The 108,325-nt window shown below is 35.8% G+C and overlaps 5 protein-coding genes across 5 annotated transcripts; 2 read left to right on the plus strand and 3 right to left on the minus strand.

Annotated features, from left to right (window-relative positions):
* Positions 1-22,898: 22,898 nt before the first annotated feature.
* On the minus strand, positions 22,899-50,328 carry LOC132563120 (integrator complex subunit 3-like). The gene is made up of 30 exons (XM_060227879.1): positions 50,103-50,328; positions 49,324-49,407; positions 49,097-49,180; positions 48,656-48,769; positions 48,195-48,279; positions 47,903-47,969; positions 47,334-47,475; positions 45,107-45,236; positions 44,430-44,527; positions 43,514-43,561; positions 42,908-43,051; positions 42,647-42,734; positions 41,899-41,978; positions 41,559-41,650; positions 40,505-40,596; positions 39,871-39,990; positions 38,724-38,856; positions 38,556-38,613; positions 38,014-38,117; positions 37,508-37,552; positions 37,085-37,204; positions 36,626-36,719; positions 36,222-36,281; positions 35,898-35,966; positions 35,354-35,429; positions 28,619-28,721; positions 28,203-28,300; positions 26,925-26,997; positions 26,415-26,604; positions 22,899-25,875 (listed from the first exon to the last, which is right to left on the minus strand). Exons 1-30 carry the CDS (start codon positions 50,178-50,180, stop codon positions 25,807-25,809), a joined length of 2,838 nt encoding a protein of 945 aa, XP_060083862.1. The 5' UTR covers positions 50,181-50,328; the 3' UTR covers positions 22,899-25,806.
* A 383-nt stretch (positions 50,329-50,711) lies between these two features.
* On the plus strand, positions 50,712-64,993 carry LOC132563119 (asparagine--tRNA ligase, cytoplasmic-like). The gene is made up of 18 exons (XM_060227878.1): positions 50,712-50,846; positions 51,061-51,143; positions 52,738-52,803; positions 53,968-54,060; positions 54,398-54,487; positions 54,930-55,008; positions 57,094-57,164; positions 57,454-57,540; positions 57,969-58,055; positions 58,803-58,859; positions 59,062-59,139; positions 59,394-59,471; positions 60,022-60,143; positions 60,674-60,809; positions 61,581-61,694; positions 62,524-62,655; positions 62,917-63,048; positions 63,757-64,993. Exons 1-18 carry the CDS (start codon positions 50,801-50,803, stop codon positions 63,886-63,888), a joined length of 1,683 nt encoding a protein of 560 aa, XP_060083861.1. The 5' UTR covers positions 50,712-50,800; the 3' UTR covers positions 63,889-64,993.
* A 3,081-nt stretch (positions 64,994-68,074) lies between these two features.
* Positions 68,075-93,908, minus strand: LOC132563121 (recQ-like DNA helicase BLM). The gene is made up of 27 exons (XM_060227880.1): positions 93,865-93,908; positions 93,328-93,634; positions 92,237-92,319; positions 90,952-91,277; positions 90,317-90,360; positions 89,845-89,913; positions 89,503-89,691; positions 89,133-89,189; positions 83,428-83,576; positions 82,509-83,215; positions 81,894-81,950; positions 80,610-80,804; positions 80,161-80,279; positions 79,831-79,944; positions 78,605-78,703; positions 77,691-77,839; positions 75,961-76,098; positions 74,764-74,893; positions 73,796-73,991; positions 73,220-73,407; positions 72,519-72,648; positions 72,052-72,269; positions 71,567-71,696; positions 70,768-70,959; positions 70,123-70,274; positions 69,139-69,182; positions 68,075-68,449 (listed from the first exon to the last, which is right to left on the minus strand). The coding sequence occupies exons 1-27, from the start codon at positions 93,906-93,908 to the stop codon at positions 68,257-68,259; spliced, it is 4,419 nt and encodes a 1,472-aa protein (XP_060083863.1). The 3' UTR covers positions 68,075-68,256.
* Positions 85,215-87,140, minus strand: LOC132563118 (uncharacterized). Its single transcript, XM_060227877.1, has one exon. The coding sequence runs from the start codon at positions 87,138-87,140 to the stop codon at positions 85,215-85,217; it is 1,926 nt and encodes a 641-aa protein (XP_060083860.1).
* A 1,764-nt stretch (positions 93,909-95,672) lies between the features above and the next one.
* LOC132563122 (large ribosomal subunit protein eL36-like) lies at positions 95,673-99,082 on the plus strand. The gene is made up of 4 exons (XM_060227881.1): positions 95,673-95,720; positions 96,560-96,660; positions 98,466-98,600; positions 98,956-99,082. Exons 2-4 carry the CDS (start codon positions 96,562-96,564, stop codon positions 99,043-99,045), a joined length of 324 nt encoding a protein of 107 aa, XP_060083864.1. The 5' UTR covers positions 95,673-95,720; positions 96,560-96,561; the 3' UTR covers positions 99,046-99,082.
* Positions 99,083-108,325: the final 9,243 nt, after the last annotated feature.

A 108,325-nucleotide genomic window follows, 5' to 3' on the forward strand; every position in this document is an offset into this window, starting at 1 on the left:
TTCGTTCTTCTATATCTGTACGAAATATGCAAGATATTTGGCTTTGGTGTTCTTAAAACATAGTAAATAGAATATTTATAAATGTCTTAAATAATGACAAATAATGATATTTCACTCTCTTATATTATTGTATTTTCCACTCGTGCTCGAGAAATATACTAAAATATTAGACACACTTGTGAAATATAGTTATTACACAATATACAATTACATATTCTCTATTCATTTAGAAGTGGTTAAGACACACTCCAAACAAGTGTGGTAATTAATCGTATGTGGCCAACTTAATTAGGCACTCAAAGTATGGCTTATTAGGTTACCGCAGTATTAGGGACTGGGGTTGGGAGTGAAGGCAATACATTTCTGAACTTTAGTCATCAACGATTTGGAACCAGTCAGCAGCGAGCAAGAGTTAATTCATGATTATTTTACTGAAAGCAAAGAATATAGAAAAAAGTTCTGAATGGAGCAATATACGGACAGGGCTTTATCTGCGTGTCTTAATATTGTAGCAGTGCTACGTAAATAAATATTATTCTCTTTTGCGATTAAAACATAGCTTGGGTGTCAGGTGTCGTTGATGAAGCCGAAGACGCTGAACCTTCAGGGAATGTCATTGTAATATTCTCTTTCTACATATAGTTCGTATGTGGACTGTCCACACATTTTTGAGGCACCTGAAGGACTTAAAAATATCCTAACCTAAACCAAATCTTTATAGGCTCATAGTCTCTCCTTTCGAATTTTGGACATGTTTCAGATTGCTAGAGTTAAGATACGGCATTATCAGGATCTGGAGCAGTCTTAAAAAACTAGCATAATCAAACACACACCGCTACAGACCGTTCCATTCATCTGAGGGTGATGTAAATGAAATTCGTCGATGAGACAATGCCCGGCAACGGGAGGAGTCGCGGAAAAGGAAAACCTGTAACAAACTAACTAACTAACTAACTAACTAACTAACTAACTAACTAACTAACTAACTAACTAACTAACGATCGAACGAACGAACAAACGAACTAACTAACTTACTATTCCACATTTTCCGGATGCTCAATGTTAAAATTCCTTTTTTTCATACACCATTCTCTCGTTTAAATGATTTGGAATTAAAATTATGAAATAATGATAATAAAATTGCTGATCTTTTCTTGTTATTCTTAAGAGTATATAAAATATACAAAAATATCAAATGAGATAGCGAATTGGATGTTTTATTACTCGAATTCGACTCATGTTAAAATTATGCCTCATTATATTATCTCAAATAGGTGCAGACAGCCAGTATATAACGATAATCCAAATCGTGATATGACAACAGGTATAACCTCAAATTTCCATCAAACAATAAAAAATATTCAAGTATTTGTTTCATTTATACTTATTACGGCAATTACTTTTTAAAAACATTAAGTTCAATCAATCTTCTTATTTGTGGAAATATGAATTCGTCTAACAGGTGTATCCACGAAATTAACATAAATAAATCCACCGCGAAAATGAAGAATTTACAGTATCCCTATTGTACGCAAAGAACAATGAAAATATTCAACAGATGAACGGGATGCATCAATCAACAAGCTGAGGCAGATATATACATTTTAAGTGTGTTATATTAGTTTGTTTTATAGCTCACAAATGCAGAATGAAACTTATAGTCTGTGAAGTATATCTAAGCTGATCAACATTGAAACAATGGTCTATAAAGTATATTTACTTACATGTCATTGTTGTCCAAATCCAAAATACGGTCATATTTTCCTTGGGTATCTATGGTCACAAATCGGCCATTGTGTTCCAGACAATAGGATTCGCCTTCTGACCAATTGCCTGTGCTGTTGCTAAGGAAGAATGGTGATTCTAATGCATATACTGCAAAAAGGAGTGAAAAAAATGCTTAATTCGAAATATTTAATTTTCTTATATTTATAACAATATATACTAACACGGAAAAGAAACGCCGGGTACGCTAAATATACTACAAATGATTTATTGCTTGGCCTAGAATAATGACACGCGGTCAGGTTGATGTGTTGTTCGCGGTCACTAGGTACACGTGTTTAAAATCACACAATACCTGACCTCCGCGCTCCGTGCGAGGCACGTGCTAAAATACAAGAATCCCGTGCAGCGGAAGGTCATTGAGTTCGCCAATGGAAATTTTCAGTATATTTGATACTGTTCAAGTATGCTACGATTGACGGAAGTCCAGCGGGGACAGGCTATAGGAATGCTTTTGCAGGGTCAGGGCCAACTTCAGGTTGCTGCACATTTTGGTGTGCATATTCGACCATTCAACGTCTTGTCCAACGTGTGCGAGTGACGGGGAGGTGCATCGACCGACCGCGAAGTGGACGTCCGCGCGTCACGACGCCACATCAGGATCGGTTTATAAGACTTTCTCACTTACGTAATCACCATCTCACAGCTACCGAAACTGCAAATAACACTATAGGCAGTCATAACCGCCATATTCATCCTGATACGGTTCGAAACCGATTACGCGTCAATTGCCTAAGAGCCCGACGTCCCGATGTTGGTCTGCCCCTAACTCCTGCGCGTCGCCAACGCCGATTGGCTTGGTTACGAGCACACTCGCCCAGAAATTTTCCTATGAGGCAATGGAGACGGGTATTCTTCACTGACGATTCCCGGTTCACTCTCTACCGTTCGGACGGGCGACGTCGTGTATATCGACCTCGAAGGGAACGTTACACCGACGCGTGCGTCGCTGAGCGGGATAGGTTTGGTGGTGGTTCAGTATGTGTTTGGGGCGGTATCTCCTATGGGTTTAAATCACCCCTGATCGTGATTGACGGTAATTTAACCGGCGTAAGGTATAGAGACGAACAGTTGCCGTGCCATGTATGCAAGCACGAAACCTGATATTCCAGCAAGACAATGCCCGGCCCCATGTCGCTAGAGTTTGTCAGCAATTTCTTGCCAACAATAACGTAATCCCAATCGATTGGCCAGCATTCAGTCCAGATTTGTCTCCATTTGAGCATTTGTGGGACGAATTGGATAGGAGAGTTAGGAGACGTCCAAATGCCCCCACTAATCTGGTCCAGCTCACACGTGCCTTGCATGAAGAATGGAATAACATCCCCATTGCAAGGGTTTACACCCTGATGAATTCCATGCATATAAAAATCAGGGCTGCGACAGCTGCGCATGGAGGACACACAAGATACTGAAATGTCCGGCCGTGTTGCGCAATGCAAGTAGGGTCATCGCTAAAAGGGGGATATTTTTGGCATAATTAGCATTGATAATCGATAGAACCTTCAACAAATGGTTCCAAACAGATTAAATTGTATACAAAAATGAATGAAATAATGTAACATTAAATTATTTCATTTAAAAGAATCTTTTTAGGTTACACGGCGTTTCTTTTTCGTTTTAGTATATTTCTGAATTCGTTAAGCTGTAACAATGTTAATCACAAGACATCTGATTTATCAGTATAATGAAGGGTTGGATCAAAGACAAGTGAACGATCCTATCTAAATCCTGTACAGATGTGGCCCCTGGATTAAATGATTTAATATTTGAAACGGTAATAGTTTCTTTGGTTTAATACTGTCCATGGCAGTTATAACTATTGTTTATTAGTATTATCGCCTCGTGTCGCTAGATCACGTGACCGTCACTTTCGGTTTATATGTATTTTGCATTACGGCCCGTGCTAGGCATATTGCGTATGGTTATGTAATGTGTGTAGTTTGGTGTTATGTGATGTGTTGTATTCTTTTGTTGACCTGACTGACCACTCCGGACACATGCGCGCTGTCTATCTTCCTGTCCTTTCCCGCTTTTCTGTCTTTCTTTTCACTTGAGCAGCAGATTTCAAAGGGTTGGACGTTATTTGAAATACAAGTATACATCTCCAGCACCACATGCAGGGTATGTTGCCGTGAACTATTTGTAAATGATTATTACTCATTAGTTATTACTATTGAATTGCAAGTTCAGTGTTTCGTATTTTACACATTCACGTATATTAACTCTTACTTCAGATGTCCAGTGGTCCGCATTATGTATTGTAAAGTAATTGTGTAGTGCGTTCGATAACGTTTTGTAAAAGTAGTTTGATGTGCTCGTATTGTATACCCGTGTTTTTGTCTTTTTATGGATTGCTCAGAATATACTCATTTATTTGATTTTTTTAAAAAAACTATCAGATATATGAGAATTACGTCATTATTTTTAAATTGAAGAACCACTGCATTTCCCGATATCGATTTAGAAATTCCTTTCTATTAATTTTGAATTACATTGCCGAAACATAAGAAAGAGTTTAATGGTTGTAACGAAAAAGTTTTTTTTTTTATTTTCTTGCGGTTTCAATCATTGTTTTAAAAAAAATTCAAAATTAATTGAAGAAAGGTGTTAGGGTGCTTTAATCTATTTGATGTAAAAGCAAACCAGTCATGAAATCGTGTGCCTGTGACCTAATTTTCTGCTTATGTTAACTTCCTTTAGATCTTATTGGTATTTAGCAGGAATATATATATATATAAACAAACTACCAGAATGACTCAAACATCTTTATCTTTCACCCCTCTCCAATCATGTACCGTTAAATAGCATGCTATACCAGCAAACGAAATAGGCTTGTAGCCGAACAAAAAAATATGCTTGTCACTGAATGGGCGGCATGGCATAACCAAAATTGGCACCACTCCTTGAATGTGATTTTTACGGAAAAGATGCACTAAATGAGTGTGATAACCATGGTAACAAATTCAGATATATATGTAGAATATGAAACCTTGAGAAGCAATATAGCTAGCATCAGTTTTAAAAGAAAAAATGAATCCCAAACGTCTTTTGTCAAGACTGCTTAGCCGCTGCAACATTCCAAGTATCTTTCAAAAAGTGATTTTCCGAATTAAAGCAAATATACAAATTTGTTTCTAAAATACCGCAATGATTTCTTTTAATATCTTTATCAAATGATATGCTAGTGTGGTGTAGGAATTTTCACGTAGCATTTCTTAAAAAATTAAAAATTTTGTAAACAATAATATATTCACATATGGAGATCTGATCTGTTTGTTATAGAAATACAGAATTTTTATCAGAATATTTAAGTACTAGTTAAAATAAGGTATGGAGAGAACGAACATTTTTATCATTTCTGTTTATAATGTGTTGTACCAACAATGTGAAGTATGTCGCCAATCTGATGTTGATTGGGCTAGGCTAATTAAAATCTATTTCTTCTGTATAGTTCAGGTTATTACAGTTTAACTGGTTTAGTTTAGTTAGATCTAGAAAATCAAAGTTTTCTTTATTTTCCCCCTTTATCTCCGTTTATTACACCCTCTTCACAGTGGTCCAGCCTGAACAAGGCAAGTGTAAACTTATTGTTGAAAGCAAATCATGTTCGGCGGTGGCCTGACATGGCGATTTTACTTGGAAAAGACATGTTGTGACCAATTCGCGTCACGCGAAAGCATAACTTTTAGGTATTATATAGTTATCAAGCACTTATACTACTTACTACTGTTGCCATGGAAACATAAATATATAATTTTCCACTTTACTAATTTGTTGACTTTCCTCGATGAGTGTGTGAGTTGAAATAGAAAAAAAATGTAGTGTCCTTAAAAAGCGACGGCAAACAACTATATTTTGAGGTAAAATGTTTTAAAATTATTATCATTAATAAAACTGCAACATGTTATTAAACTAAGGAATGTAATATAAATCGTTTCTGTTAAAAATGTTAAAATCAAGATGTATACTGATGACTTTGATTAAGTGTAGGTAGAGAAGGGATTAGTACTACGATGAAAATCTAAAAAAAAAAATGATATGAAACTGTTTTGTAGCGGACTGACCAAGTGATAGAGTGTTTGTATTTTGAAAAGAATTTAGTTGACATGTCAATAATTTCTGTTCATATTTTATCATAAAAGAATACACAGGATACAAGTATTATCCAGGAAACTAGTTAAATGATATAAGAATACATAATATAAAGGCTGATTACATTTTAAGAGATCAATTGAGCCAATAGTTTGTTCTCCTGGTCTGTATTGTGTGTGTGATCACGTGTTTGTATATTGTTATAAACATCATGAATCCATGACAAGACTAGGTAATCGCCAATGAAGACATACTAAGATAATGATGAACTCACAAATAGACTGGATAGGGTTCGAATCTCAAATAGGGATTATTTTGATCTTTAACATTTATCTTACAATGTTTAATCCCGCGGTGACAGGACTGCAATGATATACAGTTTTATATATATATATATATATATATATATTTATTAATTATTGAAAATAATGTTGATAACAATAGATTAAAAAATAAATAAAAAGTGAAAATGTAAGAGTTTACATTAAAACAAAAATGATTCAAAATTACCTGTGTTCAGAAAGATGCAAATCAAACCGATAGTGGTAGAGGTATCCATATTTACACACGTCTACTACTTAACGCACGTGTTGTTCACAATTGAGCGATTTGTAGTCTACTGGCTATTAAGAGCACGTTTTATGTTCCACGTATGACTTGCCACTAATTGGGTTTGTGCACACACCACGACAGATGTTGGCTTTGACTTTTAAAAGTATTTAATCATCCTACAAAACTATATATTATTCATACCAAGCCAGGTACATTGGCAATTATTCGGATGGAAAAACTTCTATAATAAAAAGTTGGAGCAATGGCTTAAAGCTATCTAAAACAATTAATTATAATTCGTTGAGACAAAAATCACGAATTTGTCTGTGGTATTAAACGTAAATGAACATTGCTAATACAAGTGTGAATATATGAGTTTTACAACAAGAGGAAGACACTAACAAGTTATCGTGATTTCATAACAGATGAAGGAATACAACATTTGCTATATTATATATACTAAGTCGGTTATTTTGCATGTGTTGCTATGGTAATAGTTTAGTTTAAACTGCTGCTAATGTAACTTGCTCTAAATACGATATATTGAAGTGCATGAAAACAATTTCTTTTCTGAAACTGATTTTTTCAGTTTACATCTGAATTAACGAATTAATTCATAACATCTGTTATTACAGTGATTAATCTATATCATCTTTTCCTAAAGTAAGCTATGTATAACAGCTGATGCGAAAGTGACTTATTTGTATGATTTGTTAGTAAGAAAACTGATTCATGCCATCTATTGCTAAAGAGATTGATTTGTAACATCTGTTGCTTAGGTGATTGATTTATATCATCTGTTGCTAAGGCAATTTTTTGACATCTGTTGCTAAGGTGACTCATTATAACATTTGTTGCTAAGTTAATTAATTCATAACATCTGTTGCTAAGGTGACTGATTATGTCATCTGTTGCTAAGGTGACTGATTTGTACCATCTGCTGTCTAGTTGACAGATTTGTTACATCTGTTATAACAGTTATTATTTTACATCATCTGCTGCTAAGGTGACAGATCTGTAAAACTTGTTGCTAAGGTAACTAATTTATAGCATATGTTGCTAAAGTTACTTACTTGTAACATCTAATGCTAAAGTAGCCTACGTATAACAACTGTTGCTAAGGTGACTGATTTGTATGATTTGTTACTGAGGAGACTGGTTTATATAATCTATTGCTAAAGGGATTGTTTTATATTATCTGTTGCTAAGGTGACTGATTTATAACATCTGTTGCTAAGGTGATAGATCTGTAGCATTTCTTGCGGAGGTGACTGATTTAGAGCATATGTTGCTAAAGTTACTGACTTGTAACATCTGCTAAATTGACCGACGTATAACATTTGTTTGCTAAGGAGACTGATTTATACCATCTGTTGCTAAGGTGTCCGATTCATAACCTTTGTTGCTAAGGTGACTTAATTGTAAGATTTGTTTGCTATGGAGACTGATTTATACCATCTTCTGCTAAAGTTATTGATTTATAGCACCTGCTGCTCAGCTCAGGCGATTGAATTTATATCATTGGTTGCTAAGGTGATTGATGTATTTCATCTGTTGCTATGGTGACCGATTTATATGATATGTTGCTATGGTGACTGATTAGTAACATCTATTGTTTAAGTGAGTAACTTACATTCTGTATAACAACGGTTGAAAAGGTGATTGATTGATTTCATTTGCTGCTAAGGTGATTGATAATTTTTGCTAAGGTGACTGATTAATAACATCTGCTATTTAAGTGATAAATAGATTGAAAGCGTCTGTTGTTAATGTGATTTGTTTATAATATACAAAGGTATGTTGCTTAGATGGTTCGTATACATTATGATTTGTTGTATGTAGGATATATTGAGTTGATGTTTTGTTGCTTTTAATACTGTCTATAAAAAGACTGTTGCTGTTGACATTGATTTCATTCAACACATACTATTAAAGTGATTAACACAATTTCAATACATCTACAAAATCAGTATTTATATCTAAACTTGTGTAAACTCGTTGTCTCAAAATTTCGAAAGTTCGTATGACTCGAATTTCATTAAGTCGAAATTTCGGTTGAGTAAGCGATTTTTCAGTCAGTCCATTCAGTTGTAAAGCAAAGAAAAAGTCATTCGTTGTCTCGAAATTAATTCTTGTCAGAACATCGGCACGTCTTCTGACGAAATTGATCAATGTATACCTTAAACATAGTAGAAAGTCACCTGTGCGTAATACACAGCTAAGTAGGGGTACCGGTCCATAGTACACACAACACTTGGTCTGTGGCGATTAATTACCAGTTTAATTATCCAATTAAAAGTTAGCGTCTTAATAAGTGATACCATCCTGTACGTTCAAAAATTAGCATAATTACACAAAACATACAAACATTTAGCTTGGTTGCGTGCATCTTAAAGCTTGACGTATTACGTAGTAATTATGGGGGAAATGCTGAAATGGAAAAAAAAGAACCTTTTAAATGAAAAGACCTGGTATACTGAATGCCCATCATACTGAATTTGAATATGTGACTTACGTCCTCTCAATAATGAATATGACCTTTTTTTTTGCACCAATGAAGAAGTCTTTTCGTATGCACTTTAATAAAAGCAGTCTTTTCTCTTCATAGTTCTTATAATATCGAAATACTAGCACCAACAAAGAAGATATGTAGTGATTTGAATTACAAATATCTCATTAAAAATACTAATCTTTGTTATTTAATTATCATATTTTACTACCTTTTTATAATATATTTTTTACATACGTAACTCCTATAAAATGCACAGCGTTGTATCACTGGTGATAGAAAGTGTACTATCGTGATAAATTTACTATACTCTTTTTAAATTCTACATTGAAATTGTTCTCTAAATCAAGATCAAATTAACACGAATTATATGTAAACTATATATTTATCCTTTAACAATATATGGATTGTCATTGCCGAAGTCATTTATATCTATGACCATCTATATCTCACTAATTCTTCAGCCTCGATACATAAAATAATACATGTTCGTGATTAATTTTCCAACAATTCCTCATTTCATAAAATTATAGTTTTAGTATGTTCCGATGTATTCATTACCGCGTAAGTATGTCTAGAGGTAATGGTTCTTGTTTTATTATCTTCAGATGTATTGGTTACAGTTTAGTATGCCTAGAATATCTGTTACCGTGTAGCAATTCTAGAGATATTGGCAATCGTTTTTGTATGTCTAGAAGTATCAGTTACCGTTTTTGTATGTCTAGAGGTACCGGTTAACGTTTTTGTATATCTAAATGTATGAGTTACCGTTTTTGTATGTCTAGAGTATCGGTTACCGTTTTAGTAAGTCTAGAGGTATCGGTTACCGTTTTTGTATGTTTAGATGTATCAGTTACCGTTTCTGTATGTCTTGGGGTATCAGTTACCGTTTTTGTATGTCTAGAGGTATCAGTTACCGTTTCTGTATGTCTAGGGGTATCAGTTACCGTTTTTGTATGTCTAGGGGTATCGGTGGCAGTGTATATGTAGACATGGCGGTCTCCCTTATCCAGACGACCTGAGATAACTACAAGTACACAGATGTACTGATAGGGTGGGGATGCTACTTATATATCTTTAAGCGAGAAATACCTAGACCTAGACATGCCGCGTGTTAGATAGACCGAGACATGGTGTGGGTAAGAAAGACATAGACATGGCGTGTGTTAGATAGACCCAGACATGGTGTGGGTTAGATAGACCTAGACATGGTGTGTGTTAGAAAAAACCTAGACATGGTGTGTGTTAGATAGACCCAGACATGGTGTGGATTAAATAGACCAAGACATGGTGTGTGTTAAATTGACCTAGACATGGCGTGTGTTAGATTGACCTAGACATGGTGTGTGTTAGATAGACCCAGACATGGTGTGGATTAGATAGACCTAGACATAGTATGTGTTAAATTGACCTAGACATGGCGTGTGTTAGATTGACCTAGACATAGTGTGTGTTAGATAGACCTAGACATGGTGTGTGTTAGATAGACCCAGACATGGTGTGGATTAAATAGACCAAGACATTGTGTGTGTTAAATTGACCTAGACATGGCGTGTGTTAGATTGACCTAGACATGGTGTGTGTTAGATAGACCCAGACATGGTGTGGATTAGATAGACCTAGACTTAGTATGTGTTAAATTGACCTAGACATGGCGTGTGTTAGATTGACCTAGACATAGTGGGTGTTAGATAGACCTAGACATGGTGTGTGTTAAATAGAGCTAGACATGGTGTGTGTTAGATAGACCTATACATGGTGTGTGTGAGATAGACCTAGACATGGTGTGTGTTAGATAGACCTGGATATACTTGTGAAAGACAGATGAAGACATGGTATATTCTTGATTGAGATCGAGCCATGGCAGCGTGTTACTTTTAGATAGACATAGACACGGTGCGTGTAAGATTTCCCTTATAAGTATGCATGGATGGTTTTATGACACCTTAAATAAACCTATCACGGAGTTAATGTATTAATTATTAAAAAAATATATTAAGTGAAAATAACCAATCGATAGGTATCAGGGGTTCTGTTTTATTTTGGATTTTAAAATCTTGAAATATAGGATTATCAAAAGGATTTTTTTTTCATATAACAACATACAAAGTAATGCTCTTGTTCTCTTATTTTTTCTTCAGAAAGTTTGAATACAGAACTACCTTTCATATATATATATATAAAGTTGTTTGTATTGGTTTTTCTACTTCTAGTCAAGGGTTCTGTATGACTCCATGCCAGATTTGTCTTGCTTACACCCCCCTACAGAACCCTTGACTCCACTGCAGACTTGTCTTGCTTACATCCCCCTCAGGACCATTGACTCAACTGCAAACTTATCTTGCTTACATCCCCCACAGAACCCTTGACTCCACTGCAGAGTTGTCATGTTCATATCCAAACAGAGAACCCTTGACTCCACTGTAGACTTGTCTTGTTTCATTCCCCCACAGAACCCTTGACTCCACTGCAGACTTGTCTTGCTTACATCCCCTCACAGGACCCTTGACTCCACTGCAGACTTGTCTTGTTTACAACCCCCCACAGAACCCTTGACTCCACTGCAGACTTGGCTTGCTAACATCCCCCACAGAACCCTTGACTCCACTTAGCGAACTTATATTTATGTTTCCTGGATAAAACCCCTGTACGTGTTAGCTTTTATTTACGGTTTAGGTCTTTTTGGGACATATATTATATTGATAACATATTCCTTGTCTTCAGCAAGACACCGACACATTTTGACATGTGACCATGCAAGTTACCTGCCTCAAGACTGAAAGTAATCAAATGTTAATTTCGGTATTTAATGTAGTTGAAGTACTCAAAATCCTGAATTACGAGTTAGATTCTAGCGACACTTTCCACATTACATTACCAGCACATATTAGAATGGTAGCTCGACGATGTAGAAGAAATGTGTTACAATGTGAAATTGCGTTACACTTTGTCAATGTGTTACAGCGTGTCATTGTGTTACACTGTGTCAATGTGTTACAGTGTGTCATTGTATTACATTGTGTCATTGTGTTACAGTGTGTCATTGTGTTACACTGTGTCAATGTGTTACACTGTGTCATTGTGTTACACTGTCAATGTGTTACAGCGTATCATTGTGTTACACTGTGTCAATGTGTTACAGTGTGTCATTGTGTTACACTGTGTCAGTGTGTTACAGCGTATCATTGTATTACACTGTGTTAATGTGTTACAGCGTATCATTGTGTTACATTGTGTCAATGTGTTACACTGCGTCATTGTGTTACACTGTCAATGTGTTACAGCGTATCATTGTGTTACACTGTGTCAATGTGTTACAGTGTGTCATTGTGTTACACTGTGTCATTGTGTTACATAGTGTGTGTTAGGTTTACCTAGACATGGTGTGTGTTTGGTAGACCTAGACATGCCCAGTGTTAGATAGGATTTGTAGCCAAGACCGAAGCATGTTATATATAAGCTATACAGACATTTTGGTGTTATAATGACCTATGCATGTTTCGTGTAAGATAGATCTGGATATGCTGTATGTCAGACAGATGAAGACATGGTATATTCTTGATAGAGGTCGAGACATGGCAGTGTGTTACTTGTAGGTAGACATAGACACGGTTTGTGTAAGATATCCCTTATAAGTATGCATGGACGGTTTTATGACACCTTAAATAAACCCATGACCTAGTTAATCTATAAATAATGGAAATTGTATTTACTAAAACCAAACAATCGTTTGTTATCAGGGATGATCAAAAGGAGTTTTTTTTATATAAAAGCATACAAAGAAATGTTCTTGTTATATCCATTTTCTTCAGGCAGTTTGTATACGGAATACCTTATATATATATATATATATATATATATATATATATAAGTTGTCTATTGGTTTTTTCTACAACTTTCGTACTCGACTGGCTATTGAAGTGTTTCAATCGATGTAAATTTGTTGTCATATTGCACCTGTTTACTTTTGAATATCAAGATGGCGTCATGATTTTTTTTTCATCCTATTAAACAAATTTGCTTTTTTAATTGAGTTAAAACATTGACATGTTTAACTAAATCACCGATGAATGATGGGTTCTGTGGGCGGGATGTAAGCAAGACAAGTCTGCAGTAGAGTCGAGGGTTCTGTTAGGGGGGGATGTTAGCAAGACAAGTCTGTAGTGGAGTCGAGGGTTCTGTGGGGGGATGTAAGCAAGACAAGCCTGCAGTAGAGTCAAGGGTCCTGAGGGGGGATGTAAACAAGACAAGTCTGCAGTAGAGTCATGGGTTCTGTGGGGGGGGGGGGATGTTAACAAGACATGTGTTCAGAGGAGTCAAGATTCCTGAGGGGAGATGTAAACAAGACAAGTCTGCAGAGGAGTCAAGAGTCCTGAGGGGAGATGTAAACAAGACAAGTCTGCAGAGGAGTCAAGAGTCCTGAAGGGGGATGTAAGCAAGACAAATCTGCAGGTTTTTTTTTTTTTTTTTTTAACAAAATATGGGGTTAAATTCAGTTTTAAATACAAAATTTAACCTGTGCTCATTATTGGGTGGATGACTACAAGAATATCAAAGCTAATTACCAACCCAGAAGATCATACCAGTGGCCATCAACAGGTATTCGGCATTCAAATTGAAGCTGAAAAAAAGACAAAACCTTTATTGCATATAAAAGGATAACAGTTTCCCTTGGATTAACACATACCAAATGCAAAGTATACATTTAATGGATGCACATTGGCTACATCAAATAAACAGAAGCTGAATCTTACAACAAATAAGAACAAAGTATGAAATCAAATGGCAACCATGCTTATTTATGTTACTCATCGTAAATGAACCTAAAGTTATTTTATATGCATTCCAAACCTGGCAATCAATATTTACATGTAGATCCTGCTTCAAAATAATTATGCACAATAATCATTATAAACATGTGTATTTCAATTATCAAAACACTCCCTTAAAGACATGACAATTACAAAAAGAATGCAATAATAACTTGTATACAGGTAATGTGTAACAACAATAGAAAGAATGTCTGGTTCTTTTTAAGACATTTTAACACAGGACATTCAATAGAAACATAAGTACACAGTTCAAGGATGATTGCAAATTCAAAAAGTCATTAAAGTTCTATTCTTTGTTGCATTGAGCAGAATATTCTTAGCGTATTCATCCATAGCTTTTCTTCTCTTTGCACTGATCTCCTCTCTCTGCTTCAAACATTTTTGGTACTTTTTATTAGTATCTTTACTTCTCTTTTTGAGCTCCTTTATATAAATCTTGGGCAACACTCGCATCTTTAAGATTTTTATTCTTAATACGTTTTGTTACTCTATCATTTGCCTCCTTAAACAGTCTTTCAGCACTTTTCAGTTCCTAGGATAATTCTTTTTCTGATTTTGTCAAATCTTTTTCTTTGTCATCCAACTTTTTTCTGTCTTTTAAATTCTTCTCTGCTTCCTCCAATTGTTTTCTTTCATCTGCTAGCCTTCCTGCTTCTTCCTGTGTCCTTTCTTTTTGTCTTTGAACTCGTTCCTTGTCTGCTCTTTCCTTTTGAAGCCTTTGACTGTATGCTTGATAAGCACACTGTCCTGCTTGTTTCATTCCATTACTTATTGGCATTAGATGAACCTTTCCTTCAGCCTGTGTGTTGACAGCACCCTTTATCATTCTAAGTCCATTCAAAGAGCTTTCTGACAGTAGAGACCTAACAGTTTTTTGTTTTCAGAAAAGCTTCTCTCTACCTCAGCAATCCAATGGGCAAGACAAAGAGTCGATCTTATAATCGGGAAAGACAAAGAGCCGATTTATAATCTTCTCTAGTGACTTGAATTAAACAATTCCTGAACATGTCTTGACTTGTAGGACTTTGTTCCAGAAATGGTGAATCCTGCAGAAAACAATTTGACCTTCACTATCAACCTCCTTTTCTATCCAGTCTTTGGGTATTGCCATTGCCTTATAAATCTTCCACTCATCGGTCACAGTTGCTATTTCATTAGAGGAAATGACCTGAATCATTTTCTGTGCAACTCTTCTTATACAACTGACTCCTTTTTCCTCCTTTTGTAACAGGGGATGTACACACTCTAAATCCTGAAGCAGCTCCGAGTTTATTGGCAACTGTCTTTGCAAGTATTCAATGATTGTCCTGTAAAATTTCTTCATCGACAACACAGGCATTTTTGCTTATCAGTTTTTAATGTTTGAAGAGTGGTTCTTTTGTTGTCTCCAAATTCTATTTTTCTTTCAGGAAGCTGATTTTCAACGTTCCATACATCAAGGTTTTCCAGAATGCTACAGGCTTTGTTCTCAAAACAATCGGTCTTCAGAAACCTTCACTTGAAAGACTTCATCAACCTAACCATTTCTTCAGGCAGTAGATGAACGAGTGGCTCCTCTTTCTGGAATCGGTTGAAAACAATGGCTCCAATTCAATCAAGAACACCAGTTCCACTTTTGGATCATTTAACTTTTTGGCTATTCTGATCTACTTTTCATTTTTCTGAATTTGTTTCCAGCATTTTGACTTTGGAAGTTCAGTAAGGAAGTACTGCTTCAATGCATCCCAGTTCTTCACCACCCTTGATACAGCAGGGATAAGAGTAAGCCATATACACTGTAGGTGTCTGATAAACATTTGCTCAGTGAAACCAGCATCTTCCTGAATCGTGGCAAAGTCGTCCCGTCTGAATGGGAAAAGTCTGAAGTAGTAAAATATGTCAATGGCTAGTTCTTCTGCCTGAGATCCATAAGCCGATAAGCTTTCCTTAAGTGCATTATGAGGTACATGGAGATAACACGGAATAACCTGCATTAATTCTGGAGGTTCCATTCGTACTTTCTCTTCATTAAGACAGCTCCATATTGTTTTGTTAACGTTTGGGTCATCTGAACCTATATTGAGGAACTTTGATAAAGGAATTTGAAATTCATCTTCTTGCAATGTTTGCAATTTTTTAGCAACATCATTTTCATAGTCATGGCGGAAAAATAATGCTTTCGGAAACTGGACAACCACTTCTCTATCAACAGGCCAGCATCTCAGAAGATTGTCACATTGTTTTTTACTCTTAACTGTTCTTGTCTCATCAAACTGTAATGCAAAAGCTGTAGCTTTACCACAAATGGTGTGCTATGAGCATAGCAAAGAATAATATGCTTCTATTTCTAATATAAGACAAAGACCATATTTGATATACCTCAGTTGGTATTCATTGGTATCAGAATATTTATAGCTATGATATACTCACCATATTAAGATAGACCAGCATGGGCATGGCCCGAGACAATGCTGAGTACCGCACTTGATAACCACCAACATGTCTTCTAAGCAGTACACTTTATCAAAGTACTGAAAGCAACTAAGGGTAGATTTCATTAATTCCATAAGTCTTAACTAATATGGATTATGAAAATCAGGAAAATAAGGGCCCACTTGAAAGCCTGTTACATCCCTCCACAGAACCCTTGACTCTACTGCAGACTTGTCTTTTTTACATCCCCCAAGAAGAATGCATATTGTCCAACCTGAAGATAGTTATAAGAGGCATACTACATTTCACATGAAGACCACATACACCAAATCTGGCTTGATTACACCGTAGACACGTAGAGACTGTGGACATTAATCTCATCTAGCATACCTCATACTTAAAGATGGTTAACACCATGCTAGTCTTGTTTTTGATGGATTGACTTAAAAAATGTACATGTCTAATTATAATACCTGCTAACCTTAGTCACCGGTCACAAATTTCTTCAATTTTTTGGCTAAGAACAGCAAATATAAGGGGTCAAATTATTTTAAAAGCGCTTGGGTGCACTGAAACTGGAAGTGTTTGAAACACTCCTAAGATCAAACTTTGTTCTAAAAATCAAGAAAAAATAACATTTTTCTTTGATTGATCATAACTTTTTTCTTATGCCAAATTTGACAAATAATGTTTGCTTAAAATGACAAATAGATTCCAATGAACAAAATAAGTGGTTATAAGAAGCCTTGCGATGAACCTTGCATTGTTATGGAGCCACAGTATAACTTGATTACCTGTAAGATATGTGGGATCCAATACGTAGGTCAGACTTCTACTACTATTAATACCAGGATCCGAAACCATTTATATGATATTATACACGGGAATCAAGAGAAACCCGTAGCGCGGCATTTTACGTCGCCAGGTCACAATGACGATGACGTTATAGTTACCGGCATAGTGACCGACGTCAACAACATCAACTGCCGTCTACGGACTGAAGAAAGCTGGATTAGGATCTTACGTACACGACAGCCGGAAGGCCTAAACTTGATATCATAATGCCGAACCTCAAGAAAATTCCACAGAAGCAGGTAACCAAAACCAAACCCACCAGATCCATAAGAATACCGTGTATTCTATGTGGTAAATCTTATGCCTCCATAAGGAATTTAAGAAGACATGTTAATGTGGCCCACGTGGCCATCAAAACCTGGTACAAATGTAAGATATGCAAAAAAACATTTGGCAGAGATGGTGATTACAAGAGACATATGAAGAATTTCCATCCAGGTTACGTCGTCGAACCTGAGGTTTACGAGGATAAAGCTAGACAGGAAGCGGTCAAACCAGACAGCAAAAGACCGTTCGAAGTACTCACCAAAAAACAACTGGAGAACGCTAGATTTAGAATACAGCCAGCAACCAAAATCAACATCAGCGGCCCCCCCGATGAGACCAGTATTGGAGGAAGCCATTGATTTATTGAAGCAGGACTTGGCTTTAAGCGATTCAGATAGCACGGCCTCGACCCCCAATTCATCCGAAGTGGAAGATGAGAAGCGCGTGAATTACCGGGAATTGAAGTACCAGTCAGAATCCATGTCAACGCTGTGCTTAGAGGAGAATCAATGAACTGAGTTAATTGCTCATACTAACTTTTTTGTTTATAATTGTACAGATATAACCGTGAAGGATACTGACAGACATTATATGTTCATAATAATTTATAGAGTTATCGATCGTAATTAATCACGTCATAAGTAACAATGTAAATTTGCCCGCCCTAAGTATACTTTAGGGATATTTCTCAAGGTAATGTTGTCCTGATGAAGCCCAATTAGAAGGGCGAAACCGGTAGACTGATTACCTATAATAAATCTTTGAAGAACCCGCCTCCAGTCTGTTGGATTGATTCATACCTATTTAAGCTCACTGTGAGAAAGTGTTATACTGTGTCAATGTGATACAGTGTGTCAATGTGTTACAGAGTGTCAATGTGTTACTGTGTCAATGTGTTACACTATGAGAAAGTGTTACACTGCCAATGTGTTACACTATGAGAAAGTGTTACACTGTCAATGTGTTACACTGTGAGAAAGTGTTATACTGTGTCAATGTGATACAGTGTGTCAATGTGTTACAGAGTGTCAATGTGTTACAGTGTCAATGTGTTACAAAGTGTCAATGTGATACAGTGTGTCAATGTGTTACAGAGTGTCAATGTGTTACACTATTTTAATGTGTAACACTATGTCAATGTGTTACACTGTGTCAATGGGTTACAAAGTGTCAATGTGTTACATGGTGTCAATGTGTTACATTGTGTCATTGTGTTACACTATGTCAATGTATTACACATGTGCCAATGTGTTACAATGTGTCAATGTGTTACACTATGTGCCAATGTGTTACAGTGTGTCAATGGGTTACAAAATGTCGATGTGTTACACTTTGTCTCAATATGCTTCACTCTGTCATTGTGCAAATATTTTGTGTAAAAATTGTTGTTAATGAAAATATAAGACAAACACAGTCTACATTTCAATGTCATACAATTTATTGCATGTAAAGATGAAGTAACAAATGATTGTTGACTGATATCTAACAAGTTGTGTGTGACAACCAATGTCTAGCTGTCCATATCAAACTTGTTATGTCTGATGACATCAAACTAGTGACATGTGACAACCAATGTCTAGCCATCCATATCAAACCTATGTCTGATGACAAATATCTGTCAAACTAGTGATGTGTGACAATTAATATGGATGTGTGACAGCAAATATGCATCCCCACTGAACTAGTGATGTGTGAATACAGATGTCTGTCTACACCAAACAAGTGATGTGTGACCACAGACTTCTGTCCACACCAAACTAGAGATGTTCAAACACAGATGTCTGTCTACACCACACTAGAGATGTTCAAACACAGATGTCTGTCTACACCAAACTAGTGATGTGTGACCACAGACTTCTGTCCACACCAAACTAGTGATGTGTGAACACAGATGTCTGTCCACACCAAACTAGCAATGTGTGAACACAGATGTCTGTCCACACCAAACAATTGATGTGTGAACATAGATGTCTGTCCACATCAATCTAGTGATGTGTGAACACAGATGTCTGTCCACATCAAACTAGTGATGTGTGAACACAGATGTCTGTCCACATCAAACTAGTGAACACAGATGTCTGTCCACATCAAACTAGTGATGTCAGTCCACACCAAACTAGTGATGTTCAAACATAGATGTCTGTCCACATCAAACTAGTGATGTGTGAACACAGATGTCTGTCCACATCAAACTAGTGATGTGAGAACACAGATGTCTGTCTACATCAAACTAGTGATGTGTGAACACAGTTGTCTGTCCACATCAAACTAGTGAACACAGATGTCTGTCCACATCAAACTAGTGATGTCAGTCCACACCAAACTAGTGATGTTCAAACACAGATGTCTGTCCATATCAAACTTGTTATGTCTGATGACATCAAACTAGTGACATGTGACAACCAATGTCTAGCCATCCATATCAAACCTATGTCTGATGACAAATATCTGTCAAACTAGTGATGTGTGACAATCAATATGGATGTGTGACAGCAAATATGCATCCCCACTGAACTAGTGATGTGTGAATACAGATGTCTGTCTACACCAAACAAGTGATGTGTGACCACAGACTTCTGTCCACACCAAACTAGAGATGTTCAAACACAGATGTCTGTCTACACCACACTAGAGATGTTCAAACACAGATGTCTGTCTACACCAAACTAGTGATGTGTGACCACAGACTTCTGTCCACACCAAACTAGTGATGTGTGAACACAGATGTCTGTCCACACCAAACTAGCAATGTGTGAACACAGATGTCTGTCCACACCAAACAATTGATGTGTGAACATAGATGTCTGTCCACATCAATCTAGTGATGTGTGAACACAGATGTCTGTCCACATCAAACTAGTGATGTGTGAACACAGATGTCTGTCCACATCAAACTAGTGAACACAGATGTCTGTCCACATCAAACTAGTGATGTCAGTCCACACCAAATTAGTGATGTTCAAACATAGATGTCTGTCCACATCAAACTAGTGATGTCTGTCCACATCAAACTGGTGAACACAGATATCTGTCTACACCAAACTAGTGATTTGTGAACACAGATGTCTGTCCATATCAAACAAGTGATGTCTGTCCACATCAAACTAGTGATGTGTGAACACAGATGTCTGTCCACATCAAACAAGTGATGTATAAACAAAGATGTCTGTCCACATCAAACAAGTGATGTGTGAACACAGATGTCTGTCCACATCAAACTAGTGATGTCAGTCCACACCAAACTAGTGATGTTCAAACACAGATGTCTGTCCATATCAAACTAGTGATGTCTGTCCACATCAAACTAGTGATGTGTGAACACAGATGTCTGTCTACACCAAACTAGTGATGTGTGAACACAGATGTCTGTCCACACCAAACATTTGATGTGTGAACACAGATGTCTGTCCACATCAAACTAGTGAACACAGATGTCTGTCTACACCAAACTAGTGATTTGTGAACACAGATGTCTGTCCATATCAAACAAGTAATGTCTGTCCACATTAAACTAGTGATGTGTGAACACAGATGTCTGTCCACATCAAACTAGTGATGTCAGTCCACACCAAACTAGTGATGTTCAAACACAGATGTCTGTCCATATCAAACTAGTGATGTCTGTCCACATCAAACTAGTGGTGTGTGAACACAGATGTCTGTCTACACCAAACTAGTGATGTGTGAACACAGATGTCTGTCCACACCAAACATGTGATGTGTGAACACAGATGTCTGTCCACATCAAACTAGTGATGTCTGTCCACATCAAACAAGTGATGTGTGAACACAGATGTCTGTCCACATCAAACAAGTGATGTATAAATACAGATGTCTGTCCACACCAAACATGTGATGTGTGAACACAGATGTCTGTCTACACCAAACTAGTGATTTGTGAACACAGATGTCTGTCCACATCAAACTAGCAATGTGTGAACACAGATGTCTGTCCACACCAAACATGTGATGTGTGAACACAGATGTCTGTCCACATCAAACTAGTGATGTGTGAACACAGATGTCTGTCTACACCAAACTAGTGATTTGTGAACACAAATGTCTGTCTACACCAAACAAGTGATGTGTGAACACAGATGTCTGTCTACACCAAACTAGTGATGTGTGAACACAAATGTCTGTCCACACCAAACAAGTGATGTGTGAACACAGATGTCTGTCCACATCAAACTAGTGATGTGTGAACACAGATGTCTGTCCACACCAAACTAGTGATGTGTGAACACAGATGTCTGTCCACATCAAAAACTAGTAATGTCTGTCCACATCAAATTTGTGATGTCTGTCAACATCAAACAAGTGATGTGTGAACACAGATGTCTGTCCACATCAAACTAGTGATGTCTGTCCACATCAAACTAGTAATGTCTGTCCACACCAAACTAGTGATGTGTAAACACAGATGTCTGTCCATATCAAACAAATGAAGTGTGAACACAGATGTCTGCCCACATCAAACTAGTGATGTGTGAACACAGATGTCTGTCCACATCAAACTAGTGATGTGTGAACACAGATGTCTGTCCACATCAAACTAGTGATGTCTGTCCATACAAAATTAGTGATGTGTGAACACAAATGTCTGTCCACATCAAACTAGTGATGTGTGAACACAGATGTCTGTCCACATCAAACTAGTGATGTGTGAACACAGATGTCTGTCAACATCAAACTAGTGATGTGTGAACACAGATGTCTGTCCACATCAAACTACTGATGTGTGAACACAGATGTCTGCCCACATCAAACTAGTGATGTGTGAACACAGATGTCTGTCCATATCAAACAAGTGAAGTGTGAACACAGATGTCTGTCCACATCAAACTAGTGAAGTGTGAACACAGATGTCTGTCCACATCAAACTAGTGAAGTGTGAACACAGATGTCTGCCCACATCAAACTAGTGATGTGTGAACATAGATGTCTGTCCACATCAAACTAGTGATGTCTGTCCATACAAAATTAGTGATGTGTGAACACAAATGTCTGTCCACATCAAACTAGTGATGTGTGAACACAGATGTCTGTCCACACCAAACTAGTGATGTGTGAACACAGATGTCTGTCCACATCAAACTAGTGAACACAGATGTCTGTCCACACCAAACAAGTGATGTGTAAACACAGGTGTCTGTCCACATCAAACTAGTGATGTCTGTCCACATCAAGCAAGTGATGTGTGAACACAGATGTCTGTCCACATCAAACTAGTGATGTCTGTCCATACAAAATTAGTGATGTGTGAACACAAATGTCTGTCCACATCAAACTAGTGATGTGTGAACACAGATGTCTGTCCACATCAAACTAGTGATGTGTGAACACAGATGTCTGTCAACATCAAACTAGTGATGTGTGAACACAGATGTCTGTCCACATCAAACTACTGATGTGTGAACACAGATGTCTGCCCACATCAAACTAGTGATGTGTGAACACAGATGTCTGTCCATATCAAACAAGTGAAGTGTGAACACAGATGTCTGTCCACATCAAACTAGTGAAGTGTGAACACAGATGTCTGTCCACATCAAACTAGTGAAGTGTGACATCAAACTAGTGATGTCTGTCCACATCAAACTAGTGATGTCTGTCCATACAAAATTAGTGATGTGTGAACACAAATGTCTGTCCACATCAAACTAGTGATGTGTGAACACAGATGTCTGTCCACACCAAACTAGTGATGTGTGAACACAGATGTCTGTCCACATCAAACTAGTGAACACAGATGTCTGTCCACACCAAACAAGTGATGTGTAAACACAGGTGTCTGTCCACATCAAACTAGTGATGTCTGTCCACATCAAGCAAGTGATGTGTGAACACAGATGTCTGTCCACATCAAACTAGTGATGTCTGTGCACATCAAACTAGTGATGAGTAAACACAGATGTCTGTCTACACCAAACTAGTGATGTGTGAACACAGATGTCTGTCCACACCAAACAAGTGATGTGTGAACACAGATGTCTGTCTACACCAAACTAGTGATGTGTGAACACTGATGTCTGTCCACATCAAACTAGTGATGTACCTTTGACAACCAATATTCTATGGTCAGACAAATGGACTGTTCACATTAGTACACTGTAAATTGACCACCAGGATGTGTTTGTTCATGAAAACATTCAGTGACTTATCCTTTTGATCTGTTATAAAACGTTGTTCTCTGCACTCCATCTGTACACATGTATCATAGCATTCTTCCTTGTAGATAACACTTACTATCATGTGTACACAACATGTGAAGGAACACCTTTACAGTTTATACAAAGTAGTCTATAGGTGTCCACATATCTGTCACACACCTTGCTGACACTGATGCTTTGTTAGTGATAATTTACTTATTTACAAAGCACTTTTTACCAAAATCCTTTTGCAAAGAGAATATGAGGATATCATATAGCAACATTAAATGGTCATATATCAACTCATTTTAGAAGTATTTCTTTTTAGATCTGTTTATCCAGAAACTAAAGGACAGTATATTCTGCTTTACCAAACATGGTAATACAAACAGAGCACGTCTATCAAAAGAGATTCAATGTATTATTTCAAAAATTTGAAACACTTTAATAACAACTTCTTAAGCTTCAAAATCAACTAAGACTTGATATTTAAAATACAGTCATGCAACAGGGGTTTCCAAAGTAACCTATTTTCGAACGTTAAATGAAAGATTTTTATCTCTACAACAAACACGAAAACATCCAGATACGGTGAAAAAAGAAGCCCAGTAGTAGTCTTTTATAAACCTTTCACACGAGGAAATACTGCAAATTATGATATGATTATCAGGTATTAACAAAAATATTTCCAGTGCACATTAATGACTTTTTCATACATAACTGGTTAATGTTGAAACTCAAGTGACTGTTCCAGAAAAAAAATAATTACCTCTTATTGTTGTAGTCCACAGGGATATGGCACAAATTCTAACCAAATGGTGTTATGTATATTATAAGTATACCATAGGATTAAACTTTGAACCAAGCTCTGTAGTGGATTGAGACAAACATTTAAAACAAACCTTGTTGACAATCAATTGAGGTTCGATTTTTTAAAGGAAGATGTGACAGCCGCCACATCTAGACACTTAAAGACTTGGCCCTCTAGGCCCAGATTTCAAAACCTAAATGTCTATAACATGAATATATTTATAAACTTATATTGAATATGTTGAAAATGTGTGTGATGCTGCCTCTGTGTTTCTGTTGCTGCTGTCCACGCGTGATTAAACAAGTTCATATAAATTGTACTTCTTCCTGTCTATCTAAACAGATTTTTGGTCAACAGATATCCCCATGGATACATATATAGGGCCACATTTTAAAAAGTTAAATTTTAACAAATGATCAACTGAAATGTCTCCATTGACGGTCAGAGTTTCAAAGCCACACAACTGAACATATCACCATGGAAAGGTTAGTTCCGATGTCACATACAAGGTTACTGTTACTGTTATGTCAATGTTCCAAAGTCAAATATACGCAGTTTCCACGAGTTATTTCTATCCATGGTCAAAGTTCCAAGGTAACACATCGCAATCATCTGTCTTGGTTTATGGGGACAGTTAAAAAATCACACTCTTCCTGATTTAAAAAAAATTTCACATATTTTCACATTTCACTGTTTACATTTCTTCTATAAGATGCACAGCATGAAGTTGCACCAAAACAGATCAGCAGGAGACTGGTAGTGTTACTCCACAATGAGTTCATGTGTCACAGACAAATAAGAAACAACTGTAACATTACCTAGCTAAGTGGTATACATAAGGACTGCCATGACCATCAATAATTCTGCTCAGGAGGCAAGAACGCAACTGTCTGCAGAACAAGGTTATCCTCAAACATCTGGACAAAAATGCTGGATCATTCCTGATACCATGATGATGTTGCATTCATTGGACCACCTTAGCCTTAATACTGAGATAAGACACTATCAGTGGGCCATGCCTGGCATTGATACCTTGTGGAAAAGACAATGGACAAGACTGCCAGCTGCTGAAACACTCCCTGGCTTGATACTGAGATAAAGACATCTGTCACAGGGCCATACCTGGCATTGATACCTTGGAAAAGACAATAGACAAGGCTGCCAGCTGCTGAAACACTCCCTGGCTTGATACTGGGATAAAGATGTCTTTCACTGGGCCATCCCTGGCACTGCTACTATGGAAATCCTAGCACTGACACCATGGATGTCATTAGACTTTTTCTACCATCAAGGCCGTTTGTCAATGTACAAGGCAAGAATTACAGTGACCACTCTATCAATATCTACCCTTAATACTTATTAAGATTAAGATAATGGTAAATTGACCTAGTGATGAGAATGTATGTCACTGAGTTATTTGGAAACATATGCCACAAATATACAGGATTATCCCCAGTCTTAGTCTTTAGCAGCAGGGTTCTTCTCCGACAATATCAGAAATATTTCCTTATACCAGAGGCACTGATATCACAAGTTCTACTCGCTATCCTCATCAACAGGTATCACTTTCTTTCTTTTCTTTGCTCTTGGTTTTATTTCCTCATCCTGTAGTAAAACAATAAAAAAATAACTTATTGAAGCATGACAGAAAACCTTACTCCTCTCGGCTATTACTTCAAAATTACTAATTCTTTAAAATGTCAAGTAACAGCTATGATCAATATTTTAACAAGGGCCATCATAGGTGTTTTATGCTCCATGATTTGGACAAAAATTAAGTATGAAAAATAACAAAGAGCAATAAGGGAGTTATGATTCTTGTGCAATGCCCACCTATTTGTTGAGATCTATCTACCTAGGGAGTTTCATGTTGATACCTCTTATAATTTTAGTGTAATGTCCAAGACAAAATTTATGTATGAAAAATAACAAAGGGCAATAACTCCTAAATTATTCATAAAAGAGTGATGATGCACTTTTCCTTGTTGATATCTATCTACCTATGAAGTTTTACGTGGAGATCTCTTACAGTGTTTGTGTTATGCTGGACAAAATTATGACAGACACAGCGGTGACTATATGCTCTCCCTTCAGGGAACATAATAACATCAATTTTACGGGGACACTCTGTCTCGAAAACTCACCTCACTGCTTTCTGTAGCACTATCACTATAATCCTGAGCTTGTTTCTTTGATTTATTGACACGACCAAGTCGATTATCTATCCCCATGGCAGCACTAGCACTTGCTGCTTTCCTAACAGGAAGTCCTCGCAGCACCCGTGTCGTTCTCACATCCTCAATGTCCTCTGCTAGGGCCAGGAGGTCCCCATACCTAGAACAATCAAACATTTACCAATAATTTCTTTGTACAAATATTGCTTTAAAGTAATTACAATTCCTATATTGTTTTACATGTGTTGTTAAACATATACCTGGACAACAATAAGTAATTAATAGGACAGCTGGTTCATATGCATAATCAAATATGTACCCAGGTAACATTTTGTCAAACTCAATAACATATTTTTGACACAAGAAAGAGATTGATAGATGGATTAAGTAATTCTAAGACTTTTGGCCAAAACAGTGACTATCCCGCTTCCTTAATGTAACAAAACTTTTCACTTGACTAGAAATAGGAAGGTAAGTTACCTTGTCTTCAGAGATTCACTCGCAGACTGCTGTATTTGTTGTAAAGCTTGCTGAATATTTTCATTGTTCAAAACTGAAAAATGGATACCACATAATTAAGGGACACAGTACAAAGAAAGATATAAAACAGGTCTGTACAAGACCTATTCAACTGAAAACTTGCCCCAAGTACTTTTTACTTTTAAACTCTATGTTGTAGTCTCTGGAACGTCATGCTATTCCAGTAAAACATTATGAGGCAGATTCTCCTTGTAGAAACTGGTGGCTACCTCACTAAACAACAAGCAGAAGGTCCACCACGTGCTAGCCATATCAATCAAGGTAAAGTGTCATGCCCAAGGACTCAACAACATCAACAAAACCTGGCCTGTTTCTCAGCTTCCTGAGAAACACAAACTACCATGGGTAGTCTGCATTGCCCAGGACTCAACAACATCAACAAAACCTGGCCTGTTTCTCAGCTTCCTGAGAAACACAAACTACCATGGGTAGTCAGCATTGCCCAGGACTCAACAACATCAACAAAACCTGGCCTGTTTCTCAGTTTCCTGAGAAACACAAACTACCATGGGTAGTCAGCATTGCCCAGGATACAACAGCATCAACAAAGACTGGCCTGTTTCTCAGCTTGCTGAGAAACACAAACTACCATGGGTAGTCAGCATTGCCCAGGACACAACAACATCAACAAAGACTGGCCTGATTCTTAGCTTCCTGACTACCATGGGTAGTCAGCATTGATCTACTTACATCAGATCTACACCTGAGGTTATGTAGCTAACTCTCTAGCTGACTGAGCTGTCTTGGTAAAATTCGGGAAACAAGAGATTTCCACCAAAATCCTTTATATTTTAAACAAACAAGCAACAATTAAGCTGCCACCCAATATCAAATAAATAGAACACTTTATTTTCAAAGCCACTATAGGATAGATATCTTATGGAAAAGTCCAGATCAAAGTACTTGTTGATCATGTTTGCAGTGTAAAGGATATTGATACATCTAAGTGCAAATGACACAGTGGTAGTCAACCCCACAATTAGACTACTTTCGTGCTTACATCCAGGCCAATAAAAGTGATTAATATAAGCTTAAATCTTGTTTTGCAATTGGAGTAAAATAAATAAAAGTTTATATTATATAATATCAAGTGTTGAATGTTGAGAGGGATACACTAACATGGGTTGTAACACTTGTGACATGTGGTAATGCTGTAAGGAATACTTGTAATGGAATGTTGAGACACACTAATTACAGAATTTTAAAAAATACACTTACATGATATGTTACGACACACCTGTCGCATGTGATCAAGGTGTGACAGAACTTGTTCAACACTGGCATTCTCTTTCTTTGAAGAGGCTGTTGATCCAGTCCTGAATTTATAAAATATATTTTCACTATATCATAAAACTGTATATAATTACTCAAATATCTGTCAATGATTTCATACTGATATAAAGATCATTTTAAAAATTCAATCCTTTTTTTAAGCTTTCATAATTATGTATCTGCAAAAAGGATAAGCAGAAATTATGAAAAATACAAAAAAACAAAAACTTTGTTTGTGAAAATGAGTACTAGGCTTATCTAAGAGTTTTCCTATATGTATGAATAGCAGTTCCAGATATGTCTTTCCCCAAAGTAAATTAAACAACAGTCAATCACTAATTGAACAGAATGCAGTAACTTACCTTTGTCTCTTTTTAGGGGTGTTGCTTAGTTTGTTAACTTGAGACAAGATTAGATCAGCCAATTTGTCCTCAAACTCTTGGGCCCAATATTTAAGTATAGAGACTGTGAAAAAGTCATGCTTTTTACAGTCACGGCAAAGGACTGGTCGAAGTAAGTCCGCTGAGGGTCTGTAATTCGTAAATGTAACTATGAGATTTCAAAACTAATCAACCAAAGGATTTTTTCTGGGTATCTTTAAGAAGAGGTGTATAATATTTTGGGTAAATGCATTTCAAACTTTTCCATAGATATGTCTTCTTGAAGACATTGTTGAAATGATTCAGAAAGTCAGTACTGCTGCACTTATTTGTATGAATCTGGCTTCTGCATGACCTAGAATTATAATATCAGTCCTTCATATATCTATATTGTTCGAAGATGTTTGGAGATTATGAAGGTATATACCACCTGGGTAGATACAAAAACATAAGCATGGAACTAGCGGAGTATATGACCCTGACAGACTTGGGAGTATATCACCCTGACAGACTTGGAAGTATACCACCCTGACAGAATTGGAGTATATGACCTTGACAGACTTGGAGTATATCACCCTGACAGACTTGGGAGTATATCACCCTGACAGACATGGGAGTATATCACCCTGACAGACTTAGGAGTATACCACCCTGACAGACTTGGGAGTATATCACCCTGACAGACATGGGAGTATATCACCCTGACAGACTTGGAGTATATCACCCTGACAGACTTGGAGTATATCACCCTGACAGACTTGGAGTATATCACCCTGACAGACTTGGAGTATATCACCCTGACAGACTTGGAGTATATCACCCTGACAGACTTGGAGTATATCACCCTGACAGACATGGGAGTATATCACCCTGACAGACTTGGAGTATATCACCCTGACAGACATGGGAGTATATCACCCTGACAGACTTGGAGTATATCACCCTGACAGACTTGGAGTATATCACCCTGACAGACTTGGAGTATATCACCCTGACAGACTTGGGAGTATATCACCCTGACAGACTTGGAGTATATCACCCTGACAGACATGGGAGTATATCACCCTGACAGACTTGGAGTATATCACCCTGACAGACTTGGAGTATATCACCCTGACAGACTTGGGAGTATATCACCCTGACAGACATGGGAGTATATCACCCTGACAGACTTGGAGTATATGACCCTGACAGACTTGGTGTATATCACTCTGACAGACTTGGAGTATATCACCCTGACAGACATGGGAGTATATCACCCTGACAGACTTGGAGTATATCACCCTGACAGACTTGGAGTATAGACCCCTTGGTGTATATCACTCTGACAGACTTGGAGTATATCACCCTGACAGACTTGGAGTATATGACCCTGACAGACTTGGAGTATATGACCCTGACAGACTTGGAGTATATGACCCTGACAGACTTGGAGTATATGACCCTGACAGACTTGGAGTTTATGACCCTGACAGACTTGGAGTATATGACCCTGACAGACTTGGAGTATATCACCCTGACAGACTTGGAGTATATCACCCTGACAGACTTGGGAGTATATCACCCTGACAGACTTGGGAGTATATGACCCTGACAGACTTGGAGTATATCACCCTGACAGACTTGGAGTATACCACCCTGACAGAATTGGAGACAGACTTGGGAGTATATCACCCTGACAGACTGAGTATAGACTGACAGACTTGGAGTATATCACCCTGACAGACTTGGAGAGTATATCACCCTGACAGACACCCTGACAGGGAGTATATCACCCTGACAGACTTGGAGTATATCACCCTGACAGACTTGGAGTATATCACCCTGACAGACTTGGAGTATATGACCCTACAGACACCCTGACAGACTTGGAGTATATCACCCTGACAGACTTGGAGTATATCACCCTGACAGACATGGGAGACCCTGACAGACTTGGAGTATATCACCCTGACAGACTTGGAGTATATCCCTGACAGACTTGGAGTATATCACCCTGACAGACATGGGAGTATATCACCCTGACAGACTTGGAGTATATCACCCTGACAGACATCACAGACTTGGAGTATATCACCCTGGCAGATTTGGAGTATATCACCCTGACAGACTTGGGAGTATATCACCCTGACAGACTTGGGAGTATATCACCCTGACAGACTTGGAGTATATCACCCTGACAGACATGGGAGTATATCACCCTGACAGACATGGGAGTATATCACCCTGACAGACTTGGAGTATATCACCCTGACAGACTGACAGACTTGGAGTATATCACCCTGACAGACTTGGAGTATATCACCCTGACAGACTTGGAGTATATCACCCTGACAGACATGGGAGTATATCACCCTGGCAGACTTGGAGTATATCACTCTGACAGACTTGGAGTATATCACCCTGACAGACTTGGAGTATACCACCCTGGCAGACTTGGAGTATACCACCCTGACAGACTTGGAGTATATCACCCTGGCAGATTTGGAGTATATCACCCTGACAGACTTGGGAGTATATCACCCTGACAGACTTGGGAGTATATCACCCTGACAGACTTGGAGTATATCACCCTGACAGACTTGGAGTATATCACCCTGACAGACTTGGGAGTATATCACCCTGACAGACTTGGAGTATATCACCCTGACAGAATTGGGAGTATATCACCCTGACAGACTTGGAGTATATCACCCTGACAGACATGGGAGTATATCACCCTGACAGACTTGGAGTATATCACCCTGACAGACTTGGAGTATATCACCCTGACAGACTTGGGAGTATATCACCCTGACAGACTTGGGAGTATATCACCCTGACAGACTTGGGAGTATATCACCCTGACAGACTTGGAGTATATCACCCTGACAGACTTGGGAGTATATCACCCTGACAGACTTGGAGTATATCACCCTGACAGACTTGGAGTATCACCCTGACAGACTTGGAGTATATCATGGAGTATATCACCCTGACAGACTTGGAGTATATCACCCTGACAGACTTGGAGTATATCACCCTGACAGACTTGGAGTATATCACCCTGACAGACACCCTGACAGAGAGTATATCACCCTGACAGACTTGGAGTATATCACCCTGACAGACTTGGAGTATATCACCCTGACAGACTTGGAGTATATCACCCTGACAGACTTGGAGTATATCACCCTGACAGACTTGGAGTATATCACCCTGACAGACTTGGAGTATATCACCCTGACAGACACCCTGACAGACTTGGAGTATATGACAGACCTGTATATCAGACAGACTTGGAGTATATCACCCTGACAGACTTGGGAGTATATCACCCTGACAGACATGGGAGTATATCACCCTGACAGACTTGGAGTATATCACCCTGACAGACGTGGAGTATATCACCCTGACAGACTTGGAGTATATCACCATGACAGACTTGGAGTTTATCACTCTGACAGACTTGGAGTATATGACCCTGACAGACTTGGAGTATATGACCCTGACAGACTTGGAGTTTATGATCCTGACAGACTTGGAGTATATGACCCTGGAGTATATGACCCTGACAGACTTGGAGTATATGACCCTGACAGACATGGGAGTATATGACCCTGACAGACTCGGAGTTTATGACCCTGACAGACATGGGAGTATATGACCCTGACAGACTTGGTGTATATCACTCTGACAGACTTGGAGTATATCACCCTGACAGACTTGGAGTATATCACCCTGACAGACTTGGAGTATATGACCCTGACAGACTTGGAGTATATCACCCTGACAGACTTGGAGTATATCACCCTGACAGACATGGGAGTATATCACCCTGACAGACATGGGAGTATATCACCCTGACAGACTTGGGAGTATATCACCCTGACAGACTTGGAGTATATCACCCTGACAGACTTGGAGTATATGACCCTGACAGACATGGGAGTATATGACCCTGACAGACATGGGAGTATATGACCCTGACAGACATGGGAGTATATGACCCTGACAGACTCGGAGTTTATGACCCTGACAGACATGGGAGTATATGACCCTGACAGACTTGGAGTATAGTGGGTATATACCCTGACCCTGACAGACTTGGAGTATATCACCCTGACAGACCTGGGAGTATATCACCCTGACAGACTTGGAGTATATCACCCTGACAGACTTGGAGTATATCACCCTGACAGACTTGGAGTATATCACCCTGACAGACTTGGAGTATACCACCCTGACAGACTTGGAGTATATCACCCTGACAGACTTGGAGTATATCACTCTGACAGACTTGGAGTATACCACCCTGACAGACTTGGAGTATATCACCCTGACAGACTTGGAGTATATCACCCTGACAGTATATCACCCTGACAGACATGGGAGTATATCACCCTGACAGACTTGGAGTATATCACCCTGACAGACTTGGAGTATATCACCCTGACAGACTTGGAGTATATCACCATGACAGACTTGGGAGTATATCACCCTGACAGACATGGGAGTATATCACCCTGACAGACTTGGAGTATATCACCCTGACAGACTTGGAGTATATTGGGAGTATATCACCCTGACAGACATGGGAGTATATCACCCTGACAGACTTGGAGTATATCACACTGACAGACTTGGAGTATATCACCCTGACAGACCTGGGAGTATATCACCCTGACAGACTTGGAGTATATCACCCTGACAGACTTGGAGTATATCACCCTGACAGACTTGGAGTATATCACCCTGACAGACTTGGAGTATATCACCCTGACAGACTTGGAGTATATCACCCTGACAGACTTGGGAGTATATCACCCTGACAGACTTGGAGTATATCACCCTGACAGACATGGGAGTATATCACCCTGACAGACTTGGAGTATATCACTCTGACAGACTTGGAGTATATCACCCTGACAGACATGGGAGTATATCACCCTGACAGACTTGGAGTATATCACCCTGACAGACTTGGGAGTATATCACCCTGACAGACATGGGAGTATATCACCCTGACAGACTTGGAGTATATCACCCTGACAGACGTGGAGTATATCACCCTGACAGACTTGGAGTATATCACCATGACAGACTTGGAGTATATCACCCTGACAGACTTGGAGTATATCACTCTGACAGACTTGGAGTATATCACCCTGACAGACATGGGAGTATATCACCCTGACAGACTTGGAGTATATCACCCTGACAGACTTGGAGTATACCACCCTGACAGACATAGGAGTATATCACCCTGGCAGACTTGGAGTATATCACTCTGACAGACTTGGAGTATATCACCCTGACAGACTTGGAGTATATGACCCTGACAGACATGGGAATATATCACCCTGACAGACATGGGAGTATATGACCCTGACAGACTTGGAGTATATCACCATGACAGACTTGGAGTATATCACCATGACAGACTTGCAGTATATGACCCTGACAGACTTGGGAGTATACCATCCTGACAGACTTGGAGTATACCACCCTGACAGACATGGGAGTATATCACCCTGACAGACTTGGAGTATATCACCCTGACAGACTTGGAGTATATCACCCTGACAGACTTGGAGTATATCACCCTGACAGACTTGGAGTATATCACCCTGACAGACATGGGAGTATATCACCCTGACAGACTTGGAGTATATCACCCTGACAGACTTGGAGTATATCACCCTGACAGACTTGGAGTATATCACCCTGACAGACATGGGAGTATATCACCCTGACAGACTTGGAGTATATCACCCTGACAGACTTGGAGTATACCACCCTGACAGACTTGGAGTATACCACCCTGACAGACATGGGAGTATATCACCCTGACAGACTTGGAGTATATCACCCTGACAGACTTGGAGTATATCACCCTGACAGACTTGGAGTATATCATGACAGACTTGGGAGTATATCACCCTGACTGACAGACTTGGGAGTATATCACCCTGACAGACTTGGAGTATATCACCCTGACAGACATTGGAGTATATCACCCTGACAGACATGGGAGTATATCACCCTGACAGACTTGGAGTATATCACCCTGACAGACTTGGAGTATATCACCCTGACAGACATGGGAGTATACCACCCTGACAGACTTGGAGTATACCACCCTGACCATTTCTTTCCATTACTTGTATCCCTGTTTCTGTGTCTGTTATACTTACAGTTAAATTAATCTGCTATACCCTGACAGGTGAGATATTGATATATTTTCCTGCTCAACAACTCAAATACTTCTACAATCTGACCCACATCTTGTCCCATAATATATGGTTCTGTATACTTATTTCTCTGCACAAAGTATTTTACCTGAATATCTGTAGCATTATTCTGCATCTCATCTTAGTACACTACAGTAGTCAACTCAGTCTATAAAGGCCACTCAATGGCAAAGCAAAAGATGGCCTCTATGGGCAGGTGTTCGTTTGATACTGGTGACCATTATAGGAAGTGTTTATTTATACAGATGACCTTTATAGACAGGTTTTGATTATATACATATGCCCTTTATAAACAGGTATTGGTTTATATACTGGTGGCCTCTATGGGCAGGTATTGGTTATATACTGGTGGCCTCTATGGGCAAGTGTTTCTTATATATTCTGGAGGCCATTATAGACAGGTATTGGTTGTATACTGGTGGTCTCTATGGGCAGGTGTTTTTTCTAAACTGGTTGCATTTAAAGTAAATTTTACTATACTTACTCAAAACAGACAAAAAGGAATCTTTCCTGAACATAACTAGGTGTCCCTGGAGAATCTGACAAATCAGATCTTGCAACTGAAACATATAAGATTTACGGAGTAGGAAGTATCACAGAATTGTCAATCAAAGCAGATGAAAATAATTATAAAGACTATCAGATCATAAAATATTGTGGATTAATATACTCAGATTTAATGGAAAAACAGGAGTGCCCTGGACACAATATACGCCGCCACAAAATATAAAGATCAAGATTGGTCCTTTTAATTATCACTTTTAACATGTCTGTATCATAAATCTTACAAAAATCAATGAACCATAAAATTGCCCCTTCATGCACATCTACCCATTGCAGTAGTGACATTGAGCAAGTTTCATGAAAATCTGATGATTGGTGTGGGAGGAGCTGCGTTCACAAGAAATGGACGTATGGACAGACAGACGGAGAAGATGACGCCAATATACGACCACCTCCGGTGGCGTATAATAATAACTGTGATTATGAAAGGTCTCGGATCTTTTGAATTGTTATACAAAACCTACCTGTGTTCCATCAATTGCAGAAACTATCATATTCAGTAATTCAGAGTTACCAATAGCTATTCTTGGGAACTGAAATAGTGAAAATAGGTTTTACCGAGATGTATAAAATGTTATATCAGATATATATTAATTGACATATATTTTGAATATAGCTTCAAATATTTCAATTTATCATTAATAATAATTTAAGAACCAATAAATTTCACAACAGTCATTATCATCAGTTTTATCACTGAAAATAATAAACAAATAATAGTCATTATTGAAACAGGAAAATAATATAATCCTAATAACAACCAGGATTATGTTTGAGGAACTGCTTACATTTGTATAAATATCAGGCATTATGAAAGTGAATAGTCTAATGTCATCTTCTTGTGCTAACTGAAACAAGAAAAACAATCTTTTTCAATTCACATAAACATCTTAATTATAGAGATAGGTAATTTGCTAAGTCCTTAACTTGGGAAAAACAATTAAGTTTTTTATGTTTTAATAGTGTTACATTAGCTAATGCCAAAATTTTTGAGCGTAATTATAGCTTCATTAGTTTAAATAAAAAAAAAATATTACAGTACCTATTTCCTTACATCCTTTTCTATTTCAGTGACTATCAATTTTTTTTTTTAAATTTAACATAACAATTTACAAAATAATGCTCAGGTTTCAAATGATTTTTCAAACAGTAAAGTTTCCATCTTTAACCAAGGGGTTCTTACTGCTCGTACCTTCAGGTCTGACATCAGACATGACTCCAGATCTTTGCTGTCAAGGCTTTTACAGAAATCTTTATAGGAGCTCATTTTCTCATCATTCACTTTCCTGTAATAGAGAAAACTTGTAATAAATAAACAAAGAAGTATTGACATTTATCCTAAAGTATTCAGAGAAACACCTTGAATACCCGAAGAATTGTAATAGTAAAAATGTATTTATCTTTTTCTAGTCATAGCATAATTAGAGTACATCAATGGTTACAAATCAATACAACACTCCAATTCATATCTATCTTATTCTACAATAAAAACGTCATCAAGAACCATGGAACAGTTTGAGCTTTTTTTCCTATAAAAATATTTTGCAACTAATATTCCTTTTCAAACACTCAGCAATCAGAGATACTTTTCTTAGATAGTATTGAAAAGGATGTCTAGCTATGCACACTTTTGTCTTTAGGAGACACCTACCCGACTTTAACAAAGTACAATAGGTGATAACCCATCCTTGGTTGTTTACTGTACATTTCCCCTAATAACTGCAGCACCGGTTGACGACTGGGATCCTCTTCTGATAGAGTGCATAAAAATCTACAAAAGGAGAAACCATCAGGGTATGATTACAAGGTGAGTCTGTCATAAACAGAAGACAGATCTGGCAGAGTTTTTAATGCTTGACTTGATCATGAAAGAAGGAGAAATGCTTTTTCTGAGGAAGGAGAGATAATGCTAATTTCCCCTTGAACTTACCAGCACTTGATTAAGAAAAATCGTTTTGAAGTATCTGAAGTAACAAAATGTCTCTGTGGCTTCTTATGAACTTATTTCTGAAATGTATATGATATCGTATAAAAGAATGAAGTTTGACCTTTGACACATGAATAGTAAACTTACCTAAACATGACAAACAATGGCGAACCTACTGAATCTTCTAAAGACCTGTTAAGAAAGAAATTATACATTGTAAAAGAATTCATTTCATTGTAATAAATTCCATTAAGAATATTTCTATTCATTTTTAATTTCCAATTTTACAGTTTTATCGATATATAGTGAAAATTCATAATGACTGTATAGAAACTGAATCCAAATTTTGACATTTATCATAATGATTTTCTTCAAAATTTAATTGCTTATCTGAAAAAGAATGAAGTAATAAAGCATTAAAACCTAGTAGTTTAAACAGCAAAGTTTTATATATACATGTCAGAAAGAGTTTGTGTAAGACTGCTGTTCAAATGTAGAGAGTTTATTGCACATAAATCCAACAGGATCATATGCACTGAAAACACCACAAATACAATCTCCAGGCTATACTGATAGTTTTTCATAGTTTTATACAGGATCTTGAAAATTTCTTCCACATGAGTGTGAAATAGTACAATGATGATGTTACTTACTCTTCATCTGTCTCCTGAGGAAATATTGACGTGCTGAAATGGCTGCTAAGGATCTCACAAAGACATGTAGCCAGTGGTGTGGCAGTTTCATGGTCAAATTCGTCCTGACAACAGATCAAGTTTCAGATGTAAGAATTAAATTTGGTATATTACATACAGTAAGACAATCATATGTCTATCATAACAATAATAAAATATTTTTCTTTGTGTCGGAATTTTTATTCTTACAGTTGGTATAAGCAAACCCAAAAATAAAATATGATGAATAAAAAGAAAGAATTACATGACTTGAAGTGACCATGCTTTTAGTTGTGAAATAATCATCAGATGTCTTAGATTTAAACCACAGCAAAAAATATCCAAGAACAGTTGATGTTATTTAAGCATTATTAATTGATAGATGTAATCAAATCAAACTTCAGTCACTATAACTATACATGTTTATAAGTTTACTGATACAAGTGATATATGTTACCAAAGGTAAGAAATATCTATACAAGATAATATTTTGATGTAGGTCAAATGAAAAAACTGTAACTTACTTCGTTTAGCACTGTCTGCATTATCCTATCCATGATCTCACACTGGATTTCTGGATCCCTGTAACATCAAACAACAGTTAGAATAAATAGTCACGAAAATCATCAGCAAGGTATTTCTGAGAAATTTCTGACATCAGGGTATCAAAACAAAGAGTAATCTGCCCTTACTTCTCTGCTTGTAGCTGTTCTGTGAAGTCCTGGAGGTCACCACCCAGCTGTGGAAGGATCTCTGTGATATCTACCGGTTGATAACGTGTGTCCTGTATGGGCTGGAACTTGGTTTCTGACAACTTTAATTTCCCTGTAAGAATACATAGTATCTGTAATTACATGCTTGAGTGTGTAAGTATTCTAGCTATGTTAGTAACAGTAGGTTTTTCTATATGTTTCTATAATCAATAAGATACACTTTGTTCAGTCTCCACTATGTCACTGAGAGCATGAGAGGGTATTCATTCTCATCTCGATACATTGAAAAGTTTCATTCATAAAACTTTGATTTACAAATGTGACAGTAAGTAGTGTTATAAAGGAATAAAATTTAGGGCTGGAACAAAACATTTTGATACAATGAGAAATTCAAATCATTGAAGTTAAATTTATGAAAGTGTGTCTGTATTGACAAGTATATCAATCAGATGTTTCTTTGTGGAATACATAAACCTGAAAATATAACCTGGTGGATAAAGTATCTATCTGTGATTTATGGCTATGTCTGATAGTACCTGGTACTTGAAAATTTAGATGAAACTATCGAGCCAATTCTCACTTTTTGATTATGAAGATACACAGAGCAATGGAGGTATTTGAAGCTATTGGAATGTACAGGGAAGGCATGGAGGTATATAGTGTAACGAGCTATGGCATGTAAACAAATTTATCTGTGGAAAAGGAGCTAGGGAAAGTAGAAGTGGTAGATAACACATCAATGGAGATGTGAAGACTATGTGTGGCACTATAAGAAAAGGTATGGGGCAATGAAGATGTATGCAGCTAGGGGAAGCAAGGACCTTAGGAATTGATAAAATTAGGGTGTATATATTGATTTCTGGAGATGTAAGGACCATCATGTCTGGAGCTTTGTGGATGTATGAAGCTATAGACAGCAAGGACCTTAGGAATTGATAAAATTAGGGTGTATATATTGATTTCTGGAGATGTAAGGACCATCATGTCTGGAGCTTTGTGGATGTATGAAGCTATAGACAGCAAGGACCTTAGGAATTAATAAAACTGTGAAAGATACACAGGTTTATGGAGATGTATTTTCCTTTGTGGTAGTATAGAAGTATGAAAATGAATTTTATGAGAATACCTATTGGTACATCTTCATCATCATCACTGAAGGCAGCATGGTCATCTGACAGATTGTTGTCTACATGGTTGCCATTGTCAATCTCAATCACATCTTTGTTGTTAAGAGGCTCCTCTTTGACTGAATAAACCAAAAAGTATTATGTATCTACTAACCAGATATCATAGTTTCACATTTCATTACAACATTTATTAACTTGATGTACTATTTTCACATTTCAGTACAACAGTTACTGACTTGATGTACTATTTTCACATTTCAGTACAATATTTACTGACTTGATGTACTATTTTCACATTTCCGTACAACAGTTACTAACTTGATGAACTATTTTCACATTTCAGTACAATATTTACTGACTTGATGTACTATTTTCACATTTCATTACAACAGTTACTAACTTGATGTACTATTTTCACATTTCAGTACAACAGTTACTAACTTGAAGTACTGTTTTCACATTTCATTACAACAGTTACTAACTGGATGTACTGTTTTCCCATTTCATTACAACAGTTACTAACTTGATGTACTGTTTTCAAATTTCTGTGTGTTCTTTAGTTGAAATACACACATTCAAATCAGGAAAGTCTTAGGATACCTGAAACACCTTTCAATCATGACTGATACTAACCTTCTTGTGAACAAAATTCCAGAAAGTTTTCTCTGATTAAAGCTCTTAAGTCCCGGTCAAGCTTTGGATTGTCAAATAATGGAGACAAAGACCTGTCAAAGAACCATCTCATAAGTTACCTCACATTTCCAGATTTTTGAAGTTAAATAAAGTGGACCCTTGATAATCCAGACACCTTCGTTCTTACCCAAATAGAATCAAGTGAACATATATCCAACATACAGGAGACTTATAGACTTGAAAAAAATACTAATGTAAATTAAAAAATGAAAAATATATTTTTGTCTCAATTCACTTTCATATGCATCACTTGACTAATAAGGAAATCGGTGCCATGATCTTCTATGTAAAATAAGTGGAAGCAATGAGGAAAGATATTAATCAAACTTGTATTTGTTTTTCTATGATTTATATCAAGGGTTAATTACTTTTCATCTTTATTTTATCTGCTGAAAAATTTACATTTAAAAAACATTATATCCTCATTGCTGTCAACATTCAAAATCTTTACTTAACAACTATATTTCATTCCGTATAGAACATACCATGCATAAAATATCAATTAACTCAATGTTTTCTTTACAATTAATTCATTTTGCCCTGTATAGAAGTACTCTGGACTCTGACAGGAGTGACTGCTTCAGGTGATGACCTAGCAGCAGTCTCTATGACTATGTACAGTGTCTAGCAGTATATCTCTGGCATAGGTGACTTAACACCACAAATTTTCATCACATGGTAACAAAAAATGTCTGAACTATGGTAGGAATATTACTATGAACAGCCCATTCTCTTCCCAAAATGTCAAACTTTTGGATTGCTGAGTACAATTAACTTCACAGAAATCTGTTCCCTAACATTTCTGTCTTGATTGTGAGGTTTTACACCTTTGGTATCCAGATTTTCTAGAGTTCATTAAAGTCCATTGTACACATATTAATCTTATCTTGATTAGAATGAAAGTTTTAAGAAAGAATTTTCTTTAGAAATCAAAGGATAGTTACCTTAGCTGAATCTCAATTTACATAATACAATTTTAGAACTATTTACTTACTGCAAAACTCTCTTGTCTAAAATGGTTTTTAGTGATGTAAAAATCCCCTGTTTCACATGAACTTTCAATGGTAAGCTAAAATTTGGCATTATCTGGAAGAAACAAAACATTTCAATATTTTCATCAATTTTATATTTTCATACAGGAAGTACAAGCCTCATTTTCAGGAGGTCATTTATCGCATCAGTAAACACACTTTATCAATTCTTTTTTTTTGGCAAAATATCACACAAAAATCTAGGAAATGAATTTCTGAATGCATTAAATATCTGAACGTTTTGTTTTAGTGATCACATTTTTGATAAAAAGTTGTTACTGACAACACAAGAGAGATGTTTACCCGACACAGGAAGTCCAATAGTGTGGCTGTGATGGCAGGATGGGGACGGATGGAGTGGAACATCACCAGGATAGCTGGCTCTGTAATATGGACTCATTACATATCACTTTCGCAAATCTACAAAGTTTAATCGTCTTAATGTGTAGCTAATTTTTGAAATGCTACTTTGATCATCCAAAACTTAATACAGAATATTGTATCACCATCAAAGTTCAATAACAGTGTGTGTTATTCAATTTTTTCATCAGATACTATATTCAATTTTTGTGTGGTGATATAATAATTAACTATGCAGGTTTTAGAATACATGCTGTAATTAAGGTGTACTTGTGAATATTCCAACAGATACAAGAATATGTAAGCAATTAAAACTGTACTGGTGTTGCTTCTGAAATATTACTCTCTGTCCCTGTCATGTATTTATGTATGGCCAAAATCTAGCATATCTGTTAAGTCTTAATTTTACTTTGGACATTAACACATTCCTTATATACAGAAAGTATTTACACCACATTTAAGTCTTATTATGTCTATGTGACAGGATATGGTAAACCAAAGTTGATGTCACTATCAGAGGGAAGCATGTTACGAATCCAAAGCAGCGACTATGGAGCTCTTTGTAAAACCAACATTTAGTTAATTGCAAAACATAACGAAATCTCTTATAAGTCATACTGTAGGTGTGAGGATATATATATAATAAATTCATCATCTCATACCTAACCAAGATAAGTTGTTTGGGACTCACCAATATTCATAATGCTATCTTTCTCTGGATCAAAGACAAGCCAATCATAAAACAGAGCCAGCTTGGCATTGGTAGCAGCAACATTGGACTGTAAAAATATAGATCTCAGTATAAGTAGGAGTATAAAGATTAAAACAACTAATATAGCCTGTTCTAGCATACCTCCACAGTATTTAAAGTTCTATACTGAAAACAAGATTAAAAGCACATACATATTCTCTTCTAATTTTAATTTGTAGCAGAAATTGAGCAGCTACTTACCGTACATGTGGTCAGTAACCAACCAATCACTGCCCATCGTGGAATGATGTCCGAGCAAATTAATTCATTCGGAGGATGAAACACTGCACATATATATCGTATCAAATCACATCTCAGTGACTGACTCTCTGGGGTCGACAGATACTGTAAACAAAATAATATTACCCAGAATATATGTAGCTACCCAAGACATTTTTTCTCTCAAGAATGCAACATTCATCATTTTTGTTTAATGAAAGAATTTATATTGCTAGAGGAGATATTTTATGATCAAAAATTGAATTAAAACATTATTGGTGCAAAAAGAAACCAATGCAATGAAGTATTAATAACAATCTATAATGAACACAATGATTAACAGCTTCCAGTGAAACATCATTAGATTCCAAACACATTTATCTTTCATAAATTTTACCATCTTTCAATAGTTTTCACTGCACCATGATGGCAATGGGATTTAGTTTCTGGTTTCTAGTAGTTATGACATAAATTACATTGCAAACTTATTAAAGTTAAACATTGAAGATAATTACTCAATCAGGTCATGTACCTTTTTAGACATTATGTATATTTTCATATCATGACATTTGCATCAATTACACCAACCTGTCTCTGGAACCAATCTTGAAATCTTTTATGCTGCCCAAATTTCACCTGAAATGCAAGATAAAATTCACAAAATATAATTACATATGGTCAAATTAAGTTCTTCTAATACTAATCATAAAAAGGTCATCAACTCATTGAAAAAGAAAGTTGTTAAGTGTAAATCATGTAGGTGTACTGCAGAGGCAACAGAAGTGTGAAGTGTAAATCATGTAGGTGTACTGCAGAGGCAACAGAAGTGTGAAGTGTAAATGATGTAGGTGTACTGCAGAGGTAACAGAAGTGTGTAGTGTAAATCATGTAGGTGTACTGCAGAGGTAACAGAAGTGTGAAGTGTAAATCATGTAGGTGTACTGCAGAGGCAACAGAAGTGTGAAGTGTAAATCATGTAGGTGTACTGCAGAGGTAACAAAAGTGTGAAGTGTAAATCATGTAGGTGTACTGCAGAGGCAACGGAAGTGTGAAGTGTAAATCATGTAGGTGTACTGCAGAGGTAACAGAAGTGTGAAGTGTAAATCATGTAGGTGTACTGCAGAGGCAACTGAAGTGTGAAGTGTAAATCATGTAGGTGTACTGCAGAGGCAACAGAAGTGTGAAGTGTAAATCATGTAGGTGTACAGCAGAGGTAACAGAAGTGTGAAGTGTAAATCATGTAGGTGTACTGCAAAGGTAACAGAAGTGTGAAGTGTAAATCATGTAGGTGTACTGCAGAGGTAACAGAAGTGTGAAGTGTAAATCATGTAGGTGTACTGCAGAGGTAACAGAAGTGTGAAGTGTAAATCATGTAGCAAAAACAAGAACTGAAGGTATGAGATGGCTTAAAGTATCAAGCCCCCTCGCATTCAAAGTACACTAAAGTCAAAAGATTAATCTCATCAAACTACATACAAAATACACAAGATTTTGCAAAACTTACCTTTGTAACGAGAAATACAAGTTTAGTCTCCATATCTGGAGTTAATCTACTGATTAAAAACTTCCTAGAAGTTCGCATCAACATCAGCTGCTGAACACCTACGAAAATATAAAATAACCTTCTATCAATGTTAGTATATCAGACAAAATATTTAACCCACCGTATACAAAGTATAATGAGCTGTGCCTTGACCCTTCGAAGTTAACTAAAGTCATTTATAAAATCAGACAACATAATTTACCTATCTGTCGCATTCTCTGTCAACGGATATGATCATATGCACTGGGAAAATTACATTGTATATTTTTTTGTATAATTCTGAATGCATGTTAAGCATTTGTCTTACCTGGTAATAAGATTATGATTAACACAATGAGATCTTAGTAGTGTATGTGATATTTCTGTCCAAACTGATTGATGTGTCTGAAATGTGTTTTGTTGTTCAACAACATGTTTAACCTTAAATCTTTACTTTAGCAAATATAAGTCAGTATTTCTGATAACAATGATTCATCCATCTTTTATTTTGAATCAACGCTGAAATATCTTTCAACCATTAACTTCTGTTTTGTACATTGGTGAATTCTTTAATTTCAGCAGTCCAAAGTAACAAGCTTCTGAAAAGGATACCCAGTAATTTTACATATGAAGAAATACCATTACTTTAGTTGTCTTACCTGTGAACTGTGCATGAATTGCAGAAGGGTTTTGTACCATGTCTTTCCATAATCTCTCAAAATCTGAAATCCTGGCTACATTTTGAAGCAGCCTGACAAGGTCTCTTCCAATGTGGATACAGTCTGTCCACTGGTAACATCAATACAACATCAGTATATATATGTAGGATGAATATTTACTACAAACTAATAAAATGTATCTAATTTGTAAAAAAAAATTGTACCAACCCGAATCTCTTCGTATTCACATAAATTTTTTTTATGAACAGGGATGGATACCTTCTTTTCCCAGCTGGGAATTCAAGCTGGTTTGAATCTATTGCATCATATTGCACCTTAGTATAATTAGAGACAATCTCTACATTTTCGTTCAGCTCTTTTGAAAACAAGAGAACCGAGAAGAATTTTGATGCCAGCACAAAATGATACTCATGGCTTTAATGTAAATTTGATCTATTCTTTTTTTTTTATCTGTAATACACATTGCAACATTAACATCAGGTCCCATCATGGGTTTATCCATAAAGTTTCCAGAAGATCTCTTCAAAACTTCTTGTGAAATTACAGCAAAAGTCAAAACTAAAATGGTTGATTAGCATCTTAAATTTCCAACCACACAAAATGAGGTATGCATTTAAAGATCTTTAGTTACTAAGAAATAGCAATGACAAACAATATATCCCATAATAATTTTGGCACCCACCATTGTTTGATCTTTATATGCTCTTTGAAAGTTAGATCTTTTCCCTTCTTTTCGCTTTCCTGTTTTTTCTCTTAACGCTAAGACATTTGAACATTCCTTTGCAGAAATAGCAATGATAATCTTTACCAGCCAAGTCCAAAATGGCTACCTGGAAGCCATTTTGTTCTTTTCTGATCAGTCCCAAAATCAAATGAGCACAAGGAGAGACCAAATGGAACATGTGTATGAAGTTTGAGAGATATTCATTCAGTCCTTCTTAAGAGATAGCAATAACAAACTTTTGAAGTCAAAATCCAAGATGGCTGCCTGCAGGCCATTTCGTTATTCTGATCAGTTCCAAAATTACATGAGCACAACTAGAGTCTAAAGGAAACCTACATATGAAATTTTAGAGAGATCCTTCTCTTACTCTTCAAGAAATAGCGATAACAATCTTCAATGAAAAAAATCCAAGATGGCTGTCTGTCAGCCCCAAAATCAAACAAGCACCACTAGGGAGCAAGGGGAACCTACATATGCAATTTGAGGAAGATCCATCTAGTACTTTTCATGAAATAACAATAACAAAAATTGTTTATAGACGAATGGACAGACCACAGATGCAGATCGATTTGATGATGATGACTAAACTAAAAATGATGGACTGATAGACAAGAGAAGAAAGGTGTTTCATTTTGAAATGCCTTCAGTCATCATATGGTGGGTAAAAATCCACAAAAAGAGGCTTTAATTGATCATCTTGTTCAGTTCCTTTTCTTTCTTTTTTTCCCTGCTAACATATTTGACAAATTTTTACCTGTAAGTCAGTTACAGTTAGCTATGTACAGGTCTCATGTTCCTTTAAAAGCTGTTTGCATTTTTCATTTTTAAAACAGGACAAGATTATTTATTTCAAAAGTCTATATGTTCTTCATGTTAACACAAAGTTATTAGTATGAAGAAGCTGATAATCTTTCTTCACATCCTGACATGACTAATTTTGTACCTTCTGGATTCATTCCATTGTTAGAAGAAAATGTATGAAATGCATGTATTAGCATCTGACCTTTTTGAGTTGGTCAAGATAATGAAATTTATCAAAGTAAAAATAGGTCTATGTACCATCATTCATCAGACGAAATATTATAGCTCATGGATGTAAATTTTCATTTTAAAAACTATCACTGCATTATGACCTCTGTGACTTCAAAGTGGATCAGCTGATTTATTCCTATTAAGATAATTTTACTGAACGAGCTCATTACTTTAGATATATTTTGTGATACTGAAAGTCATATATTATTAGCTGAGTTTGATGATCCGTAGTAAAGAGCAAGTTTCATTCTATCCAACTATTTCTGACTTTTGAGTTATCCAGGAGTTACCAAAAAGCTACTACCAGTGATATGACACTGAATAGACAAGTCAATGGCAGATTCAGCATAAACACACAAGTTCTGAGGTACTTTCTGTCCACTTTTCTAAAAACATAACTCCACTTGAAAAAGATTTGCCAAACATCATTAATATAACTTTCTGTTTTACCTTTTCTCGTAAGAGACTTATACAGAGTTCCACTTCCCGTGGTCTTAAATTGACAAACATTGGTCCGTTGTGGTCCTCAATCACACGTAGATATGTGTACACAACAGTAGCTATCAGAGACGGAAACTTGTCTAGCCATGATCTGACAACATAAAAATTTCATTTTTGGTAAATCAATATACTTTAATATTCTCAATAACATGTTATACCAATAAAATAATTTCACAACAATTTTTAACTGGTATGAACACATACTTGTCAAAAAACAAAATCCGAAGAGTCATTGTACACAAGACATTCTAACACTGAGATACACCTTAGAATGACTCCTTTTATTGAGCCCTACATCATGGAAACTTTCAAACTTCAGATTAAGTCTACAATTATTATGAATATTATGACTTTTTTTTTTAACATGAATATCACTCCTTACTGAATTTTTTTGCTTTTCTTAAACTTTTTTTTTTCTTTCTTAAAGCTGCTGCAGATTGTTTACATTCTAAAGCATATCCTGAAAACAGTTTGAAAGATAAATGGGATCCTAGTTTTCATTTGACATATATACCTACCTATTTTCTGTAAATACATCAAGCATATTTTCTGTCAGCCAAATATTCTTCTGAGAAACATCTCCACCTGCAAAAGTAAACAGAAAGAGCAATGGTTGCTCCATATATATAATACTGTAATAAGCTTATCATATTTTAATTCATTTTCAAACACATGTACTTTAAATCAAAAAGTTAATCAACAATTAAGATAAAAGGTAACGTTTAGTCATTAAAAGCACTAATGCATTAACTTTTTACCCCGCTTAAAGCATCATCAGTTCTGTATTTATTGTATTATATCATTACTCACCTGCTATTTGTCTGAGTAGACTGAGACAAACGCTTTCTGTTCCATTTACTGAACTTTTCACAAGTGCCCTCACCAACCAGATTACCTAATCAAAATCAATAATCATAACACTGTCGTGTTTTCTAATTCATACAAAATGCCAGAGAACTGTTTAAGCAGAAAATTTGTAACATCTGTATCCCATGATTTCCAACTTTGTTGGAACTATTCCATGTCAATAAGTAGTATGTCATTTTGTGAATTTAGAATTATAATTTAATTTTTTTAATTGCCAAAAATGCAAAACAAACAGACAGAAAAATAAATAAAAAAATGATAAAAAAAAACGAAAACACAAACAAAAAACCAAATGTAGAAAACTTTAAAATTCCCTGTCTGTATAGTACATTGAATCATTATTTACATGTAAATAGTAAAAATTTGTTTATAAGAAACTAAACAACAATATGAGGACCACTAACCTGAACCCGGGTGTTGTCCAGAAGTTTCAACCATTTTTCAAATATCAACTGGTTTGTATGTCTGAGGACAAGGGACATAGCATCTCTACTGATCAAAGTCATGTCCCGATAACTCTAGAAAAGGTCATCATTGAAATATAGAAACTTAGATAAACACATATTATTTTACCAACCTGAATAAAAAAGCAAACTTGTAAATCATCAAAAATGAAACACCTGAAAGGTTTAATATGAAGTAGAGATTTTCTCACTCTGACAAATACACATTACTAATATTCATTTATCAATTAATATAAGAATATGCAATATCATTAACGAGTGTTTACCAATTAAAGTTATGTAATTAGATAAATATTTGAAATCCTCCATACTCCATTAAACGTGGGGTAAAATAACGAATATAAAGACAATGATATGGTTTCCCTGCGTTATAATTGTCACCTTGACAGATGCTGCAGGGTCAGTAAGGATTGCATATAGCAAACCCAGTTGTACTTCCTCATGCTGAGATGGGCCTTTTGATACCTGAAAAATCAACAAAAATAATTCCTGAGATCATATTAAATATGAATGAAAACATTTTATGAACTTTTTGATTGTACTGCCCAATGCAAGTTTTTAATCATTTTTGCATTTATTGAATGATGAAATTTAGCTTGCATACTTACATAAGAATTGAGTGCATCATTTGCCTCCCTGTCGGACATTCCATTTCGAATATTGTTAACAACATTGTAACATTGCTCGAATCTCTGAAAAATATGTGGCATTTAAATTACAAAAAATAATTAATTGTAACTAAACAGGTACAGGAGATAACCTCTATAGGGTATATATTTTTTTCAAAAGAACATCATTGTGATCTGAACGAGAGATGACATCAGAAAATTTATATGTGCACATGGTTGACCGACGATCAGTTCATTAGCAGCAAATTAATAATATCTAAGCTCAAGATTTTATTTGACAAAACAAAGGGTCATTAGTAGTCTCACAGCTAACAAATATCATTTCTTATGTCCATCAAACAGCAGCTGCAGCCATATAGTGGAAAAAGCTCTAAGCCTAAGTATATTTACAGATTTAATGCAAGAGGTTTCAGCTGCTGCTTAGAGCAGTGTTAAAGTATTATTGTCATTACAAACTGGAAACAGTTGAAAAGCATATTCTAAATGTACTTAACGATATCAATCATTTCAATAACTTGCTAATTCCTGTTTTTGTACATACATATCCCGGCATTATTTTTTATGAGGAAATGGTATTTTTATACCATCAGAAAATGTTTGCCAACGCGATAACTTTCTCCTCCAATCATCATTAGCTTAAACAAGATACTATTTACGAGTATGTAATGTTCTTGAAACAGTATTGCAATGAAACCAAATGCGTTTCAATTGCTCTACTGTTTTGTACAAAAAAAATCGTCACTTCAAACTTTTGTCACCTCGTTTAAGTCATCCTTTGGTTCCAAAACAGTTGTAGCTACAAGTTTAGATTGCGTCAACTTTGTCGATTGTTCCATATCTTCATGTGAGTAAAATCCTCTGCGGGTAATGAAGTCATTTTGTTTCAACTAACGCTGTGCATTGCACTCCATTCCCATTCTCCGATGGGATCAGGGGCAGTAACTCTAAAAGTTTAAATGGACCGCCATGTTGACACCTTTCAGTGACAAAACTATCAAATTTCAATTCACGGCAGCGATCAATAAAGCATCTTGATGTCTTAAAATGTCCCTTGTATGACTATCGCGTTCACAAATTGTATTGCAGGGCAAAACATAAACTATATATGAAAGAAACGCGACTTTTTCTTCTATGCAAAAGCTCTCCGCATGCAGGGGCCGTAATTAGGTCAAATAATGTCGCTAGAGTAAACGAAGACAAAATCATCTCAAAAGTAATAGAATGCCAAATAATTATACATGAAATACCAAACAATTATGCTTGACGAAAAGCTATTTTCATATTATTTAATGCACCAGCAAATACGAAACTATGATTTTACGACATACGCATAGACCGGCATTTTCCGGGAATCGCATTTGCATGAGGCCGAACCATATGATGATGCAATATTGTGAATTATAGTCTTTATAAAAGCACGTCAGAAGGACATATCGAGTGTAATAGTGCAGTTCGTATGATGGCAGAAGAGGCGACGGCAAAAATGGAAAGTGTGAGCTTAGGTAAGTGGGATACTAGTCCTAATGTCTAGCTAACACCCCAAGTGACACGTGCAACAGCTGTAACGGTAATAGCCCCAGCTCATACTACGGTCATTTTTAGGTATGAAGATATGATTATACCTACTGTTTTCAATTTGTGTAAATTATTTTTTTCTGAACATTTATTTAAACACACACAACGTATCTATACCATGCCCATATTTTCTGATTTCAGGCGAGTTATACACGTCTGAAAAGCGTGGATCAGATGAGAGTGGTGATGGTACAGAGCAAAATCCTTTCAAGAGTGTTATACAGGTAGGTCTTCTGCGTGATACTGTTCTGATAAGTCTAGTGTTTGAAAGCGTATTTTGGAGCCATTTCACATTAATTTGTCTTCGTTTTGAGTATATTAATTAAGTTATGTCAAGTCAGTGATAGAATATTTTCATTTTTCAAATAAGAAAAGAAGTTTAACGATATTCATAAAGATAGCTAGTTTTCTACTTTCATTCCATGCCTCGATTACATGTCAGCATGACGTGTGCCTAAATAAAACACAGAATGATGGGGGGTGCCAGGTTTGATTTTAGCTGCCAGTTCATCAATGGAGATTACTGACATAATATAATTTTCCATAAAACTATAAAGTTTCTTATTAATTTAAGTCTCTTAAATGTTAATTTTGGCAATACTTTTTCTTGTGAAAAAACATGACAGGCATAAGTATAATTGTGATGTGACCTATATTGTTAAGTGGTATCTGATAGGATTGATATCATGATGCAACTTCAAGAAATTCAGTTATAACAGTCTGAAAGACAAATTGACTGACAGTGTTTCAGGTATACATTTATCATTGCTATATCATAGAAAAAAAATCACTAGTTTGTAGTTGGGATCCAAATACATATAAATAGAAAGGACTGATTCATCAGGAAACTAAAATTGTTGGTCCATACAGGATCACTGTTGTGTAACAACTCCAAAGATGTGTCTTTTTTCTGCTTGATTTTAGAGCCCCATTAACTCCAAATGGCACTTTCTCTAATGCAATGGTGCATTATTCATTCAAAGTGTATGAGTCAGCAAAATAGAGTGAAAAGGAGAGAGAAAATACACTTTCAGTTATTAAAATATAGTGTTGTGTTTTGTTTCTGTTCCCATTTTGAAATTTTGTCACACTTGTTTTTTCTCAAATTTAAAGCTACAGACAAGATAATAACATTTCTTAGATGAAGAGTAGTGTAAAATATTCTGATACTCTCTGTCACCTTCTAAATATTAGTCATGTGTTGAGGGCCAGATCAAGTCAAAAAGTCAACAGAATATAGAATAATTCAAACTATTTGAAAAGTGTTAGTATCTATCCAGAAGAATCTTATATAACAATGAATCCCACAGGGTATAACTTGGATTACTTAAAACTAATAATATCAAATTATCTAATAAATTAAAAACAAGAACTATATATACTGAAATGAAAGAGGCTCATTTGTGCTTACAATGTATGCAACCCAGGGAAGCAGTTTCCTTCTTGAAAATAATCAGCCATCATTGACAGTTTCATTCATGATAGAGGCAATTTGGCGGTGGAGGGGGGTAATAATGCAATTAATTACAAAAATCAAATTTGATATTTAAAAAAATAATGAATTGATATGATATGATTTTACATTAAAACTGAACTGTGAAAATAACTGGTTTTAGATCTAAATAGGTCCCAGATGGTCAATTTTACGAAACATATCTAAACAGATATGGTATTTGCTATTGTATGTGAACATTATCTTAACATGTACATATATTACATAACATCTTCCTCTGAACAAAATACTATCCCTGTAACATTTTTTATGACTTCAGATAATATTGTTTGTAGATGTTCAAAATTTGTGTTTAATGTCAACAGGCAATGCGACATGCAGGGAAGGAACCTTTTCCGACTATTTTAGTTGATGCTAAAGAGGAAGGAAAGGTAAGTCTTAGACTAGAATATAGTTACAATATAAGCTGATTTATCTATGTATAATGTCATGTGAGAATTCTTTTCATCAGAGATTTGTGATATTGGAAGATTTATGATGTGAAAAAGTAACACAGAAAATGTTTTGTTCTCATTTGTAAATTTATAAATGACATCTAGCAAGGTAGCGACACAATGGGTGATTCTTTTGTCACAAGTTTCTAGACTGGGAATGTGCTGCCAGTCAGAGTTCTTTGAGGTGTTACAAATTATTCACAACTTTTTTATATTAGATGCTGATAACATATCTATGCTAAATAAGGTTGTTATGAAATAAATTTGTATCAACTTGTTTCATCATATGAGATCATTGGTGAAAAAACAAAACACGTTTTCAAAAGGATCAAATGAAAAACAGGTACTATGAATAGATAAACACATGTACACAAAGGCACAATTTCATCTCAAAGTTGATGTAAAACATAGAAACTTGTGCTGGGGTGATACCAAAACAGAATGAAATGTACTGAATATACCAAGAGCTTGGATTACTCCCATTAAAAAACAGATTGAACTGTAGCTGAGAACACATCAAAAACAAAATAGATCAATTGTCCCATCAATCCCTTTTTACAGCACAAACTGGGAACACATAAAATCTATCAATTCAGCTATGAACCCATTAAAAAATGAAACTGAGATGATGTCTAAAATATTAATTAAGATTTCATTTGTACAATGGAGTCACAATTCTCGAACATCTGAAGGAGAAAAAAAAAGAATTTACACATTGTTCATGTCTTAACCCGTGATGTTTTGTTATAGAAAGCCACAATGATTGAAGACATATTGATGAAAAACAGAAATCTTGGTGAAATAGTAATAAATGTGCATAGAAAATCATGTTAAGTTTAATACACTTGGGTAGTACATCAATTGTTACATAACAAGTCAATGTAGGAAAGCTGGGTTGTTCCCTCTGAGAAAAGGAAAGTTAAGCATGGAAATAACATAAATGTCTTCCTTATACATTGCTACTTGCTACATTCCCATGACCATAGATAATTCCAAAGTACTTCTTTCTTTATCTTAGAATACAACAGCTGGAACACAGTGAATTGTGTAAATATATTTTACTTAGAAATTTTTCTCATCAACTGGTTGTTTCTTTCAAAGACATGGGAACCAGTGGCAAAATCGCAACTGAAGAAGCAGCAAAAGATCTGGCAGAGAGAAAAGAACAAAAGTTCAGAAAAGGACAAGAAGGAAGTAAGTGTAATGTTAATGTATGAATGTATCGTAATTGTTTGGTATGCACATCACAGCTGATTTATTTTTATATTTGTCTGTCATTCAGATGACACATTTGTCAACTTATTCTCCTGACGTGCCAAATTTTTACAGGAGAATATTTTTCATTAAAAATTTTATCATGAAATAGTTGAATAAATTTGTATATTGAGATATGTCTCCAGGACTTGATCAGGATACTTAAGTTTTAAAATATGTTATTTCAGATATTGGGTTTCTCAATGCGGCATTACCATCAATGTTAGGCATCATTGATAAAACCTTTATCACTGATAAATTGTTTTTTGTGTACTAGGCAGAAGATGCAGAAAAAAGAGAGAAAAACTTAGAGGAAGCCAAGAAAATTGTGATAACTCAAGATGCCAGTCTTCCAGATCCTAAAGAGGTCAGAATTATGTTATCTATGTCAATATTTGATTCGTCTTACTGAATAATAATAATGAAAAAAAAAGCACTATTAAAATATGTAGACATATTACATGTTTATGTGAAGGAAAAAGGAAAAATCCTTTGCTGTCAAGTGTCTGGGTGGGAATTAAGCCTGAGTCTCAGGGTTCGATCTAGGGCTCTACCAACTGAGCTAAAGAAGTATATTCGTAGATATAAGCTGGGTGACATTAACAGTAGATGATAGTATTGAAGTTTTCACATGATTCTTTGTGTGCTGAAATTAAGGCTTAGTTCTTGTTTAAATTCTATACAAATTGAAAAAAATGATTGAAGTTGAAAGAAGTTAATGACTTGATAAAAACACTTCAATTTTGCTGAATGAAATTGCTGAAAATGAGAAATGGAAAATTAGCAATAATCAAATGTTTGATTCTCAGATAAAGATTCGAGATTCCGTGGCTAACAGAGATGTTCGTGTGAAGATTTTTGGCTGGATACACAGGATCAGAAGACAAGGTCAGTATATTCAGGCTCCTCATTCAATGTATTTATCCGACAAATGTCTGTGCCTGGTAATTAGCCCATCAATATGTGGTAGAATTTCAGACAAATGCTATTTCAGACTAGGAGTCATGATTTGTATGTTGGTCCCCTAGGCCTATAACAGCAAGGATAAAGAGGTTAAAGGGAAATCTTTGCTCATTATGAAAAGTGGACTTATACATCTACTTCTATGACTTTTGTCCAGGCATATACCAGGTGTATTGCCAAGAGGGTGGATTTGTCTAAAACTGATCATTTTACAGCAAGCCAAATTTTCGTTCAATAAAAAACATGTAGCTTAGTCTACAAGACAGAATGGTTAAGGAAGTTAGTCTGCAAGAAAGAAGGGAGAAGGAAGTTAGTCTGCAAGAAAGAATGGTTAAGGAAGTTAGTCTACAAGAAAGGAGGGTTAAGGAAGTTAGTCTACAAGAAAGGAGGGTTAAGGAAGTTAGTCTGCAAGAAAGGAGGGTTAAGGAAGTTAGTCTACAAGAAAGAATGGTTAAGGAAGTTAGTCTGCAAGAAAGAAGGGTTAAGGAAGTTAGTCTGCAAGAAAGAATGGTTAAGGAAGTTAGTCTACAAGAAAGGAGGGTTAAGGAAGTTAGTCTACAAGAAAGAAGGGATAAGGAAGTTAGTCTGCAAGAAAGAAGGGATAAGGAAGTTAGTTTACAAGAAAGGAGGGTTAAGGAAGTTAGTCTACAAGAAAGAAGGGATAAGGAAGTTAGTCTACAAGAAAGGAGGGTTAAGGAAGTTAGTTTACAAGAAAGGATGGTTAAGGAAGTTAGTCTACAAGAAAGAAGGGATAAGGAAGTTAGTCTACAAGAAAGGATGGTTAAGGAAGTTAGTCTACAAGAAAGGAGGGTTAAGGAAGTTAGTCTACAAGAAAGGAGGGATAAGGAAGTTAGTCTACAAGAAAGAAGGGATAAGGAAGTTAGTCTACAAGAAAGAAGGGATAAGGAAGTTAGTCTACAAGAAAGGAGGGTTAAGGAAGTTAGTTTACAAGAAAGGATGGTTAAGGAAGTTAGTCTACAAGAAAGGAGGGTTAAGGAAGTTAGTCTACAAGAAAGAAGGGTTAAGGAAGTTAGTTTACAAGAAAGAATGTTTAAGGAAGTTAGTCTACAAGAAAGGAGGGTTAAGGAAGTTAGTCTACAAGAAAGGAGGGTTAAGGAAGTTAGTTTACAAGAAAGGAGGGTTAAGGAAGTTAGTCTACAAGAAAGGAGGGTTAAGGAAGTTAGTTTACAAGAAAGAAGGGTTAAGGAAGTTAGTCTACAAGAAAGAAGGGATAAGGAAGTTAGTCTACAAGAAAGGAGGGTTAAGGAAGTTAGTTTACAAGAAAGGAGGGTTAAGGAAGTTAGTCTGCAAGAAAGAAGGGATAAGGAAGTTAGTCTGCAAGAAAGAAGGGATAAGGAAGTTAGTCTACAAGAAAGGAGGGTTAAGGAAGTTAGTTTACAAGAAAGAATGGTTAAGGAAGTTAGTCTACAAGGAAGAATGGTTAAGGAAGTTAGTCTACAAGAAAGGATGGTTAAGGAAGTTAGTCTACAAGAAAGAAGGGATAAGGAAGTTAGTTTACAAGAAAGAATGGAGAAGGAAGTTAGTCAACTAGAAAGAATGGAGAAGGAAGTTAGTCAACTAGAAAGAATGGAGAAGGAAGTTAGTCAACTAGAAAGGAGGGTTAAGGAAGGTGGCAAATCAGATTTCCATATTTTGAAAAGGGAAATTTTCTTTTCTTTAGCGTTGTGTTATTCAGTGTCTGAAGTTTCCAGCTGAGCTAATCATAATAAAGCAAAACTCAAGACTAGCAGTATAAGTAGTTAGATATACTTTGTTAATGAAGGTGAAATTCTAGAGTAGAATAAGATCAGTGTTAAAGAAAACAAGATTGATCTTTAATGATTTTTTCTCAGAATTTTGCAAAATATTTACAAGTGCTAGGTGAAGGAGTTTTATACAGAATATACAATATCTAAAATTGGTGGTTGCTAAATAGATTCAAAAACATGAATTTGTCACATTTGGTTATTTATAACAACAAGTAGTAAAAAAAATGTTTATTTTTTATAGGCAAAAATATGATATTCGTCGTTCTGAGAGATGGCACAGGATTTTTACAGTGTATTTTGTCTGATAAATTGGTAAGCCTTATTTCTGGACATTTCATTGCAGATTTTCATTTAAAAAATTTTTGAAGACAACTAAATGAACCTCTTTTTTCATTTAAATAATATTTATTGATGATATTGGTAACAGTTGACATTGATAAGTCATTATCCAGGGTATGATGTGGTAAAATCTAGTTTCATACAAAAATTATTTAGACATCCAATCAGCACTTTATAAAATCCAATGTTATGCCCTATGCTACTCTGTGTGACTCTTTCACTTTATCCTTTGGTTGTAAATGTGAATATTTTAACCACACAGTGTCATACATATGATGCCCTGCTGCTATCCACTGAGTCTGCTGTTTGTATCTACGGTATAATCACTGTTGTTCCAGAAGGGAAAACTGTAAGTTAATTTGTATCCTCAAGGTTGTTACAGAACAGTATTTATAAGGCACAACCATCGGATCAAAACATAAAATCTATTTAAAAAAATTTGAAGATACTGATTTTTCGAAAAATGTAACATAGAATTGCACCTGCATGTTATTTCATTCAATTTGCAAAAAAGCTTGGAAATATTTGAAAAGTTGTTTCAATTATCAGTGTTCTGAGATTTGATACAGGTGACTGGTTTTACAAATAGCCAGCTAACTAAACATTTTCTATAAAATTCGAAAGTTCAGAGTTAATGAATAACAGGCTGCATTTGCTAGCAACCACTTATAACAAGAACACTACTTGTGACTTGCTTTTATTTTCAGAAAGTTTTGTTGAAAATTAATTTGTTGTTTGGATAGTATATAGGTATCTATAGGTAGTATATTGTTGTAGGCCCCTGATGGACATGAACTGAATGCTGATTTCTGGGAACTAGTAGGGGCATCACCTCCAGGAGGAGCTGAAAATGTCCTCAACGAGGTATGATATAAGACAGGAAATCTATATTTTGATATTGCTGATGTTTTTTTATCATTGGTATTACAAAGAAATTTGAGCTCTAAAAGATATATTGCCTGTCAATTTAAATTTTACTGATTATAAATTGTCAATTACTTCTTGGTAAGTTACATCCACTTACATGAGAGTAAATAATGGTGATATGTATGTACATGTATAGTGAGGAACTTATCTTGAGCCTTGAGAATTCATACTGGATGTTGTACTGTTATTTATTAGGTAAAAAGCCTGTGAATGTAAATCCAACCATATCATTTATTGTCTTGCAGTAAGCAACTCACTACCCCCATCAATCCCACACCCATTTATTTCTACTATACAGAATTGTAAACCAATGCAGAGTCATTCATTGTCTAGCAATAAGCAACCATTCTCCTCTTCTACTCCTCAAATTTAAGTTAGAACTGGTTTTTTTGTAAGGTAAATAGTTTAATTTGTTTTTGTCATCCAAAACATTTGAGGTATCACTGTAATCGATTTTGAAATAAAAGATTTTAAGTACTGTCTTAAAACCAAAGCTGAGTTGTTCTTAATTTAGATCAAATTAAAATGACATAAAGTTATCTGTAAGGGATAAAGACTCTGAAGTCACCCACAAGTTCTGTAGCCCCTGAGTACATGTCTTAATGCCTTGCTTATTACAAAGATTATTTGTTATCTGGAGAAAAGATAATCCCACAACTTATAAATGAGATTTGTTACTTGTAGGATGCCAATGTAGATGTTCAGCTTGACAACCGCCATATGATGGTGAGGGGAGAGAACGTAAGTATGCTTGTCTATATGTGTAGGAGACATTTAGGCAGTTGTTATAATAACCCGTAAAACATTTTATCCAGTAGTTCTATTAGATAATGATTTCAGTTTGATATCAGTTGTCATGAAAAGTGACACGAAATACTTCTCATAATGCATCTGTTTAATACATAGTGATTCCAACTCTATTTTAGTTTTTTTTCCATTACAGACATCCAAGGTACTAAAGATGAGATCAGTGGTGATGCAGTGCTTCAGGGATCACTATTTTAACAGGGGATACTTTGAGGTGAGGGAAAAGTTTTCACGTTCACAAAGATTGATTGAGAGCTATTTTTTTTTCTCTTTTATGGAATGAAATGAATACCCCAAAAAGCTGTATAATTTGCCTGTACTTAAATTAATCATGCATAGATGCATAACATAAACTGACTTCTTGTACAGCTGTACCTTTCAAAAAATGGGAACATGAATTGAGTACATTAGTATTCTTAACTGATCCATAAATACTTGACAGTGTATGTTAACTTTTCTGTTTTACAGGTAACTCCGCCCACTCTTGTGCAGACCCAAGTCGAAGGTGGTTCTACTTTGTTTAAATTGGATTATTTTGGAGAAATGGTAATTTTCTCTTGCACTTCTTGAATCAAAACTTCCATTTTGGCTTTATTTGACATTTAATTTAGATTAACCAAGATGAAAATAACTAATTTCATACATATTTTTTTGTATATCTGAATATTTCTTTATAATTTTTATGCCTCGTCATTTCAAAGGAACATACACCTAGGTAATGTTACCCATCTTAGTCAATCCTTTTGCATCCCATTTCTGGTTAATTTCATATCTTTATAGAAACTCTCAAGAGATTTGGTTCATATTTACTCCGTAATATCCTACTATCAAGTTCTGCTTCTGATTTTATTTATTTGGTCATTGGTCAAAGTTTAAGGGTTAAAGGTCACATTTTACAACTTTTGAAACTTCCTCAAACAAGGAAACTTGTATGCATGGGAGTAGTGGAATTCAAGTCTTACAGATATATATTTCAGTTTTACCTCTGATTGATTTAGTTAAATTAATGTTTTGGCCATATCATTCTCAACTTTTGAATCTGTTAATATCATAAAAAAATTTTAATTCATGATTGTGTTGAAACTTCTATTTCTAGGCCTACCTGACTCAGTCTTCACAGCTGTATCTGGAGACAGTGATACCATCCATGGGTGATGTGTTCTGTATCGCACAGTCCTACAGGGCTGAGCAGTCGCGTACAAGGAGGCATCTTGCAGAGTATGTACACTGTCCATATGTATTTACATTACAATACTGCTGATTAATAGACTTTACTGGCACTACTGTGTTTATGACAATAACATGTTGCTCTTGTCATTTATTTTATTCACTCAATCATATAAGATGAGGTTTTTCACTCAAAATAACCAGATTTCTTATTGAAAATGCCCAATCTGTTCTTGGTAATGTAAAACATAAATGATAAATTATTTTCTGCTGATAGATAAAGTAAATACATCTGTAAAATGCCATTTAACAGGGTTTCATTGGGTCTGCCAATAGGTCTAGCTACTCTTATTGCAGACAGAAAACACTTTGATTATTTGAATAAACCTAAGACTACAGCACAGAATTTGACATAAAATAACATTACAATTGGTACAAAGGTTGATTTAAGAGATTTACATTGATGCCATTTAAGTAAGTATTGAGTTGAAAAAGTTGTTTATTGCAGAACAAGTTCATAATCTTCCATTAAATGTAGATTTTATACATTGAAACTCAAATCCTCTTTCGTCCAATTCCAGGTACACACATATAGAGGGTGAATGTCCTTTTATCACTTTCGATGGCCTGTTGGATAGACTTGAAGATCTTGTTTGTGATGTTGTAGATAGAGTTCTAAAATCTCCATATGGAGATATTGTCATGGAACTCCACCCGGTAAGTTCTAATAAAATCAGCATATTATGGTTGGTTAAAGATTTCCCCCCTCTATTGCTCTTCCTGTCACTGAGCATTGTGTTACTGTCGAATATCAGTGATTTAGTGATGGGAGGGAACCATATTTACTGAAGTCTAGCCTTTAATACCTAGTAGTAACAAGAGGAAGTTCAAAGTCCTAATGGTGCCTCTTTGGGGATAAATTTCATTTTTCCAACATTCATAACGCCATAACAACATTGAGCTTCTGGACATATATTCCATTCATGATGAATGTGTCCAGAAATTCCATGTTGTCTGATCTAAGGAATGTTGGGGTCACCTGTCCCACCATGTGGGTTTTTCCTGGGTATTCTGGTTTCCTCCTACAGAAAAACCTCTCACACAATTCCATCTGGACCAAAAACAGAGATTATTATAAGATGGAAAAAACTTGTTTTGGTCATACCAAATGTAAAAATATATAATTTCTTTAGAGTCATTAGTAACCTCTGGGAATCATGAAGAGGGTGAGGCTTTATCAGTTTGTGTGAAGAATTCTTAAGTCTCTTATTCTTCAACCCTCTGGATCAGTGTATTATAGAAGAAGAAACTCGTACATAAGTGTATATATGATGAAAATTCACGAGCAATGTAATCATCTTAAACATGAAAACCCCATTTGAGATAAAAAAAGAAAATGAGTGGTTTTTATTGTCATTTCAAACTTGTTAGAAACTCCACATAGACCAAAATACAAATACTTGCATTAATCAGAATTTTTTTCTATAGGAATTCAAACCACCAAAAAGGCCTTTTAAGAGAATGCCTTATGCTGATGCTATAGAGTTTCTTCGTGCCAATGATATCAAGAAAGATGACGGGACATTCTACGAGTTTGGGGAGGTAAGAGGTTTTCTTTAAAAGCATTAATCATTGAAACAATTCGAATTATTCATTTTCAGAAATAAAAAATCCTTACTTGATGGTACTGGCTTTACTCCATTTCTGTAATGTAAAAATTCTTTCTTAATTTGATTTCTATATTTCTTCATTTCAGATATACTTCTTTGATAAAGAATGGAAAGTTAAAATGATTTCAAATATCATACCAGATGAAGTTGTATGGATAATAGGTCTTTGAAATAGTGTGTTCCATTATACCTGATATAAAATAGTGTATTATACATGAAATCTGTTTTTCGTACAAGAGTAAGTCAGAATGTCACATCTGCCACAGTAATAATCCTGGCTGTGATTTCGTCAATACATTGTATTGCATTTCTACCTAATAATTGGATACAAATACAAAACTGTTACTTGGTTTTTAGGTGTACAATGATAATAATATATTATGCAGATGAAGCTCTGACTTGGTTTTGGTCAATTATTTTTATCAAGTGTCAAGGCAGTTTAAGAATTTTCATTAAATTTTTCACAAAAACAATAAACCAAAATTTTAGAGCTGTGCTTAACTCTAATGGGAATTAGAAAAAAACAAGAGACAGTCTTTCATCATATTATAGATTGTGAAGGTAAAATTGCAGTTTTATTTCATAGTAATGAGTACACCTCTTCACAAAGCCATTAATTCATCAAAAAATTTAAGTTTCTCCTTGGATGCCGACAAGAGCATCAGTGTCCCTCCAACATATCTAGTTTTAATTCAGAATTGATAATGATACCTATACTTTGGTTGATAATGGATGAACCTGATAATACTTTTGATTTCCAGGACATTCCAGAGGCTCCCGAGAGGAAGATGACAGATATGATTAATGAGCCCATACTGTTGTGTAAATTCCCAACAAACATCAAGTCTTTCTACATGCAGCCCTGTTCTGATGACCCCAGACTTACTGAATCTGTAAGTATCCTTTTAAGAATCTTGTACTCCCTATATAACTGCTCTTGATGATTATTATAGTGAAATATAAGTTTGTACAGTATGTCTAGTAGCAAAATATTTATGCACGTATCTCCTATTTGTTGATCAAGGCTTTTTCTGATTGGTCAGTTTACTCTGACATATTTACAAAGGAGTTCGCTGTTTGTTACAACTTGTATTTATTTGGTAAAGACATATGTAAATGACACAGTATAGATAGAGGATTAATTTGTTTTTCAGGTGGATGTGTTGATGCCGAATGTTGGGGAAATTGTTGGCGGGTCTATGAGGATGTGGAAACATGAACAGCTGATGGAGGGATTCAAGAGAGAGGGCATTGATCCCTCCAACTATTACTGGTACACTGATCAGGTAAAGTGTCCTATATCTACCCAAATTATACAGTTCCCTCTTTCTCTGTATTTAAAGGATCCCAGGTTTCATTTCATGAGAGATTTCCTGTAACAAGCTAATCTTAGAAGTGTTTTGGTTTTGCAAGCTTTGTCGACTTAAACTTCCACATGAGTTTCAAAAATTTCATATGAAAATGAAAACAAACTGAAGATAGTTTTATCACATAACTTAAAAAAAGATACAATTTGACAGGTTTTAAAGTAAAAATGTGGAGGAAAAAACGGAGGCAGTCATTTTGAATTCCTGACATAACCAATTGATTAATGACTGGTGCAGCCAATGAAAAAATGCTCTGGAGTATATAGTACATGGACGAATTCACTGCGTTGATAAATGGCAGATTTGATTTCAAATGTATAGGAATACAAAATAGGAAGTATGGGTTCCATATGATTAAAAAATACATGTACCTGTAGAATTAATCCAAATGTAACTTGTTCCAACGCTACACAACTATCATCTTTGTGACATTAGACAGGCTTCCCTATGTAATCTTATTGAAAAAAGTTAGATTTCCAGGTTATTGATGTAACGGGCATCAGTTGGAGCAAAATGCCAGGTATTTTGTCTGAAGAAATAAAAGGGTTTTGATGGTTACCCAGACTCCTTTAAGCTCAGAGTGAATTTAGAATTTTGTGAAATAATTTTGTGTGTTTTTTTTTTCAGAGAAAGTTTGGGACATGTCCTCATGGAGGGTATGGTCTTGGCCTAGAAAGATTCCTATGTTGGCTTCTCAACCGTCACCACATCCGCGAGGTTGTTCTTTACCCTAGATTTGTGGAGAGGTGTAAACCGTGAAGAAACACCAATTAAACCGAATTATTTAACATTATAAAGTGCACAGTATAATTCAGCAGACCACGTCGGTGGCGGACATATATATCAATGTGGTTTTTCTCTCTTGCTTTTTATACAGTTGGATGCTTCAGGTGGAAATTTTCATAAAGTGAAGGAAATTTTGAATGATTTTAACCTTTTTTTATTGACAGAAATAAATCCTAAGAGATTGTTTGCTTCAGAATATTCTTTTAACTCTTCAACGTTTGATGTTCAGAAAAATAATTGTCATCTTCAAACATCGATATAAAAGCTAAAGTGACATGTTGTTCTGAAGACAGAAAAAAATGAAGTGAAGGCAGAGTTCTTATTTAGTTTTTGGACCAAGCTGAAAGGCACCTTTATTAGTAACAAGATTTCTGTGCATGGATTCTGTTTTGCCTACCTCATCTTCTGTCAAGTCAGTTACATCCAACTCTGCTACAAGCCGTTTGTTCCTATCAGACTGTTGCTGTGTATGTATCTACTTCACTCTTCTTTACCATCCAAACATTACTGTAGGGCATATAAGAAAAAAATTTAAAAGTTTATAATTTATATAATGATAACATACAAAAGTGTGTTGGGGAATTATTTCAATAAGGAATGAGGAAAATTTTTTACATGTCACTAGCAGCGTGAAAAATGTTGTGATAAGTCTTCACAAGATCTTGTGTCAAAACTATAACATATTATCTGACTAGTGACAAATTGTGATACATGAACAAAGTTTGTATTTGTATTACAATGGTTGTTGACAAAGAATATAACAAAAATGGTATAGAACTCTGAAATAATTTTGTAAACTTTTTGAAATACATTGTTTTCTTTACATTATAAATCAGTTTATATATAAATGTTTAATGATGACTTAGTGCTTCTTGTGTGAATTTGTAGACAAGTCTCATTTTACCGTTGTGTTCACCTAATTACACATAAAGTTTTTAATAATTATTGTGGCAAGATGATCCAAGGCCAATACAGAATTTGAACAGACTAGAATTGTTAAGATTACTTGTGTTGAAAGAAGATTGGTTAAATACAAATAATATGACTGCTTCAAAATAAAATGAATTCATAGAGAAAAGCTGGTGTTTCTTTTTTGTTTAATATGATTTTAATATCAAAAGTTCAAAACTTGTCATATACTGCTAATGTTGATGTGTTTGACACTGATAAGAACTGGGGATTTATCTGCCTTGGTTGGAACTCTTGACTGAGGACGTGATGTGACAGTTGATGCCAAAACTCGCTCTAAGGAGACATTAACGTAACAAGAGGCCCATGAACCTAAACCTAATAAATCTCAACTATACTTTTATCTGCAAAGAGCCATAGCTCTATATGTAACAAAACAGTCCCATATTGTTGAACTCATCTGAGATCTTATTGATATAAGGCTGCATACCAAGTGTCGTCAAAATCTATACATATACTCAGGTTATCCTGTTCACAAGGCCCAGGGGGCAATAACCATCAAAGGGCCATAACTTTGAAATTATGATTGAATTGGTCCCTTTGTCATTTGAGATCTTATCAATGTAAGGCTTATTACCAAGTTTCATTTAATTCAGTTCATATTTACTCAAGTTGTCATGTTTGCAAGGAAATGCTAATGCATGAGAATGGACAAACAATAGTGACTATGGGTATTTCCAAATTACAGCTCAGTAATTTAACCTCTTTGGTAGGGTAAAACCAGTGGGTTAATTCTTATTCATGACAGTCTCTCTTTTGATGCCAATAAGTGTTCATATGGTTGTTGGGTTGGGATTGCAAATGTTTCAAAAATATGGCCCAGATATTTAGTCCCAAGGGGTGTGCCATACTCCAGGGTAAATTCTTGCATCATAAATGTGATTATCTCTTGATGACAAGCAATTCTGTACATGGTTATGGGTGGGGATCTCAAAAGTTTCATAGATATAAGCCAGAAATTATAGAGGGGTGGAGCAACACCCAAGACCAGTTTTGACATCATGATTGAGTTTATCTCTTGATGCCCATCATTGCTATATATGGTTATGTGATGAACATATCAACTGCTCCAAAGATGTAACAAGGAAACTAACTCCCTGGGAATGGGGCCAGATCCCAGAACCAATTCTTTCATCACAATTGAGTTTACTTGTTTATGTTCAGCAATGCAATGTATGGTTATGGAGTAGGGATCTCAACTGTTTAAAAATATTACCTACTTCCTATATTGAGCCTCTCCCCACTTGCCCTAGGGGAACGAGACACTCAGTTCAAACAAATTTGTTTTTCCTTCACCCAAAGATGCCTCAAGTTAGATTTGGGCAAAATCCAATATTCCTACAGAAGTAGGATTTTTAGAATTTGCAAAATTTCACCTTTTGGGCCCTGCCCCTCAGGCCAGGACACACCATTTATACAAATATTTCTTCTTCCCCAAGGTTGCTTCAGACTAAATTTGGTCAAAATCCTCTTAATCGTTCATGACTAGTATTGTTTTTTAGGAAAAGTTGAGGAATGGATGCCAAGCCATGGCATAAACTAACCGGTCTTTGGACAGGTGAGTTTGTCTTTGGACCAGATGAGCTTATAACACTATTTGAGTAAGGTAATGAAAAGCCAACACTCTTATGTATTCAGCATTGGATATTTGGTGTCTAGCCTCTCTGGATTAAAGGTAGGCAAGGAATGATAGGAAATGTTAATTGGATTTGTAGGGATCAATCACAACAGGCATATAGGACAGGGTATTGATTTTGTGAAAGATTCACCCAGCATTTAAAGGAAAATAGGCCATAAACTTCCATTGTCAAAATCCAAGATGCCTTTCAACAATTTAGTTTACAGATCAGTTTGAAAGTTTGGAGAGAACCACCTGGATCCAACCCACAAAATTTGAAAGATTCATCATGTACATCTCAACAATTAGCCATATTAAATGCTCATTGTCAAAATTCATAGTGACTACCATTTTATTTTCCTGATCAGTCTCCGAAAGTGAAAGGGCACCACTTGGGACCAAGGGAAACACATGTGAAATTGGAGAAATAGTCATCCAATACTTTTTCCAGAAACAGTGATTAACATTCATTGTAAAATTCAAAGATGGCCTCTTGTCAGCTATTTTGTTCTTCTGATCCATCTCAAAATTCAAAGGGCACCACTAGGGAGCAACTGTAATGTTCATATAATAAAGACTCATGTTGCATGACCCTCAAGGCATGAATTCAGAGTGTTTTACCTCACTTACCTGTGATTCACCTGTGTTTTTTTATAATAGTTGCTGACATGAGGTGATATTAAATTATGTGACATTATCAATTGTTGGACTACATAGAATATATAGGCAAAAAAATTGGTGTTTAAAGAAAATGTGATATTTACTGGGAAGTGACATTGAGTGATTTCCACTTAACAATAATTTACTTGAATAATCAACCATCTATTATATTGTTGTGCTAAAAATAAAATAAAAACTGAATTGATTTTACTGACATTTATTTCAGTAACGCATTATTTAAATAAGATAACAGTGTTGTAAAACTGGGAATGTCATGAACACTGTAATCTAAACATACATAATAATATGGTTACAGATGTCTACAAAGTTCATGTTATAGTGGTATGACAGAACGTTCCCATCACACAAGTATTGATCATTTCAACTAAATCAAAAACCTACCAGTGTCTAAATTGAATGCATAAGAGAAATCTCTTGAACGTTATATCTGTAGGAGTTTCCATATTTGTTGTACTTGATTTCTCATACCGAATCAAAATATATTAACACTTTTTGAGATAATTCAAATCAATAAAATGAAAAAAAAAACCACGAACCCCCTCCCCCCCCTTTCAACAAACCAGTACGTCTTCTTATATGGAAGATAGATTCACAAAACAATTTCAGTTTATGAATACTATTTTATAGTGTTATTGCACTATTCCAGAAATATTCTCTAGGAACAGAAATAATCACTACTTCATTTGAAAATAACAGAAAAAGCAAAATAAATCTGTTTTTACAATGAGTTGGTGATATTATTCTCATCAAATTTCAACACCACAGAAATAAAACAAGAAAAATTGTTAAATATGTTGACATTAACCTGCTAAGACACTAGTCTAGATAATGTTTACCAGTAAATTCATAAGTAAGACTTCCATATTCTCAGTTATCACTGTAAATCTTTCTCATAAAGTTAAATACCAAAGTCAAATCATTCCAGCATAGTCTTCAATGGTATATCAATAAACAGTAAAACCATTTCCTTAATGGTAATCAACATCAAATCATTTCACACAGAGACTGATTTCTTGAGAAATTTTTCACTTGGAAACAGAACAGGAAATTCTGTGAGAGACAGCACATTAGTCTCATCCGAAGTAAGATCCTCCAGATCCACCGAGAAAAGAACGTTGTTTAGGAGCGGGTGCTGGCAGAAAACCAAGAGAATTTCCTCTCCCGCGGGATCCCCTTCCTCCAGATTTCCCTCCCTTTCCAGGCTTTGATGAACCTGAAGAATTTTGATAGCTGTACTGGCTGAGTCCTCCACTGCTTGCAGAATTCCTGTCAGCAGAATGAAGTAAAATCAATAGAAGAGAAGAGTTTGAACGGAAATCAAAGGCAAGATTAGAATCTAATATGATGAATGGTTTCATGGATAACCCTCTCACAAAAATGTGTTCCCATATCAACATTTTTCCTTTTGTGTACCTTCAAAAAAGTCACTATGGGAAACAGTAGGTGAAATATTTTTTTCTTCCCTGGTCTAAATCATCATAGTTTTACCAAAAAGAAGTCATACAGTTGAAGGCAGTCTTTTTGTTTATTGTTGATAATTTTCATCCAAGGAATCTATTTTGCAATCTTAAACAAGCCCTCAAAAATAACCTTTACAGTGTGCTCTTTTTGTAGGGTTAAGGTGAAAGGTCATATAGAGATTGCAGTGACCTCATTTTAAAACCTGACAAACTGCTGAATGATGTTTCACCAAACACCCAACACACTGGCCTAGATATGCTCTGGAAACCTTGGCAACACACAAGCATACAGGCATTACACAGAAATACGTCTGTCGAAAATGGGATATTAAAAGTCCTCGGTACCAAAAAGGTTCTGTAGAAAACGGTAAAGGTTACTAACGAAGAGTCACCATCAAAGGGTTCCCAGAACGGTGTACAAAATCACAAGAGAACTGTGTCACGAACAGTGTGATTAGCATAAGTAATGTATGACTTCAGCAAAACAAAGCTTACCCTGTTGTTTTTCCTTGTCCTTTTTTCTTTTTACCTCCAAATTTCTGAAGTCATAAAAACAGCAAAGTGTAATAGTCCTTAATAACAGCAAGAAGTCAATACACATACAGTATTTTGCATAGATCAATTTTTTTTTCAGTAGTGATACACTAATTACTACAAAGAGCACACTTCTGAAAGTGAAATATTTTGAAAGCATTTGTGGTATGATTTAATCACAATATTTACAATCTGGATGTGTCATAAATGGGTTATCAGCTAAAATAGGAACAAACCTATAGGGTAGGCCTAATTTCAGTATAATCTCTAGAGGGATATATAACCAAATGAGTCAAATGGGGATCGTTGAGAGAAGTGATTTAACTAAAACTGCATTTTTTCCAGCGCTCACTATGCATTGAACATTTCAGTCTCCTTATGACATAACAATTGACATTATTTGATCATATTTAGGAGTGTATCCTCATCTTATCAATTTTGAGTTTGAACTAAGATTTTGTTAATATTTCTGTATATGTAATATTTTGTTTGTACTAAGGTGTAATTTTGTTTTATATGTATGAGCTCATTATTGATAATGACTTATGTAAACTGACTAGATATAAATATGAAAAGCTTTAACAAACTGTGATAATATAATATTATTGTGTAGAAAGCACTGACCAATTAGACTGCAATTTATCAATTAATTTAAAGGCATCAGTACTGATATCATCAACACTGGTATTCCTCTTCCTGACTTGTACCTGCTCTACAGATTTATTATATAACCTGATGACTTTCAGGAATTCCTGAATGCATTTTTTGTCAAGGAGTCTTTACAATTTCTGAAAATTGAACCCAGACAGTAATTATAATGTTGCTATCAGCACATAATTCAACCAAACATGATTTTAACACGGAGATTAAATAACATCAAGAAACCCTGGCTTTGATGTAGTATTTTAGCCTTTGTGTAATATGGAAGTCCACTATAACACAAACCTTCTTGAAGCCACCTCTTCCTCTTCCTCTCCCTCTCTTCTTAAAACCAAAAGAACTGGTTTCTTCTTCCCCAAAATAGGGTGACTCCCAGTCTGGATCAGGACCAGAAGTTTGGTTTGCCCCAGATTCAGCTGCCTCATTTTCAGCAGCAGCTATAGGAGAAGACTCAATGCAATATTACCTATTATATATTATTCTATATTACAGAAATCATACAAACAGAAGCAACATTTGTCAGACAGTCAATACCATTACACATAAATGCTATACCATTATGGCATCTGGAACACTGGTAAATTGGTTGTTCCAACAACTCATAAAGGTTTTGGAAATAAATATTCTTTTTCAAATAATTTGAGTTGAAACTGGTTAGACGAGTAAGAAGTGTAAATGATCAATTGCAAAAAGGAAGAGGCATAAAGAGATTCCAAGGTGAACTCACAATGAGAGACTACAAATGTAATGTTTTAAAGATCTTTGCAATGCCTTCAGAGAAATAGTGATAACAATCTCCATGAAGTACTTTTCAAGAAATGGCAATATGAACTCATGGACCAGAGACAGAGCAACATAAAAATCTATCTAATGATAGTGGGCCAAAACAAAAGCAGATGAAAATTTTTCCTGAATATGATGCATACTTACTGGACATAAGGACACAATATTTGGTGGTGATATCCAAAAAGCGATCGGCTCCATACTTGGTGACCTTATATTCTGTCAGGTTGTCTATTTTGCTTGTCATTTCATCAACAGTGAGAGGTGTTTCTTCAGCCAGCTGGCGAAGCATGGCCAAGGGGAATAAACGGTCCACATTTTTGAATCCATGCTCTTGGGCTATAAACATATAAAACATTTATGTTTCATCCAATGTTAATTAGTACAACGGCCAATGTTTTTTCCCTTTCTATAATAATTAAGCTATGGAATAAGAGATGAACAGAATGAATTTACTCTACATAGAAGGGCATGTGACACCCGATTCTGTGCTGGCAATAACATTGGAACATGCAATAATACAGGGTCATATTTCTTTATTATTGACCAGCTGAATGAGGGTTGTCCATAAAGAAATAACGATGCGCCTACTGATGAAATTTTACTTTCTGATAAGCCTTGACTAACACTTTCAAAGCCTGCATAAATATTTGCAGGTGTCTGAATTTTTGCCTGAAATGTTACACTGAAAGTGCCCCCAAACCAGTTTGTCTGCACAACAGACCCTAACACATGACTAAGCCCAAACAAGATAGTACTCCGACTTATGATGGACCCCCTAATTACTGAGAAAGCATTTATTGATCATTTAAAACCAATGCAATATAATTTCATGGCTAGACATTTTGGTTTTGTAGATCATCCTTGGAATTTAATGTACAGTTTTTCATGTTTTAATGTTTGCAGTTTTTTCTGACATGAGTTTCCAAATTTCACTGTGACCTACCAATTTCCTTTGCTAGTTCAAGTAGTTCTGTGTAGCATTCTTCTACAAGACGGTCCTGGTTGGACACTGTGTTGCGACCAATCTTTGTGGCCTCACTCCTTGACCTATTACCTTGGACCTGTAACTCTATCTAAAACGCACAAAATTACCTAGTTAGTAATAAACCATACTGATCTTTCAGAATTCAGTAGTAAGTAGCCTTTTGAGGCCAGTGATATTTATTTGCCCATGAATCAGTTTGACCTCATAATTAAACAAGTCCATGGTGTCCTTGAAAATACAAATTACATCACCATCAAGTAGACTTAAAATGAATGTTAAAGGCCAAATGATGAGTTTTCTCACATCCTTTTCAATTATTCATGACAGTATACAAATTTAGACATTTTATCTTATATTCACAAGAAACTTTAAATTTCCCCACACTGAATATAAGCGCACCAAGAAATAAGCTTTTGAACAGGTAAACTATTTCCTGATCCTACCTTTTTGTTTCCCATCATGACATCATTAGCACCTCGTCCTATCTTGATGTAACAGGCTGTGTGATCCATGGCCGTTATCTGAAGGTCCTCCATCAATATTCCTTCTATCACTAACTTCCGAAGCATTCTTTCAGCATCATGGCGACTATAGCTTTTACCTCTCCCATGTAGTGGCAATTTGTCATGACCAAATTCTTTGATTTTACTGTTACTTGACCCTAGGTGAAGAGAGAAGAGATTAACTCCAAATAAGGTGTTACTAAGCTTGAATTTAGGAGAATCAATATGGCTGTGCAATCAGTGTTACTAAGCTTGCATTTAGGAGAATCAATATGGCAGTGCAATCAATCAACTATTTCAAATTATAATTTGAAAACCCTTCTCAAATTAAAGAAATTAAAAAAGTCATATCCGTGCATTATTCTAGACAGGGTAATATAAGGAGTACATGGGTATTAAGTGCTTACCTCTAAAGATCTCAACAAAGTGAAGCAGTGTGAAGTCGGAGCCACGCCTCCCTCCAGAGCTGGTGATAGATCTAACACACTTAATTATCTCCTTGGCATCTTCTGTAACATCTCGAAGCTGGAACATGTCCTACAACATATATACATTACACAAACTTAAACAGTTGCTAAATCTGTGAAAGCCGTGAAAGCCTCTCTGTAACTGATGGCAAGACAACTCTGTTGATAAAACAATCTAGAATTTTAATTTGAAAAAACAAAACTATTAGTGAAACTTACGAATGCTATCTAAAAACAACTTTTATCAGACAGAATTTTAACAAAGGGCAATAACTCTGCAATTAAGGGGTTGATGGCCCTGAATTTGGCACAGTGCACATCCTCTTAGTATGACCAATTCATACATCAAGTTTAATTAACCTAGCTAAAGAGCAGGCATTTTAAAGTTTTGCTCTCAAATCGAAATTTCAACAAAGGGCAATAGTTCTGTAATTAAGGAGTTGCGGGTCCTGACTTTGGTAAACTGCATATTGTCTTAGTATGACCAATGTATACACAAATTCATGTTCATTGCAAAGTTGTGCTCCAGACCTATATTTAACCTTTTGTTTGAAACCATTCTCTGTTGTACCAGGTATACTTACAGACCTACCTTTGAAGCTCCTTACTAAATGACCTTCCATTTGAAGCCTTCTACCTACCTTTGAAGCACAGTTGTCACACATTGAACCTCGAAAGCTGCCACACCCACTTCTGTCAAAGTTGTGTTCTCCCAGGTAATTCAAAAGCTGAGCACGCCGACAATCTGTCATATTCTCACAATACTGAACCATTCGGAATAAGTTATCAATGTGCACTTTCTTTGAGTCATAGGTTGCATTATTGTCAACTGAAAACACAAATACAAATTGATGCAGTCTACCAAATACATACACCAACTTCTCAAAACACAGGAAATCAGAATCATTAGAATATTACCCTTTTCTCCAACTTTGACATTTAGAAAATTGCATTTTTGACTTATATAAAAGATCTTGATGTATCAAGATCTAGTATATTTCTTTTATCAACTCTAAATGTTTATATTATGACCATTTGTTTTATTTCAAGCTAAATGAAGAACCTATCAGAATCAATTTAATTTCTATTTATACAAACATTAGCCTGAAAGAAACGAGGACACATTACTGTTTCATCCACATGTCATGATGGACATCAACAACGAGCCAGATATTTTGTATGCAAGCCATTCATATAATGGAGACAAGTATACTCACGCTCTAAGATACGGCGAATACGTTTCACATCCTGATAAGTATAGTACAAGAGACAATAGGCTAGCTGTCCATCTCTGCCAGCCCGGCCAGCCTCCTGGTAGTATCCCTCCATAGACTTAGGTAGTGAGTAATGAATCACAAATCGTACATCTGCCTTGTCTATTCCCATTCCAAATGCTATAGTGGCACAAATCACCTTGAAACACAACACAGATGAGTACTATAGAAAACAATTTGCATCATACACTAAATAGCAGACAAATTAGAACTGTTGCCAGGAAGAATGACTGAAACTAATTTCTCCCCCATCAATATCATCAATTCTCTGTGACTTCCACTAAGAAGGCAATACATCAGGTCCCAGTTTTACCCACAAAGTTTGCAACATATCTGCTGAAAAAGAACTTGCAGCATTGCTGAATAAACTGGGTTTTTTATAAAAAGAATTTAAAATATGTGGAGTTGATGAATACTGTAGCAGTAGTTATCCACACAAGATTCTGTTCACAGACAGCCAGACGGATGCACCGAGTGGTGGATGGAAAGACAGACAGACAGATGAATGCATGGGTGATGGATGGGGCAACCAGATTCCTGTAGCTGCTAACCCCACTAACTATAGGGGTGATTGAAATACAAGAGAATATATCTTTGAGGTTTAAACTAATGTTATCACAAAGAAACAGAATATTGCATTATGCAGCCAAAAGAACCTACTTTCACAAAAATAACATATGCAGTTGCTAAGTGTTCATCTGTCACTAGGCACTTACTTTAAAACTAAACTAAAACTTTAGCTTACATGTTGTACTATTGAGCCATTGTGTACGCTAATTCTCTTACCATTCTTGAGGCCATCTATTATTAAGACATTCCCTTACACCTGGCACTTGTGAGCCATTTTTTCTAGCCATTTTTTCTGTGTGCTGATTCATCATCATCACAGCCAATTGATATTAAAATTTTACCTTACAAGTGGCACCATTGAGCCATTTTTCCTGTATGCTAATTCTTTCACCATCCCCAAGGCCAGCATGGTAAGACACAGCCTGAATGCCAGCCTTACTCAGATCTTGAGCTGTGCTATCACATTCTTTTCTGTAACATCAATCAAAGAGTTTTATCTTAGATTTTTGATGGCAGCCAAGGAGACTCCATTTTAGATAGAAAAGGATCACTGAACTAATCATGCACTTTTATAGCTAGAAACACACAAAGCATAAAAAATCTCATTCCAAACTTACTACCATAATTTCCAGATTATACACTGCACTATTATATAAGTCACAGAGCTGCATTTTATCAATTTTTTTTCAATTTGATCACATATAAGTTGTACCAGAATAAAAGCAGCACCCTTTCTTACCATATGGTGACCACTATTGCCAAAATTTGATATACTTGTAATAAATAATGGAAGGCACTTCCTATGAAGTGATAACTGTTATGTTGACCAAAAATCGATGATATAACAGACAAGGGAGGGCAATTTATCAAGATTGTCACTGAAACATTTACTCAAGTTTGAAAATGAATTATACACAAATAATCCTTTATTTTATCGATGTGGTTAAAAAAACTTAAAATAGCAAATATCAAACTTGTTTGACTTGGGTGCCATTACTGTTGCATATTAACAAAGCCCCTTGTATGCTGACCAAATTCTTATAGTCCCATAGCATTTCTTCTTATAAGTTATATGAAGCAATTCATATTGTACACAATAATGACAGATAATAAAACAGCAGTCTCTTTTGTTATCGGAGTATACAATCTTGTACTGGTATGCTTCCTTTTTTCTTTTCTTTTTCATTCTGCCAAATTTTGTTTTGTCCACATACAAGCCGCACGCCCAACTCATGAGAAAAAAAAGATGCGGCTTATAATCCGGAAAATATGGTACCTTCAACAGGCCATCAACCATATCATACTTCCCAAACTAACCTAGACAGGCCACCCAAGGTATCATGCCTCTCAATCTAATCTCAATCATTCTTTCTTCACTAACCTAGTAAAGTAAAACACAATATCATTCTTCCCAAACTTATCATATCACACTTCACTAACTAATTCATGATATCATACTTCCCCAACTAAGCTAGACAGGCAACATACAATATCATACTTTTCAAACTAGTTAAAATACCTTGAGAGGTCACATTTACCTTGACAAACAGTAAACAATGCCACATTTCCCTGAGAACCTCTCCTTGATCAACTTAATGATATCAGATGTTAGTGTTGAGGGCTTCTTGTGCTCAACTGACATTCGAAGATTAGGTCGATCAAAACTTTGCACAAACCTGAAATATTAGAAAAATCTGCCACTGAAAATTTCCTGTGTTTGTATAAAAACCAACAAGTGAGAACATTCATCATTATCAATGGTATATTAAAAAAAAAAAAATTCATACTGCATTTCCAAAACCTACAAAAAAATTAGGTTAGCATACTTATAATCAACTATCAATTTACATTTTATGTTACAAGAACCCTCTGCATTCCTTATGGAATCCATCCTTTCCTGACCTGTGCCAATCCTCCGACCATTTGGATGAAGATCAAAGACAATATGTCAACTCAGGAAACCACCTACTGTCCCATAGAACATATTGGAAACTTTCAACATCCTACACTCTACCTAATTCAGATTTTAAATGGAATGAAATCCTCAACTTCTTACAAATCTATGATACCACACTACAGGCCTTGTATGAATGGACTAACTACATACTTCATTTCACGAACTCTTTTCTTCTCTGCATCCTTCAAAGCCAACATTTTCAGTATAAGAAAATGATCTAAAGCTTTTTTTCAACAAGATGTGACAGATCACTGAATATTATTAGTTATGTAGTTTGCTAGTGACCCCCTACAGGAATATAGGGGTTCAGTCAGATTGGTAGGGGGTGAGGGCGAAGCAAACTAGCAAACTACATAACGAATTTATTGCACCAAGGACCCATTTAAATATATATATAATACGTCCCATCACATTTCCTGGCATCCATGTAAAAATGGCCAAGACATTCGTCCAGTCGGACTACATCGTAATCTTCAAAATCTGGGTTTTGCTGCTTTTCCACCAAATAATCTTTGAACACTTTAGCGGCCAACTTATTAGCTTTTAACGTCTTATCAGCGTTAAGTGCCAGTGTTTTTTTTTTCCTTGTCTGCAGCTGTCGTCTGCCCGAACCGCCCAGCCATTTTTGATCCGAGTCAAATAGGTGCTTCGTGTAGGGGAAACAACTCGTACTAGATAATAGCAACTTCTAGGATTCACTCTAGCCAATATTCCGACACGGAACAGAATGTGAATATCGCCAATCTGTGATTTGAAATTACGAAGTGACGCCTTTCAGAGATAATGGATGGCGGCCATTGCCCCCTATATATTCAGCTGCCCCCTATAGATTTATAGGGGGCAAGCAACGTCCAATCAGATCAATGCATTCTAGTCCGAGGTGCAATAATGTTCCATACATTATTGCTTGGCCATAAGAAGGCAAATCTAACTTTCCCATCAACATGGTCATCTTTCAATCATTCTTCACCTAAATATTACCAATCATATCTTAAAACCCTTAAGAATTTTCTAATAGAAGAACTATCTCTTCTTTGGGGATTTTCTTTGTGGTCTTTGAGAACATAGTAGTTTCTCCTAACAGCATGTCTATCACTAAATGATTTATTTCAGTTCTACCCTTTATACTTGATTCTATAGACCAATTATTGTTCACTAAGACTGAACTGTATGAACTATATCTACTTTCCACCCTACTGTGTGAGTTCAACAACTGAAAAAGCTCTTTTTAATATCTCTTCTATATATCTATCCTTTTAAACTATTATTACTTTTGTATTCTAAGATTTTCGACCAGTATTAAATACATACCATTTGGTGTCCTTCATTTTGAGCTGGTGAATGATGTCTTTCCTGACCCTGGGAGTGGCTGTGGCAGTTAGTGCCATCACTGGGACCTCAGGGTAGCGCTCACGAAGAATGTTCAGTTTCTTGTAGTCCGGTCGGAAGTCGTGACCCCACTTTATAGAGAAATAACAAGTTATGTCCCTTGTTATGATATGCTAAATCTTGAATCCTCTCAAAAGTATTACCATGTCAGAACTAAATCATACAGTAAGAAAATATAATGAAGCTCACATAAATAGTTTTCTTAGCTTTATTTTAAGAAATATCAAAATACCTGGGTAATATACTATGATGTGAAGATTTTAATCTTCAGTAAATTCATTAAACAAAACACATGGGCCTAAACAGCCATCTTACAAATAAGAGTTACATTCTCGAGTATAGTCTAATTAATTTCTAAAACTCGATACACAAACTTTTATTTCTTAAAATAAATATAGCCAGGACAATTCATTTTGCTATCTAGTTATTTGACTTTCTATATGTGTATTTGTAGACCTGCAGACAAAGAATGTGAAACTATCAGAGTATTCTGCCTGCTGAAGTCTCATTATAAGCCATATATGAACAGAATGTGTCTGTAAATGTGGAGGAGATAGGCATTAAGTATATTTTACTACCAAATATACAGCTCCAGGGATGAATGGCTTGAACACTTTTTAATCCTTACTGCCTGATGAATCTGCAGCCAATAGAACTGAAAAGGACTCCATTTTAACAACTTTGTATCCTTTCTTCGACCTTAACAAGCAATCTGACCAAGCTTGCTTTTTTGGATCAAATTATGTTATCCCATGACAAGATATAGTGATAATATGATTAAAAGAAGATATCATTCATTGTTAGAATGCAATAGCAGAAAAATTTAGAAGTCATACCTGGCTGACACAGTGAGCTTCGTCGATGACAAATCGGGAAAGTATCTTCCTACGATACAAGTTATCTAAACAGTTGTTGAGCTTGTCACTGGCAGATATCTGAAATATAATTAAACACATATATTTTAGTATTGACATGTAAATCTCTTCTCCCTATGCCTAGGGTACATAGGTATATTGAACCAATATACTTTTTCTGTATACTTAAAAGTGTACTTGAAAGTGAAATTATATCCAGTTAAAAGGGAAATCTCACTATTAATACCAGTTAAACATGACAAGATGGCAAACCTTCCAAACCATTGTAAGTGAGCATTCCAGAGAACAAACATGTTTGTGACAACTAATTCAGAACATATCCCCTGGAATCATCACTTCATGGTACATATTGCCAAGTCCTTAAATGGGTATCAATTTATCCAAAATTCCATGTAGCCCTAATCCCTAATCATAATAGAAATACACCTGTAGTCCATAGATTTTGTCTAGATAAATCAACACTGTTACAAAGCTTATATTCATCACTGAATCATACAAAACTGTATTTACACATAAGGAAGCTAACAGTAATTATACAACTGCTGTCTTAAAGTCAGAGATGGGTTTAATATAGGCCAATTAATCAGTACTTGTCTGTAATTCTAATGAACAGCAATAGACATAGGTGGGCTATTACCAGACATGGGTTTGAAGCTAGATATATACAGTAACCCTGTTTCAATAAAGATCCTAAAACATGAGATAAACATTCTTTGGTGGATCTACAATGAAGTAAACAAGATAATGCAAAGCTTGACATTATCCTCCGCGCCCTGCTGTTTATGTCTTAAAAAAAGTTTAATTTTTATTTGTTATTTTGAATTGTTACATACAAAGTATTGAAATGGAGAACTCCTACTTCAGTACTAGCTTGATTCCTGTGCAAAGTCTTGAGAACCGAATAATTAACTTCAATGTTTTAAGAGAACTAGTCTGAAAAATGAACTTTGTGATTTGACCTATCTATTTCCATGGTAACAGAAAAAGTATTTAAATAATGAATTTCCCCATAGCAAAAGATACTACTAGCTTAATAGATGCCTTCCTTTTCTGATGTTTTTCTCTGTATTAAACCTACCATTTGTATGCGACAGAATGAAGGCTAAAAAACATGAAAGCATTTCTTAAATTTTCTTCATCTTTATTTCTTGCAGGGCAGATATAAAGTAGAAAACTTGTTAACCTACCTTTTCTGGTGTGACATAGAGGAGGGTGATTTCTGGCTTCCTATAGGAGAGTTTAGTATAAATAAAATCTGCCTGTGTTTTGTTTTGATCAGAGGACAGCTGAGCTGCTGGAATCTACAAAGGATTATTGAAATATTGATTCACATTTTTACAGGATTCTGAAAGTAATATTTCCAGCTCTTTATTTGAGCGAACACAAAAGAAGTTTTTTTTCCTTCTTTTCACCTGTGCTTTGAGATATTGTTACATTCCATGAAAGGGAAACAAATCATAACATATATAAAATATATCACTGCTTTTTTGTGAACAATCTTTTCTGTATCAACTTACCATCATAGAATTAAGTCTCTGAACCTGATCCTGTATGAGAGCTCGGAGAGGGGAAACAACGATGGACACACCTCCGGACACAAGAGCTGGCAGCTGGTAACAAAGACTCTTTCCACCACCTGTCAAGGAACACTGATACATTGTCAGTCTAGTTACATCTAATTACATTAATACTTAAGCAAAACTCATTCAATAAATTTATTTAAAACAGATTCCTTTAAAGATCACAGGTTAACTTTTGCTGCAGATTAACTTTCACAAGACACATCAATTTGCAAGTGAGGCAAAAGTATATGTTGGGCTAAAAATTGCTTTTAAAATGGAAATGCATTTTTTTTTTTTCTTTTCTTTATATGTGAATATACCACAGGACTTAAAAGAACACTTTTATGTGAAGGTGACTAACACTCAGGGTGAATGCTTCCCCATATATACTATTCCGAAGGTACCTGTAGGCATCAGGATAAAGCAGTCGTTGCCCAACAGAGAAGCATTAACTGCCTGAAGCTGATGGTGACGGAAGCTATGCAGACCAAACACTGAAGTGAATGCTTTCATCATCTCTTTGCTGTGAGAAAATCCAAATCCATCAAAATGTTTGTTAGGATCCTCAGGCTGCTTTTGACAGCTGTTTGGTTTGGTTACTGTTAGAATACAATAACAGAGTGTTAATGTCAGAATTATGTTTCGGAGTAAGTATTAACATTAATGTTTTGGGTTGTCAATACTGATCTCAGAGAAAGCTGATACATGTTAAATGCTTTATGCCAATTGGTTTATGTCAAATATGCCAGCATTCAAATGCTTAATGGGAAATTCCTAATGTGAGATGTTTTGATTGGGATTGAACAGTTTTCTTGGTTATAATAAAACTGGAAAGGATAGAGCACCAATGGTTGTCTGTAGGCCTTGATCAGCTGTAGAACATTCACTATCTCAAATTAACAGTGCCTATTTCAAAGTATTTCAAAGTAAGCATTTCATATTCAGCATAAGAAATTATCGGCTTGGCATCTAGCATTTAGCATTATGCAGTAAAAGGAAGTATTTAGTTATATGACTACTCTTAACATTTATATATGACAACACAAACCAACATAGCATTTATTATCCTCAAAAAGACATTTACTTTCTATTTTCTAATGACTTAAAGTCATCTTAAAATCTTTAAACTAATCAGGATGAGAGAAAACATTTCACATTTGGCATGATGCAATTCCCAAACAGCATTTAAGATATCACACTTCTTTCCATGCAATCTTTACAAACTCATTAACAAATTTGCTTTTACTTTTAATTTTCTTATCAAAATGTGTACTGGTACAGTTTTCTTATTGTTTCCTATCAAAATGTGTACTGGTAGTTATTTTAAGAATGAATGCTTTTACAGACTTGAAAACTTATAATTAATTGAAATTTACAGCTGTTAAGCATAGAAAATAAAAAAAAAACCAAATTTGTCCAGCTTTCTTTGCTGGGAACCATTGATACATAATAAATGTTTATGCTATGCAGTACATTGTGACTAGAATAATCTCATTGCTTGAGCTATTAAAAAAAGACCCACTCAGTGGCCTGTATAATTTGCCCCTGTTTATCAGCAAAGTCTTTGACCATCAAGAAACAAAACATCCAACAGCCATGCAGTTTACAACCTAAGTGTTGAAACCATCTGGACAAACTTTCATTTAAGTATGTTATATGTATTACAATAAACCATGAAATCATTTTACCTGGATAATGGTCAAAACTTCTGTTTTCACCTTTGGCAGGATTTCTAGCACTTGTATCTGTATATGAGTAAGATAGAGACCACAGATTGTATAAAATGTAGTTTAGGTATAAAGACCAGGACCAATAGCAATGTTCCTATTTTCTGGAACTTCTCACAGTATCTTTTATTTTCCTACATATATTTTTTTAATAATGTATATGGCACACATTTGATTAAAACTGATGGATAGCAGGGAACTTAAGTTCAGATTAAACAATTTATTGCTATGACTAAATAATTATCAAATATTTCAAAGAGAAAAATTATGATTTATACAGTTGACTTTTGAACATTTGTTTTTGAAGATGAAAATGAAAACAGTCAAAATATGGGACCTGGGTCTGAATTAAACAGTAACTTTGGAAAAGCCTCATAAGGATCTTGTTACATTGAAAAGAAAACCAGAGCTGGCTTATCTGGTTCTCAGATGTTTATAGCTGACACACAATGATTGACGGAATATAACTGCAATTGAATAGATGACCTAAAGATACCAGAGTTTACTTAATCATCCCTTGCAACTACAGTATGTTTAAAACATACGTATGTGTAATATTTAAATTGACTTTGTTACCTGTCTGTTGTTTACGTCTAGGTGTATGGACAAGAGATGGTATATCTGATTCTTCAATCTCATCCTCATCAAATTCAAAGTCATCTATGTCAATACAGAAATCACTGTGGTGGGAGTCCTGTAGTGTGGAGGTTTCATTGTGACCTGATCTCTTTACAGAACTAGGTCCCTCATTCTGTGCAATCTTGTAACTGAAATCAAAGTTAGATGTGGCTGATTTTGTTAAAGATTCATCCATCACTTTAGTGTCTATAGGACTGGTCTTGTTCCCAACACCTTTACTCAGACTCATTATAGGCGGAGAGGCCATCCCTGTGACAGTGCCATTTTTACTGAATGTGGATGGAGAACCCATTGATTTTCTGTTAAAGTTTGCCATAAAGTTTGCATGTGACTGTGTTAGTTTGGCATCCTCCTCAAAAAAGCTTTCTCCACATGGTATAGGAGAGCTGAAAGCTTTAAATGAACCGTTTGACGTCCTTTTATAACTCTTGTCTGTAAGGCCATTAGCCTCAATTCCCGGAGTTGTAGAATCCATCATCTGGAATCGGAGGGGTGTGGAGGTGCTAGAAGGAGACAAGTTTTCCTTTGGTAATGACTGTGAGGAACTGATAGACTGGGAAGGAGCTCTGTCTGCACACTTTTGTCTGGCTGATGAAATCTCCATTGAAGAGGAGAAACAATCAGCTTTGTTTTTTATGCTCTTCCTGAAATCATAATAATAAGTGCTTTTGTCTGCTATACGGATATTTCGAAACATGTACATGTAAACAATTATGTTAAGTATATTTTCCAACTTACATAGGATGAAAAATGCATTGACTTGAAAATATGTTCACAATAGCAGAATCTCCTTTTGCCACCAGAGTAACTTTTGCTGTGTACATCTATTACCCGAAGCAAGTAATTTAGCTGTTACCTGAATGTAAGAAGTTTCTGCAGTCTCTCATAGTTTTGCCAGGCTATGACCATCAGATCGTCAGTGCTAACCTTACAAATGATATCACAAATCTCGTCCATGATACGAAGAAGCACAGTCCTTAGTTCCACAATGTCTTCACAACTCAGCTACAAAACATTTAAAATTCTGATTTGTAAGATCTGTAAAAGAATGTTTTCCTAATTTCCTGTACTGAACTTGAGGTAGGACTGGATTTCATATTTCATTAACATGGCAATGAATTAAATTAAGTTCCAAAACAAATTTAGTCAAACTATTATATTAGAATGTTCCATACTATTTACTCAGCTGTTGAACAAATGAGAGACTTGATGGATACCATATTAGTAATTCTGGAAGAAATGTGTGAATAAAAATACTTTAAACATCCTCAATCTGCATTTTTGTGATCAAGGGACATAAATCCTGCTATCCAAAATTTTTGTAAAATATCAAGTATTAGTCACAAAGGAGTATGTATGATTTGGGTCAAATTTGGCCCCCTCTTCAAATTTGATGAAATACCTATATTGAGTAAGGATAGTAACATAATTAATGAATTGGGGGATTTTAGCATGTTTTCTTTCTCGGCGCATGCTTAGCAGCACTTCAAGTATAGGTGTCATACCAGTATTTTTTAAGAGAAAAATGACACAAAGCATTACAAAAAGATTCTGTAACTTTTAATTATCATACAAATATACTGCTTAATATGATGTAATTAAATCACTTATGGAAGTTATCAACTAATGGCTTTTGCTAGCAAAGGCTTTAATTAAACTTTTAATATATTTACATTTGGTACCTTAGCAACGAATTATATCACATAGCAACGGCATGGCTATAAGATTTATTACTGGTAACAACATTTTCTATCATCCGAACTTGTGAAATGAAAACAAATCATAGCATATGTGACATAATTATATGGACTCACTTTTTTTTACAAAGGTATTATAATGCAAACATTTGGGAAGTGACATTAATTTCCCTAGCAACAGAATGTGTCGCATAGCAACAACAATATATATTGATAACAACATTTTCTTTCCAGTTTCAAGATTTTTCTTCTGCTGTACTTAATGAAAACAATATATTTCTCATGTTTTCAGTAGCTAAACTTTCTAATAAAGGTATCACAATATAGATATTAGAGTATTGATCAAAGTTGGTGCCCTAGCAAAGTATTCTGACACATGGAAGAATATGACCTAAACTGTTATTTTTTTTATATTGTTTCAATGTTTTTTATTGTACGTTATTTAATGAAAACAAATCATTATCACTTTACATGGACTAACCTTTTCTTACGAAATATGTATAATATAAACATTCTGATACAGATCAAAGTTAGTACCCTAGCAACAGAGTCTATCACATAGCATACCTGTAATTGTTAACATATTCTTTTCTGTTACAATATTTTTCCACTTGTTACTTGTTGAAAGCGAAACACTTACCACATAATTTCATTGGTAAAACATTTTTGTTATAAAGGTATACTAGTGTACACAATATAAAAAACTGATTATTAATCAAAGTGTGCAACAAAGTCTATCACATAGCAAGAACATCACCTGAAGCTGTTATCGGTTTCTATTTTGCTTCATATTTCTGCACTGATGCTTTTGAAAGCAAAGCATATTTGAAGCATATAATCAATGTTTAACCTTTGGTTTTGTTAACAGAATTTAACAAACATGAAAATGAACAAGTGATAAGCGACTTCAAATTATATCTACATTAAATACATATAGTGTTACAGTTTATTCCTCTGGATACTCCTCATCCGTGTCGGAATCTGTTGTTGGAATGTCAGCTGCATCAGCCAAAGACTTTGTTGAAATAGTCACTGCCCCAGATGATTTGCCTTGGAAGCGTTCATATCCTAGAAACCACAATGCACTTGCAATGTGGGCACAGCAACCGACCACTCTTGAGTCTACTTTACAAGTGCAGTACCAACCTTTGATGGGATCATCAGAAAGTGAGTCATACTCAATCCACAAAGAATGTGCTCTGCTGTTACAGTGTCGAGACTGTATTTTTAACTTGATCAGATTAGGGTTTTCTGAGAAGACCAGCAACTCATACAGTCCATCTTCAACACAGTGCTCCTTTGTATAACTTGGTGCCTGTTTAAGTTGATAAACTCCCATGGTGATGTTTCGTAAGTCATCCATGGAAAGTTTAGGGAAGTCCATCAAGTCTTCTGCTTCCAGCTTTTGATACACAGTTCTCTTATTTAGTAAGTTGTTGCTTTCCAAAAATGCCTTCACTGTGTTTGGTTCCTTGGACTTTGCAAGCATTGCCCTGCAATGTGCTTCTGATGTTGCGTCAGTTTTCACAAGTGGTTCTTTAAACCTGTTGATAGGAGCACAGATGATTCTCACAAAGTCACCAATAGAAGGGATCAGGGTATTTGGAACAACTTTGTCAAACAGTTTCCATTGTTTTATCCTGCCATTCACGCTTTCTACCACCCATCTGACTTTTGTGACTAAACGTGAAAGGTTCGCCTCTTCGGTGCTGTGCTGCCTGCAGCCTTTCTGAAGATAGAAGGGCATTTTCACATCGAAACCTCGGTCTTCTAAAATCCTCACAGCGTCCCTAAACCCCCTGTCTACAATGAATATGTCACCGGGTTTGAACCACTTGCTAGCTTCCTCATTTGCCTTAAGCATGTGTTTTGTAATGGAGGCATCGTTGTTTGAGCCATCAGCCAGGTAAGGTCCGAGCACATCCAGAATGTAGCCATCCGTTCCTACAAGCATCATTGGTTTAACAAGTGGTCTGTTCTTGTGCATAGAATAGGACCTCCTTTGGAATTTGTAGTCTGCACTCTTCTGGATGTAAACATAGGTGCCATCAGCAACAACAATAGCCTCGTTTTCGCCTGGTTGGAACAATGATTTTGCTATATTTGTAGTGTGGTTTTGAACAAAGTCTCCATGAGATATGTGTTGAAATCCAAGGTTATCTGGTACAAAATCTTCCACTAAGGCATTCCTTGTGCTGTTCACTATACGCTGGATTTGTGAATATGTTAAATGAAATAACACACCAATTAACTTGTTGGACAATCCACTACGTAATTTGAAGAGAAACACAGATAGACATGTCCGGATTGACCTGACTGCTGAATTATTAAGTGATGTCAAATGAGTGACAATTTCGTCAAACTGCTGTTTGGTAAATCCTGTCAATGTTACATAATCTTCATTGGTTAAAAATGATGGCACATCTAAATTCAAATGTCCAGAATGTGTAGACAGCATCCTTCGAACTCCGGAGAGAAGACCTGTAATATCACTTCTTGAAAACCAGTCATTTGATTTCTTGGTTCCAAGTAATGCCAACGCATTTTCATTCAGATAATTGTTCTCAATATGGCTCTCACAACATCTACTATGGGGGTTTATGAATATACCACATACTATGAAGGCCTGAGTAGTTCCTTGTTGTGGGATGTTGGTTAAATGGTTTCTTTGGTTTGCATCTTTATGACATACAATACATGATTTATGAGATTTTGATGTTGCGGGAAGGTTCAAATCAATAGTTTTAGGACTCGACAGTGTCTTTTTCTTTGGCGGCTGAGAAATGTACTTGTCATCATTAGTATTTACAGGTGTCTGGTGAAATATTGGAAGACTCCTATACACTCGTGCCGTACATGTCCCGCATATCATGTCATTGCTACTCACGTCCCTGCCAACACATCGCTCAACATATCTTTTAAAGGCCACGCCAGGTGGGATATGCCTTCTGGAATTTGGTTTACACCTTTTGAAGCACAATCAACATGGGATGTCTTTTGGCATCTGGAAAGAAATATTTGATAAGTATATTAATACTTTATACCAACCATATAAATCACGGTAATGTAGAAAAGTATAAAAAGAATATGTAAACATAAAAGTGACAACTTTTTATGTGGAACTCAAAAGAATGTGTGTTCTATACATTGTATAAGAAATTAAAAGTTGTAAACATAGATATTATATTCATATCTAAATTACATAACATATTTTTGTCATAATTGATCAATAATTACACATTATTTAGTGAATATGTTGTTAAGTTTTTTACAATGAAATTAAGAAAAAATAATAAAAAGGAACAGGCACCAGCACGACTGTAACTCAAACAAATGTCGATAAATGTTTGTGAAATATGGATTGTCAACAAGATTTGAACTCGCAGTTTAATTAATATTACAAATGTTTTTTACTTAACGTGAAAAAAATAAAATGTTGCTAAGCACTTTCACACACACAGACTACATGGTTGCATTTTAAATTAAATTAAGAATAGGTATTTTTTAATTTGAAATCAAAATAAATAAATAAAAGAGTTGTCAACAGGATTTGAAGTCAGAGCTTAATTAATTACACAAATAGTTTTAATTAATGTTAAAAATAATGATGTGTTGCAAAGTTCTCTCTAGAAAATATGTATTATAGTTTTGTATCTTAAATTGAATATAAAAAAAATAAAATCAATGGTCATCAGGATTGGAACCCATAATTGCGGTCCTTATGCTCCTGAGCCAACCCGCATACCACTACACCACGGTACAGCAAATGCAACCGCAAGCTATTTTGAAAGTATATATACACCGACTATGTTGGCTTTCTCTCTGGCCGTTTCCAAGACAATGAGTATAAATAGATGCACTCTTTCATTTTTATTTTTCCTTAGTTAGTAAAACGAATATTTTCAGACAGAAAGAAGACATTTTCAGTGTACTTCAACAAGACACACAGTCTCTGTTGAAGTTTATAATGAATTACTCTTGTATATATTGTGAGCTCGCCTTCAGACAACACTTCACCCGTTTGTTCGGCGATCAACATCAACAACATTCAAGCTGGGCTTGGCAGCACAGAATAATACTGTTTCAGAACTTTAAAAAGTATTGAGATACCTTTAAATAGATTTTATTGTTAATAAATGACATTTGAATAAATTTTTTAACAAACATCACACAAAGTTAGTGGATTTTTTGCCGTCTACCTGTATTGGGGCATCTGTCAACCAGATGTAAAACTGATGATGCAATCAAGTGCTGCAGACGTCCGATGAATAAAAAAACTATTCATTTTTTATATCACATCAGTTAAACATTTTTGCTAACAAGAACAAATCTTACCTTTCTTGGTTGTGAAAAATTAAGGAATTGTTGGTTTTAACTCCATCATTTGAGTGTTTCTGCTGCAGTAAACAAAAATATTGATAGCGGCGAAGTCCGTTTTCCGTGTTCCGGACCATATATTACACGCGATCTTGCATCAAAATGCCGAAAAATAATTTTAAAAATTAATTTTTTAATATGAGCGCAGTCTTGAACAAGTTTTTCCTTTTAACACAATGACTTTATTAAAATTTTTATTTTGTAGCATCAATATGAAACATGTTCAAGCCTGCGCTCATGGTAAACTTCAGTAAAATGTACCCACGAAATGGGGGAAATCACCGATTTTCGTGTTTTTTGTCAATTTTCAAACAGCTATATTAAAAGATTGGTGATATTTTTTAAATCTTGAAAACAATTCTAGAATCATGGACACTTCCATTATTAAATGTCTTCACTCTTTTGACTTTCTGAGACAGTTTTTCTCAGTAAAATATTGGGGGTACATAGGTACCCAAGCCATACCTACTCCTTTCTCATTATTTACCTGTCCTGCTGGTTTCTTCAGTAACGGGTGTCGTAGTGGGTCTGTTGTGTCCTCATTCTTATTATTATCAGGTATAAGGCAATCTGTAAACCAACAATGTAATGACAGAATGTATAAGGATATCAGTGAAGTATTAAGAGATATGGTAGCCCACTGCAATACTAATACTGAATAATACCAAGGAAACAATGTTTTTTCTACCTTTACTTTGCAGTAGCCTGTGCCTTCATAAATTGGGAAAAGTAGGAAATTTTTCTGGAAAATGATAGATGAATTTTTTCTCTTTTTTTTTCTTTCTCCTTTTTTTATTTTGGGAAAGCAGGGCTAAAATCACTGGGAGATAAAGTTGAGTTGGGAATTTGTGTGATACATGTATCTTATTTATCCAGGTATCATTTGGAATGGACACCTCACCTGAACTAAGTCTGTTTTGTGGCTTATGAACAGCTGGGGGTGGGCAGGATGGATTGTCTACATTGTTCGAAGGGAAAGTCTCAGTTCGTCTTCTCTTCTGTTGTTGAATCTGTCCATCATCTTCTGAATCTGTGTTATTTAATTCCTGTACACATATAATAAACCATAGTTATACTTGTAAATTTATATCAGAAAAAAAAGTAAAGAGAAAACTTGGGGAGTATACATATGCTTACAATATCTGTCTTAGAAGAAGAAAAATATTGTAGATTTTGGGAGCAATATGAGTTGTCTTTACCTGAATTGTCCTGTCTTTTAATGATTCAGTTCTGTCCTTTAGACTGCCTTTACCCATGAATGGCTTACTCTGAAACAACCAACATTATTTCTAACATGAAATGCTGTCACACACAGTAAGGCATATCTTTATAACATTAAAATAATAAAAAAAAACCTTCAATTATTGTCCTAATGGTAGCCAAAGCCACATAAAGACAATTGACTAAGGCATACATCTACCACCAAAAGAAATCAAATTTGGTAACTCTCTTGTTCCCAAGCAAAAGGTTTAACTTGGCAGGTAACCTGCATATCACATACAAGTAGCAACACCACTTTTTGGGTATCTATAATTCCATTTTAAAAATTCTTTGATCCCAACAGAAAACCTAACAAAAAAACTTACCTTATTCCAACAAAAACTTTATGATATAAATTGAATTAAGTATATACAGTACAAAGCAAACACTCAGGATGTGAGTTGTACTTACTCGCTTTAGTGACAAAAAGGCTTTTGGTTTTATCACTGGAGAGGCTGAAACAAAAGCAAACCACAATTGATATAAATTCTATGTACTTTGTGAATCATCTATAGTTTGTTAAACACCAATACAAACTGAGACCTTATTCTGGTCATTAGTTTTGAGACCTTCCACTAATATATACATCATATAAATCATTATATTCCAATATAGTGCAACAAAACAAAATGGTGATGTACTGAATGATGTCCCCTTTATTATAGTAATAAAAACCTTCCAAATACCATTCCCTCTCAATTCTGAATACCGAACCAATTTTGTGTCCGAAATTGACTGCAATATACTGAAAGTCACCTATGAAAACCGGCCTTACCTGAACGATCAAGACCCGGGTTGCGACCAGCAGGCCGTGAAATCAACATAAAAAATTAGTCATGAGTAACTTTGATCCGACCTATTTCAAAATTTCAAGACAATAAAGCAAATGCAAGCAGAGAGAACCATAGTATCCATTACAAGATTTAACTTAAAAAAGATCATCATATCTCAAACAGATTTTAGGGTAAATCACACACACCTGAGAGATTCACAACAATGGTATAGCGTAAGTAACCATGGTAATGTATCAATTAAAACTGAATTACCTGTTGAGAAATCTGTTAAGTCATCATTATTATCACTTGTTGATAGAATATTTCTGCTTGCACTGGTAACAAGTGGTTTCCCAGATTTCATTCTTGTGTTAAATACTGGCTCAGCCAATGTCCTTGAGTTCGGATTATCTGAAGTGTCATCCAACACTTTTGGAGATTTTGGCTCAGAAAAAGAAGGACCAAAAAGGTCGTCGTCGTCATCATCTAAGTCTTCATAACTTTTTTTTCCTGTGTACAGAAGACGCCCTGGTTCCTTACCGATACTGCTTTTTGCCCTGGACTTGTCAGTTATAGACTCATTCATCTGGCCAGGCACACTACAATACAAAATAATGGTATCACTGTATATTTTAGACCTGTTTTCTAAAATATTTTTTACTTGCTTATTGCTGTGTACTTATTTCGCTCTGATTTTCAGTAAAAAGTGATGATATCACTTACAAGAAAATAACGCATTTAAACATCATTTTTAGAATTTTTACCTTTTTGTGTGTTTACCTGTTAATTACTCGAGTTTAAAACATTATTTTTGTGTAAAAACATTAAATTCATAAAGCTGAGTTTCAGAGCTAAACATTGATGTATGATATGTGTATCAAAATGTACTTTTTCACTAAATGAAATGAATATTACCATCAGGACTTTTTTCTGCAGTTGCCTGAAAATATATTCAGCTCAGAACACTATAGCTATGTATTTTATATAGCACTAAAGTTAAAGTTTGACAACTTCAAATTAATAACAAAGGTAATATATTATATATCTTAATTTAACTTGCAGTATTTCCAAAATCAGAAAAAATTGTTTCACTTAACTTGGAGTTTGAATCTTGTTTGGAAAAGTAAACATATCTACTAATCTTTGGAAAAATATCTGAATTATCAACCTGATCTAATTTCACTATTTAACAAGAGGTCCAGTAAAAACTTGTCACCAAGATTCAAAATCAATCAATCTTATACATGGTCTGATAAAGATTTCCTACCTAATGGAAATTGCTTATTTAAATCATTAAGTTCTTGGGTGAGGTATAAAGTTGTAAGCTAGTCTCTTCCTATTGCTATGCTTTGTCTCACTAATAAACACCAGTAACCTACAGATGTAGTGAGGTACATAAAGGATGATATGCTTACACCCTCTCTGCTCTGTGATGCAAATGCCAGATAAGAAACCTATGGCTGAGTAGTAATTTTTGAATTATATATACCAGTGAGGTACCATATCAATATGAAGGAGAAGATTCTTTTTCACAAAGCCAGATTTGTAACCCACTTACCTGTGAGGTGCTACAGTGGCAACAGGTTTCGAAAGTTTGACATCTTTGCCAGTAAAAGCAGTAATTGACATTTGTTTTCCCAGCTGTCATAAAACAAATACAGTGATTAAACAGTTGATACTTTTCTGAGTTTATGTTAAAGCTTTAATCTTCCAAAGCAGAAAAATTGTGGCTATAATTTTATGATTAGCTCTCCAAAATATTTTAAACTATGCACTTACAAGATATGGTCTGTAAGTGCCTTATTCATTCTGAAAAGATACCATTTTATCAATTGCTAACATTACAGTTGTAAAATATTATTTTCAGGAAAGTTTTTCTTTATACGAGTAGGATTTAGCATTATTGCGTGAAGGTAAAATCAATCAATATATATTAGTATGTAATGATAGAAAAACAAAACTGATTTTGTTAAGAGAATATGTTGGCAATATATTATAATGCATTGAATACAGTATTCCAGAGTCTATTTCATTGTCCTGTGATAAACTAAGATTCATCCCCTGGTGTTTTTGTTGAGTCCATGGGCTTGTTGCAGGAAACATACACTATGGTAAATAGTGTTCACTTTCAGCCACATGAAAATCATTATGATAGATTTAGCACTAGTAACAACTAAATAATTCATAAATTTTAATATTTCAAAATGGTAGGTTTCCTTCCTTATGTTTCAATTTTAGAGGCACAAACTGCATGCATTTTCTATGGTATATTCACAAGTTGATCAGCAAGACAGCCAGCATTTTTGTCTGGTAATGTAGTTGTTCTTCTTTTATTCATTTTTGTATATTTTCAATATTTGGTGCTCTTTTTAAATTCTTTTTAGCAATGTGTTGTTGCTAAGGACAAAGCAAAAGTCAAAATTTTCCATGGAGTAAAATATTTGTGATTCCTAAAATATTCTGTAAATTACATGTACTCTGTAACTTGGCTTGTTGAGATAATTTGGCAACAACAAAAAAAAAAAAAAAAAAACCATAAACACACAAACAAAATCTAAAAATCCATCATTTTCACTTTCATAATTTAAAATCTTACTAATGAAAGGACAATTTCATTCAATTAGTTTATATTACAAAACATCATCAAACCTTTGATACTTTTGGAACAAACTTAGTAGCGGGTTTGGCAGTGGTAGGAAATGGTCGTGCTGTAAGCCAGTTATCATCATTATCATCTTCATAATCATCCAGAATGATGGTTGATTGTGCTCTAGGAGCTGATGTGCTTGAAGGTTTGACATTTTCTTTTGTTGAAGAAACTACTGTTATAGATTTTGCATCTGTCACTTGAGCAAGGTTGGACTTTAAAGATTGGTCAATTTGTGTCCGTGTTCCAACTTCCAGACTGGACACAGTTCTGTTTCCTTTGCCAGCAGTTCTCTTAAATTTGAATCCACTGAAAACAATTATAACCAAATGTACATAAACAATCAACTGTGTTTGACAAGTATAGATAATTCACAAATAAAACTCTTGACACAAGGAAATTCTATTTTTTTTTTATATGTGTAGTCAATGAAAAGTTTAACTTAATAATCATTATTATACTTAAACAGTTTCTCACTCACAGGATTCATTGTAGATTGTAATCTGTGCATGAGGAAATTGATATGGTTGTCTACTTACTTTTTAGTGACAATACTGCTGTCTTCACCACCAGTTTCTGCCATCACCTGAGTAAGTCTGGTCACAGGAACATGTTGGAATATGTCTGTAATATTCAATACAAGGTCTGATTTTCAAAATTGAGAAAATTATATTTTTTAAACCAATGTTGTTAATGAATCAGCATTACTCTTAATATAAGATATACATGGACTTTCAGAAACAAGACAAGTCATAACATTTACTATCATGTTGTAAAGGTGAGTATATCGGTTACAGCCATGATCATATTTACAGAATAATCAGCTGGATCTGGGCAGGGCCAAATTTGTTGTATCTGTCAAGTAACACAATCAGGTTAACATTGAAGACTGAAACCCACTAGATTCACATGTTATTTAGTTCAGTAGAAATGACAAGAAATTGCATTGTGGGGCATTATAAAATTTAAATAAAAATGAAACATCAAATGTCACTGAAACAGCTCTCCCAAAACTTCTGGAGTCAGAATTAAATGTCACAGTGGTAAACATGCACACAGTGCTGTAAATTTTGACAAGAAAGCATACCAAGTTTTAAAGAAAAATCAATAATTAAGTATTAGTTGAAACTGAATAGTGTTTCGAAGTAGTTAACATGAGCATGAATATTATTAGCAATTGGCATCTATAATATGAATTTTGTTTTGCTCAAACATAAGAAAATATCATGATGAGTAATTATGAAAAATAACAATAAATCATCCCGTCAGCAGAGGGAAAACCAAGAGTAAATTAATCTATGGACAAGATTAAAAATGCTGCAAAAAACAATAAAAAGAATATGAAAATTTCTCTAGCCTCAATGGGACTGATTAAGGAATCCAGAATGGTAAATTATCACATTTCTTAAAATCTTTCATAACATTTTAAGGGAAAGCGGTCCCTATTCATTAATGAAAACACTTAGCCTTGTCGAAAAGGCATTTATTGCTGTTTCTTCTGTAAAACTCAATGACAACTTCTTTCTTGGTAGAAGGGTATGTAACCCTAGTATGAGGTAAATACCAGCGTCCATATATAATTAGTCGGTTAGAAGGAAAGAAATACTGTTTGAAGGACTAATCAGAGATATGTCATAAAGGATTGAAATGTTGACCTCTGTTTGGAAGCAAAAATTCAAACTATACGTTATCAATTTGTTTACAATTAAATTTGTGCAGTCTAAACATCAATTTTATTGTTACAAATGCAGTCTTAAATTGATCACAGAGGCTTGATTAAATTAGTTGATTACATAAAAGTTTGGGGGTCCAAATATAGTCATTCCTTTTGGGTGTCCTCTTTGAGACTCATTTATATCAGACGTTGGACAATGTAACTCGACTGACGAGGAGCAATGTCAAACGTCCGATATAAAGGAGTCCCAAGGAGGATTACAGGGATTACATACAGTGACCCATCACAATGAACATTTCCATCTTACCACATTAACCTTTCAGGCAATCAGGCTTTCATTTCCCATATTTTCCTTATCCATCGAGTTAACTGAACTCAAATACAAATAATAATAATTCAATATGAGTATCCTAAACATTCAAATAGCTGTAAAAATCACTAAAGCAGACGACGAATCCGCAAATGGCTACAAGTTCAGTTAGATGAATTTGAAAAAAAATCATGAATTTCAAACAAAATCGTAAATGTAAAAGAATTATATAATTGCCTGCTAAATGGAAACAAAATAAAAGCCTTACATCACTGCATTTTCCTGTAAACACAGTTCTTAACTTCGAGAAATTAAAGAAAGGCGCGCTTTTTCGAACCGGAAGTCTAGATTTCATTTGGTCGAACTGAAGAGTTCCTTTTCCGTTTGCCATTTTCATCACCCACTACACGGTGAATATTATCAAATTAAATCCGGTGAAATCGCGCATTTTCGAATGCGTATGTTATTTTGAAATAGAGGAGTACACAAAATAAGGAAGAGTTGATACTATGATTGTTTCAATACAGGATAAAATGTGCAGATGATCGATAATTTGACCCTACTTTATACATATAATCCTCCTGTTATAATTAAGTGTTTACCAAACAAGGTCGGGTCTAAGTGTTATTTTGTAATAAATGAGAGGCATGCAGTAGAGACAAAAGTACAAAATGTCTGTAACCTTGCCGTTCATTGGTTTAACTAAGAATGAGGTGTTCAAAATAGTTGTTGGACTAACGTCATGCCCATATCGTACAAACATGATTGCCATTTTATGTTTCAACTGTTCAAGAGAATTGTGTTTTCAATTCAATAAATACAAATGTGTTATATAATTTGTTTACCATTTAATGCTAGCACTAATGGTTTTCTGACAAAAAGTTTCCTTGTTATCAATAGCAAGATTGAATAGTGGTATGGTTGATCAATATATGTAAAAAGTATACAACATATGCTCGAAATTTGGAAGTTTGGATATGTATATGTAGCTTATGATATAATATAAATATATCAGCCTGTGAACGAAGAAAAATGCCATTTATTTTTAAAAGCATGATCAACTTATCTGTACATCATTGTGCATGAGGGCAAAGGATTATCATCATTTGTAATGAAAGAACGCGTTGGTCTAAAGATGTTTCCATTCTAGATCTCTATTTGCAGTGTAACTGTGGAGTTAACCATTTTAACTACCTGTCAACATCCATGTGGATGTCACTCTTATAATAACATTACATTTCCTTTACAGAAATGGCGATTCGTCACGAAATGTGTATAGGTCTCCAGAAGGGTCATAAGGTGACCAAGATTGAAGCTGGACGAAAGACCAGGCCAACCCGAAGGAAGGGAGTAAGTAGAGCCTTATTATCAATATCAATACCCGTTCTGAAGACAAAGACACAAAACGGTAATGTTGTCAGAGCTACAACATCACAGCTAGCAGAGCCTAAAACCAGATGTTAGCAATGATTTGGTCTTTGACATACACATTTTGATGATGCCCGTACACATTTGCAATTACATGAAACTTCCCATTCAAAATGAAAAAGCATGTTGATTCAAAATTGAAATCACATAGCAAAATGACTGAAGACACACTGGTTACACATTGTTTATCATTCCTTGCCCAACAAGTGATGGTTAGGGATATGATCTGAGGTCACTTTCTTAAATTGTTAAAGATGGTCTTATACATGACTTTCCATTGTGTAAGAGAATAATGCATTGTAAGTTGTGAAAGCCCTGAATAAAATTCAGTTCAGTAAGAACATGTCTAATTTAAACTTTAATTAGAATAGAGACTTATTCTGTTTATTTTCAGATCCCTTTTAAATGACATGTAGTCAAGACATTGGACATTAAAATCAAAATTGGAAAAATTTTAGTCTCTTAATCCTATCTAAGATCAAAATTCATTACAGTGAGGGAACAGAATGAAAAGTGTTTTATTATCTTTTTTTAAGACAAAAACTGTCACTGCAAGTGCTGCAGTTATTTTCATAATTGCTCATAAGAATGCCAGGCCATCTCAGACTACATAACTGTATAAAATGGATCATTGATCAGTGACTATTTTGGTGAAATTAGTGATACATGTCACACAAAATTCAGCACCTGATAACAATTCACGTTATATATCCTAATACACATTCGGTGTTTGTCATATTGTATCAAAATTAGCTAACAAAGTGTAAAGTTTTGAAAAATAATTTTCTGTATAGACAAACCACAAATTGCTATGAATAACATTGCAGTTGAAAGAATAATGTGTAGATTTTTGTGGCATCATTGAAAGATTTTGGGTTTATACCATGAAGGAATCCAGTACCCAGGGATATTTCCTGTTATAGATTTGCATTTAACCAGTCCTCATTCAAGCTTCATTGTGATAGCACTATAACAAGGAGGCTTACACAAAATTATCACAGCCTCCTACTTACACACATTCAACAACCTCCCACTAACACACGTTCAACAACCTCCTACTAACACACATTCAACAACCTCCCACTAATACACATTCAACAAATGCACTCACCTTTTAATGCTCCCTCAGGGGGAGAACATATAGTCGCTGCTTTGTCTGTCCTTGTGTCCATCCATCATAGTTTTGTTCGGACCATAACACTAAACCTATAAGAGGTATCAACATAAAACTTCATTGGGGTGCAGATCTCAACAAGGAGAAGTGCAGTGCACAAGAACCATTTCTCTCTTTTGCATAAGTTAGGACTAATTGCCCTTTGCTGTTTTTCAGACTTTAATTTTGTCTGGAGTATTACAGTAAAACTATAAGAGGTATCAACATGAAAGTTCATAGATAGATAGCTCTCTCAGTAAGGAAAAGTGCAGTGCACAAGAACCATCACTCTGTTTTGTATGATTTCGGAGTTATTACCCTTTGTTATATTTTCTATTTAAATTTTGTCTAATTCGGGGAGCATGACCTGTCTGTGGTGCTTATATAGAGTGGCTGTCCTTTCATGACCTTAGATAATGATGTAATGTTAAGCAGTGTCAAACCAAAACAATCCTCCTTCCTCAAAATCGTGAGCAATGTAGAATGTTTACATTTTTGGAGAGAAAGAAAATTAATACTGTATGATGTCTATTGAAATTGTTCCTTAGCACTGACATTAGTTATTTTTTTCCAGGCACAAACTGCCCATGTTCGTCGGGTGCGTGATCTTATCCGTGAAGTGACAGGATTTGCTCCATATGAAAGGAGGATGCAGGAGTTATTGAGGATCTCCAAAGACAAAAGGGCCCTCAAGTTTGCCAAGCGAAGGGTAAGGACTTTCTTCTCTTTACTGTTTTATCAGAGTGAAAGTCTATAGAGGTTCTCCACTTAACTGTTTAAAAAGGAAGCCCTTCTCTTTACTGTTTTGAGAGTTAGGCTATTCCCCTTTTTCTACTTTCTTAACTAAGAGTAATAAATTTCTTGTACAGTTTCTGTATAAGCACAAAAGATTATACTTTGCCTAATTTACAGATTTATTATAAGCAAAGAGCAGAAATTGTCTTTAATACAATTGTACTAGATTATAAAACACAACTTTACTCCAAAATTTTTAGTTTTCTAGATATCTTTACTCATCTGTTTACATTTGCAGAAAGAAAAATATTATTTCCTTTATCTTTCAGCTTGGTGCCCACGTAAGAGGAAAGAAGAAGAGGGAAGAAATGCAGATTATCTTGCAGAAGATCAGGAAAGCACAGCAACAGAAATCTTAAAATTTCTTGTACATAATAAAAAAAAAATCCTCACAAATTTAGTGTTGCATAGTTTGTTTGATGTTGAGCAGACATTTTCAAGGAAAGTGAAACAACAGACCAATGTATCTTGTGAAGAGATATGCCAATACTGGGTCTCTGTATAGGCTTGATAACATAGTAACCCTAAATCTGAACATGCTGCTTGTCAAATATGACCCAGGTCCTCTTGATTATGACCACTATGACCTTGATGTTGGGCGAAGGACATTAAATTGCACAAACTCGGTAGACCTTTCATGCTGCATGCTACCAGCCAAATGACGTGACCATGAACATTTCAGATTGAATAGGTTTACAGAAAGTAATTTGTTTTCATTGACTACATTATTGCCTTCACCAGATGGTAAATTAATCGATAAGACTTTTCAGGTTTACTATAATTCAATGTACACAAACATGATCAAATCAAAGCAAAAACGGGTTGAATTAGTGGCCTTCCATATATAACCAGGTGGTAACATTGAAACATCGCATGATAGTTGACCGAAGAAGAACCCATGCAATAAGGCAGAGGCCGTATTCAATTTTTACAAATGTAAATGCACAGGATACGACCAGCATTTTGTTTTCAGTTTACCAGCTATGAGCTATATATATGAAACAATCTTGTTCCTCTGGTGTCCCATACTCCTCTTATTTGGTATATAAAATTATTAGAGGTCTAGGATGAATGTTGTGGCAATTAAAAGTTGATAGGTTTATTTAGCCCATGATCATCAAATGGTGGGCAATTTAAGTCACTGGTGTACTATCGTCCATCAATCAGTAATCACTTAATGAAAATCCAAGTATGAAGTGAACACATTGGGTATTGATGGTTGAATGATGTGCAAGATAGGTTAGTGATGAGTAGGTCGTTGGCTTGTGCTGATACCTCGGACAATTCTGAAACAAGATTTCTTTTAATGAAGATAATGAGAGTAGTAATCAGGTAGTCCACAGTGAAGTCATCGGTCCATTACTGACGAGAGTATGACACAAACAGGAGTTGGCTATATTAACATGGTCAGAGCATTTAGAGTCAAATGGACAGTAATTTCATGTAATAAGAGTGGTCGAAAGTATAGAGCAATAGGTCGGGCCATATTTCTGTCATGAAAACTACTAAATATTCATATATTAAGCTTCAGTTTAAGAAAATGATATGAAAATGACTGCAAGATGAACTAGGGTACAAAATGATGTATCTAGCATAGAAGAATGTGTAAGTGTTCATCTGTCTGTGTTGGATACTTGAAATAAACTGCAACAATTTGTCACTTCTGACTGAAAAGAAAATTAAAAAAAAAACTGAATTGCATTGGTACAATAAATGCAATATACTTCAATTTTTGAAAAGTCTGAATCACAGTCCTCTGAAATTGACAGGACTAATTGCTGTTAAGAACTTTGAAAAGTCTGGATCATAGTCCTCAGAAATTGACAGGACTTATTGCTGTTAAGAACTTTGAAAAGTCTGGATCATAGTCCTCAGAAATTGACAGGACTTATTGCTGTTAAGAACTTTGAAAAGTCTGAATCATAGTCCTCAGAAATTGACAGGACTAATTGCTGTTAAGAACTTTGAAAAGTCTGGATCATAGTCCTCAGAAATTGACAGGACTTATTGCTGTTAAGAACTTTGAAAAGTCTGAATCATAGTCCTCCGAAATTGACAGGACTAATTGCTGTTAAGAACTTTGAAAAGTCTGGATCATAGTCCTCAGAAATTGACAGGACTTATTGCTGTTAAGAACATTCAACCAACTCACAGTGGCATCAATATGAACATTGCTTGATGACTGAATTGCTAATGCTCTAGTCTGTAACCGGGGCCAAATTATTGAAATATTACAGATTTTGCAGTAGTATCCAACTTCTCATCCTCCAGGCCTAGATTCCAGTGGTGATTTTAGCAAAACAAACCCAATCCCAAAAGTCAGGAATCAGAATCCGTGGGAGACTAAGTTTGCTTTGTGCCATGGTTTGACTTGGGTGAGCAGTGTCATATATAAAGAGTAAGTTTGTCGAGGCTCTATCTCTTACACTACTTGTCACTTAAACAATATTCTTGGAGTATGGATTCACCTTGGCGAGGCAGTGTGTTGACTTTCTTTCTTCTACCATAACAAAAGGCCCAGGGGCCTAAATGGTCACGTGAATGAACTCACAAACAGAATCAGTTTGAATGAATGTGTAGTGTAGAGAGGAGTAAATGCCAAATGTTATTAGCACAGGTGTAACACAATTATTTCAATGCCTATGTTAGGTTTCCAAACCTTGGACTTTGGGCTTACTGATGCTCAACCTATTGAGCTAAAGAGAAGTTCTCTCAAGCCAAGCAGTATATTTCTGCTAGTATTTTACTAAGGTTACACACTTACCCTTCAGGAAATAACCGATCCTCGAGTTCCTAGGGGCTACAGCGATGCAGTTGAAAGAAATGTTAAGTATTATTGTTCCTTTGTCTCTACATGGGTGCCATATTAACAGACGTCATTATTTATTATTTCAACAGTATTACACAGGGAAGGAAGAGTTTTACTCAAGTTACAACTCATTGTACAACTTTTATGACATAATTGTCACCGAATAAACTATTGTAAAATTTACAATTTTGGTAAAGCTTCATCAAGAGTATTTGATTCTACCATATTTGAGTATCCAGAAGATTTTTTGAAATTTCAGTCAATTTGACCTGTTTTGGCACCACCCATCAGTCCTTGATGGCCAGAAAGGAACAATGTGGATATCATATAACTGTGTGTTTTTAAATAATTGTAACCAATGAAAAAACTATGCTCAAGAATGTGATTTACCTTATAAACTATAGTAAATTTTATCCCCTCCGTAAAGGGAAATGTGTGACCCAGAGGTCATGGAACTTACAATTTTGGTAATGCACCTTAAGACCCTTTCATTTATCAAGAGTCTCTGATTCTCACATAATTGGGGATTGAGAGAAAGATTTTTTAATTTCAGTCCTTTAGACCCTTTCAGCCCTGGCCCCAAGAGGGTGGAGACCATATCATTTACTCTCACATAATTGGGGATTGAGAGAAAGATTTTTTAATTTCAGTCCTTTAGACCCTTTCAGCCCTGGCCCCAAGAGGGTGGAGACCATATCATTTACTCTCACATAATTGGGGATTGAGAGAAAGATTTTTTAATTTCAGTCCTTTAGACCCTTTCAGCCCTGGCCCCAAGAGGGTGGAGACCATATCATTTACTCTCACATAATTGGGGATTGAGAGAAAGATTTTTTAATTTCAGTCCTTTAGACCCTTTCAGCCCTGGCCCCAAGAGGGTGGAGACCATATCATTTACTCTCACATAATTGGGGATTGAGAGAAAGATTTTTTAATTTCAGTCCTTTAGACCCTTTCAGCCCTGGCCCCAAGAGGGTGGAGACCATATCATTTACTCTCACATAATTGGGGATTGAGAGAAAGATTTTTTAATTTCAGTCCTTTAGACCCTTTCAGCCCTGGCCCCAAGAGGGTGGAGACCATATCATTTACTCTCACATAATTGGGGATTGAGAGAAAGATTTTTTAATTTCAGTCCTTTAGACCCTTTCAGCCCTGGCCCCAAGAGGGTGGAGACCATATCATTTACTCTCACATAATTGGGGATTGAGAGAAAGATTTTTTAATTTCAGTCCTTTAGACCCTTTCAGCCCTGACCCTTTCAGCCCTGGCCCCAAGAGGGTGGAGACCATATCATTTACTCTCACATAATTGGGGATTGAGAGAAAGATTTTTTAATTTCAGTCCTTTAGACCCTTTCAGCCCTGGCCCCAAGAGGGTGGAGACCATATCATTTACTCTCACATAATTGGGGATTGAGAGAAAGATTTTTTAATTTCAGTCCTTTAGACCCTTTCAGCCCTGGCCCCAAGAGGGTGGAGACCATATCATTTACTCTCACATAATTGGGGATTGAGAGAAAGATTTTTTAATTTCAGTCCTTTAGACCCTTTCAGCCCTGGCCCCAAGAGGGTGGAGACCATATCATTTACTCTCACATAATTGGGGATTGAGAGAAAGATTTTTTAATTTCAGTCCTTTAGACCCTTTCAGCCCTGGCCCCAAGAGGGTGGAGACCATATCATTTACTCTCACATAATTGGGGATTGAGAGAAAGATTTTTTAATTTCAGTCCTTTAGACCCTTTCAGCCCTGGCCCCAAGAGGGTGGAGACCATATCATTTACTCTCACATAATTGGGGATTGAGAGAAAGATTTTTTAATTTCAGTCCTTTAGACCCTTTCAGCCCTGGCCCCAAGAGGGTGGAGACCATATCATTTACTCTCACATAATTGGGGATTGAGAGAAAGATTTTTTAATTTCAGTCCTTTAGACCCTTTCAGCCCTGGCCCCAAGAGGGTGGAGACCATATCATTTACTCTCACATAATTGGGGATTGAGAGAAAGATTTTTTAATTTCAGTCCTTTCCTTCACATAATTGGGGATTGAGAGAAAGATTTTTTAATTTCAGTCCTTTAGACCCTTTCAGCCCTGGCCCCAAGAGGGTGGAGACCATATCATTTACTCTCACATAATTGGGGATTGAGAGAAAGATTTTTTAATTTCAGTCCTTTAGACCCTTTCAGCCCTGGCCCCAAGAGGGTGGAGACCATATCATTTACTCTCACATAATTGGGGATTGAGAGAAAGATTTTTTAATTTCAGTCCTTTAGACCCTTTCAGCCCTGGCCCCAAGAGGAGACCATATCATTTACTCTCATATCATTTACTCTCACATAATTGGGGATTGAGAGAAAGATTTTTAATTTCAGTCCTTTAGACCCTTTCAGCCCTGGCCCCAAGAGGGTGGAGACCATATCATTTACTCTCACATAATTGGGGATTGAGAGAAAGATTTTTATAGTCCTTCACCCTTTCAGCCCTGGCCCCAAGAGGGTGGAGACCATATCATTTACTCTCACATAATTGGGGATTGAGAGAAAGATTTTTTAATTTCAGTCCTTTAGACCCTTTCAGCCCTGGCCCCAAGAGGGTGGAGACCATATCATTTACTCTCACATAATTGGGGATTGAGAGAAAGATTTTTTAATTTCAGTCCTTTAGACCCTTTCAGCCCTGGCCCCAAGAGGGTGGAGACCATATCATTTACTCTCACATAATTGGGGATTGAGAGAAAGATTTTTTAATTTCAGTCCTTTAGACCCTTTCAGCCCTGGCCCCAAGAGGGTGGAGACCATATCATTTACTCTCACATAATTGGGGATTGAGAGAAAGATTTTTTAATTTCAGTCCTTTAGACCCTTTCAGCCCTGGCCCCAAGAGGGTGGAGACCATATCATTTACTCTCACATAATTGGGGATTGAGAGAAAGATTTTTTAATTTCAGTCCTTTAGACCCTTTCAGCCCTGGCCCCAAGAGGGTGGAGACCATATCATTTACTCTCACATAATTGGGGATTGAGAGAAAGATTTTTTAATTTCAGTCCTTTAGACCCTTTCAGCCCTGGCCCCAAGAGGGTGGAGACCATATCATTTACTCTCACATAATTGGGGATTGAGAGAAAGATTTTTTAATTTCAGTCCTTTAGACCCTTTCAGCCCTGGCCCCAAGAGGGTGGAGACCATATCATTTACTCTCACATAATTGGGGATTGAGAGAAAGATTTTTTAATTTCAGTCCTTTAGACCCTTTCAGCCCTGGCCCCAAGAGGGTGGAGACCATATCATTTACTCTCACATAATTGGGGATTGAGAGAAAGATTTTTTAATTTCAGTCCTTTAGACCCTTTCAGCCCTGGCCCCAAGAGGGTGGAGACCATATCATTTACTCTCACATAATTGGGGATTGAGAGAAAGATTTTTTAATTTCAGTCCTTTAGACCCTTTCAGCCCTGGCCCCAAGAGGGTGGAGACCATATCATTTACTCTCACATAATTGGGGATTGAGAGAAAGATTTTTTAATTTCAGTCCTTTAGACCCTTTCAGCCCTGGCCCCAAGAGGGTGGAGACCATATCATTTACTCTCACATAATTGGGGATTGAAAGATTTTTAATTTCAGTCCTTTAGACCCTTTCAGCCCTGGCCCCAAGAGGGTGGAGACCATATCATTTACTCTCACATAATTGGGGATTGAGAGAAAGATTTTTTAATTTCAGTCCTTTAGACCCTTTCAGCCCTGGCCCCAAGAGGGTGGAGACCATATCATTTACTCTCACATAATTGGGGATTGAGAGAAAGATTATTTAATTTCAGTCCTTTAGACCCTTTTGGAGACCATATCATTTACTCTCAGCCATAATTGGGGATTGAGAGAAAGATTTTTTAATTTGGCCCCAAGAGGGTGGAGACCATATCATTTACTCTCACATAATTGGGGATTGAGAGAAAGATTTTTTAATTTCAGTCCTTTAGAGCCTTTAGACCCTTTCAGCCCTGGCCCCAAGAGGGTGGAGACCATATCATTTACTCTCACATAATTGGGGATTGAGAGAAAGATTTTTTAATTTCAGTCCTTTAGACCCTTTCAGCCCTGGCCCCAAGAGGGTGGAGACCATATCATTTACTCTCACATAATTGGGGATTGAGAGAAAGATTTTTTAATTTCAGTCCTTTAGACCCTTTCAGCCCTGGCCCCAAGAGGGTGGAGACCATATCATTTACTCTCACATAATTGGGGATTGAGAGAAAGATTTTTTAATTTCAGTCCTTTAGACCCTTTCAGCCCTGGCCCCAAGAGGGTGGAGACCATATCATTTACTCTCACATAATTGGGGATTGAGAGAAAGATTTTTTAATTTCAGTCCTTTAGACCCTTTCAGCCCTGGCCCCAAGAGGGTGGAGACCATATCATTTACTCTCACATAATTGGGGATTGAGAGAAAGATTTTTTAATTTCAGTCCTTTAGACCCTTTCAGCCCTGGCCCCAAGAGGGTGGAGACCATATCATTTACTCTCACATAATTGGGGATTGAGAGAAAGATTTTTTAATTTCAGTCCTTTAGACCCTTTCAGCCCTGGCCCCAAGAGGGTGGAGACCATATCATTTACTCTCACATAATTGGGGATTGAGAGAAAGAGGACCCTTTCAGCCCTGGCCCCAAGAGGGTGGAGACCATATCATTTACTCTCACATAATTGGGGATTGAGAGAAAGATTTTTTAATTTCAGTCCTTTAGACCCTTTCAGCCCTGGCCCCAAGAGGGTGGAGACCATATCATTTACTCTCACATAATTGGGGATTGAGAGAAAGATTTTTTAATTTCAGTCCTTTAGACCCTTTCAGCCCTGGCCCCAAGAGGGTGGAGACCATATCATTTACTCTCACATAATTGGGGATTGAGAGAAAGATTTTTTAATTTCAGTCCTTTAGACCCTTTCAGCCCTGGCCCCAAGAGGGTGGAGACCATATCATTTACTCTCACATAATTGGGGATTGAGAGAAAGATTTTTTAATTTCAGTCCTTTAGACCCTTTCAGCCCTGGCCCCAAGAGGGTGGAGACCATATCATTTACTCTCACATAATTGGGGATTGAGAGAAAGATTTTTTAATTTCAGTCCTTTAGACCCTTTCAGCCCTGGCCCCAAGAGGGTGGAGACCATATCATTTACTCTCACATAATTGGGGATTGAGAGAAAGATTTTTTAATTTCAGTCCTTTAGACCCTTTCAGCCCTGGCCCCAAGAGGGTGGAGACCATATCATTTACTCTCACATAATTGGGGATTGAAAGATTTTTAATTTCAGTCCTTTAGACCCTTTCAGCCCTGGCCCCAAGAGGGTGGAGACCATATCATTTACTCTCACATAATTGGGGATTGAGAGAAAGATTTTTTAATTTCAGTCCTTTAGACCCTTTCAGCCCTGGCCCCAAGAGGGTGGAGACCATATCATTTACTCTCACATAATTGGGGATTGAGAGAAAGATTTTTTAATTTCAGTCCTTTAGACCCTTTCAGCCCTGGCCCCAAGAGGGTGGAGACCATATCATTTACTCTCACATAATTGGGGATTGAAAGATTTTTAATTTTAGTCCTTTAGACCCTTTCAGCCCTGGCCCCAAGAGGGTGGAGACCATATCATTTACTCTCACATAATTGGGGATTTTTGAAATTAAATAATCTTTCTCTCAATCTAAACACAAAACTTGTCTTTAAATTCAAAGATATGATCAGAAACCAATTAACAGAGAGTGATTTCTAAGTGATTTCTGCAATGCCTTTAATAGTTTGATGTCTTTCTGGCATGTCTTGGAGCTTTTTAGGGCTGAAAGGGTCTAAAGGACTGAAATTAAAAAATCTTTCTCTCAATCCCCAATTATGTGAGAGTAAAGATATGGTCTCCACCCTCTTGGGGCCAGGGGCTGAAAGGGTCTAAAGGTTATAATTCCATGGAACACACTGAAATTAAAAAATCCAGAGGCAATCTGAAAGCAAAAAATCCAAATTTCAATTGAGAGTAAATGATATGGTCTCCACCCTCTTGGGGCCAGGGCTGAAAGGGTCTAAAGGACTGAAATTGAAAAAAACTTTCTCTCAATCCTGGAATTGTGTGAGCTTGATCAAATGATATGGTCTCCACCCTCTTTTTATCATTATACAATGCTCTCAATCCCCAATTATGTGAGAGTAAATGATCTTGGGGCCAGGGCGAAATCTGGGGATCCAGGGCTGAAAGGGTCTAAAGGACTGAAATTAAAAAATCTTTCTCTCAATCCCCAAATTATGTGAGAGTAAATGATCAATTATCTCCACCCTCTTGGGCCAGGGCTGAAAGGGTCTAAAGGACTGAAATTAAAAAATCTTTCTCTCAATCCCCAATTATGTGAGAGTAAATGATATGGTTTCCACCCTCTTGGGGCCAGGGCTGAAAGGGTCTAAAGGACTAAAATTAAAAATCTTTCAGTCCCCAATTATGTGAGAGTAAATGATATGGTCTCCACCCTCTTGGGGCCAGGGCTGAAAGGGTATAAAGGACTGAAATTAAAAATCTTTCTCTCAATCCCCAATTATGTGAGAGTAAATGATATGGTCTCCACCCTCTTGGGGCCAGGGCTAAAAGGGTCTAAAGGACTGAAATTAAAAAATCTTTCTCTCAATCCCCAATTATGTGAGAGTAAATGATATGGTCTCCACCCTCTTGGAGCTAGGGCTGAAAGGGTCTAAAGGACTGAAATTAAAAAATCTTTCTCTCAATCCCCAATTATGTGAGAGTAAATGATATGGTCTCCACCCTCTTGGGGCCAGGGCTGAAAGGGTCTAAAGGAC

This window comes from Ylistrum balloti, unplaced genomic scaffold (assembly GCF_031769215.1).
Source record: "Ylistrum balloti isolate Yb309-2 unplaced genomic scaffold, AGI_CSIRO_Ybal_v1 Utg371592, whole genome shotgun sequence".
NCBI classification, from domain to species: domain Eukaryota; kingdom Metazoa; phylum Mollusca; class Bivalvia; order Pectinida; family Pectinidae; genus Ylistrum; species Ylistrum balloti.

Bases quoted from the DNA above. Each gene is read 5' to 3' on its own strand.
- LOC132563120 (XM_060227879.1), bottom strand. From the start codon at position 50,180: ATGGAACAATCGACAAAGTTGACGCAATCTAAACTTGTAGCTACAACT. The intron at 45,237-47,333 runs GTAAAACAGAAA...TGATGTTACCAG, and splicing joins TAAGTCTCTTACGAGAAAAG to TGGACAGACTGTATCCACAT. The intron at 38,857-39,870 runs GTATTCTCATAA...GTATTCTTACAG, and splicing joins TGATGAAGATGTACCAATAG to GGAAATTAAAGTTGTCAGAA.
- LOC132563121 (XM_060227880.1), bottom strand. From the start codon at position 93,908: ATGGCAGAAACTGGTGGTGAAGACAGCAGTATTGTCACTAAAAA. The intron at 83,216-83,427 runs GTAACAGCTAAA...TTATGATTTCAG, and splicing joins CAGAAACTTCTTACATTCAG to GAAGAGCATAAAAAACAAAG. The intron at 78,704-79,830 runs GTAGGTTAACAA...ATTATATTTCAG, and splicing joins TCTATGTCACACCAGAAAAG to ATATCTGCCAGTGACAAGCT.
- LOC132563119 (XM_060227878.1), top strand. From the start codon at position 50,801: ATGATGGCAGAAGAGGCGACGGCAAAAATGGAAAGTGTGAGCTTAG. The intron at 57,541-57,968 runs GTAAGTTAATTT...ATATTGTTGTAG, and splicing joins TTGTTCCAGAAGGGAAAACT to GCCCCTGATGGACATGAACT. The intron at 59,140-59,393 runs GTGAGGGAAAAG...TCTGTTTTACAG, and splicing joins TTAACAGGGGATACTTTGAG to GTAACTCCGCCCACTCTTGT.
- LOC132563118 (XM_060227877.1), bottom strand. From the start codon at position 87,140: ATGATATGCGGGACATGTACGGCACGAGTGTATAGGAGTCTTCCAATA.
- LOC132563122 (XM_060227881.1), top strand. From the start codon at position 96,562: ATGGCGATTCGTCACGAAATGTGTATAGGTCTCCAGAAGGGTCATAAG. The intron at 96,661-98,465 runs GTAAGTAGAGCC...ATTTTTTTCCAG, and splicing joins GGCCAACCCGAAGGAAGGGA to GCACAAACTGCCCATGTTCG. The intron at 98,601-98,955 runs GTAAGGACTTTC...TTTATCTTTCAG, and splicing joins TCAAGTTTGCCAAGCGAAGG to CTTGGTGCCCACGTAAGAGG.